The sequence below is a fragment of the Ornithorhynchus anatinus genome, chromosome 2 (assembly GCF_004115215.2).
Source record: "Ornithorhynchus anatinus isolate Pmale09 chromosome 2, mOrnAna1.pri.v4, whole genome shotgun sequence".
NCBI lineage: Eukaryota > Metazoa > Chordata > Mammalia > Monotremata > Ornithorhynchidae > Ornithorhynchus > Ornithorhynchus anatinus.
In genome coordinates, this window is record NC_041729.1 from 138,956,353 (window position 1) to 139,074,564 (window position 118,212).

The following is a 118,212-nucleotide window of genomic DNA, read 5'->3' on the forward strand; positions in this document are numbered from 1 at the left end:
GCCCAGGCTGCTGGCAAGAAGTGCCTGGAGTTACTATTCTTGTATTACCCAACACTTTTACTTCCCCTCTACCAGGGGCCCCATTCTGATGTTTAGAACAATAATTGCTCACATGCCTCTCTATCTTTCTGATTGTCTTTTGTATCTGGAAGACATTAAATCAAATTTCCATGCCCCCAAGATGACACACTGCTGGGGAAATCCAGGTTTTCCCAGATATTGGGGTGAGTGGCAAGCCAAACCTGTAAAGAAACAAGGTAAGAGGCAATTAAAGATACCATGCCCTCTTGCCAGTGAATTTGTGGGTGAGATATGACTACTGCTTGAAAGATACAGAGCAGAGTTTATTCTGGCTGGAGATGGTTATGTGATTCCCTTCCTGGATTATCTGGAAAAAAAAGAAAAAAAACAACTTTTAGTGCAACCTTCAAATGGACTAAAAATTAATAATTTTATCTTTATTTTGGTGCTGTAAAATCATAGCTCTTTTCCATTTATAATCAGAAGTCATGGGAGCAATGGTGGAATCTTTGTAAAGCCACATTACCATTGACCAGCCAGCTCTGCAGGTCTGGTTTAGTTCAGTCCACTGTGACCCTCCCTCCAAATTTCCTCCCTCCTCTGAGGGGGAAGAATCGGTTTCCTTCTCACTCCCCAATGTCATTTTCACATAGTTCCACTGCCTCCATCCCTCTCCTTCCCAATATTTGAAGCCCATATCATCTGCCCTTACGACCCTCTCCATATACTAGACACAATCATCTACCACCCACCAGTCCCCACCTCCAGATTTTTTAACCATTTTGATCCCTTTCTCTCATTCCTTCTCTCTATCTCCATCCCTCCGTTGATCCTTAGAGACTTCACTATCCATAGAGATGTTCCTGAGGATCCTTCCGGTACCAACTTTCTATTACTTCTCAACTCCATTGACCTCCTGCTCCATCCCACCTCTCCCATTCACCAATTTAAACACACCCTGGTCCTTATAATCTCTAGTCACTGTACAATCTCTTCCCTCACCAACTCTGAAATACCTCTATCTGACCACAACCTCCTCTCCTACCTTCTCTCCCACACACTTCCACCCCACAAAATCTGTCCTGTTCCCACACAGAGACCTCTGATCTTTTGACCCTGTCCAATTTTCTCAATTCAGCACGACCCATTTAGCCTCCATACCCAAACTACCTTTCCTTGATGACCAAATTGACCCCGTCAACATCGCCCTCGCTACTGAACTCAACTCACTAACTCCCCTATTCCCTCATTGATCATGTACCAGTAACCCACAGCCCTGAATCACAGGCTGCTTCCTTCACTCCTTTGAATGAGACGCAGAGTGCTGCTGGTGGAAATCCAGCTATCAGGCTGACCTCATATTGAACTCAGTATGAACTCTGCCCTCTTCTCTGCCCAGCAACATTATTTCTCCATTCTTGTTGAGTCCTGTGCCCATTGCTCTTGCCAGTTGTTTCAGATGGTAAACTCCATATTCAAACACTCAGCCTCTCTGCCACCCTCTAACTCTTGCCCCTAATGAGCTGGCCACACACTTCATTGAGAAAATTGGAATCACTAGCATGAGCTCCCTATAAATCTCCCCTGCTCTTCTCCAGTCCCTCCCTCCTGCCCCTTCTTCAACTCTCCCATCTTTTCCAGCAATTTCTCAAGAGTAGATCTGTCTTCTCTCAAAATCCACCTTCTCCACCTATGCCTCTGACCCCATCCCATCTCACCTTAGCAAAGCACTTCCTTCCCTCCCTCCCAGACTGCCATCTTCAACAGTTAGCTCTTCAGAAACAGTGGGTGAGATATAGAATCATCACTCTTATTCACATAACCCCAACCTGCACACTTCACTCTACTAATACCAACTTAATCAATGAACCTCGATATAATCTATCTCTGTGTTGGCCTCTCACCATGTCCTGCCTCTGGCCTGGAATACTCTCTTTCTTCATATCTGATAGACGATTACTCTCCCCACCTTCCAAGCCTTATTGAAGGCACATCTCCTCCAAGGGGCCTTCCCCGACTTGGCCCTCCTTTCCTCTTTTCCCAGTCCCTTCTGCATCACCCTTACACTTGGATTTGCACCCTTTATTCACCCCTCCCTCAGACCCACAGCACTTATGTACATATCCAAAATGTATCTATTTACAGTAATGATGAACATATCCAAAATGTATCTATTTACAGTAATGTCTGTCTCTAGACTGTGGGTAGGGAATGGGTCTACCAACTCTGTTACACTGAACTCTTCCAAGGACGTAGTACAGTTCCCTGCACACAGTAAGTGCTCAATAAATATTATAGATCGAGTGATTGAGCTGACTCCGCAAGCCCTTTCAGGAGGAGTCTGATTCTGCTTCTCATGACCGGTCCTCCCCGGACCAAGCCTACCTGAACTGACAAACTCACCAGTGACCTGCAGATGGGCTGGGGCTTCTTCTCTCTGACAGGGGGCTCCAGCAGGAATCCAGCTCATCCTTTGGGCTCTTTCAGGGCTGAAGCCGTATTGTTCTGTGCCTTTATTGTGAGGAAGGGGAGGAAGAAGTCACTGTGCAGCTGCAGGGGGAGGGCAAGCTGCGCCTTGGGGCTGCTGGGAGCCCCTGAGGAGCTGGCCAATGGTAATGTGCCTGGGACCCAAGGCCTTCCTGTCCAGCATAACCACTCACCCAAGGGAGAAGGTCCTGGGTTTCATAATAATGTTGGTATTTGTTAAGCTCTTACTATGTGCAGAGCACTGTTCTAAGCACTGGGGTAGATACAGGGTAATCGGGTTGTCCCACGTGGGGCTCACAGTTAATCCCCATTTTAAAGATGAGGGAACAGAGGCACAGAGAAGTTAAGTGACTTGCCCAAAGTCACACAGCTGCAAGTGGCAGAGCCGGGTTTCAAACACATGACCTCTGACTCCCAAACCCAGGCTCTTTCCGCTGAGCCAGGCTGCTTCTCAACCATCATTCTTGAAATCTGGCCCTCAAGCACTGACGTGTGTGCACCTTTTCCCTGGTGCATGGAATGTAGTAGAAACTAATTCCATGTTCACCCTGTCCATAGCGTCCAGGGTGGGATGGTTGGAATAGGGAACGGAGGAGGACATGGTTGGTGTTTAGAGTCTGGGAAGAGAACAGGTGGGGGAGATTCCTGAGTCTCACGCCCCCATCTTTTCCCTAAATCTCCAGTAGCCCAGAATGTGAATGGCCTGTAGAGTGGGATGTTGGCAACCAGGAGGGGCCCAAAGGTGGGTGTGCTTGTCTGTTGTTGCCCTTTGGCCCTGGGACAAAAGCACTTTCACCTCCCAGTGCAAGACCGGGCAGAGCTTGTCAGCTGATGGCCCAGAGCGAGTCGATTTTTGTTTCCCATTCACACCCTATATCCTCAATATTTATGATTAAAACAAGGTTTATCATAGACATCTTTTCCTGGTAAAATGAAAGGATTGTAATGTGTTTTTTTCTCCCACTTTATCACAATGTAGGGACAGTTCTATTTGTAGATGCCAAAGTTGGTCTTAAAAGAGAAATCAGGCATGAGAGTGGAAAGTCAAAATAAAGAACAGATTTGAAAAAATGGACTAATGATAATAATTATATTTGTTAAGCACTTACTATATGCCAAGAACTGTTCTAAGCACTGAGATAATCAAGGTAATCAGGTTGGACACAGTTCCTGTCCCACTTGGGGCTCACAGTCTTAATCCTAATTTTACAGATGAGGTAATTTAGGCATGAAGAAGTGAAGTGATTTGTCCAAGATCACAGAACAAACATGTGGTGGAGCCAGGATTAGAAACCACATCTTCTGACTACCAGGCCCATGGCTCTTTCCACTAGCCAACACTGCTTCAATTCATAGTGATTAAGTGGGATGATAGACTGAAAGCTTTCTGTGGGCAGGGTTTGAGTCTGTTTATTGTTATATTGTACTTCCCAAGCGCTTAGTGCTGTGCTCTGCACACAGTAAGCACTCAACAAATATGATTGAATGAATGAATAAATTAATTTTGCAGCTATCCTCTTCAGAGCCTGCTACAGTACTCAGCACATAGTGGGAATTAAATTTAAATTGAAGATTAATGGACTCATGTCAGAGAGATAGTGAAAAACAATCAAAAGGAGGGAGGCCTCCCATTAATTATTTCCTATTACGATTGGAAATGGGAGAAGAGTATTATTTAAGTATTCTTGAATACTCTTCTCCACTCTTTCTCCACCCACCTCACCTCCAAGTCTTTCTAGGTGATATGAGGTAGTTTTTAAAGACTCCCACTGCTGGGGAATTTTTCTTTTAGTTCAGTAAGCACCCCCTCAGTCTACCATATTTGATATTTATGACATCTATGCTACTATCTGTCTGGGATAGATGGATAGATTGAGCACTTAACTGTGTTCTGAGCACTGTACTGAGCACTTGGAAGAGTACTTGAGAGAAGCAGTATGGCATGGTGGATTGAACATGGGCCTGGGAGTCAGAAGGTTATGGGTTCTAATCCCTGCTCCACCATTTGTCTGCTGTGTGACCCTGTAAGTCACTTCAATTCTCTGTGCCTCAGTTACCTCATCTGTAACGTGGGGATTGAGACTATGAAGCCCATGTGGAACTGGGACTGTGTCCAACCCAATTTGCTTGTATCCACCCCAATGCTTAGTACAGTGCCTGGCACATAGTAAACACTTAATAAATTCCATTGTAATTATTACCATATAAGAGAGTTGGTAGGCATGTTCCCTGCCCACAGCAAGCTCAAAGTCTAGAGGGAGAGAGAGAAACATTAAAATAAATAAATGATCTATAATATATAATTGATAGATATGTACATAGGTCTTGTGGGGTTGAGGGGGGATAAGTACCAAATGTCCAAAGGTCATAAGATACAAGTGCATAAGTGATGGAGAAGGGAGAGGGAGCCAGGGAAAAGAGGGCTTAATCAGGAAAGTCCACTTGGAAGAGATAATAATAATTATTATTATGGGATTTGTTAAGCGCTTACTATGTGCCAGGCACTGAACTAATCACTGGAGTGGATACAAGGAAATCAAGTTGGACACAGGTCTCTGTCCCACTTGGGATTCACAGTCTTTACAGACAAGGTAACTGAGACACAGAGAAGTGAAGTGGCTTGCCCAAGACCAAACAGCAGACAGCAGAACTGGGATTACAGCCCCTGACCTTTTGACTCCCAGGCCAGTACTCTATCCACTATGCCATGCTGTAACCTCAATAAGGCTTTGAAGATGAGAAGAATGATGGTTGAGTATAAGGAAGGGGAGGGAGTTCCAAACTAACAGGAGAACATGGGAAAGGGGTAGATGTTGAGCTAGATGAGACTGAGGAAACTGGCACTAGAGGAGTGAAGTGTGTGGGAAGATCTGTAGTAGGAAATCAGTGAGGTAAGATAGGAGGGGCTGAGCTGAATGAGTGCTTTAAGGCTTATGGTGAGGAGTTTCTGTTGGATGTGGAAGTGGATGGGCAGCCCCTGGAGGTTCTTGAGGATGAATTTTTCCGTAAAATGATTCATGCAGCAGAGTGAAGTATGGACTGGAAATGGGAGAGACAGGAGGCAAGAAGGTCAATGAGGAGACAGATGCAGTAGTCAAGGCAAGATAGAATAAATGCTTGGATTAACATGGTAGCAGTTTAAGTGGGGAGGAAAGGGTGGATTTTGGTGATGTCATCAAGGTAGATTCAATAGGATTTGGTGGCAGATTGAATATGTGAGTTGAATGAGAGAGATGAGTCAAGTACGACACCAAGATTACGGGCTTGTGGAGGGAATCTAGGGAGGATAGTGGTATGACTTATAGTGATGGGAAAGACAAGAGGAGGGCAGTGTTTGGGTGGGAAGATAAGTCGTTCTGTTTTGGACACCTTTAGTTTGAGGTGCTGGTGAGACAACCAGGTGGTGATGTCCCGAAGGCAGAAGGAAATATGAGACTGCAGAATAGGAGAAAGATGTGGGTTAGAGATGTAGATTTGGGAATCGATCAATCAACCATATTTATTGAACACTTACTGTGTGCAGAGCACCTTAATAAGTGCTTGGGAAAGTACAATATAACAATGTAACAGACACATTCCCTGCCCACAACAAGCTTACAGTCTAGAGGGAATCATCCACATAGAGATGGTAACTGAAACCACGGTTGTGAAAGAGTTCTGCAAGGGAGTGGGTGGAGATGGAGAATAGACGAGGACCCAGAATTGAGCCTTGAGGGACTCTCACTATCAGAAGGTAGAAAGCAGAGGAGGATCCTGCAAAAGAGACTGAGAAGAAGCAGTTAGAGAGAAAGGAGGAGAACCAGGAAAGGACAGTGTCAGTGAAGCCAAGGTTGGCTATAGTTTTAAGGAGAAGAGGGTGTTCCACAGCGTCAAAGGCAGCTCAAAGGTTAGGAGGAAGCAGAAAGGAAAACTAAAGCACAGCTTCTGTGGCTCCTTGGGAGTCTTGTCTGTTCCTTGCCTCTGTTGTCTGGGAGGAGGACTGAGAGGTGGCTCCAGGAGATAGATGATAGACATAATTAAAGGAGGGCAGCTTCCTATAAATTAATTCCCATATAATTGAAAATGGGAGAAGAGGATATTTGTTAAATATTCCTCCCCACCCTTTCTCCACCCATCATTCCTTCCCATCGCACTTTCAATTCACCATGGGACCACCTTATTTTGCAAGCAGAGAAGCAGCGTGGCCAAGTGGATCAAGCACAGGCTTGGGAGTCAGAAAGACCTGAGTTCTAATACCACCTCGGCCACTTGTATGCTGTATGACTTTAGGAAAATCATTTAATTTCGGTGGATTAAGACTGAGCCCCATGTGGGACAGGGATTATCCAACCCAATTTGCTCATATCTAAATCTAGTAGCACTTGTAGTACAGTGCCTGGTGCGTCGCCAAAATCACCCCACATGGCCAAAATCCTCCCCTTCCTCTCCATCCAAACTGCTACCACAGTAAGCACTTATCCTATTCCATCTAGATTATGGCATCAGCCTACTTGCTGACCTCCCTGTCTCCTGACTCTCCCCACTCCGGTCCTACTCCATTCTGCTGCAGGAATCCTTTTCCTTCAAAAATGTTCAGACCATGTTTCCCCACTCCTCAAGAAACTCCATTGGTTGCCCATCCACCTCCACATCAAACAAAAACTCCTCACCATTGGCTTTAAAGCACTTAATCACCTTGCCCCCTCCTACCTCACCTCGTTAGTCTCCTACTACAACCCAGCCTTCATACTTTGTTTCTCTAATGCTAATCTTTTCACTGTACCTGAATCTCATCTCAGCTGAACAAACTCTCGCGGATATCCTACCTCTGGCCTGGAACGCCCTCCCTCCTCATATCAGACAGATCATCGCTCACCCTCACTTCAAAGCTTTATTGAAGGCACATCTCCTCTAAGAAGCCTTCCCCAACTAAGCCCTCCTCTCCTTTTCTCCCACTCCCTTCTTCCTTGATCCTTCATTCATCCTCCCTCCCATCCCCACAGTATATTTGTATATATCCATATACATATGCAATTTATTTATTTATTTACCTATTTATTTATCTCTCCCTCTCTAGACAGTGAGCTTGTTGTGGGCAGAAATGTGTCTGTTGTTATATTGTTCTTTCCAAAGCACTTAGTACATTGCTTTGCACACAGTAAGTGCTCAATAAATACAATTGATTGATTGGCACATAGTATGCACTTAACAAATACCATAACTATTATTATTATTCCTTAACTTCTTTGTGACTCAGTTATCTCTCTGTAAAATGGAGATTAAGACTGTGAGCCCCATGTGAGACAGGAACTGTGCCCATTCTGACAGCCTTACCCATACCCCAGAACTTAGTACAATACATGGCACATAATAAGCGCATAACAAATACTGTAATAAAGCCCTGTGTAGAGGTCTCCGAGTTGGCCATGAGCCATGGGACTGCCCCGGTCCCTTCCCCCAGCATTGACCCCCCCACATTGTCGGCAGGAAGCTCAGGGCATTCAGAGTCCTCACCGGGACAGTTCCATGATACAGGCTCAGGGGACTTACTCTCTGCCATACAGTCTCCTCTACTGAGGACCTGGGACATGTATGGATTGCATCATATGACTGGTTCCAGGGGCAGACACTAGACCAACTTCAGATTGCATCATATTCCTGGCAGATGTCAATCATAGGGGACTTGATGCCCATGATCAGGGAGGCCATTGCTGCATGGCCTTGACAAAGTTCAAAGTTCAGAGAGCTTGTTTCTTCTTCACTCTGTTCCCCTCCCCACTCGTAGATCCCCTGACCCAGAAGGGACCTGGCTGGGGTCTAGCGGTCCCAGCTCTGCCACTGGTCTGCTTTGTGACCTCGGGCAAGTCCACTCCATTCCTGTTCAGGACAAGACAGGAACAAACTGTGGCAGGAGGGATTTCAATGGGGGAGGGATGTTGGGCTGGGACAGTGTGGAATATCCTACAGGAAGCTCCTATATGGCTAGGCTAGGCGTGCTACACGTGGCTGAAGGGAGAAGATGAACAAGGCGAAGTCGGGAAGTGCCAGACTGGATCAGAGATCAATGATGATGTTGGGATTCCCCTGGGCCACACAGCTGTTGTTCATCAAGCCGGTCTTCACTGCCCCTGTCCACCCCTCCTGCGGTCATTGTACTCTCTCTGAGTGCTTAGTGGGATGAGAGACCTGGCCAGGGCCCAGGAAGCAGTGGTCTCAGAGGTGCTGCCCACATTATAAAGATCCTTCATACCAGCCCTGGGGCAGAGAGCTCCCTTCCCTGTGCCTGGCTGGCACACACCACATACCATGTGAACCTGCTTCCAGTAGAAGGTTTTCTAGTAGGTGCCTAGCGATGGGGATGGGGCTTGGGCTTACCTATGGGGAACCGGTCTTCAACGCAGATACTGGGCGGGCCTAGGGAACCCGAGAGTGCTCGGACTCTGAGGTGAGGTCTATTCGTGCTCAGAATATTGTAGGCAGTGACTTGCAGACTTGCCACTTGTATCACTGGAAAAAAGCCCGGAGAGCTTCCTCTGGACTCTTTTCCAGTGATATGGGAGGAACACTAATTCTGTCGATCAATCAATCCATCAGTATTATTCACTGAGTGCTTGCTGTGTACTGAGTGCTTTGGAGAGTTCAGTGCAATAGATTGGATAGACACAATCACTACTGCCACGAAAATTACATATATAAGAACATATGCATATGAGCTGTGGGCCTCTGGGTGAGGTGAGTAATGAAGTCAGTAGGGGCCACAGACATGTGCAGAGATCATCCAGGAGGTAGGATGTGTACAGTGAGAGACCAGTGAGGGAAAGCTTCTGAGAGGAGATGCAATTTAGTAGGATTTTAAAGATGAGATGGGGAGAGTGGTGGTCTAACAGATATGAGAAGGGAAGGATGTGAACTACAGGACAGTGTTGAGACAGAGGAGATCCAGGTACAGTGCACAGTTTGGTTTTGGTAAAGTGAAGTGTGCATGCTGTGTTGTAGTGGGAGAAAGGAAAGCTTCTCTATAAGTCCTGGTGGGAAAGATGAGAGAGTTCCTTTTAGACTGAAAGCTAGTTATTGGCAGGGAAAGTGTCTACTAATTCTGCTGTTTTATACTCCTCCAACTACTTGATCTAGTGTTCTGCACACCACATGGCCTGAGAATTAATACTACTGATTGCCTGAGAGTCAAGGAGAGATGAGGTGGTGGGTGGGTCTGGAGAACACCAGGTGAGATTTGAGAGAGGTCACACCTGTTGTGTTCGATTTTATCAACAAAACAGATGGTAAGGCCATTAGAGGCAAGACATGGGGTATATGGGGTTATCAGGGAATTTAAGGGGCAACTTTAAAGTCTGAAAAACCTGGCATTGGTAATGCTGCTAGAGAAGCAGCGTGGCTTAGTGGAAAGAGCCCATGCTTGGGAGTCAGAGGTCGTGGGTTTGAATCCCAGCCCTGCCACTTGTCAGCTGTGTGACTTTGGGCAAGTCACTTCACTTCTCTGTGCTTCAGTTCCCTCATCTGTAAAATGGGGATGAAGACTGTGAGCCCTATGTGGGACAACCTGATTACCTTGTATCTGCCCCAGTGTTTATAACAGTGCTTGGCACATAGTAAGTGCTTAACAAATACCATCATCATTATTATCATTAATGGCCATGAGAGTCAATAAGGGTAGAGTAGTATTGTTACTGGGTAGAGGCAGTAAAGTCTGTAGAATCTGAATAGGTTTCCCAAATCTTTCTCCACCCCAGGAATTTCATCCTGGGGCTCTCCTCAAAAATCTCAGATTTATTCAGCTAAGATTCTCTGATGCAGACAGTATTATATAAAAACTACCCTTGCCAACACCCATGTGACACTGGGCATCAATTCTGTATATTGTGAGTGTTTCATGGGGAACTTCCCTGTAGCTTAGGCAGTCACTGTTACCAATATATCCATGGTAGCTATGACCCCAACTGAATTTTCCAAGGGATGATCAATGCAACAGGAGAGACTCAGGGCTGGATTTGAGGACCAAGAGCAGGCATGAGAGAATGGATTAAATAGAATGATTTACAGAATCAGCAAAGGTAAAGCACAACCTGATCAGAATGGCAGAAGAGTATGTGAGAGGCAGAATGTCAGAACCCAGTGTCAAATGTATTTGTGCTTTCCAATGATGGTCCAGAATCTTTCCCAATGTACCATAAATCTGGCATTCTTGACTTTATTCCATCAGCCGTCTTTCTAGTGACAGGGAAATCTAAGAATTTAGCCCTGAGTTTGACAAGGAAAAGTGTATTTCATGTGTTCTTTATCAACTCTGATTGCATATGACTTGTTAAGCAGCAAGTGCTAGGTGGGTTTGGACTGACTATTTCACAACTCTCGCTGGAAAGGCTGAAAGTTTTAGTTTGAAATGATGCAGATTTTTTTTTTCCCACCAGAGTTGGCAATTCACTGGGTGTGATTACCTGATAGCCTGACCCTTCCTGGTCAACTCTGTCTGGACAACTCTACCTGGTCAGCTCTGTCCTATCATCTCTGGCTGATAATCTTTGTCTGGTGATCTATATCAGGTCAGCTCTGCAGGGTTACCCCTAGTTTTCTTGTTCTGATCATTGCTGTCTGGTCTGGTCTGTCTGGTCAGCTTTATCCTGTCAGATCTGTTTGGTCAGCTCTTTCTAGTGATCTTTGTCTGGTTATCTCTATCTAGTCTGCTTGGTCTGGTTTGTTGTGTTTGGTCGTCTCTGTCTGGTTTGTTTTGTCTGGTCATCTCTGGTAATCTCTTTATGGTCATCTTTGTCTGGTAGTCTCTGTTTGGTCTGCTTTGTCTGGTCACTTCTGTGCTGTGAGCTCTACCTGGTCAGCTCTGTCTGGTATGTCCAGTCATCTCTATCCGGTCAGCTCTGTACCATCTGCTCTGTCTGGAGTGTTCTGTCTGATCAGCTCTGTCCTGTCAGCTGTCTGGTCATCTCTATCTGGTCTGTTCTGTCCAGTCTGCCCTGACTGGTCATCTCTGTCTGGTTTGGTTTGCTCTGTATGGTTAGCTCTATCCTGCCAGCTCTGGTTGGCTCTGTCCTGTCAGCCATCTGTTCATCTCTATCTGGTCCGCTCTGTCCAGTCTGCCCTGTCTGGTCATCTCTGTCTGTTCTGGTCTGCTCTTCTCAGAATGATCAGCTCTATCCTGTCAGCTCTGTTTGGTCAGCTCTGACTGGTCATCTTTGTCTGGTAATCTGTCTGGTCTGCTCTGTCTGGTGTTTTCTGTCTGATCAGCTGTCTGGTCAGCTCTGTCTGGTCATCTCTGCCTGACCTGCTCTGTCTGCTTAGTGCTGTCAGATCAACCTTGCCTGGTCAGCTTTGTCCCAGGGCTCACCATTCTTCAGGCTATCTGGATGCCCTGAAAGGTGGTGGGGAGGGGGGTTGGAGGGAGGTGGGAGTAGGGGGCTGAGGAGAGAGTGTTGTGGGTGGAAAAGAGACTCTGGAATGACACACTATACCCAGCCAGTCCAGAAGTATGCCTCCCGTCATGAACTCAAGACGCTTGGTGGATCTGTGCAATGACTTCTCTCCCTCATCCTCATGGTTACTGACAGACCGCCCAACATCCCTAACATTTCCCCTATATTCTTCAAACCTTTCCTCTAATAACCTAGGGCCACTCATAATAATTATAAAAATTATCACATTTGTTAAGCTCTTATTATGTGCTATGCACTGTTCTAAGCACTGGCGTAGATACAAGGTAATCGGGTTGTCCCACATGGCGCTCTCAGTTTAAATTCCCATTATACAGATGAGGTAACTGAGGCACAGAGAAGTTAAGCAGCTTTCCCAAGGTCACACAGCAGACAAGTGGCAGAGCTGGGATTAGAACCCTTGTCCTCTGACTCCCTAGCCTGTGCTCTTTCCACCAAGCCAAGCTGCATCTCCACCATGGCTTTATCCAACTTTTCTGAAAGTGGATGGAATTTTCCAGCTGCTAAACAAACCATCATTATGAATTCCACCTTCAGGGTGAAGTGCATGCCTTTATTGTTGGATGGAGCTCCTCACTAGGTCTGGGGGGGTATCTGCTACCCACTGCCCAGAAGCAGCAATACAGTGGCGATAGCAATAAAATAATGGTCAGGCTTCTGCTGTGTATGCAGTTAGGATGTATTGGTAAGCCGATGGGGAAGGTGATGGGGCAAAGCAGAGAATGGTGTTCACAGGCTCTCTGCCAATTCTCCAAGAATGACCTCTTTGGGACAAGGACTTTGGGTGATTGATACTGTCCTGGACTGCGGGAAATGTGCCCTGGCCCTGGTAGCTCACCTCTCCCTAAAAATGAGTCTAATTTTAATCTGGATTGATTTTGAATTGTTTACTAACAAGCTTTGGATGCTGCTCCCACATCAGCTCCACCGCCTCAATCCAGAGACTGTATGAGAGCAGGTCTTCCCACCCTTCTCTGGCAAATGTCTCATCAGCTTAGGATGAACACTTAGATCGAAGAGTACCTAGTGAATTTGATAGCTTCTCCCCATTTCATAGCCCATCATTTTAACCTGTAAGAATGCTAAACTGGTTTGGAGAAATGATCCCCTAACATAGTCATTTTCTATATTGAGACAGTGTTTTGTGAATGTAGCTTGGGGAGGTTTTAATTGAGTTGCACAGTGTTGGGAAATTCTTGGGTAGATGGATAGGAAATAGAAAAGCCAATTTTCTTTGGAAATCCAACTGGTTGCATTCTGTCTATTATTCCAGCCCTTAGCTTAAGTCCCTGTGGGCAGGGAAGATGTCTACCAACTCTGTTATACTGTATTCTCCCATGCTCTCAGTACAGTACTCTGCAAATGGTAAGTGATCAATGAATATGATTGATTGACTGATTGATTGGTGTAGGGCTAAGCAGTGATTAAAATGGTCCAGATCCATCTCCTGATAGCTAATGGCTTTACCTTATCTTCTGTTATCAAACACAGGCCAAGATCGGGTAATATGTTCTGAAGCTGAAGTGAAGGACACATCGCTATGGCTGACAACACCACAGGACCGCCTCTATCCTCCTTCTTCCTTGTTGGCATTCCCGGGTTGGAAGAGTTTCACCACTGGCTCAGCATCCCTGTCTTCCTCTTGTACAGCCTGTCACTGATGGGAAACTGCCTCATTATCCTCATCATCAGGCTGGAGTCAAGCCTCCACCAGCCCATGTACTTCTTCCTCTGTATGCTGGCTCTCAACGACTTGGCTCTCTCCTCTTCCCCAGCTCCCAAGATGCTCAGCATCTTCTGGCTGGATGACCATGACACTGGCTTTGACACCTGTCTGGTCCAAATGTACTTCATTCACACCTTCTCCATCACTGAGTCAGGCCTCCTAGTGGTCATGGCCTTTGACCGTTATGTGGCCATCTGCCAACCACTGCACTACACCACCATCTTGACTAACAAGATGGTGGGACTGATGGGGTTGGTGGCATCTCTCCGGGCAGCCATCATGGTGTTCCCATGTATTGTCCTTATCAAGCGTCTGACCTTCTGCACCAAGAACATCATTCACCACACATACTGTGAGCACATGGCTATGGTGAAACTGGCCTGCTCCAATGTAATAATCAACCGGATCTATGGCATCTGTGTGGCTCTTTCTGTAGCGGTGCTAGACACGGGTCTCATCACCATGTCCTATGTCAGGATCCTCCAGGCTGTGTTCCGACTCTCCTCCAACAAAGCACAGTCCAAAGCGTTGGGAACTTGTGCCGCCCATCTCTGTGCCATCCTAACATTTTATGTGCCTTCTCTTTTCAGCCTCCTGACCCACCGCATTGGCACAAAGGTGTCCCCATCCATCCACATCATTTTTGCCAGCATCTACCTCCTGGTTCCCCCTGCGGTGAACCCTCTGGTCTATGGGGCCAAGACAAAACTGATCCGGGACTGGGTGATTTTCACCCTTTTTTCTAACAAGGAGACAGTCTCCAAACAGTAGATCTCGGTCTTTATTTTTCCAGGGTACCCAGCATTGCTTGACTCCAAACACTATAGGCTCCAAGGCTCTCTATCACCTTGCCCCCTCCTACCTCTCCTCCCTTCTCTCTCTCTACTGCCCACCCTGCACGCTCCACTCCTCTGCTGTCCACCTCCTCACCATCACCCATTCTCGCCTATCCCGCCGTCGACCCCTGGGCCACATCCTCCCACTGTCCTGGAATGCCCTCCCTCCTCACCTATGCCAAACTAATTTTCTTCCCCTCTTCAAAGCCCTACTGAGAGCTCACCTCCTCCAAGAGGCCTTCCCAGACTGAGCTTCCCTTTTTCCCTCTGCTCCCTCTGCTGCCTCTCTACCCTACCCACCTCCCCTCAGCTAAGCCACCTTTTACCCCCCCTTTCCCTCTGCTCTTCCCTCGCTCCCTTCCCCTCCCCTCAGCACTGTGCTCATCCGCTCATTTGTATATATTTTTATTACCCTATTTATTTTGTTAATGAGATGTACATCAGCTTGATTCTATTTACTGCTACTGTTTTTATCTATCTCCCCCGATTAGACTGTAAGCCCATCAATGGGCAGGGACTGTCTCTGTTGCCGATTTGTACGTTCCAAGCACTTAGTGCAGTGCTCTGCACAAAGTAAGCGCTCAATAAATATTATTGAATAATAAACATGCATGCATATGTATGCATGGCTAGATTTTGGTAAGGTCTTCCTGTTTATATTGAGCCTCACCTGTGCATCGCTACTTGTGGACTGTTCCATTCATGTTTTACTGACTTCTTTGTTGGGGTTGTATGTTCAGAGCTGCTGCCTCTCTGGTTCTGCTCAGGGCTGAATCTAATGAAGAAGGGACAAATTCAGGATGAAGAGTGTGGGGCAGGAAGGGCAGAAACTCCATGAGAACCAGGGACTGTGGGACCTGGGTTTGCAAGAGAGGGTGAGGATATTTCCCTGATGAATTTGCACAAGTGAAGGGACAAGCTTCTGTCAATGTGGGAGGAAGTGATTTTGACCAGGCTGCTGTCGACCCTTTCTGCAAGGCTCTAGGATCAGTCCGTTAAAAACAAAATAGTTGACCAAATGGCAGAGGGGAGGCCATTTGCACCCTCACAGGCTTCAGACCAATCCATCATTATTTACCCCATTTTGTAGTTATGCACATCAACAATTAATCAATCAGTGGTAATGATTAAGCACTACTATGTGCAGAACACTGAACTAAGAACTTGGGTGAATACAACAGAGTTGGTAGACACATTCCCTGACCACATGGAGCTTACAGTCTAGAGGGGGAGACAGACACTAAAATTGATTAGGCATAGCTAGGTTGAAAAAGGGATGGGGCATAGAAGAAAGACCAGGTCTCCCACCTCCCATTCTGCCTCCTCTGGCTGCCTCCCCGGTCACACTGGGGCACATTGTCTCTGCCTCATTTCAGCACCCTGACATCCTCTCCAATCCTCACAGCCCACTAAATCCTCCTCCACACACTCCTACCCATTCCTCCCCATTTTCCTGCCCCTGAACTGAGAGGCTGGAACATCAGTAGGGGGAGGATGCAGTGTGAGTCCCAGATCATCCCTCAGCCTATTCTCTCCTCAGACTTTTCCTCCACTCTCCAGAGATCCCACCCCACAGCAGGCAGCTGGGCAAATTCTTGGACTTTTTTTACTATCATTCCTGACATTTCCACTGGGATGGTTTCATTTCTTTTAGGTCTTGGGCTGCTCACAATAGACAAGGAGTTAGTTACCCTTTCTGTCATGCCTATGCTACACATCTCTTACCCTCCCTGTTTTCTCTTTTCCCTCTCCCTCTCCTCATTTCCCATTTCCCTCATCTGTCTCCAACCCCCAGCCCCCAAACCTGAGCCCCCAAACCATGCCCATAGCCAAATCGTGTCTTAAGATAGTGGTAATTCTGGGTCCAGCCTGTACCCAGGAAGATAGGGTCCACCTGGGAGCATGCCTGTGGCATCCTGGGGGTGAGGGGTTAGAGCAGAGAGTTTCAGCTTTCTTGGGATGCAGGTGAGGGGCATCAGCTAAGGGAGTGAGAGGGCAGATGATGGCTTGTTTCCTGCAAGGTCCAGGATGCAGATAGTGGTGTACAGAGCCAGACATGGTGCTGGATCTGGCACATGGGTGGAAGTGAGGGTGGGGGCATATGTCATGCAGAAAGTTTGGGTTGCTGCTGCTGCTGAGCTGATATCCCTCCCCTCCCTACTCAAAGATCAGACCCCTGATTCCAGTTCTCCTTCACCCACTTCTCCCGCTTCATGAGAACCAGCATAGCATAGTGGCTAGAGCACAGGTGTGGGAGTCATAAGGTCATGGGTTCTATTTCCAGTTCTGCCACTTGTTTGCTGTGTGACCTTGGGCAAGTCATTACACTTCACTGTGCCTCAGTTGCCTCATCTGTACAATGGGGATTGAGTCTGTGAGCCCTAAGTGGGACAGAGACTGTGTCCAACCCAATTTATTAGTATCCACCCCAGTGCTTAGTAGAGTGACTGGCATGTAGTCAGTGCTTGATAATAATAATGTTGGTATTTGTTAAGCCCTTACTATGTGCAGGGCACTGTTCTAAGCTCTGGCGTAGATACAGGGTAATCAGGTTGTCCTACGTGAGGCTCACAGTCTTAATCCCCATTTTATAGATGAGGTAACTGAGGCACAGAGAGGTTAAGTGACTTGCCCACAGTCACAGAGCTGACAAGTGGCAGAGCCAAGATTAGAATCCATGACCTCTGACTCCCAAGCCCGTGCTCTTTCCACTGAGCTATGCTGCTTCTCTATGGCTCAAGAAATGTCATAATCACTATTGTTATTCTTCCCTGCCCCAGACATTCTGGAGTTAAGCAGAAGGTGGCGTTTAACTCAAATCTTCCTGTTCGTCCCCTCCTGGTTCCCGGTGGTCAGCCCCACAGTGGTGGGAACCTGTGCTCCAATCACCTGTGCTCTGGAGTCTGGCGGAGGTCCAACCCTGTTGCCTCGCCTCCACCCAGCATTCAAGCCCTGTGACTTGGACACATGGATCCAGCAAATGAAGGATGGCAGGTCCCATCCACCTCACCCTAAGGAATGGGCTCTAATGGCAGCCACCACTGATTGACTGTGGGAACAGATTGAACACCCAGCGGCCATCAAAGGCCATGGAGGATTTGTGCCATGAGAATCTGGGGGAATATGTCAGTGGTCAAAGGAATAAAAACCCAAATTTGCAGACTACATCTGCTCAGTAATTTATTTGAATTAATATCTGTCTCCCTTGCTAGACTGTAAGCTTGTTTTGAGCAGGGAATGTACCTGTTATACTGTCCTCTCCCAAGCACTTAGCACAGGGCTCTGAACACAGTAACGCTCAATAAATTCGATTGTCTGGCTGACTGACTGATTTAGTACCTGGGCCTGTGTAAATGTGCTGGCACCTCCCGGGAGAGAGTGAGAATAAAGGCTTTTGGACTGTAGTGAGCTGCCGGTTTAGGCGTTTTTTATGCTACACTCCTCATGCAAGTCAGAATAGATGTTTAAGAAAAATGATCAGGGTAGCAGAAAGATATGTGGCCTGGAGTCACAGGTGGCAGGGAGATCAGTGAGGGGGCTGATGCAGTAGTCAAACCAGAAGAAACAGCGTGGCTTAGTAGAAAGAGCATGGGCTTGAGACTTAGAGGTCGTGGGTTCTAATCCCTGCTCCACTACTTGTCAGATGTGTGACTTTGGGCAAGTCAGTTAATTTCTCTGTCCTTCAGTTACCTCATCTGTAAAACTGGGATTGTCTGTGTGTCCCACGTGGGATGTGGATTGTGTCCAACCTGATTATCTCGTATCTACCCCCACGCTTAGTATAGTGCCTGCCACATAGTAGAGTGCTTAGTACAGTGCTTGGCACTTAACATGCTATTAAAAATACCGTGAACAAAAAATTCCTGCCAGAAGAAAAGCTCTTTCTCATAGGATGTCAATCTCTCATCTGGTGATATCAGCTGGAGCTTAGCCAATCACAGAGGCTAGACAAGAAATAAAGGCCTGTAAAAAAGGTAAGAAATCCTGGAGCCAGGAGGAGAGGGAGTCCCTTCCAGGCACGGAGGAGAACAGCCCTGGGAAATGGAAGTCAGCGAGGAAGCCTGAAGATCAACAGGTGACCATCCAGGGAAGGACAACAAAGAAGCTCATTGTGAGCAGGGAACGTGTCTATCAACTCTGTTATATTGTATTCTTCCAAGTGCTTAGTACAGAGCTCTGAACAATTAAGTGCTCAATAAGTACGATTGATTGAGTGACCTGTCCATAGAAGTGTCCCTGAGGAAATTTTAGCAGGAGATGGGGAACCAACAACCTTTGGTTTAGTTATGATTATTATTATTATTACTATTACTGTACTTGTTAAGCTCTTACTATGTGCCAAGTACTGTTCTAAGTCCTGGGGTAGATACAATTCAATCAGGTTGGACACAGTCCCTGTCCCACATGAGGCTCACTCTCTTAATCCCCCTATTATAGGTGAGGTAACTGAGGCCCAGAGAAGTTATGTGACATGACCAAGATCACACAGCCGACGTGTGGTGAAGCCAGGATTAGAGGTCAGGTCCTTCTGACTCCCAGGCCCAGGCTCTATCCACTAAGCCACGTAGCAACAAGTAGTAGATGTTACTCCTGGATCTACTCTATGATGCTGTTAATACCAACTAACTATTCTGCTCTCCATTGGTGCTTCACAGTGCCTCAGATGGCACAGGTGCTACTGCTGTTGAAACCTTCAAGAGGATAGTGGTTATCTGCTCATAACTAAAGGGTGTGCCTGAGTGAGCTGTGTAGGTGGAACCTGCAAATTCAGAGGCTCACTATCCCAGGGAGAAGTTACAGTCAGCCCTTAGGGAATGTGACTGGACTATCTGAAGGCTAGATGTTTCCCGAGGCTTTAGGGAGTTCCAAGTCCAAGGTCACAGGATGGAAGCAGCAAACTCCAGGGACAATCTTGACGTGCATTAATGTGGGGCCCCAAGAGAGTCCCTACCCTGGAAGTAAATTGCCCCTAAATTGGTATTAGAAACTGGTCATTTGACCTCGAAAACTGACTGAAAATACCACAGTGCCCAGAACTTGTAACTTAAAAGAAAGTAAATATATTTTAATAAAGCTAAAGTAATTCAAGCAATAACATCTAAACTAAATTACTATCAGTAAACCTACATCAGATAACCAGGTTGAATCAGTATGAAAGAGCAGGAAACCACATCTAGCATCAAAATGGAAACCTCCATCTCATTCTAAAAGGCTACATGAGCTAGAGACTACTTCATAAACCTTCCCATTATGTGTCCATTTCTGGGCTTCTGTTGGGTCTTTGTGTTTTCATCTGCATACTCTCTTTCCACATGCCTTCCCACAGTTCTTCCACAGTGGACATCCTTGGCAGGTGACTCTAATGGATGCTTCCCTTCCTGAGATTTTTTTTACACCTTCACCTGCCCTGTACCTTCTATCTAAACTCTTGAACTGGGGTTGGTTTATCCCTAGTGAAATTATCAGGAGTCTGTCCTCTTAGTTGGTTTCTTACCTTAGGAGACAAGTGGTGATCACTTACAGTCCTTTAGACTCTCAGTTCCTTGAGTACTTGTACTTACCCAAATGATAAGTACAGTTCTGCACTCAGTAAGTGCTCAGTGAATACCAATTAAGTGCTTCCTAGAGTGGGTGATTGATTGATTGGTTAGGAAGCTGTGAGAGAGCAAATGGCCTTCCCTCTGCCATTTGGTCATCTACTTTGTTTTTAACAGGCTGGTTCCAGGGCCTAGAAGAAAGGTTCCACATCAGCCTGGTCCAAATCACTACCTCCCAGAGTGACAGAAACTCATCCTTTCACTTGTGCAAATTTATCAGGGAAATATCCTCACCCGCTCTTGCAAACCCAGCTCTTTCATTCCCTGTTTGCCAAGGAGCTTGTGGCTTTCCTGTCCCTACATTCTACATCCTGAATTTGCCCCTTTTTCATTAGATTCAGCCTGAGCAGAACCAGAGAGGCAGCAGCTGTGAACATACAACCCCCACAAAGAAGTCAGTAAAACATGAATGGAGCAGTTCACAAGTAGCAATGCACATGTGAGGATCAATATAAACATGAAGACCCTACCAATATCTAGCCATGCATACATATGCATGCGTGTTCAGTTATAGTGTTTGGAGTCAAGCAATGCCAGGTGTCCTGAAAAAACAAAGCCTGGGATCTACTGTTTGGCGACTGTCTCCTTGTTAGAAAAAAGGGTGAAAATCACCCAGTCCCGGATCAGTTTTGTCTTGGCCCCGTAGACCAGAGGGTTCACGGCTGGGGGCACCAGGAGGTAGATGCTGGCAAAGATGATGTGGATGGATGGGGACACCTTTGTGCCAATGCGGTGGGTCAAGAAGCTGAAAAGCGCAGGCACATAAGTTGTTAGGATGGCACAGACATGGGCGGCACAAGTTCCCAATGCTTTGGATTGGGCCTTGTTGGAGGAAAGTCGGAACACGGCCTGGAGGATCCTGGCATAGGACATGGTGATGAGACCCATGTCTAGCACCACTACAGAAAGAGCCACACAGATGCCATAGATCCGGTTGATGATTGCATTGGAGCAGGCCAGCTTCACCATGGCCATGTGCTCACAGTATGTGTGGTGAATGATGTTCTTGGTGCAGAAGGTCAGACGCTTGATAAGGATAATACATGGGAACACCACAATGGCTGCCCGGAGAGAGGCCACCAACCCCATCAGTACCACCACCTTGTTAGTCAAGATGGTGGTGTAGTGCAGTGGTTGGCAGATGGCCACATAACGGTCAAAAGCCATGGCCACTAGAAGGGCCGACTCTATGATGGAGAAAGTGTGAATCAAGCATAGCTGGACGAGGCAGGCGTCAAAACCAATGTCATGGTCATCTAGCCAGAAAATGCTGAGCATCTTGGGAGCTGGGGAAGAGGAGAGAGCCAAGTCATTGAGAGCCAGCATACAGAGGAAGAAGTACATGGGCTGATGGAGGCTCGGCTCCAGTCTGATGATGAGGATGATGAGGCAGTTCCCCAGCAATGACAGGCTGTACAAGAGGAGGACAGGAATGCCAAGCCAGTGGTGAAACTCTTCTAGGCCGGGAATGCCAATGAGGAAAAAGGAGGAAAGGGTCTGTCCTGTGTTATTGTTGGCCATATAATGTCTCCTTGACCTCAGCTTCAGAATGTACAACTGGATCCTGCCCTGTGTTTGGCAATAGAAGGTAAAAGCATTAGCCATTAGGAGATAGATCTGGACCATTATTAAACACTGTTTAGCCCTACATCAGTCAATCAACCAATCATATTTATTAAGTGCATAATGGGTGCAGAGTTCTGCACTAAGAGCTCAGGAAAATACAATATAACAGATTCGGTAGACATGTTCCCTGCCCACAGGACTTTAGCCAGGGGTTGGAATAATATAACAGAATGTGACCAGAGGGATTTCCTGAGAAAATCAACTTTTCATCTTTGTTCTGGTACATCCAAACTATATTCACACCAAAAGCCTCTTATTGCTACTGTCACTGTACTGCTGCCTCTGGGCAGTGGCTGTCAGATTCACCCTGGATCTGGTGGAGAGCACCATCTAACAGCAAACAAAGGCACACACTTCACTAAGAGGGTGAAATTCATGTCCTTGGGAAGTTGAGCAGGTTGAAAATTCCAGCCATTTGCAAAAAAATTGGATAAAGTCCTGAGTGAGTGATCCATGGGTAGGTTATTAGAGGGAAAGTTTGAAATACATAGGGGAAATGTTAGAGATGTTGGATGGTCTGTCAGTAACCATGAGGACTGGGAAGAGAAAAAAATGTATGTTTCTTCCTAGCAACCTGATTCTGTGGTGGGAGACAGACTCCTGGCCTGGCTGGTTCCAGTGTGTCATTCCAGAGTTTCGTTTCCACCCTCAGCCCTCTCACTTCAGTCCACTCCCTGACCACTGACCTTCAGAGAGTGCAGGTACCTTAGGGGCAGAACAGCCCATATAGAGATGAACAGATAAAGCTAAAAGGACAGAGCTGACCAGCTAGAGCTGACCAAACAGAGCTAAACAGATAGAGATGACCAGACAGAGATGATGGGACAGAACTGACCAGACAGAGGTAATCAGACAGCTGACAGGACAGAACTGACCAGACAGAGCAGACTAGAGATGATTGGGAAAAGATGCCCAGACAGAGATGACAAGACAGAACACACTGGACATAGATGACTAATAATGTTGGTATATGTTAAGTGCTTACTGTGTGCAGAGCACTGTTCTAAGTGCTGGGTAGATACAGGGTAATCAGGTTGTCTCACGTGAGGCTCACAGTTAATCCCCATTTGACAGATGAGGTAACTGAGGCACAGAGAAGTGAAGTGACTTGCCCACAGTCACACAGCTGACAAGTGGCAGAGCTGGGATTCGAACTCATGACCTCTGACTCCCAAGCCCGTGCTCTTTCCACTGAGCCACGAAAGAGATGACCAAAAAGATCTGACCAGGCAGAGCTGACCAGATAAGGCTAACCAGACAGTGACAGGCTCTCAGTCAATCATGCAGACCCATCGAGACACACCATCAGGGTTGCAAGCTCTGGGAAAAATCTGTTTGCTTGGTCTTGGTCCTCAAACCCAGTCCTAAGGTTCACCTGATGCTCAAACTTCCTCTGTCTGTTGAGCATAACCTGGAGAATGGAATTGTAACTATTTTGGTTGCTTCTCCCATGGATATATGGGTAACAGTGCCTCATCAGCTACAGGGAGGTTCCCTATGAAATGTTCACAATGTACAGAACTGATGCCCAGTGCCACCTCAGTGCTGTCCAGTGCAGCTCGTACATGATAGCTTTTGCAGATTTCATGAGTTTGACTCCAGTAAGAAGTGGCCAGTGGCTCAGAAGGGAACAAGGCTTCCTTCAGCTCTTGTTCTGATTTTCCCTTTCAGAGGCAAGACAATGCAGGGCTCCACTCCACAGCTTTAGAGTAGTCCATCTTCCCTGTGCATAGCAGAGAACTGTAGCCAAGTGAAAGTCAGAACTGCCAGAAAGCTCAGATTATTGAGGGGAGCCCCAAGATGAAGGGCCTAGATTGGAGAAAGAGTTGGGAAATCTATCGAGACTTTAAAGATGCCTCTGACCCATTTCTGCCATCCGATTCATTCATTTAATTGTATTTATTGAGCACTTACTGTGTACAGGGCACTGTACTAAGCGCTTGGAATGTACAATTTGGCAACAGATAGAGACAATCCCTGCCCAACCACGGGGTCCTCTACCTAGCAACATTAATGCTCCATTCTTATTGACTCCCATGCCCATTGTCCACGCCAACTTTTTCAGACTTTTAACTCCCTTCCTAAATTCCCTGTTCCCCATATATACTCCATCTCTTGCCCTTAATGACCTTACCATCTGTTTCACTGATAAAATTGAAAAAAAAATCAGATATGATCTCTTTCAAATCTCACATTGTATTCTTCAGACCCCCACCCCACCTCAACCCTCCTCGACTCTCAATCAGTGGTATTTACTGAGTCCTTATTATATGCAGAGCACTGTACTAAGCACTTGGGTGAGTGCAATGCAACAGCAGAATTAGCCAACATTTTCCCTGCCCCTAATAACCATTCAGCCTAGAGGGGACTCTCCCATCCTTCCCAGCAGTTTCTAAGGAGGAGATCTCTCATCTCATAAAATCTACCCCATCTACCCAAGCCTCAGATCCCAACCCCTTTTTCACCTTTTTCACTTTTTCAACCACCTTTTTCAAACACTTGTCACCTCCCTTATTCCCTCCAGGATTGCCATCTCCAACCTCTCGCTTATTCTCCAATGGGTGCCTTCCCCTTTAAAATGCTCATGCATCGTCTATCCAAAATAATCCCTCCTTTGTCCCTATGGCACCCTGCAGTTGTCACCCCATCTCCCTCTTGCCATTCCTTTCCAAACCCCACTAGCAAGTTGCTCAGACCTGCTGCCTCCACTTTTTCTCCTCCAGTGCTCTAAACGATACCCTGTAATGTGACTTCTGCATCCTCCACTCCACAGAAATAGCCCTCTCTAAAGTCACCAATGACCTCCTTCTTGTCACATCCAGTGGTCCCTACCCCATCCTAATCCTCTTAGATCTCTCAGCTGCCTGCAACACTATGCCCCCCACCTCGGGTCAACCAGAAACACTATCTAACCTTGGCCTCGCTAAGAGTGTACTATTTCTGTTTTTTCTATCTCCCTGACCCCTCTCTCATTCTCTTTTACCGGTTCATGCTCTGCCTCCCGCTCCCTAACCGTAGGGATCCATCCAGGCTCAGTTCTGGGTCCCCTTCTATTCTCCATTTTCACCCACCCCCTTGGAGAACTAATTCACTATCATCTTTATGAAGATGATTCCCCAATCAATCTTTCCAGCCCAGACCTCTCTCCTACTCTACATTCTTACATTTTCTCCCACCTTCAGTACAACTCTACTTTTATGATTATAAAAGTGGTATTTGTTGTCCCTCAGACACCTAAATCTTGACATGTCCAAAACAAAACTCTTCATCTTCCAGCCCAAACCATCCTCTTGCCAGGTTTTCCCATCAGTGTAGCCAAGACCACAATCCTCCCTCTCTCACAGAGTCATAACCTTGGCATCATCCTCAACTCATGTCTCTCATCCAACACATATATTCAGTACATGACCAAATCACTTCTACCTTCACAATATCTCTAGAATCCACCCCTTCCTCTCCATCCAACATGCTACTGTGTTGATCTAAGTACTATTTTTATCGTGCCTTGACCACTACAGCAGTCTCCTAGCTAACCCCCCTGCCTCTAGTCTCTCCCCACTCTGGTCTGTATTTCACTTTACTGTCAGCATCATTTTTATAAAAAATCATTCTGCATATATCTCCCCACTCTTCATAAACCTCCAATGATTAACTATTCAACTCAACATCAAACACAAATTCCATATCATTGGACTTAAGGTATTCAATCAGATCTCCCCTTTCTTCTTAGCTTCCCTCAGATCTCACTGCAACCCAGGAGACGCCCTTCACTTTATCAATACTAAATTGTGCACTGTACCTGGATCTCCTCTGTCTCACCACTGTCCTACTGTTCACACCTTCCATTTTGCCTGGATCCCCTTTCCTCTTCATATCCACCAGATCATCCCTTTCCCCATCTTTAAAACACTATTAAAATCACATCTCCTCTCAGAATCCTTCTCTGACTGGCCTCTCATCTCCCTATCCTATTTACCCTCCTTAACATGGATTGTCTATACACTTGAGTCTGTGCCACTTAAACACTTTTTTACTCACCCAACCCCCAGCCCTAGCTCATATGCACATATACTTATACTGTGCCATTTCCTGAGGACAGAGATTGTGTTTACTCACTCAATTGTCTTGTACTCTGCACTGTGTGCTCTGTACACAATAAATGCTCAATAAATAAAATTTATTTACTGATTGATCGATCTGACCAAAATTAGTGATCCTCCCATGTCACAGGATCCCTTTGGGGTCTTGTTTGGTGGCATACATGGCACTATGCAAGGCATTACCTACAATAGTCTGGGCATGAATAACCCCTACCTCAAGCCCTACCTCAAGTTCCCTAAGCCCACCCAGCAGCCATGTTGAGGACTGGTTCCCCTTGGCTCAAGCCCCATCCCCATCCTCAGCCCCATGCACTTACTGGAGAACCTTCTACTGGGAACAGGTTCACTTGGTGTGTTCCAGCCAGGCACAGGGCAGGGGCTGGTGCAAAGGATCTTTATAATGTAGACAACTCCTCTGAGACCAACGCTTCCAGAGCTCTGGTCAGGTCTCTCATCCCACAGGACACTCAGAGAGAAGGGTGTAGCGTTGGGGAGGGATGGACAAGGGGCAGTGGAGATTGGGCCAATGAATAACAGCTATGCGTCCCCTGGGAAATTTCACCCCCCTCTTCACTGGTCTCTGGGCCAGGCTGATATTTCCTGGGTTTGCCTCATCCATCCCCTTCTTTCAACCACTTGCAGCACACCCAGCCTAACCAGATGGGAGTTTCCTGTAGAAGATTCCACAAGGAGACTCCACAACTTCCCTCGCCAAGGTCCCAGTCAAGCAGCCCCCTCCCACTGAAATCCCTCCTGCTACAGTTTGCTCCTGTCTTGTCCTGAGTGGTAATGGAAAATAATTGGCAGCCTGGTGGCAACTTTCTCTGGGTATTGGCCCTTTGCAGAATCATCAGATACTGACCCCCCTAAAGCTGCCTCACTAAACCACCTGGACCCTGAGCCACACAGTGGGGCTATCGACTGGCTATTGACCAGTGCTCAGGTCGATAGGAGCTGTTGTTTCCATGAAGGAGCCAGCGAGGTGATGAGCTGCTGCTCAGTTGGGCACTGCCAGATCCTTGTTCAGTGTTCCTTGAGCTTGTGCTTAAAGGCCACTACTGTCTGAATCCAGTCTCCTTTCTGGAGATCTCTGCATAGGCTGCTGGGCATTTGCAGTGATCATTGCAGGGAACCCTATAGGTGTCTATGAAGTGGGCAGGGGGACTGAGGTTGGGAGGAGGGTGGGGGGAGGGAAGGTAATGGAATGGAGAAGGAACAGACTCTGAACTTTGAACTCTGTCAAGACCATGTGACAATGAGCTCCCTGAGACTGGGCATCATGTTTCTGTGTTGACACTGAATCCAAATAGGTGTCCGAAAGATGTGATACTGCAGGGTACATATGTGATATCTCAGGTGATGGATGTAATTACACAGGTGTTTTAGGTGATATTGCAGGTTATTATTGTGACATCACAGGGGACATGTGTGATACTGAAGGTGATGAATGTAATAACACAGGGGCTGTATTTAATATTGAAGGTGATCAGTGTGATATCGCAGGGGATGTGGCGATATAGCAGATAACGTATGGGATAGCACACATGTGGTATGTGATATCAGGTGGTCATTGTGGTATTTCAGGTGATCATTGCGATATCACAGGTGATATACATGATATTTTCACATAGGGTCACACCTGGAGAGTTTCCAGTACTCTACTAGCCTTGACTACTGGAGGGAGAGTCAAGTAGAGGCATACCCATTCCATTCCTAGCTTGGGCTGTGGCTAGTGAATGGAAGACAATCTGCTACAAGACAAAACTCACCTGTTCCGGGCAGCAGCAGCATGGGAGAGAGTTGAGGGCAGAGACTCAAGTTTACTGCATCGAGGGAGGCAATGGTAAACCACTTCCATATTTTTAGCAAGAAAACTCTATGGTCATACTATCAGAACAATTGCAGATGGGAGTGGGTGCTCTCTCATTCACCCCACACATCCAATCCTTCAACACAACCTGCCAGTCTCACCTTCACAACATCGCCAAGATCCACCCTTTCCTCTCCATTCAAACCGCTACCTTGTTAGTACAGTCACTCAACATATCCCGACTGGATTAGTACATCAGCATCCTTTCTGATCTTCCAACCTCCTGTCTCTCCCTACCTCAGTCTATTCTTCATTCTGCTACCTGGATTATCTTTCTACAGAAGCACTCTGGGCATGTCACTCTCCTCCTCAAACATCTCCAGTGGTTTCCTATCAACTTCTGTATGAAGCAAAAACTCCTTACTACTGGCTTCAAAGCTCTCCATCACCTTGCTCTCTCTTACCTCACCTCCCTTCTCTCCTTCTCCAGCCCAGCCCATACACTCTACTCTTCTGCCACTAACCTCCTCAATGTGCCTCTTTCTCGCCTGTCCTGCCATCGACCCATGGCCCACATCCTTCCTCTGGCCTGGAATGCCCTCCCTCCTCACATTCACCAAGCTATCTCATTTCCCCCCTTCAAAGCCCTACTGAAAACTCACCTCCTCCAGGAGGTCTTCCCAGACTGAGCCCTTCTTTTACTCTGCTCCTCCTCCCCTCCCCAATGCCCCTACTTCCTCCCTCCGCTCTACCCTTCCCCCACCCCACGGCACTTGTGTATATATGTACATACTTATTATTCTATTCATTTTATTAATGATGTGCATGTATCTATAATTCTATTTATTTATTTTGATGCTATTGATGTCTGTCTATTTGTTTTGTTGTTTGTCTCCCCCCTTCTAAACTGTGAGCCCATTGTTGAGTAGGGATTGTCTCTACCTGTTGCCAAATTGTACTTTCCAAGCACTTAGTACAGTGCTCTGCACACAGTAAACACTCAGTAAATATGATTGAATGAATGGTGTTACTATCGATTGGAGATGTCTTGACAGCATAAGACAAGACAAAGACACATGATATTGCAGATGATCTGCAGAAAACTAAGAAGTGATGTTCACATGTCAGGAGACAGGAAATACGCAACCCTTTTCTGAAGAAAAATTGCAAGCAGACAGAAATTTATAATGTCATTTCATGAGAACACATGGTTTCTAGAGAAAGGCTTTTGGAGGGAATGGACTAATGATCTGGAGTGCTCAGAACTGGGGGGTTAGTGATTAGATAAAGAGCATATCATGTCTTTAAAAGTAGGGACCAGGAATTTCAGCTAAAACTTGCTCTGGGGATTAACAATGTATAGGGGAAGAATTGGAATGAAGAGCTGTTTTGAGACAGACCCTAGGATATGTGACAGTCTCCTTGGCAGGAGAGAAGCAGGTAATGGGAAGCTGGGATTTAAAATGATGTTGATGATGATAATGATGATGGTGATCAGGTAGTAATGATGATCATGAAGATCCTGTTGGTGATGATTACCTAGAAAATTTTCTTAATGGTTGGGGGTTCGTTCAGAAATGGAGTGACTGAAAATGTCTGAGCCGTCTCCCTGGAACAAGGAAGACCACAATCTGTCCGGTTTGGGGAGGATGGCCGGTATAGTCCTTATTTTCTCAGATTCCCTCTCTCTGCAAGGGAAACACCTCAGAGATTCTGCCTCTTCACCTTCCAATCAATCATATTTATTGAGCACTTATTCTGTGCAGAACACTCTACAAAGAGCTTGGGAGAGTACACCATATCAGAATTGGTAGACCTTTTCCCTGCCCAGAAGGAGCTTAGAGTCCTAGCAGTCTAGAGGTCTACAGGACTGAATGTGTGTGTGTGTGTGTGTGTGTGTGTGTGTGTGTGTGTGTGTGTTTGGTCTTCCATCCCTGGATTCTCTTCCTTTTTTCATTTTCTTCTCTCCCTCACACATTCACGGAAACATCCCTAGTCATAGTCTCCCATCTGCCATCTCTAGCACTTACGTAGTTTTCAATTGTACATTTAGGTATTAACTTTGGTTATTATATGTGAATACTTTCATGTATCTCTCCCAAATTAGAGTGTGAGCTCCCCAATAGGCAGGCAACATGTCATTTGCTGATTTCTACTTGCTTTGAACTCGGGAGGTTCTCAACAAATGCCATTACTACTACTGCATCTGACCCATTGCTCATGCCCTTTCCCTGACAGGAATGCCTTCCTCTTCAAAGCTGCCCAACCGTAACTTTCCCCAACTTCAAAGCCTTCCTGAAACCCCATCGCCTCCAAGAGGGCTTCCCCAATTAAACATTGTTTACCCCTGCTCTGTCTCTTCTGCATCATCTATGCATCTGGATCTGTGACCTTTTGGCATTTGTTATTCACCCCACTCTCAACCCCACAGCACTTAGGTACATATCTTTACACTATAGATTATACATTACTTATTTATTTATATTAATGCCTGTCGTTATGATCGCTATGAGCAGGGAATACGTCTACTAATTCCTTTGTATTGTACTTTTCCAATCACTTAGTACAATGCTCTGCATATAATGTGTTCAATAAATACCACTGATTGATTATTGAATCCTCATTTAACAGTTAAGCCAAATGAGGCTCAGAGAAGTTAAGTGACTTATCCAAGATCACACAGATTCTACTGAGGGATCGGCTGATTGAGAACAGGGAGAAGAAGAGAGAATATGGCCCTTTCTGGGTCTCTGATTTAATGCTCCATGCAAATGTGTCAGCTTCTGGGGAATTAATTGAAAAAAATCAAAGTTGTGAAAAAGGCAATGGATTACTGAAGATGCTGCAGGAAGACCCTTTAGAAAAAACATTTTAATCTCGAAAAAACAGCAAGAATACATTAGATAGTCTATTTGGGGTCAGGGTCCAGGTCAGGGGCACCTATGTGGTGAAAGGAAACACTGGATGGAGACCAGAAGCAACCATTTGATCTCCACAGTCAGAGAAGAGCAAACATGGAACTACTTATTCAGATCAAACAGACTAAATATCCTTCTAGATTGTAAACTCACAGTGGGCAGGGAGCGTGTCTGCCATATCTGTTAAAATGTACTCTCCCAAGCACTTAGTACAGGTCTCTGCACATAGTAAGTGCTCAAGAAATCGTGGCTCAGTGGAAAGAGCACGGGCTTTGGAGTCAGAGGTCATGAGTTCGAATCCCGGCTCTGCCACCTGTCAGTTGGGTGACTGTGGGCAAGTCACAACTTCTCTGTGCCTCAGTTACCTCATCTGTAAAATGGGGTTAAGACTGTGAGCCCCACGTGGGACAACCTGATTCCCCTGTGTCTACCCCAGCGCTTAGAACAGTGCTCTGCACATAGTAAGCACTTAACAAATACCAACATTATTATTATTACTGATTTATTGATTGATCCTACCCTGGCCTGGATTTCCCAGAGAACTGCCTTACCTCTCTCTCTGCGTCACCTGTGGCCCAGACAACATGGACTTCCCCTTGGGGTGTCAGTCAGTCAATCATATTGATTGAGCACTTACTATGTGCAGAGCACTGTACAATAACAGACACATTCCCAACCCACAACGAGCTTAGAGTCTAGAGAGGGAGAGACAGATATGAATATATATTAAATTACAGATAAGTACGTAAGTGCTGTGGGGCTGGGATGGGGACGATGAATAGCAGGAACAAGTCAGAGCGATGTGGAAGGTGGGGAAAAAGAGGAAAGGAGGGCTTAGTCAGGGAAGGTCTCTGGAAGGAGATGTGCATTGAATAAGGCTTTGAAGGGATAAGAATAATTGATTGTGGGGTAGTAGGAGGGAGGGTATTCCAAGCAGGACATGGGCGAGGAGTCAGCCGCAAGATAGAAGAGATCGAGGTACTGAGATGAGATCTAGGTACCTGCAAGCTCCAGGACAGGGTTAGTCATCCCGCTTCACTCCAGGGTCCCAACCTGGGAGAAACACCCTGACCACCTTGTTGCATACCTCCTTAATTTTCACACCATAGATCATGGAGTTGAGCATGGGTGGGAAGAGGAGGTAGAGGTTGGCCAGGAGGATGTGGATGTGGGGTGCCACTCGGACCCCAAATCAGTGACTGTAGAAGGAGAAGAGGGCCGGCATGTAGGAAATGAGGATGATGCAAATGTGTGAGCCACAGGTGCTGAAGGTCTTAGCCCGGGCCTTCTGTGAGGAGAGACGCAAGACGGCTCGCACAATGAGGAAATAGGACAGGCCGATGAACAGCAGGTCCACCCCAATCACCAGCAGGGCCGCGGCCAGGCCGTATACCCAGTTGGCGGTGGTGTCGCCACAGGCCAGCTTGACCACGGCCATATGCTCACAGTAGGTGTGGAAGATGATTGGTCCCGCAGAAAGAGAGCCTCTTGATCAAAAATGGGCAGGGGAACATGAGTAGGGAGCCCCGAGCGATGGCCGCCAGGCCGATCTTGACCATGATGGCATTGGTGAAGATGGCAGCGTACCTCAATGGGTGGCAGATGGCCACATAGCGGTCAAAGGCCATGGCCAGAAGCACGGTGGACTCCATCATGCAGAAGGAGTGGATGAAGAACATCTGGACCAAGCAGGCATTGGTGTCGATTCAGCCAGCGTTGAACCAGAAGATGGAGAGCATTTTGGGTAGGATGGAGGCACAGGCCACCAGATCGATGAGGGATAGCATGCAGAAGAAGAGGTACATGGGCTTGCGTAGGGCAGGCTCTGAGAGGATGGCCAACAGGGTGGTACAGTTGCCCAGGACTGTCACCAGGCAGATGGAACACACAGGTAAGGAGAACCAGAAGGGGACTGACTCGAGGCCAGGGATGCCCAGGAGGAAGAAGACAGAAGGGTCCAGGTTTGTGTGGTTGGCAGACACCATGGCTGGCAAGGCTTTCTCTGGGTCCCACCACTGCTCACATTAGCTGGACACCCAAAGCACAGAAGTCAGAAGGAAATAGAACAAAATGGAGAGAAGAGACCCAAAGATATGTTTTTATCCATCTCTCTGCCTTCAGGAAGAATGGGGCAGAGGAGAACAGATCTTCTTGTCATACCACGGCTTTAAGGAAGGTGAGTCTTCTCCCCGCCACCTCTCGTTTGCCACAGTAGCCTGTACCATTCTTTCACATGTCTCATTATAGGAAAATCTTTCTCTTGTTCTAACCTCAATACTTCCTGTTGATACTTCAGATACCACAGGAAGTATTGGAAGCCAACCTGAAAGAGTGTTTCCTCCAGGAATGAGAATCCCTCTCTCCTTCATCACCACAATCACCCACCAGTTAAGCTGATTGGTTCCCTCTGTTGAGAGACTGTGTACAGAGCTTGTAGGAACTGTTCCCATGTGTCCCCAGGAGAAACGATACTAAGACAGTGTGAGCTCTTGGGGAGAGACACCAGGAGGTGTGAGAGCCCAGACCTGGTGTTCTCAGGGAACCACATCTCCAGCAACAGATAAAACAGAGGAAATGGGTTTTAAAATTTGAAATGGGTTAAAAAGTAGTTTTTAAAGGGAGGTTTTGGAACTCCCTTCTCTCGGGTAGAAGTCATGAGATCCAGAGGAAGCAGTGTGGTGTAATGGATACAGCACGGGCCTGGGAGTCAAAAGGTCATGGGTTTTAATCCTGGCTCCGCCTCAAGTTTGCTGTGTGACCTTGGGCAAATCACTTTGCTTCTCTGTGCCTCAGTTATCTCATCTCTAAAATAGGGATTAAGACAGTGAGCCCCATGTGGAACAGAGACCATGTCCAACCTGATTACCTTGTATCTACCCCAGCCCTTAGAACAGTGCTTGACAATAACCATAATTAATATTATTAGAAAAAGCCTTGATACTGTAAACTCCTTGTGGGCAGAGAACATGTCTTCCAATTCTGTTGTTCCCTCCAGAGCACTTAGTACAGTGCTTCGGACACAATGAACACTCAACAAATACCACTGATTGATTGATTGGGTGGGAGGAATCTTAGGAACAAGGAGATAGGGACAGCTAGCTCAGAGATCAGGGTCTGGAATAGATGGACCTCATCTCTTGGTGAGGTTAAAGTTGTTTTTCGGAGAGGAGGAACACAGCCCCTGCTATCCTTTTCCAGCTACCAACCCTCTCCAATTCTCCCCCACCCCATTAGTTCACTCCCCCTTCTCTACTGGGTGTGCCAGTTCCTTGTAATAATAATACTAATAATAATTACAGTATTTTTTAAACGCTTGCTAATTGCCAAGCACTGTTCTAAGCACTGATATAGATAGAAGTTAGTCAAGTCAGACACAATCCCTGTCCCTGAGGTACAGAGAAATGAAATGACTTGCCCAAAGTCATACAGCAGACATGCTGCAGAGCTACGATTAGAACCAGGTCTTTCTGACTCCTAGATCCGTACTCTAACCTCTAAGCCATGCTGCTTCTCATGCGGGTGGAGTCTGGCCAAGAGGAGTGTTCAGATGTGGCACAGAGTCAGAGGAGAGACCAGGACAAGAGAGCGGGCCCCCAGCTGGTCAGGCTACTCTCCCCACTGGCTGTCTAAACCCACTATACCTGGCTGGCGCTCCAAGTCCTAAGGGCCCAGATCAACACCTCCCCTTTCTGCCTCTTGGCCATGGAAACCCTATTTCTGAGCATTGTCCCAGACAGCACATTCATTTATCAGACTTCTCTGTTATTATTATTAATCATCATCATCATTATATTCGTTAAGCACTTACTAAATATCATGCAGTGTCCTAAGCTCTGTAGTAGTTTCAAGTTGATCAGATTGGACACAGACTCTGTCTCACTTGGGGCTCCTGTCTCTCCCCACTTCAGTCTATACTTCACTCTGCTGCCCAGATTATCTTTTTATAGAAATGTTCTGGGCATGTCACCCACCTCCTCAAAAATCTCCAGTGGTTGCCTATCAACCTCCATATCAAGCAAAAACTCCTCACTATTGGTTTCAAAGCTCTCCAACACCTTGCCCGCTCCTACCTCACCTCCCTTCTCTCCTTCTACATCCCAGCCCACACACTCCACTTCTCTGGTGCTAACCTTCTCAATGGGTCTCGTTCTTGCCTGTTCCATTGTCAAATCCTGGCCCACATCCTACCTCTGGCCTGGAATGCCCTCTCTACTCAAATCTGCCAATCACATTTCCCCCTTTTCAAAGCCCTACTGAAGGCTCTCCTCCTCCAGAAGGCCTCCCCAGAATAAGCCCCCCTTTTCCTCTGTTCCCCCTCCTCTCCCCATCACCCTGACTTGCTCTACCCGTCTCCCCTCTCCACAGCACTTGTGTATATATGCACATACTTATAATTCTATTTATACTAATGATGTGCATATAGCTATAATTCTATTTGTTTATATTGATGCTACTGATTATAATAATGTTGGTATTTGTTAAACGCTTACTATGTGCAGAGTACTGTTCTAAGTGCTGGGGTAGATACAGGGTAATCATGTTGTCCCACGTGAGGCTCATAGTTAATCCCCATTTTACAGATGAGGTAACTGAGGCACAGAGAAGTTAGGTGACTTGCCCACAGTCACACAGCTGACAAGTGGCAGAGCCAGGATTCGAACCCATGACCTCTGACTCCCAAGCCCAGGCTCTTTCCACTATACCACGCTGCTTCTCTGATTCCTGTGCTTGTGCCTGTGATGCCTGATGCCTGTGAACTTGTTTTGATGTCTCTCTCCCCATTTCTAGACTGAGCCCACCGTGGACAGGAATTGTCTATATTTGTTGTTGAATTGTACTTTCCAAGAGCTTAGTACAGTGCTCTGCACACAGTTAGTGCTCAATAAATATGATTGAAAGAATGAATAAGTAGGAGGAAATAGGATTTAATTCCCATCTTACAGATGAGGAAACTGAGGCACAGGTGAGTTAAGTGACTTAAACAAGTCACACAGCTAAGCAATTGGCAGAGCTGGGATTAGAACCCATGTCCTCTGACTCCCAGGCCCTTGCTCTTTCCACTGGGCCATGCTGCTTCTGTTCTATGATGACCCTGGGCAGTCAACCAGTGGCTCTGTCCCTGCAGGAGCAAACCCCCCTGCAGGTGTCTAAAGCAGCTGTGGTCAGTGATGGCCAAAGTGAGGATGGGCCAGCCTTAATGGGGGCCAACTAGTCATTAACCTGGATGGGGTCACTGAGAAAGGCCTGCTGGATTGGGAAGCCCCCAAACTGTCCTTTTCTCATTCCCTCCCTCCTTTCCAACCCTGCTTGCTTTCTAAGGGCTTTCAGGGGGCAAACCGGGGGAGGTCCCAGAGAGGCTGTGCTGGTGACTTCAAATCCCAAAGATGACACTTTCTGATGCACCCGTGGGGGTGGGTGAGGCTCTAGGCACCTCATCAAAGCCTCATCTCTTCAATCAATCAATGGCATTTGTTGAATATGTCTTCTCAAGATGTACCTGGTCTCTATTCCAGTCTCTTTCTCTAGTGTGGATTTTTTTCTCCTGGAGAGAAAATTTGGGGAGAGACCTTTTATTTATTCCCTCAATCAATTATATTTATTGAGCATTTACTAGGTGCAGAACATTATACTAAGCTCTTGGGACAGTAAAATATAATCATATAACAGAGTTGGTAGATACATTCCCTGCCCACAAGTTTACAGTTCAGAGGAGATTCCTCTTCTCTCCCTGAAGCTTGGCCTAGTGGCAAGAGCATGAGCTTGGGAGGCTAGGTCATGGATTCTAATCCCAACTCTGCCACTTGACTTCTGGTGTGGATCTTAGGCAAATCACAACTTCTATGTGCCTCAGTTGCCTTATCTGTAAAATGGCGATTGAGACTGTGAGCTCCATGTAGGACCAGGAATTTGACCAACCTGATATGTTGTATCTAGCCCAACACTTAGAACACTGCTTGGCACATAGTAAGTGCTTAAAAATACCATTATTCCTCTAGCTGGTAAATTCCCTCCAAAGGTCTAATCTTCAATCCCCCTGTCTCCTGACTGGGCCTAGCCAGGGCCTGGGAGTCAGAAAGTCATGGGTTCTAATCCCAGCTCTTCCACTTGTCTGCTAGGTGACCTTGAGCAAGTCACCTCACTTCTCTGGGCCTCAGTTCCCTCATCTGTGAAATGAGCCCCACCTGGGACAGGGACTGTGTCCAACCCGATTTTCTTGTCTCCCCTCCAGCATTTAGTACAGTGCCTGGCACATAGTAAGCACTTCACAAATATCATCATCACCCTTATCCCATCCAAGGAAGCTGAAGATCTGTCTTGTCCTTCTAGATGTATAGAGAAAGGAGTTACAAGGTCTTTCTCCATCCCTCCTCCTTCTTGTTTGAAAATCTTCCCCACCTTTCCTGTCAATAAATCTTTCCAGCCCCTCTAACCTCCAACCCTCCTACTGCAGTTCTCTTCTAGAATGGAACAAGCTTTCCCCAGTTCTCTTAAATCCCAGCAGAGACTCACAAAGCCCATCCATGGCAGCAGTGGTGGTAACTGTGGGATGGAAGGAGCAGGAGAGGAGAGGCAATTTGGGGAGCACAGGATTGCATGGTGGAATGCAGAGTTTAGGTTCTATGTGGGACTCAGTGTAACTAGAGCCTCTATCACCATGCCCTTTCTAGGTCTACCTTCCTGGTTCTGTACAGAACCTCCTGATTGTCCTGGGTTGCCCCCTGGGCCTCCCTCTGTACTCCCCTGCCCTCTCCAAAACCCCAGAGATCTTCTTCCATCACTTAGCCATCCTCCTGCACCTTCCCAGAGAGCCTGAGAGACCCAGCTGGTTTCTTGGGGTGTCACAAGCCCCCTCGCTTGTACCAACAAGGACCTTCGTGGATCGGGGGAGCCTCAGTGTCAGGTAGTAGAGTTCAAACCATACCTCTAATCACCAAGGATACTGTAAAAAAAGTTTTTTACTTAGTTTTATCAGCATGCAAAGGAGTGACACATACACACACTCCCTCACTCCACTCCCCAAAGGGTCTAATACCAGTCTGTGTTCAAAGGAGCCCATTCTGACAGTGCTTCTTCTTTCTACTTCCAAGTGCTGCTGCCTTCTGCTGATCCAATGCTTGTATCTCTCTGTGACTCAGTGTCCCTCAGCCTACATGCTTCTGGTGCTCCCATGCTGCCTCCAAGTGCCTCCTCTTTTGCCATACCTCTGTGCTGCTTCTTTGCATGAACCTCCATGAGATTCAAAACGACTGCCTTTTATCTGCCTTAGGCATATCAGCTGGGGCTCCTCTTGACAGTCATTGATTGGTCCAGGACAGAGAGACAAAGCCTCCCTCCATTCTCTTCTCCCTCCCCCCCCCCCCCCCACCACTGGCCAGCAATCACCTGTCTCAGGCAGAGCCCATCAGTGGCTTCGCAAAGTCCCTTACTTGTTGTTGTTCACGGGATCATAAAAAGTCATTAATAAGGCAGCTTGTTGTGGGCTCACCACATGGGGGTCCTGGAGTCTGGCCTTTCACAGACCTCCTAGAGGAAATATATTTTCTGATTAGGATGTGGAGCAGCATCAGATCCCAGGGACTCCCCAAGCAGCACCCAAACGGTCAGTGCCACCCACCCTCCTTCTGACCACACAAGGCCCTGGTTGGCTCTGTGAGGCCCAGGAAAATGTACAAAGCCCTCGTTGTCTCCCCGCTAGACTATTAGATCAGGCTTCTCACTTATCTCCCTGCTTCCAACTTCTCCCCTCTGCAGTCTGTACTTAACCCTGCTGCTTGGATCATCTTCCTAAAAAGTTGCTAGGCTCAAAAACTTGCATTGGTTACCCATTCCTGCCCATTGTATCAAGTAAAATATCCAGACTGTTGGCATCCTTATTTTTTCCTTACTTAACTCCTCTGTTTGAAAGATCAGGCACCTAGCTCCTCCCAAGAAAACATTCTCACTATCCTTCATTCTCACTTCACCCATTTTCACCGGCCCCTGGCTCATGCCCTCCCTCCATTGACCCCCTTCAAATCTGCCAGATTTACCACCATAACTCTGCCCATCTTCAAAGCTCCCCTGAAAACTCATCTCCTCCAAGAGGCTTTCCCCAGGTCATATAACAATAATAATTGGCCTATTAAATAATAATAATTAATTATCATTAATAATGATAACTGTAGTATTTGTTCACTGCTATGTGCTAGGCAATGTTAAGCAATGGGACAGATAAAATAAAATCATACCAGTCACACTCCCTCCCCTACATTAGACTCTCCATTATACAGGAAAGGAAACTGAGACACACAGAATAAATGCTATGAATTGACTGAAAAATTATTCTTTAACACCCACTGCCTGTAATTACATTTCTCAGAGATCTGAATTCCTTCATTCCCCAAATCCTCAGTTATCCAGGTCTGATACATGAAGCAGACCTTTGAAATTTTGGAGGAATGTGCCTGTCAACTCTACTGTAGTGTAATATTATACTCTCCCAAGTGCTTAAGACAGTACTTAGCACAAAGTGTGAGCACTCAGTAAATGCCACTGATTGGAGCATCAGCTGTGAGTAGTTGCAAAATTCCACAGACGGATTGATTGATTGATTTGGATTGCTATTCATCTAGGTATCAAACAGAAACTCCTTACCATCGGCTTTAAATCACGCAGTCAGCTCTCTCCCATAGACACCTCTCATCTATACTGCCAATGACCCCTTGACCACATTCTGCCTTGGGCCTGGAATGTTGTTCCAGATGTTTAACTCCCTCCTCGAAGCCCGTCTCCCCCATCCCTCTCCCAATTGAACTCTAACTTCTGGAGGAGACAGATATTAAAGTAAATTACAGGTAAGAGAAACAACCAAATATTAGGATATATATAAGTGCTGTGGGAGTAGGAGTGGGAGTGTTTAAAGGGTAGGACTAAGTGCATGGGTGAGGTAGTAGGGAGAGAAAATAGGGTGGGGAAAGAGATCTTAGGAAAGGCTTCTTGGAGGAGATGTCAATCATTCCATTAATGGTTTTTATTGAGTACTTACTGTGTGCAGAGCACTGTGCTAGGTGATTGGAAGAGTTCGTGACAAGTTGGTAGACATGATACTCGTCCACATATAGCTTGCAATCTAAAGAGTGAATGACATTGTTGCCTAATGGAAAGAGTATGACAGGCCTGGGAGGCAAAGGATGTGGGAGAAGCAGCGTGGCTCAGTGGAAAGAGCACGGGCTTGGGAGTCAGAGGTCATGGGTTCTAATCCCAACTCTGCCCCTTGTCAGCTGTGTGACTTTGGGCAGTGGGGGAATCAGGATGGAGTAGTGGATAGAGCACAGGCCCGGGAGTCAGAAGGTCATGGGTTCTAATCTCAGCTGTCATTCATCTGCTGTGTGACCTTGGGCAAGTCAGGTTACTTCTTCTTGATTCTATTTATTGCCATTGTTCTTGTCTGCCTGTCTCCCCCAATAGACTGTAAGCCCGTCAGAGGGCAGGGACTGTCTCTATCACCGATTTGTACATTCCAAGCACTTAGGACAGTGCTCTGCACATAGTAAGCGTTCAATAAATACTATTGAATGAATGAATGAAAGTCAGTTAACTTCTCTGTGCTGCAGTTACCTCATCTGGAAAATGGGAATTAAGACTGGAAGCCCCACGTGGGACAACCTGATTAACTTTTATGTCCCAGCGCTTAGAACAATGCTCGGCACATAGTAAGTGCTTAACAAATATCATCATTATTATTAATCTCAGTTCTGCCACTTACCAACGTGTGACCTAGAGCAAGTCAATTAACTTCTTGGTGCCTCAATACCCTCATCTGTAAAATGGAGAACCAATACCTGTTGTCCCTCTGTTCTATTCATTCAATAGTATTTATTGAGCGCTTACTATGTGCAGAGCACTGTACTAAGCGCTTGGAATGAACAAGTCGGCAACAGATAGAGACAGTCCCTGCCGTTTGACCGGCTTACAGTCTAATCAGGGGAGACAGACAGAGAATAATGGCAATAAATAGAGTCAAGGGGAAGAACATCTCGTAAAAACAATGGCAACTAAATAGAATCGAGGCAATGTACATTTCATTAACAAAATAAATAGGGTAATGAAAATATATACAGTTGAGCAGACGAGTACAGTGCTGAGGGGATGGGAAGGGAGAGGGGGAGGAGCAGAGGGAAATGGGGGGAAAAGAGGGTTAAGCTGCGGAGAGGTGAAGGGGGGGGGTGGTAGAGGGAGTAGAGGGAGAAGAGAAGAGGAGCTCAGTCTGGGAAGGCCTCTTGGAGGAGGTGAGTTTTAAGTAGGGTTTTGAAGAGGGGAAGAGAATCAGTTTGGCGGAGGTGAGGAGGGAGGCCATTCCGGGACTGCGGGAAGACGTGGCCCAGGGGTCGACGGTGGGATAGGCGAGACCGAGGGACGGTGAGGAGGTGGGTGGCAGAGGAGTGGAGCGTGTGGGGTGGGCAGTAGAAAGAGAGAAGGGAGGAGAGGTAGGAAGGGGCAAGGTGATGGAGAGCCTTGAAGCCTAGAGTGAGGAGTTTTTGTTTGGAGCGGAGGTTGATAGGCAACCACTGGAGTTGTTTAAGAAGGGGAGTGACAGGCCCAGATCGTTTCTGCAGGAAGATGAGCCGGGCAGCGGAGTGAAGAATAGACTGGAGCGGGGCGAGAGAGGAGGAAGGGAGATCAGAGAGAAGGCTGACACAGTAGTCTAGCCGGGATATATCGAGAGCCTGTAGCAGTAAGGTAGCCGTTTGGGTGGAGAGGAAAGGGCGGATCTTGACGATATTGTAAAGGTGAAACCGGCAGGTCTTGGTAACGGATAGGATGTGTGGGGTGAACGAGAGAGACGAGTCAAGGATGACACCGAGATTGCGGGCCCGAGAGACGGGAAGGATGGTCGTGCCATCCACAGTGATAGGGAAGTCTGGGAGAGGACCAGGTTTGGAAGGGAAGATGAGGAGCTCAGTCCTGCTCATGTTGAGTTTTAGGTGGCGGGCCGACATCCAGGTGGAGACATCCTGGAGGCAGGAGGAGATGCGAGCCTGAAGGGAGGGGGAGAGGACAGGGGCAGAGATGTAGATCTGCATGTCATCTACGTAGAGATGGTAGTCAAAGCCGTGAGAGCAAATGAGTTCACCAAGGGAGTGAGTGTAAATGGAGACTGGGAGGTCCATGTGAGACAGAGACTACGGCATCTATTTACCCCAAAGCATACTACAGTACTTGACACAACATAAGCACTTAATAAATCAGGTTGAATATAGTCTCTGTTCCACATGAGGCTCACACACTTAATCCCCATTTTACAGATGAGATAACTGAGTCACAGAGAAGTGAAGTGACTTGACCAAGGTCACACAGAAGACAAGTGGCAGAGCCAGGATGAGAATTCATGACCTCTAACTCCCAAGCCCGTTCTCTTAGAAGATAAAGCCCTAGGCTGGGAGTCAGAAGGTCATGGCTTCTTATCCTGGCTCTGCCACTTGTCTGCCTTGTGATCTTAGGCAAGTCACTTCACTTCTCTGTGCCTCAGTTTCCTCATCTGTAAAATGGGGATTGAGACTGTGAGCCCTAGGTAGGACAGGGACTGTGTCCAACTTAATTTGCTGGTATCCACCCACCCCAGTGCTTAGTACAGTGCCTGGCACATAGTAAGTGCTTAATAAATACTGTTATTATCGTTATTATTATTATTACTAAATTAAGAAATTTCTGCAGTCCATCTGAAAGCTAGAAGTCAGGTGGCACAGGCAGATCATGCTGGCATGATGCTGTTAAAAATGGACCAGGCAACAAGGAAGCATGATTGAAAATTAGGTTAGGGACTGCAAACTCATTGATACTTTCACTTTCACAGCCTTCACACAACATTTCAGGCTCTTCAATCAGTCAACCATATTTACAGGGTGCTTACTGTACTTTACACTTTACAAAGCACTTTGGAGATTTGAATACAATAGAGTTGGTAAACATATTCCCTACCCATGAGAAGCTTAGAGCTTAGATAGGGAGACAGACATTAAAAAAGACAAAATGTTGCCAACCTAATTGTTAGGTAGGGATTGTCTCTATCTGTTGCCGAATTGTACTTTCCAAGCGCTTAGTATATTGCTATGCAAACAATAAGAGTTCAATATATATGATTGAATGAATGAATGAAAATAAATTATGGATCTGTACCTAAGTGCTGTGGATCTGAGTTTGGGGTGACTATCTCATGTTTAAAGGGGACAGGTCCAAGGGCTTCAGACAGTGCCGAAGCCCAGATGAAAGCTAGTAGACAAGTGGCACAGGCAGACCAGGTTGGCACACTGCCATCAAAAATGGACTATAAGACTAAGGGGCATAAGTGAAATCAGGCCTAGCAGTGCAAACCCATTTATCTCCACCTTCCCAGTCATGGCAGCCCCTCGTGCTCTTCAGCATTCTGATGTTCTTACTTGTTTAGGGTTATTGATTTATTCTTTGTCCTATTAGATCTCATTTACTTTTTCTCTCACTCATAACTAAGGAATTTGTGCCTATTATGCCTTCTTGTGCTTCCTATTAGATTGTAAGTGTTTGAGGGCAGGATCACAACTTTTATTTCTTCTATGGCCCCTCAAATTTCTAGGGTAGGGCTTTGCACATAGGAGGTGCCCAATCAATGCTATTGATGGTGATGACGATGATGATGAAAATTGTAATGGTCATCAATGGTATATGTGTGCAGAACACTACTCTAAGCACATGAGAGAGCACAATACAACAATACAAGAGGGATGGGGGAAGGGGCATGGCCTAGTAGAAAGATCACAGGCCTATGAGTCAGAGGACCTGGGATCTAATCCCAGGTCTCCTGATTGCTTGCTGTGTGATCTTGGGAATTTGACTTAACTTCTCTGTGCCTGTTTTCTCAATAGTAAAATGGGGGATTTAATACGTGTTGTCCCTTCTACTTAGCCTCTGAGCCTCAAACGGGACAGGAACTGTGTCCAACCTAATTAACTTGTACCTACCCCAGCTCTTAGAACAGTGTTTGACATATAGTAAGACTTAACAGATACCATTAATAATAATAAAAAAAACCAGAGTTGGTAGAATGAAGATGATGAAGGTGTTGCTGATGATTGTCATTATCATCACTTTCAGGGTGGACTGGGAACTTATTGGATGCAGGGAACTACGCTGGAAGCTTACGAGAGTAGTCAAAATACATAAAACATACAATCCTTACCCTCAGGAGCCTTCTTTTTTTAAAAAAATGACATTTTTTAATCTCTTCCTCTATGCCAGGCACTGTACTAAGTGCTGGGGTAGATGCAAGATAATCAGGTAGGACACAGTCCACGTTCCACATTGGGCTCACAGTCCTAGTCATTTTACCGATGAGGCACAGAGAAGTGAAGTGACTTGCCCATGGTTACACTGCAAACAAGTGTCTGAGCTGGATTAGAAGTCAGGCCCTCTGACTCCTAGGGGTTGCTCTATCCACGAGACCACGTTGCTCACAGATTAGGTAGCATTGTTTTTATCATCAAGTCTGTACTTGTCAGCTGTGTGACTGTGGGCAAGTCACTTCACTTCTCTGGGCCTCAGTTACCTCATCTGTAAAATGGGGATTAACTGTGAGCCTCACGTGGGACAACCTGATTACCCTGTATCTACCCCAGCGCTTAGAACAGTGCTCGGCACATAGTAAGTGCTTAACAAATACCAACATTATTATTATTACTGGGTATCCATTACCCTTTTCTGGGATCCTGGGATTCTTCCAGTCTGATGGGAAGGGGAGAAGGAGGCCATCAAATCCAGGATACCCAAATGGGGATGGATGGTAAGCACAGATTGAAGGAAATAAAAGCATCACAGGTTTTGTTGAGAGATAAGTGAGTGGGGGAGGTCTAATCGGGGAGAGCTCCCTGGAGGAGTTGACCTTGAAGTGCAGAGAGGAGGGAGGAGCAAAGGTGGACAGTTCTAGTGTCCAGGTACTAAGACGTATTTCCAACAGTCCTCTTATAGGGAACCAGAGAGCTTTCAAAACACAGTTTCCCAGAACAGCCAGCCATGCCAAAGTTCAAGGAGTACAGTCCTATGATCTTCATTCTGAAGGGCATCCCCAGCCTGGAGGACCTGTACCTGTGGCTGTCCCTGCCCTTCTCCTTCATGTTTGCCGCCATTCTCCTGGGCAACAGCGCCATCCTGTTCCTGCTGGCAATGGAGTCTGCCCTGGACAAGCTAATGTACCACCTGCTGGCCTTGCTCTTGCTGGCTGACCTGGTCTCCACCCTGGCCATGATGCCCCAGGTTCTCGGCCTCCTCTTGTTCGGCGTCCAGGACATCAGCCTGGATGCCTGCTTGCTCCAGATGCTCTTCATCCATGGCATATCTTTGGTGCACTCCGCCGTGGTGGTGGCCATGGTCTTCGACCGTTATGTGGCCATTTGCGACCCCCTGCAGTACACAACTGTGCTCACCGGCTCCTTGGTGTGCCATCTGGGGCTAGTGGCACTGGCCAGAGGTGTGGGGCTTGTTCTTCCCATTCCCCTGCTGCTCAGACAGCTGACCTTCTGCCGGACAGTCATTGCCCACACCTACTGTGACCACATGGCCATGGTCAAGATGGCCTGTGGGCACACCGGGCCCAACCGTATCTACGGCCTCTTCATGGTCATCCTGGTGGTGGGCCTTGACTGTCTGCTCATGGGGGCCTCCTATGCCCTGATCCTGCGGGCCTTGCTGCAGTTGGCTTCCTGTGGGGCCCGCCTCCGTGCCCTCAGCACCTGCTCTGCCCAACTCTCAGTGGTTCTCATCACTTGGGGCCCCGCCCTCTTCTCTGCAATCATGTACCGCTTTGGCTGCTCCATCCCAGTCTACAGCCACGTCCTTCTGGCCAACTTCTACCTCCTTATCCCCTCTCTATTCAACCCAGTCATCTTTGGGGTGAGGACAAAGGAGATTCGGGACATTGTCACCAAGCACCTGGGCCACTGCCCTGGGACATAAACCCAGTGGAGAATGAAAAGAGGGGGACAGAGGCCAGCCCCTTCTGCCCCATTTGCTTCCTGATTGAACCAGTTCTTATTATGTGCCAACCTCTGGGCTAGACAAAGTCCTCATTTCCCTTCTGCATTTCCCCGTGTTGACTATGCATTTGGCTTTGTACCCCTTAAGCACCTGCTACTCATCCCAACCCCCCAGCACTTTTGTAAATATCTTTCTACTCTTTTATTTCCCCTCTCTGCAATTTATTTTAATTCCGGTCTCTCCCTGTGGTCTGTAAGTTTTTTGTGGGCTCAGATCATCTCTACCAACTCTATTGCATTACACTTTCCAAAGTGCTTAGTACTGTGCTCTGTGCACAGTAAGCACTCAATAAATACCATTAATTGATTGATTGATTGATAGACCAATCAATATACCAAGGAAGGGGTCAGACATAGTGCCTGTCCAATGTTGTGCTCATATGACTTCTGAGGGAGGTTGGCTGTCCCTGGGGCGAGGCTGGGATGTAAGGAGATGAAGAAAATGACCAGGAATGTGGGGAATGACTTTGTTCCACCTTGCCTCTGCCCCCTGGGGTGCAGGAGGTTTTATTTGGATTTGGTTCCATTCTCTCCATTCAGCCCTTCCAACCTGGCCCCCAGCAGTCTCCTTGAGAGCAACAGCTGGGCATGGTTTCTTTCCCCTCAGGATGGGCCTTCCTCTCCCCAAGGTCCTGATAAAGCATCCAGCTCTACCTGCCAGCCTGAAAAGCTGCAAACTCAGCCTGGGCAGCTGCAGGCAGGGGGACCTGAGTGGCCAATGCTCTCCTGAGTGGCCGGGGGTGGGCCAGCAACAGAGGCCCCGTGCCATCTGAAAGTGAAGAGCAGGCAGAGTCCCAGGTGAGTGAGGCAGGCTACTGACCCTTGACCATATCCCTGGTCAAGCTGGACTTAGTTCATGGCTTCCCGTAGTCCTGGGTTCCCAGGGTTGGGCAAGGACTCGTGGAACAAAGGGCCCTTTATAGGGGTCCCAGGGTGATTAAATGGATAGAAAGCTGTGTGGCCTAATGGAAAGATCATGGTCCCGGGTATCAGAAAGACCTGGGTTCTAACCCCAGCTCTGCCACTAGCTTGTTGTGTGACCTTGAGCAGTCATTTAACTTCTCTGTGCCTCAGTTAACTCATCTGTCAAATGGGCATTAAATCCTCCTCCTTCCCACTTAGAATGGGTGCACCCTGTGAGACAGGAACTGTGTCTAACCTGATGATTTTCTATCTACCCCAGCATGTAATATAGTGCAGGTACATAGTAAGCACTTAACAAGTACTGTATTTATTATTAATTATTAAAGATTTCCTAAGGGGAATTGAGAGTGTTGAACTCGGAAAAGGAAAGGACAAGGAAAGCTTGATGGAAATGGATAGCCTTCTTCAAGTTTAGGAAAGGTTCTCCTGGGGTGGACACTGACCCATCATTTGCTTTGTTAATAACAGATTTAACAGACTTAAGCTTCAGGGGGACAAAATGAAGATGGGTGAAAGAAGGAAGTTTCTAATGTTTAGAGGTATTAAACACTGGTGTAACTGACCAAGGGAGGGTGTGGAGTCTCCATTCCCAGAGATTATTGAAGAGAGGAACAACTAGATAGCCATTTCATCTGGGTGACGAAAGAAATTGTTCCGCTTGGAAAAAAAATGTTGGTATTTGTTAAGCGCTTACTATGTGCAGAGCACTGTTCTAAGCGCTAGGGTAGTTACAGAGTAATCAGGTTGTCCCATGTGAGGCTCACAGTTAATCCCCATTTTACAGATGAGGTATCTGAGGCACAGAGAAGTTAAGTGACTTGCCCACAGTCACACAGCTGACATGTGGCAGAGCCAGAAGTCGAACACATGACCTCTGACTCCGAAGCCCAGGCTTTTTCCACTGACCCACACTGCTTCCCCTACAAGGACAAGGAAGCAGGGGAATGGAAAAGACTACCTTCAGGGGGTGTCCTGATCATTTGAAGAAAGCCGCCTTCTGTTGGGTAAGTGATGGGAATGGAGAGGGGGTTATAGAAGAAGATTGGAAAACTGTACTCTTCCTCCAGCCAAGGCAGAAGAGAAGGGAAGAAAATTGAAAGAGAGGCTGAAGGATTTAGGTGAAATGTCAAGAAGAGATTCCTAGCAGGATTTAGGTGGAAAATATTGGCATAGGTCATGGAACATGGTTTCGCATCTCAGCCCAATGACCAGGTGGTGTTTATGTCTTCATAAAATCAACTGATCCATCAGTCATACTTACTGAATGCTTAATATATACAGAGCACTGTGCTTAGAACTTGGGAGAGTACAGTGCACCTTAGTTGGTGGAAATATTCCCTGCCCAGAGAAGTTTAAAGGCTAGAAGGGGAGACAGACATTAAAATAAATTATGTATATTTAAGTGCTGAGAATGTGTGGGTGGGGTCAATATCAAGTGCTTAAAGGGGACAGGTCTGATGTCTTCAGACTTTGCTGCAGCCCAGCTGAAAGCTAGAAGTCAGGTGGCACAGACAGACCAGGCTGATGTGCGGCCGTCAAAAATATATCTGGAGACAAGGAGGCATAATTGAAAATAGGTCTAGGGACTGCAAATTCATTGATGCCTCCACGGCCAAAGCAACACTTCAGGCTCTTCAATCAATCAATCATATTTATTGAGTGCTTATTTATGTGCAGGGCACTGTACTAAGCACTTCAGAGATTTGAATACAATTGGGTTGGTAGACATAGTCCCTGCCCACAAGAAGATTACAGTTTAGAGGGGGAGACAGACATTAAAAAAAGACATAATGCATAGAACCACTGTGAGTCTGAGTGTGGGGTGACTATCTCGTGTTTAAAGTGGACAGGTCCGAGAGCTTCAAACAATGCTGCAGGCCAGTTAAAAGCTAGGAATCAGGTGGCATGGACAGACCAGGCTGGCACACTGTTATCAAAAATGGACTGTAAGACTAGAGGGCATAAGTGGAATCAGGGCTAGGCACTGCAAACTCATTCATCTCCATCTTCCCGGCCATGGCATTCTTATGTATTTACCTGTTTAGGGTGATTGATTTATTCATTGTCTTGTTAGTTCTCATTTACATCTATTCTCACACTCATAGCTAAGGAATTTCTGTCTGTTATGCCTCCTCATGCTCCCTCTTAGATTGTAAGTGCTTGAGGGAATAATAATGGTGGTATTTGTTAAGCGCTTACTATGTGCAGAGCACTGTTCTAAGCGCTGGGGTAGATACAGGGTGATCAGGTTGTCCCACGTGGGGCCCACAGTTTTAATCCTCCTTTTACAGATGAGGAAACTGAGGAACAGAGAAGTGAAGTGACTTGCCCACAGTCACCCAGCTGACAAGTGGCAGAGCCGACATTCGAACTCATGACCTCTGACTCCCAAGCCCGGTCACTTTCCACTGAGCCACGCTGTTTCAGGTCCACACCTTTCATTTCTTCTGGGGCTCCTCCAATTCCTAGAGGAGGGCTTAATAATAATAATAATGGAATTTGTTAAATGCTTACTGTGTGCCAAGCACTGTTTTAAGAACTAGGGTAGATACAGGGTGATCAGGTTGTCTCACACAGGGCTCACAGTCCCAATCCCCATTTTACAGATAAGGTAACAGAGACACAGAGAAGTTAAGTGACTTGCTCAGACAAGTGGCGGCATCGGGATTAGAACCCACGACTTCTGGTTCCCAGGCCTGTGCTCTTGCCACTAAACCATACTGCTTCTCACCCTGGCTTTACACTCAAAAGGTGTCTGATCAATGATGATGATGTTGGTGGAAGTCGTAATGAACATCAATGGTATATATGTGCAGGGCACTATATTAAGCACCTGGGAGTTTACAATACAACAATGGAAGAGAGATTAGGGAAGGGGCATGGCCTAGTGGAAAGAACATGGGTTTGTGAGTCAGATGACCTGGGATCTAATCCCGGCTCTTCCAGTTGCTTTCTGTGTGACTTTGGGAAAGTAACAACTTCTCTATGCCTCAGTTTCCTCAATAGTAAAATGGGGATTAAATATCTGTTCTCCCTCCTACTTAGCCTCTGGGCCCCAAGAGGGACAGGAACTGTGTCCAACCTAATTAACTTGTACCTACCCTAGCTCTTAGAACAGCATTTGATACAAAGAAAGTGCTTAACAAATACCATTAATAATAAAAAAAAGAGTTGGTAGAATGAAAATGATGATATGTTGCTATTATCACTATCACCATCTCCAGGGTGGCCTGGGAGCCTCCTGGGTGAGGGAACCATACTAGAGCCTTGTGAGAGTAGTCAGAATAAGAGCAATCCCTACTCTGACAGAGTATTTTTAAAGAGTATTTGTTAAGCTCTTACTATGTGCCAGCCACTACAGTAAGTGTCGTTGTCTTCTTCCAGTGCCTTCGAGTCGTTTCCGACCCATAGTGATTCCACGGACACACCCTCTTCAGAATGACCCATCTTTTATAATAAGGTCACCTGATATGTACACCTGTAGAGTTCCTTGGTAAAGATAGGGAAGTGGTTTACCATTGTCTTCTTCTGCGCAGTAACAACTTAAGTTTCTGCCGTTGTCTTTGATCTCAACGTTTTGATCACTTGCTAATCCACCTTCGACTTTTTCCCAAGTCACTGCTGCCCAGCACAGGTGAATTGACTCTGTAACTCAGATGCTTCGGCTGAGACCTTTCCATTATGGATAGCCCTATATGGCATAGCTCTAAACTTCATAAGTGCATGCAAACTTTCCTTCCACAATAAGGTATTGATTCATAGAAGAGAAGTGCTGGAGTAGATACAGGGTAATCAGGTTGGACACAGACCATATCCCAAATGAGGCTCCCAAACTTAAGCCCCATTTTACAGATGAGGTAACTCAGGCAGAGCGAAGTGAAGTGACTTGCTCAAGGTCACACATCACCCAAGTGGCAGAACCTGGCTTAGAACTAAGGTCCTTCTGACTCCTAGGGCCATGATCTATGCACTAGATCATGCTGTTTCTCGTGGGGCTTACAGAGTGGGCAAAAATGACTGTCATCATCAAGTCTGTGCTGGGTGTCCACTCCCTGTTTCCAGGATCCTGGGGTTCTCCCAGTTTGATAAGGAGGAGGGAAGAGACAAGACAGACACACAGACTGTCATCCAGATATTCCCAAACAGAGGTGAGAGAAGCATGAGTTGGCAGGTCACTTAACTCCTTGGTGCTTCAGTTTCCTCATTTGAAAAATGGGAATTAAGTACTTGTTCTCCTTCTTGTCTAGACTGTGAACACCACTGTGGGCAGGGAATGTGTTTCTTGTTGTATTGTATCCTCCCAAGCACTTAGTACAGTGCTCTGTATAGAGTAAGTGCTCAATAAATACGATTAAATGATTGAATGAGTTGAAGGGGAAAAAAAATTGTCACAGGTTTTGTTGAGGGATGAGTGGGGGGCTAATCTGGGAGTGCTACCTGGAGGAGGTGAGCTTGAGCTGCAGAGGGGAGGGAGGATCAAGGGGGAACAGGCCTAGTATCCATGTACTCAGAAGTATTTCCATCATCAGTCCTCATACAAGAGACCAAAGAGCTTCTCAAGACAATTTTGCCCAGAGCAGCCAGCCATGCCAAGGTTCATCCAGTCCAGCCCTGTGACCTTCACCCTGAAGGGCATCCCTGGCCTGGAGGATCTATACCTGTGGCTGTCCCTGCCCTTCTCCTTCATGTTCGCCACCACTCTCCTGGGCTAACAGCACCATCCTGTTCCTGCTGGTGATGGAGTCTGCCTTAGACAAGCCCATGTACCCCCTGCTGGCCATGCTCTTGCTGGCTGACCTGGTCTCCACCCTGGCTATGATGCCCGAGATCCTTGGCCTCCTCTGGTTCGGCGTCCAGGACATCAGCCTGGATGCCTGCTTGCTCCAGATGTTCATCATCCATGGCACCTCTGTGGTGCACTCCGCCGTGCTGGTGGCCATGGCCTTCGACTATGTGGCCATTTGCGACCCCTTGCACTACACCACTGCGCTCACCAGATCCCTGGTGTGCCATCTGGGGCTGGTGGTGTTGGTCAAATCCATCCCCCTGCTGCTCAGACAGCTGACCTTCTGCCAGACAGTCATTGCCCACACCTACTGCGACCATATGGCCGAGCTCAAGATGGCCTGTGGGCACACCGGGCCGGACTGTATCTATGGCCTCTTCGTGGCCATCCTGGTGGTAGGCCTTGACTGTCTCCTCCTTGGGGCCTCCTATGCCTTGATCCTACAGGCCGTGTTACGATTGTCTTCCCGTAGGGCCCGCCTCCGTGCCCTCAGCACCTGCTCCAACCATCTCTCGGTCATTCTCATTGCCTATGGCTCCGTCCTCTTCTCTGCCCTCGTCCATCGCTTCGGCCATTCCCTCCCAATCCACATCCACATCCTTCTGGCCAACCTCTACCTCTTTATTCCCTCTCTGTTCATCCCAGTCATCTTTGGGGTGAGGACCAAGGAGATTCGGGTCATGGTCACCAAGCACCTGAATTACTGACCTGGGCCACAAGGCCAGTAGAGAATGTAGGAACAGGGATGGGGACAGCCCCCTTTTGCTTCATTTACTTAATGATCAATTCAGTTCTTACTATGTGCCAACCACTGTGTTAAACTAAGCCCTTATTTTCCCTAAATGACCTCCCCGCTGTGTTGACTGTGCACTTGGCTGTGTATCCCTTAAGCACTTTTGATATGCGTGGCGCAGTGGAAAGAGCATGGGCTTTGGAGTCAGGGCTCATGAGTTCGAATCCCAGCTCTGCCACTTGTCAGCTGTGTGACTGTGGGCAAGTCACTTAACTTCTCTGTGCCTCAGTTCCCTCATCTGTAAAATGGGGATTAAGACTGTGAGTCCCACGTGGGACAACCTGATTCCCCTGTGTCTACCCCAGCGCTTAGAACAGTGCTCTGCACATAGTAAGCGCTTAACAAATACCAACATTATTATTATTATTATATGCACCCCAGCCCTACAGTACTTATTATTTACACTAGTGTCTTTTCCCTCCCCAGACTGTAAGCTCTTTATAGGCAGAGAATGTGTTTATTGATTGTTGTATTGTACTCTTCCAAACTATTAGTACAGTGCTCTTCACACAGTAAGTGCTCAATAAATATGATTGAATAAATGAATAAATATTTATACTCCATTTCCTCTCTTTTAAATTTATTGTAATCTCTGTCTCTCCCTATAGATTGTAAATTCTTTGTGGGCATGTGTCACAGAAGCAGCATGGCTTAGTGGAAAGAGCCCGGGTTTGGGAGTCAGAGGTCCTGTGTTCTAATTCTGCTTCTGCCACTTGTCAGCTGTGTGCCTTTGGGCAAGTCACTTCTCTGGGCCTCAGTTCTGTAAAATGGAGATTGAGACTTTGAGCCCCATGTGGGACAACCCTGACTACCTTGTATCTACCCCAGTGTTTAGAACAGTGTTTTGAACATAGCAATTAACAAATGCCATTATTATTATTACCAATTCCATCATATTGCATTTTCCCAAGTCTTTAATGGAATGCTTTGCACACAGCAAGTGCTCAATAAATACCACTGATTGACTGACTGATTGACTCTTAAGTAGATACAAGGGAATGAGGTCCAACATGGTCCATGTTCAGTGTTGTAGTCACAATCTGAGCGGTAGAGAGAACAGGTCTATTATGTAGGGGAAACGGATACACAGAGAGGTTAAGCGACTAGCCTGAGGTCGATCAGTAGGCCAAAGGCAGAGTTGGAAATTAGAATCTGAGTCTCTGGACTCCCCAATTCTGTGATCATTCTTCTGGGCCATGCTATCTCTCCTCCACCTCACCTCCAACCACTCAGAATATTTGTTTCCATGTAGGCTCACTTGGAGCATTTAAAACCGCCTCACCTCCCATTATCCCCACCTTCATGGTCATAGCATCCAATCAGCCACTTTATCTCTCCTCTGAATCCCTGCTTATTTACATTTTTCTTCATTTATCAAACTGGCTTCTATGATCTTTAATCCATCAATCAGTAACATTTACTGAACACTTAATCTTTGCAGAGCACTGTACTAAGCTCTTGGGAGAATTCGACTTTGAAGCGGCTTATCTTCCCAACTAAGGTCAACCACATCTATTCTATTTAATGTTCCCTAAGGGCTTAGGACAAAATCCTGCACTCCACACGGTGCAGTCAGAGCTATTGATGCTGAAGATGCTGAGAAGAAGCTGTTGTGTGATTAGATCCCCACAGCCAACCTTTTCTCTCTGAACAGTCAGTTATGTAACTTCTCTCTGGGATAGCTCTGGGTCAGAGGGAGGCTTTAGCTGGACACAGGAAACAACCACAGAACTTTCAGAGTTCTCTTCTCTCCTCTTTCCTTTTATCCCCCATTTCCTCCCCCTGCTTTCCCCCGGGGGAAACAGGAGAAAAGTTGAAATAGAGGAAAGAAGGAGCCAATATTTTAATCTGTTCCTTAACTCTTTTGTGGACAACTGAACTCAATTGGGGGACAATTGGGGAACTTTCTCTCTAGAAAATCTGGTGGTCCTTATTATTGAACCCCAAGCTCCCAGTACAGAAACCCAGACAAAGTCAGTTGAAGTACAGGTATGTTGCCATCTCTCCAGCTCCCATTCTTAGACTTTGAGGGTCAGGGACCTTGTCTACTGTTCATCTAGAGACTTTTTCCTAACATTTAGTACAGTGCTTTGTACATTATAATCTCTGAATACTTTTTCTACCACTAGTACCTCTACCACTACTATTAAACCAATAGTTAGTAAGGAAGGCTCCAAGTCAGAAGAGGCCAAGGACCTGGGGAACAGTGTGGGAGGGGGAGATGATGATGTCTGTGAGGGCCAGCATGGCCAGGTGCGGGAACATGGTCTTCTGCAGGCAGAACTCCATGGAGATGGTGGACATCAAACTGTTGTTGCCAAGCGAGGTGAGTATGCTTGGTGAGTATGCAAGGTGAGTATGAGAAGCAGCGTGGCTCCGTAGAAAGAGCATGGGCTTGGGAGTCAGAGGTCATGGATTCGAATCCCAGCTCCGCCACTTGTCAACTATGTGACTGTGGGCAAGTCACTTAACTTCTCTGTGCCTCAGTTACCTCATCTGTAAAATGGGGATTAACTGTGAGCCCCACGTGGGACAACCTGATTACCCTGTATCTACCCCAGAATTTAGAACAGTGATCTGCACATAGTAAGCGCTTAACAAATACCAACATTATTATTATTATTATTATGCACAGGGAGGATGAGGGGAAGGAGAGCCAGGTATGGCTGGCCTCCAGTCCTGGGATGCCATGCAGGAAGAAGGAACAGGGAAGAGGCAGGGAATCATTACAAGTCAGCATGCCTTGGGCGACCAAATTCAGGAATCTGGGGCAGGGGGGCAGGGTGAGAGGAGAGAGAGAGAGAGAGAGAGAGACCACAGAGCAAGGGGCTCGGTGTCAGTCCCCAAGTTTTCAAAGAGCATCCCCCAGGGAGCTGAGGTCCAGCAGAGGTCCTCAGAGCTCCCAGGAGGGGAGACAGCACAGACAGGCACAGACACGTGTGGACAGATACAATAATGACAAGAATGAGCTGGGTCAAATGAAGGGCAATGTAACAGTAGAGCTGACTATAAGTAACCTGTATGAAAGGCAAAGGGAAATCTTTAGGAAACAAAGATAGGTCAGCCTTTAGAAAAACTTTTCACTGAACCTTTTCAATAGCTGTTGTTGCTCCTACTTAGACTGTGAACTCCATGTGGGATCTGATTATCTTGTATTTACTGCAGCACTTAATACTGTGCTTGGTATATAGTAAGTTCTTAACATATTCCACAATTATTATTTCATAGGGGATCTATTCCATTGGCAATACAAGCATTAGGCCTTGTATTGCTTGCTGTGTCACCTTGGGCAAATCACTTAACTTCTCTGGGCCTCAGTTTTCTCAACTGAAAATGGGATTAAATCCTACCTCTTTAGACTGTGAGCCCCATGTAGGACAGGGACTGTGTCCTACCTCATTAATTTGTATCTACCCCAATACTTTAAACTGATCGACACATAGTAAGAACTTAATAAATGTAATGATAATAATAATAATCCTTGCCATTGAAAGTCTGAGAGTCTGATGGGAAGACACAAAAGGTGCACACACATACACGCACACTATACTGGGCGATAGGAGAAGGGACAGATGAAGAAGACACCGTCTCTAATCGTAAGAAGCTGACAGTCTCACGGAGGAGAAGGGTCAGAACCAGTAACCCGGACATATTAAACAGGGAAGGAATGTGAGCTCACGGAAAGAGCAAGACCCTGGGCATTAGCGGACCTTTAGATAAGGCCTCAGTTACCTTATCTGTAAAATGTGGATTAACATCATGAGGTCCTTGTGAGATAGGGACTGTGTTCAACCTGATTAGCTTGTATATACTCCAGAACTTAGTACAGGGCCTGGCACATACTAAGCATTTGAAAAGCAGCATGGCTTAGTGGAAAGAGCTCTTTCCATGACTTGGGAGTCAGAGGTCTTGAGTTCTAATCCCAGTTCCACCACTTGTCAGCTCTGTGACTTTGGGCAAATCATTTAACTTCTCTGTGCCTCAGTTCCCTCATCTGTAAAATGGGGATGAAGACTGAGAGCACCATGTACGACAACCTGATTTTCTTGTATCTCCCCAGCACATAGAACAGTGCTTGGCACATAGTAAGCGCTTAACAAATACCATTATTACAATTATTATTATTATTACCCTGTCCCCCCATAGCCTGTGTTTTCACTACATGTTTTGGCAAGGTTGCTGTAAGGGAATTAGGGAACATTCATCTAGCAACAAGAGCCCGTCTGGTTGTCACATCATGGTATTGGAGGAAACGGCTTTTACATATGCATGGGGGCCCATGGGATAGCAGTCCAGCTGACAACTATGGCACTTTTTCCTCCACATGAGGTTTTGGAACAACCCAGTCCCTGTGTTGTAGAGCTGAGTGAACAGTGGATCTGTGATGGTTCAGACCCCTGAAGTTTGACTTTTCAACTTTGAAAACTCACTCACATGGGGCTTTAGAAAGTCACTTATGAAGAAGGTGTGTGGTTTCAAGTGAAATAAGTAGTGGGAAGGGCTTATTTTGTGTGAGTTTACAGAGAAGCTTTTTCCTTCCTCCCTGCCCTCTCCTGTCCTAACTCCAAATGGGAATATCATTGAAAGAGCCAGCCCTTAAAGGGCCAGGTAACAGCTGATGGGAAAACCCATACTGGACAGCTGGATGTCCAGGAAACATTTGATTTGGACAGTGTATTCCAATATTGCTGATCTCCCAGGGCTCCTCAGTCAGGCGCTTCCTGCCATTCCCATGGTAACCAGTGCTGAAAACTGAAAAAAGACACTACACCTCAGGGAGGGAAGTACTTCAGTTGGCTACCATAGAAACCAGACCCAAGCAAGAAGTGACAGAAAGGATACTTTCATGGCTTGGTAGAAAGAGCACAGGCCTGGGAGTCAGAGGATGTGAGTTCCAATCCTGGCTCCAATGCTTGTCTGTTGTGTGACCTTGGGCAAGTCACTTAATGTCTCTGTGCCTCAGTTACCTCTTCTGTAAAAATGTGGATTAAAAGTGTGAGCCCCACGTGGGAATCTACCCAAGTGCTTAGAACAGTGCTTGGCACATAGTAAGTGCTTAACAAATACTATAATTATTATTATTAATCATTATTATTAATACTGGCTTTGGAGACACCCAGTCAGCTCCACCCAAATGGCCAAAATCATTATAACAATATAAATTTATTCAGCAGGCACCAAGATGATGGACAGAACTTGTAGAATATGCTGCTAACACTCTCAGAGAGGTGTAGAGTAGAGAACACAAAGACCCAGCTCTCAACAAGTCAGGCACCTTTAATCCCTCTCCTTCCCAGGAGTCTCAGCCCATGGCCACGGGTGCAGGTACCAAACATGGGCCACTTATATGGTTGGGGTTTTAAAACATAGATCCATTTGCTTAAGCCCACCTCAAGCTGACCCAATCACCTCTCCTTGGTCCTCCTGAAGATGATTACCCCCGCAGTACAAGCCATCATTAGTGCTTGGCTTCTCATTACTGGTTATGAAGGAAGTTGGCCTCCGATGGCCTCCGATGGTACCTGTTCATCACTCTTGGTCCCTCCTCCAACAGGCCAGTTCATCTTCACCTCATGGCACGGTCTGCCATTATGGGGCCACGTGCCCTGGGGTGGTAGGGGAGCACTCCTAATATAGTGTTGGTAAAGACAGGGTGGTATCATTGATGTCAAACTGTGATGGGGTGGGTTTTGAGGTGTCGTGAGGTGCACTCCAGGGTAGGGGTTGGAGGGTGCAACATGGCACCTCGGGGTGTTGGGGTGTTTTGGGGAAGGGGGTGCAAGAGCCAGTCCCAGATCCTGGGACTAGTAGGTAGCCTGGATGGAATACAAATTCATCAGTGCAATCCCCTGGGAAGGATGGAGTGAGGGATTCATTCATTCATTCAATCGTACTTATTGAGCACTTACTCTGTGCAGAGCACTGTACTAAGTGCTTGGAATGTACAATTCAGGGCCTGGGCAGTATGCCAGGGTCAAGAACAAATCCCATGCAGGATCAAATTCTCCTTGACTATATCTTGGGACTCTCTTGCCCAAGACCAGTGTGCATTCCCAGTTTATTACTTGCCTGACTGGTAGGAGACCAGAATCTCCAGGGCCACAGCATACTACCCAGAGAACAGAAGGGCAACAACCTGAATGGCAGGTGGGAGTCAGGGCAGGAATGCTGGGAGGCCAGACTGTCTCCACTTGCATTTCAGGACAGCAAAGGTAAGACTGAACGATCATCCTCCCTTCTCTCTCCTAAGCATTGGGTTTTAGTTCTTCCAACATATGTGTAATCCTGGCAAGGGACCACAACCGTCATGAGTCTTAGCCTCAGATTCAATGCAGATCATGGGTTCAAGTTTTCACTCTGCCCCTAATATCCTGAAAATCTCTCATCCTCATTTTCTTCATTGATAACGTGGACAGAAATGCTTCCTTCTACCAAACAGAGGTGACTGGGACTTGGAACCTGACGATCCAAGTAGTATTGAGTGAGTGGCTCCCTCTGGGAAAACTTAGGTGCACAATGGCCTGAAGGAGATGGGGAGTGGAGAGTATCCGGGCTGTATTCCTCTCCCAGAGGTAGTCTCCATACCAACCATCTTTGGGGAATATTGGGAACTGGGTATTTTCAAAAGGCTGTTGAATCAGAGAGGAGCTGGAAGAGCAACTTAGCAGCAGATTGGCCTTGTAGTCAACTAATGTGAGGAAGGAGCACAGGCCTGGGAGTGGAATATAGACTGTGTCCAATTTGATTAGCTTATATCTATCCCATTGCTTAGTGCAGTGCCTGACACTTAGTAAGAGCTTAACAAATGCCAAAAAAAGTCAGATGATCAATCATATATACTGAGCACTTGTCTGCAGAACATTGTACTAAGCACTTGGGAGCGTACCACATAACATACTCAATAGATGCATTCCTAGCCCACAGTGGGCTTACAGTCTAGAGGGGGAGATGGACCTTATTATGAATAAATAAATTTTGGATATGTACATAAGTGTTGTAGAGCTGAGGGAGGGGTGAATAAAGGTTGCAAATCACCCAAATCAAATAGAGGTTGCTCTGGGGAAATCCCCAGAAACTCCATTTGAGGGGCTGATGCTAGTAATGGTAGGGACTGTTGCGGCCAAATAAAAGCAATGTAATAGCAGGGTGGAATGCCAATTGGCCTCCACCACTTCTGCCCGTCTTCCCTCCCCGCAAGACACCCTGGGACTTCGAGAGAGAACCTGAGAATCCCCAGATGGGAGGGACTTTTTCGTTCTCATATGCTCCAGCCTTCTGCCTCTGCCAGATCACTGGGACCTGAGGTAGGCATACAGTGCTGCATGAATTTGGGTGCAGCAGTGTTTGGGTCATTCACTGCTTGGCCCATAATAAGTGAAAGATTCCCCTCTGGGGTGGATCCTATTGTGCATAATGGGATGAGGGAGAGGGAAAGAAAAGGGTCTCCAGAAAGGAGTCATTGGCTCCAGTCTTCTGCCTCTGGCATGGACATCCACACCATCATCCACACCATCAATGGCATTTATTGAGCACCAACTGAGTGTGAAGCACTACAATAAGCACTTGGGAGAGCCCCACAGAAGCAAGACACATGACCACTGCCTTTAGGTCCCATGAAGCTTACAGTCTAATCAAGAGGACAGATTGATGGACATTATTTTAAAATAGTGGCTGAAGGAAGAGAAGCAAAGACATAACAAATTTTCACAAATGTTTCATGAAAGTCATTGAATGGGGCGTTGGAGGTCTGATCTATCTTAGGCTTTTCGGGAAAAGGAAACATCTTAGACTTAAGTGGTAAATCCTAATTCTCACCTCTCCACCACTCACTAGGAGGAAGTTCTGCATGAGGTCTCACTGAAGTCCCTCTTGCTGCAGCTAAAGGGCATTTACTCTCATCCTGGTAACATGGTGATCACTGTCCACAATTTAACCCCCTGAATCCTTTCCCAGGTCTCCATCACTCCATCCCCCTACCAAAGCCTGGACTATCCCCACATCACTGCCCCCTCTCCTGCCCAGACACAACCTTGAGCACTTTGGGAAAACAACTCTGGCTGTGCCCTTCCACTCCCTTCCACACTGTGGGCATGGACATATAACCTCTTGCTGGGTTGCTGCATTTCCTAATGCAGGGTCTGCCTCTGTATCTGAGCCAGTCTCCTGGGGACCAGATCATTGCAAAGACTCAATTTGCAGACAACAACCCCTGCTTCAGGCTGGTCTGTCTGCTGTCATGGTCCCCTGCTGTTTCCTATTGTTTAAGGCTCTGCTTCACTGGGTCATTTATTCTGCTTTTATGGTTTGCATGTGCCCCCTTACCTCTTGAATAAAGGACACATTCCCTTTCCTTCCTTCTGTACATCTCTTTAGCACCCACCCAGCCACTCCTACCATTTAGGGATACACTAATTAGGCCCAGTCAGGTTCAGCTTCCTCAGTTCCAGCTGAGTGGCAGAAAGGGGATGACCACAGACTAAGTGGAAAGCTTTGAAAAAAATAATAATGGTATTTATTTAGCTTTTTACTAAATATTATGTGCCAAGCACTTTGGTTAGCTGAGACCCTGTCCTGTCCGGTACTCACCTTCCTGACTGAATCAGGGACAACAGAAACTTCCTCCCATCCTAATGGAAATACTGGGTTGGGGGTGATCACAAGGGGATCACTAGGGTCTGAGGTAGGCATACAGTGCTGCGTGAATTTGGGCGCAGTAATGTTTGGGTCATTCAATGCTTGACCCATAATAAGTGAAAGATTCCCCTCTGGGGTGGAGCCTATTGTGTGCAATGGGATGAGGGAGAAGGCCGGAAAGGGGTCTCCAGGCTATATTCCTCTCCCTAGAGTAGCCTTCACACCTAAGCAGCATGGCTTAGTGAAAAGAACATGGGCTTGGAAGTAAGAGGTCATGGGTTCTAATCCCAGCTCCTCTACTTGTCAGCTTTGTGGCTTTGGACAAGTCACCTAACTTCTCCGTGCCTCAGTTACCTCATCTGTAAAATGGGAATCAAGACTGTGAGTGAGTTCCACATGGGGCAACATGATAACCTTGTATCTACCCCAGAGCTTAGAAAAGTGCTTGGCACATAGTAAGCGCTTAGCAAATACCATCATGATTATTATTATCAATCTACCTTTGGGGAACATTTGTGTCCCTGGGCATGCTAGAAAGGTGGCTGTCAGAGAGGATTCAGCACTTCAATCTACGCAAATGAAATCAGACAATGAGTCACAAATCAATCAGAGGGAAGCCCTAAAAATGATTCAGTCAACTTTTAGCTGTCTTTTGTCTTTCCCAGTATCGGCTTGGGAATACATGAGGCATCCATAAAGGGACAAGGATCAGCAACACTTACACAGGGCAGAGTGGTCAGTTGGGAGTGGAATGACCTTGAGGGACATGTCCATTATTGCCTCTCAGCCACCTCCGGGGTCTCATGTCTCTCTGTTGATGGGGTCTCCCTGGTGCCCTTTGCTGGAGCTGGTGGTAGCAGTGAGGGGGTGTGCAGGGCCCTATTTGTAACCCAGGAATAGAGTCAGAATCCTCTGGCGGATATGCTTGGTATTAATGCCATACACCAGCGGGTTGAGCACAGGGGGTACCAGGAGGTAGAGATTGGCCACGAAAATGTGAACCTGAGGAGGCATCCAGTGACCAAAGCGGTGTGTGAAGAAGGAGAAGAAAGCCGGAATGTAGAAAACCAGGATGACACATACGTGAGCCCCACAGGTGCTGAAGGCCTTGAGCTGTGCATCCTGGGAAGGCAGGTGGAGCACAGTATGGAGGATGAAGCCATAAGAAAAGCCAATGAGCACCACATCCATCCCTGTGACCGAGAGTGCAACCGTCAGACCATAGATGATGTTGATCTTGATGTTGGCACATGCCAGCTTGGCAATGCCCATGTGCTCACAGTAGGTGTGGGGGATCACATGATGCCCACAGAATGGCAATCTCTGGATCAGGATGACGAATGGGAAGACAAAGAAGAGGCCTCGGACTACGCAGGCCATTACAATTTTCCCAATGACACCAGGGCTGAGGATGGACGAGTAATGTAGTGGGCGGCAGATGGCCACGAAACGGTCAAAAGCCATGGCCAGCAGGACAGCTGACTCGGTGGCAAAGACCATGTGGATGAAGAACATTTGAGTGAGGCAGCCATTGTAGGAGATGTGCTGGGCCCCAAACCAGAAGATAGCCAGCATCTTAGGTAATGTGGTGGAGCAAAGCACCAGGTCTGTGAGCGAGAGGATGCAGAGGAAGAAGTACATGGGCTCATGAAGGGTCTTGTCACAGGCGACAACCAACAGGATGGTGGCATTGCCCAGCAGAGCCATGGTGTACATGGAGCAGAAGGGGATGGAGATCCAGATGTGCTGATGCTCCATCCCAGGGATACCTAACAGGAGGAACGTGGAGGGATGGAAGTTGGTAGTGTTGGAAATCAACATGGTGACCTGGGAAGAAGGAGAAGTGGGGAAAGATAAACTCTAAAATTATCCCAAGAAGAGTAATCACTCAAAGTCAACTCAAGACCCAAATCCTTCTTAGAAGAGTGCTCAGTACTTAGAACAGTAAGAGCTTAACAAACACCAAATAATAAATATTACTATTCAGGAAGCCTGCCAAAACCCCTTACCATTTTTCTAGCTTTGGTCAGTCTTATCCTCGTGCCTTCTATACTTATTCATTCATTCCTTCATTCAGTCACATTGACTGAGTGCTTACTGTGAGCAGAGTGCTGTACTAAGCACTTGAGAGAGTACAAAGAACAATAGACCCATTCTCTGCTCACACCAAGCTTACAGCCTAGAGGAGACAGACAATATAAATAAATTAAGATATGTATATAAGTGCTGTGGGCCTGGACGTGGGCGTAAATAAAGGGAGCAAGTCAGGGCGACTTAGAAGGAAGAGGGAGAAGAGAAAAGGAGGACTTAGTAAAGGAAGGCCTCTTGAAGGGGGAGAGAGTAATTGACCCAGAGGGAGTCAAGGAGAGAAATGGAAAAGAAGAACTGGAGAAGCAGTTGTAGACAACTCACTCAAGGAGTTAGGAGAGGAATGGTAGGAAGGAGATGAGGTGATGATTGGAGGCAGTAGTCAGGTCAAGGGGGGTTTTTTTTAGGATATGGGAGACATGAGAATGTTTGAAAGCAGATTTAAAGGATTTCCATTCTCCCCACTCTATGAAGAATTTGGAGCACCTTTGTATAATTGCAACATGGCCTAGAGGAAAGAACACAAGCCTTGGTTCTAATCCCAATTCCAACACTTGTCTGCTGTGGGACCTTGGGCAATCACTTAACTTCTCTGTACCTTGATTTCTTTATCTGTAAAAATGGATGCCTCAGGTATAGCACTTGAATATCTTGTATCTATACCACTGCTTCTTACAGGGGTGTAAACACTTAACAAATATCATTATTATTGTTATTACTACTAGTTTTTGCTTATTCTTTGTGTGCTTCTCCACTGCTTTTCTTCCAGTACACAACCTTCAACTCAAAGCAACACTAGGATATTATTGCTTTGAATTGGACAATTCAAATCCAATTTAGATTAGTCCAATTTTCTAGTCATTATGCCCCATTTAGCCTCCATATCCATACTACCTTCCCGTACCGACCAAATTGACACTCTCAACACCACCCTTTCTACTGGACTCAGCTCTTTCGCTTCCTTATCCTTTTGTCAAACTCATTCCGCTGACCCACAGCCCTGGATGCCACCCAAAACTTGTCCTCATCCTGACTTTCCCATCAGTGTAGATGGCACCTCCATCCTTCTTGTTTCCCAAGTCCATAGGCTTGGCATTACCAGTGAATCCTCTCTCTCATTCAATCTACATATTCAATCCATCATTAAATCCTGTGGGCTCTAACTACACGACATCGCTAAAATCCACACTTGCCCCTAATGACCTGGCTACTTACTTTATTGAAAAAATTCACTCTCAGGCATGATGCCCCTAACATCCCCCCATCCTCTCCCCAGTCTCTCCACACTCCTGCCCATTCTTCAACTCTCCCATCTTTCCCAGCAATATCTCTAGAGGAGATCTCCTGCCTTCTCTCAAATCCACCTCCTCCACCTGCATATCCGACCCCATTCCTTTGCACCTTATCAAACACTAGTCCCCTCCCTTCTTCTGTCTCTAAACTGCCATCTTCAACTATTCACTCTCCACTGGCTTCTCCCCCACTGGTTTCAAACAGTCTCATGTCTCCCTTTTCCTAAAAAAAAAACTCTCATTTGACTCCATGGCTCTCTCCTTCCATTCTTCTCCAAATTCCTTGAGTGAGTTGTCTACACCTGCTGTCTCAAGTTCCTCTCCTCCAATTTTCTCCTTGACCCCCTCCAATCTGGCTCCTGTCCCCTTCACTCCAGAGAAATCACCCTCTCAAAGGTCTCAAAGTATCTCCTTCTTGCCAAATCCAACAGCCTCTACCCCATTCTAATCCTCCCTGACCTCTCAGCTGCCTTCGACAATGTCAACCATCCTCTTCTCCTGGAAACATCCCCAAAGTCACCCCTCTCCCTTCTCCATTCCCCCTGCTCCCAACCCTCTCCCCTACTTTCCCATCCTTCCTTGCAGTATCCTCAGAGAAGATCTCCTCCCTTCTCGCAAGTGCCACCCCCTCCACCTGTGCCTCGGATCCCATTCCCACTCGCCTTATAAAAACTATTGCCCCTTGCCTCCTCCACTCCTTAACTTCTATCTTTAACCACTCACTCTCCAGTGGCTTCTTCCCCTCTGCCTTCAAACATGTCTATGTCTCCCCCATCCTAAAAAAACCCCTCTCTTGACCCCACTTCCCCTTCCAGTTATCATCTTATCTCCCTCCTACCCTTCCTTTCCAAACTCCTAGAATGAGTCATCTACACTCGCTGCCTTGAATTCCTCAACTCCAACTCTCTCCTGGACCCCCTCCGATCTGGCTTCTGTCCCCTCCACTACACCAAAACTGCCCTCTCAAAGGTCACCCATGACCTCCTTCTTGCCAAATCCAATGGCTCCTACTCTATCCTATTCTTCCTCAACCTCTCATCTGCCTTAGACACTGTCGACCATCCCCTTCTCCTCCACACTTTATCTCACCTTGGCTTCACGGACTCTGTTCTCTCATGGTTCTCCTCTTATCTTTCTGGACGTTCATTCTCGGACTCCTTCGTGGGCTCCTCCTCCCCCTCCCATCCACTAACTGTAGGGATTCCTCCAGGGTCTGTTCTTGGCCTTCTTCTGTTCTCCATCTATACTCACTCCCTTGGTGAACTCATTCGCTCTCACGGCTTCAACTATCATCTCTATGTAGATGACACCCAAATTTGCATCTCCTCCCGTTCTCTCCCCCTCCCTCCAGGCTCTTGTCTCCTCCTGCCTCCAGGACGTCTCCACCTGGATGTCTGCCCGCCATCTAAAACTCAATATATCTAAAACTGAGCACTTTATCTTCCCTCCCAAGCCCTGTCCTCTTCCTGACTTCCCTGTCACTGTGGATGGCACTACCATCCTACCCATCTCACAGGCCCACAACCTTGGTGTCATCCTCGACTCTGCCCTCTCATTCACCCCACACATTCAATCTGTCACCAACACCTACCGGTCTCACCTTCACAATATCACCAAGATCCACCCTTTCCTCTCCATCCAAACTGCTACTGTCCTGGTACAAGCTCTCATAATATCCCAACTGGATTATTGTTCATTCATTCAATAGTATTTATTGAGCGCTTACTATGTGCAGAGCACTGTACTAAGCACTTGGAATGTACAAATCGGTAACAGATAGAGACTTAGCCTCCTCTCTGATCTCCCTTCCTCCTGTCTCTTCCTGCTCCAGTTTATTCTTCATTCCTCTGCTCGGCTCATCTTCCTTCAGAAACACTCTGAGCATGTCCCTGCTCTCCTCAAAAACCTTCAGTGGTTGCCTATCAACCTTCACATGAAATAAAAACTCCTCACTCTTGGCTTCAAAACTCTCTATCACCTTGCCCCTTTCTACCTCACCTCCCTTCTCTCTTTCTACTGCCCACCCCGTCCACTCTGCTCCTCTGCCTCTCACCTCCTCACGGTCCCCCGTTTGCATCTGTCCTGCCGTCGACCCCTGGCCCACTGTCCTGGAATGCCCTCTCTCCTCATATCTGCTTTGAAGCACTCAATCACCTTACCCAATCCTACCTTACGTCACTACTCTCCTACTACAAACTAACTCTCTTCCCCTCTTCAAAGCCCTACTGAGAGCTCATCTCCTCAAGAGGCCTTCCCAAACTAAGCCTCCCCTTTCCCTCTGCTCCTCCTCCCCTCTCTTAACCCCCTCCTGCCCTCTGCTCTTCCCCCTTCCCCTCCCCTCAGCACTGTGCATATTTGTATATATTATTTATTACCCTATTTATTTTGTTAAATGAGGTGTATATCTCCATGATTCTATTTATCTTGATGATGTTATTTTGTTTTATTCTGTTTTGCTTAACTGTCTGTCTCCCCCGTTTAGACTGTGAGCCCGTTACTGGGCAGGGATTTTCTCTGTTGCCAAATTGTACATTCCAAGCACTTAGTACAGTGCTCTGCACAAAGTAAGAGCTCAATAAATACTATTGAATGAATTATCCAACTTGGCTTCAGTGACTCTGTCCTCTCCTGGTTCTCCTATCTCACTGGCCACTCATTCTCAATCTCTTTCATAGGCTCCTCCTCTTCTTCCCACCCTCTAACTGTTGGATGTCCCTCAGGATTCAGTTCTGGGTGCCCTTCTATTCCCCATCTACACCCTCGCCCTTGAAGAACTCATTCACTCACAGGGCTTAACCTATCACCTCTATGCAGATGAATTTCAAATCTATATCTGCAGCCCTGATCTCTTTCCCTCTCTGCAGTCTCACATTTCCCCCTGCCTTCAGGATATCTCTACTTGGTAGTCCTCTGAAAAGCTCAAACTTAACATGTCTAAAGCAGAACTCATTATCTCCCTCCCCTCAATTCTGTCCTCCATCTGAGTTTCCCATCACTGTAAATGACACCACTATCCTTCCTGACTCACAAGCCTTGCCATTTTCTTTGGCTCCTCTCTCTCATTCGATACACATTCTCAGTTCATCACTAAATCTTGTCAGTTCCACATTCACGACTTCACTAAAATCCATCCTTTCCTCTCCATCCAAATGAATGTCATGTTAATCCAAGCATTTATCTTATCCCATCTTGATTACTGTATCAGTTTCCTTACTGACCTCTCAGCCTCCTGTCCCTCTCCACTCCACTCCATACTTCGTTCTGCCACCTGAATCATTTTTTCTGCATAAACATTCAGGCCATGCTTCCCCACCTCTGAAGAACCCCAGTGGTTGCCCATTCACCTTCGCATGAAAGAGAAACTCCTACCATCAGCTTTGAAGCACTTAATCACCTTGCCAACTCCTACCTCACCTCACTACTCTCCTACTATAAAACCCACACACCTCACTCCTCTAATGCTAGCATTCTCGCTGTACCTCTATCTCATCTATCTTGCCACCTACCTCTTACCCTTGTCCTGCTTCTGGCCTGGCACACCCTCCATCTTTATATATGATAGATGATTACTCTCCCCCTCTTCAAAACCTTATTAAAGACACATCTCCTCCAAGAGGCTTGCCGGTCCTAAGCCCTTGTTTGCTCTTCTCCCACTCCCTTCTGTGTCACCCTAGCACTTGGGTTAGCTTCCTTTATTCATATCCCCTCCCAGCTCCATGGCACTTATGTACATATCTGTAATTTATTTATTTATGTTAATGTCTGTCTCCCCCTCTAGACTGTACTCTTCTTATAGGCAGGGAATGTGTTACATTGCTTTATTGTACTTTCCCAAGTGCTTAGTACAGTTCTCTGCACACAGTAAGTACTCAATAAATATGACTAACTTACTGACCGTCATGGGGCCTGATTTTCTAAAACAAGTGGGGTTGGCTTTAAACTGCTGTGTGTGACAACAGACAGCTGTGATATTGAGGGTTCCTAAAGACATTTGTGTCATTTGCTGACACCAAAAAGGAATATTAGTGAAGAAATATTTACCATATTGACCTTGTTGTGCTGTAAATCCTAACGGACTGTGGTTAAAGGAAGAATTCTACATTTTGGAAATTTTCAAACTGCAAACCTGAAGTTTAGAAGTAGTAAAGCCCTGAAATTTTATGATATTGTATGCAGTTTTGAATCCCTCCACTCCCTAGTAACTCATGAAGAAAGGGGATCAGGGATTATATACCAAGGAGATGAGAAGGTTTTGGGGAGATGAAGATAGCTAATGCTAAAAGAGAGTCAACCATTTTTCAAACTCATCAACCATTGTTCAAACTCACCAAATCATGGTAAGTGCAAATGATTTCATATTGTAGCATGAAGGGTTTAGATCAGACATAAGAAGACAGAGAGGGTGGTGAGATAGGGGAAGGGATCACTTAAGGGCATTGTGGGACCTTTCCTGAGGATTTTAAAGAATAGGAGAGATGTTCTTCTGCCTGAATGGAGTTCAGGATGGTTTTGTCTAGAGGCAGAGGGATAGATGACATGACCTGAGGGAGGCAGTTTTGCCTAATGGCCAGCACCTGCATTCAACTCCCAAATCCAAGGATGGCCTGATGTTGGACCTTGGGCAAATCATTTAACCACTCTGAACCTCAGCTTCCTCTTCTGTAAGGTGGAGATAATAATTGCTGTCTCTCCCTACCTAACAGGAATTTTATGAGGGCACAATGAGATAAGCAATGAATAGTGCAATGAATACATTCAAGGAATTATTAACAATAATAATAATAATGATAGTATTTGTTAAGCCCTTACTATGTGCCCAGTACTGTTCTAAGTGCTGGTTTAGATACAAGGTAATCAGGTTGTCCCACGTGGGGCTCACAGTCTTAATCCCCATTTTACAGATGAGGTAACTGAGGTACAGAGAAGTTAAGCGACTTGCCCAAAGTCACACAGCTGACAAGTGGCAGAGTTAGGATTAGAACCCATAGCCTCTGACTCCCAAGCCCATGCTCTTTCTACTAAGCCTTATCATCATTACCATTAATCAATCAATGGTATTTGAGTGCTTACAGTTTTCAGGGCACTGTACTAGTACTGAGTAGAGTATGATACAGTATACTTGGTAGACAGAAACTCTGCCAATAAGGAGCTTACAACCTAGAGGGGGAGACAGAAGTTGAAATAAATTACAGATAAAGAAAATTTCAGACTAGAAGGATATGGTACATAACTACTGTGGGAGCTGAAGGTGGGGTGAATATGAAGTCCTTATAGGTTATATTCATTCATTCATTCAGTTATATTTATTGAATGCTTACTGTGTGCAGAGCACTGTACTAAGTGCTTGGGAAGTACAATTCAGCAACAAATAGAGACAACCCCTGCCCACAATGGGCTCGCAGTCTAGAGGGAGAGAGACAGACATCAAACAGTTGCATAGGTAATGCAGAAGGGAGAGTTAGTAGGGGACATGAAAGCTTAGCTAGGGTTTAGTCACTGTTATGTCTTTTAGAGAAGCCAGCCAGCAAGAAGAGTCTATGAACGAGTGTCTTTTTATGTTCCTAAAATCATTCAATCAATCACTCTGTGATATTAGAGAAGCAGTGTGGCTCAGCGGAAAGAACCCGGGCTTGGGAGTCAGAGGTCATGAGTTCGAATCCCGGCTCTGTCGCTTGTTAGCTGTGTGACTTTGGGCAAGTCACTTAACTTCTCGGTGCCTCAGTTACCTCATCTGTAAAATGGGGATTAACTGTGAGCTTCACATGGGACAACCCGATGACCCTGTATCTCCCCCAGAGCTTAGAACAGTGCTCGGCACATAGTAAGCGCTTAACAAATACCAACATTATTATTATTATTATTATCATTTATTGAGTGATTACTGTGTGCAGAGCACTGTTCTCAGAACTCTGCAACAGAGCTGGTAGACATGTTCCCTGCCCACAACAAGTTTACAGTTTAAAGAGAAAGACATTTATATAAATACGTTAACATCTGCATGCATCTTTTCCTCTATCTAGCCTTTTCCATCCTCCTAGCTCTTCCTTCTCCTTAGCATTACTTCCCTCCCTAGCCCTTCCTAACCCACCATTAGGCAGCCACCTCCTACCTGGATCTGCTCTTCCCAGGGACACTCTGAGAGCTGCAGTTGGGCGGTGAGCATCAGGCCTGAGAGCAGAGGCCACAGGCTTTTTACCTTTCTCATCCTCTGGGGTACCGATGTTGGGAGGGGCAGGCCCAAATCTCCAGACAACATCCAGGTGGTACAAACAGAGCAGGGATTACTAAAGGACCTCCTCCTCCTTTCAATCTGCCCTGCCCCAGGTACCCCTCTGGAACCTGCAGGGGATAGATATGCGCACTTGGGGGCACCCACTGGGGGCTCTGGGACTGGGACCAGAATCTTTGGTATGAAGCTCTGGGTATTGATGCCAGAATTACTGCGTGCTTGCAAAATATAGCAGTTGCTTTGGGAAAGTCCCTCAAAGCTCCATTTAAGAGGCTGGTGCTGATGAGGCCCAGACAGATTTCCCTAGCAAGTTAGATTAATTAGAATACCAGGGTGGACTGCTAATTAGCCTCTATCACTCTTGCCTATCTTCCCCCTCTGAGTACCCTGGGGCTTGGATAGAAAAGTGGAGAATCCCCAGATGGGGGAGCCTTCTTGTCATCTGGTCCAGCCTTTCACCACCAGCCAGGGATACAAACAATACTGATATCATCAACTCTACCAATAGCATTTACTGAGTACCTGCTAAGTGCTTTATACTAAGCACTTGCGAGAGTGTTACAGAGGCAAGATACACACTCACTCCCCTTAGCCCCTCAGAACCTTACAGTATAATGGGGTGGATACACAAACAGACATTATATGCAAATAGCAGATGCAGGAGGAAGAAAAAGATATGAAACCTACCTTGTCTTGACACACAAATCCACAGGCTTGACTCCACTCTCTCAAGTGAACTCAACTTCCTCCCTCCTCTGTTCCTTCCTCCCTTCAAAGCCCTACTGGATACACCGATTCCAAGAGGCCTTCCCAGATTATGGCTTACTTTTCCTCAGATCCTACTTCCTTCTGCGTCACCGCGACTAGTTCCTTTTGCTCATTCCCCCTCTCCCCACCCCATGGCACTTTATTCATTCATTCAATCATATTTATTGAGCACTTCCTGTGAGCAGAGAACTGTACTAAGCGCTTGAAATGTACAATTCGGCAACAGATAGGGAAAATCCCTGCTCAACAACTGGCTCAAAGTCTAAAATGGGGAAACAGAAAGCAAAATTAAACAAGTACTAAGGCAGGAATGTGTCTTTTGCCTCTGTTGAACTTTCCCAATGTCACGCCGCATGGAATTGGCAAACTCAATGGCAATATCCTCCTTTTGAGTGAATTTGCAAAACACCTTTCCTGATCACAAATACCATTCACCAACCAAACTAAAGACAGATTCTTTTTATGGCATTTGTTAAGCACTTACTATGTGCCCAACACTGTACTAAGCACCAGGGTAGATTCAGGATATTCAGGTAGATTCAGGCTATTCACCTCAAAATTGATATGTTAAAACAAAACTCCTCATCTTCCCACCTCAAATCCTCCCCTGGACTTTCCCATCATTGTTGACAATGCCATCATCCTCTCTGTCTCACAATCCCATACATCATCTTTCATTCATCTCTCTCATTCAAGCTTCATATTCAATGTTACCAAATCCTTTTGATTCTACCTTCATGACACCTCTAGAATCCACTCCTTTCTCTCCATCCAAACTGTTACCACACTGTTCTAAGCATTTAACATATCCCACTTTGACTACTGTATCAGCCTCCTCGCTGACCTCCCTGCCTCCTGTCTCCCCTCTCTGGTCCACATTTAACTTTTCTTAAAAAAAGTTCTGTTCTGTCCCCACCCCTCAGAAACCTTCATTGGTTACCCATCCAACTCCACATCAAACAGAAATTCCGTACCATGGGCTCAATCAGCTCCCCACACACTGGTCTAGAGTATCCAAGGCATCTGAGTTGTTGAGGAGGAATAAGATGTAGTCGAGGCCATTGCCATTAGCAAGAAGGAGATCATTTGTGCCCTTTGAGAGTGAGGTTTCTGTGGAATGAAGGGGATGGAAATCATGCTGATTGATTGAGTGATGGATCGACTAGATCCAACAACTGATCAATTATGTTCACAGAGCACATACTCTGTACCAAACTCGTGGGAGAGTGGTTTTTGACCACTTGTCTTCCCCATTAGACTGTAAACACCAACAGGGCAGGAACTACATCTTTTTTGTTGAATGCTTCCTCAAGGCCTAGTAAAAAAGCCCTGACACCACAGGTCAGGTCCAATCAGAACTATTGATGCTAATGATGCTGACAGGTCATGTTTGGAAAACCCTTATTCTAATTCCAAGTAGCCACTTGCCTTCTGTGTGCCCCTGGGCAAGCCACTTCTCTTTATCACACTTTCTTCTCTGTAAAAAGTGGATTAAATGCCTATTCTCCCTCTCCTCTAGACAGACTCTGATCCCCATATGAGACAGAGACAGTGTTCGACCTGATTAAATTATATCTGATGGAGTGCTTAATATAGTGCTTAGCACAGAGTAAAAACAACACTAAAAAGTGCTATTATTATTATTGATAAAATATTGACAGAAGATTGGGACTAGAGACTGTGCATTAAGGGGAGAGCCTATGAACTAGAGTGGGGAGAGACAGGAGGCATGGAGGTCAGCAAGAAGGTTGATATAATAACCCAGGTGGAGTAGGGTAAGTGCTTAGATTAACATGGTAGCAGTTTGGATGGACAGAAAAGGGTAGATTTTAGTGATGTTGTGTAGGTTGAACAGAAATGATTTAATGATGGATCGAATATGTGGGTTGAATAAGAGAGAGAGGGGAGTCAAGGATAACACCAAGGTTACAGACTTGTGAGATAGGAAAGAAGATGGTGTTGCCAGATGAAAAAAATCAAGGTGAGGACAGGATTTGGATGGGAAAATAAGGAATTCTGTTTTGGACATGTCAAGTTGAGGTGATGACAGGACATCCGAGTAGCTATGTCTTGAAGGCAGGAGGAAATGCGAGACTGCATTGGAGGAGAGAGATCAGAGCTGGAGGTGTAGATTTGGGAATCATCCACATAGAGGTGGTAGTTGAAGTGATGTAAGAGAATGAGTTGGGGTGGATGAAGAATAGAAGGGGGCACAGAACTCAACCTTGAGGGACATCGACAGTTAGGGGGTGGGAGGCAGAGGAGGAGCCCAAGGAAGAGACAGAGTGATTGACTAGAGAGATAGCAGGAGAACCAGGAGAGGACAGTGTGAGTGAAGCCAGGATTGGATAACGTTGCTAGAAGGGGGTGGTGGACATTGCCCAAGGCAGCTGAGTTGTCAAGGAGGAATAGGATGGAGAAATCCAAGGAGGTCATTGGATTTGGCAAGAAGGAGAAGCCAAAGACGGTCAAGAAACTCGAGCAATTTCTTTTTTTTCCTCGCTTGCTTGCTTTTTCTCTCTCTCTCTCTTTTTACCTGCTGCCAGGACCTTCATTATTGGCTGGGATAGAGGATAGAGGATGGGGATAGAAGCCAGATTGGAAGGGGTCAAGGAAAGAACTGGAGGAGAGGAATATGAGACTGCAGGAATAGACAACTCACTCAAGGAGTTTGGAGAGGAATGATAGGAGAGAGTTGGGTGATAACCGGAGGGAGCCATGGGGTTAAGGGAGGCTTTTTAGGATAGGGGAAGCAGCGTGGCCTAGTGGATAGAACCTGGGCCTGGGTGTCAGAAGAACCTTTGTTCTAATCCCAGTTCTGCCAATAGTCTGCTGTGTGATCTTGGGCAAGTCACTTCACTTCTCTGTACCTCAGTTACTTCATCGATAAAATGGAGATTAAAACTGTTAGCCCCATCGGGGACAGGGACTTTGCCCGATCTGATTAGCTTCACTTTGCCCAACCTGATTGGATGGAGAGGGAGGTAAGGGTATGCCGGGAAAGGCGAACAGGGATGGGCCGACTGGAGGGTGGGGATTGAGGGATCATAGTGAGGATAGGGAAGTTTAATCATCTTGGGTTAGGTTATCAACAGCAATAACTGGTTAATCAGATGTTTTTCTGAGTAACTTGCTGAATTGCATGCTGATTAATGCCCTCAAGAGTTCGGGACATGTTTCCCCTCTCCTCAAGAAACTCGAGTGGTTTCCCATCCACCTCTACATCAAGCAAAAACTCCTCACCATTGGCTTTAAAGCCCTCAGTCACCTCACAACCTCCTACCTCACCTCATTACTCTGCTACTACAACCCAGCCCACACACTTCACTCCTCTAATGCTAACCTTCCACCTGTGCCTTGATCTTGTCTATCTTGCCCTCTCCTCTTACCCACAACCTCCCTCTGGTCCAGAACGCCCTCCCTCCTCAAATTAAGCAATTACTCTCCCCCACTTCAAAGCCTTATTGAAGACACATCTCCTCCAAGAGACTTCTGCTTCCCCATGACTTGCTCCCTTTATTCATCCCTCCTACCAGCCCCACAACACTTAGTACGTATCTGTCATTTAATTATGCATTATTTATTTATTTTTGTCTCTCTCTCCCTCTAAACTGTAAGCTTCTTGTGGTCAGGGAATGCATCTGTTCATTATTATATGGTACTCTCTCAAGACCTCTGCACACAGTAAGTGCTCAACAAATAGCATTGAATGAATGAATGAAGAGGTGAAAGTTTAGAAGTAAACTTGGAGGCTGGGTTGATGTGAAGGTAGGCAGCTGTTGATAAATAAAAGTCATTGTCACTTGGGTGTCAGAAGATCACACCTGTTCTATGTTCTCTATTGTGGATTCCACAGGGAAAGGAGGAAGATGAAGAAATGGCCACATCTCAGCCATAGCAGTTGAGGAATGAAATGTCAAAGTCCTGGAGGGAGGCCAGTAGCAGTAGTTCTTCAACCTGGTCCAGTTGAGGTCGCTCAGCAGAGAGATCTCAATGTTCTAGGGTACGTCTCTGATCCAGGCGATGGTCAATGGACCTCACTGCTTTGTGGTCTCTCAACAGAATTCCTTAACTCCCATTCTCTCCTGGACCCCCTCCAATCTGGCTTACATTCCCCTCCACTCTATCGAGACTGCTCTCTCTAAGGTCACCCATGACCTCCTTCTTGCCAATCCAATGGCTCCTACTCCATTCTAATCCTCCTTGACCTCTCAGCTGCCTTTGACGCTGTCGACCATCCCCTTCTCCTCCACACCTTATCTCACCTTGGCTTCACGGACTCCATCCTCTCCTGGTTCTCCTCTTATCTCTCTGGCCGGTCATTCTCGGTCTCCTTTGCAGGCTCCTCCTCCCCCTCCCATCCTTTAACTGTTGGGGTTCCTCAAGGGTTAGTTCCACACCTTATCTCACCTTGGCTTCATGGACTCCGTCCTCTCCTGGTTCTCCTCATCTCTCTTACGGTCATTCTTGGTCTCCTTCGCAGGCACCTCCTCCCCCTCCCATCCTTTAACTGTTGGGGTTCCTCAAGGGTCAGTTCTTGGCCCTCTTCTGTTCTCCATTTACACTCACTCCCTCGATGAACTCATTCACTCTCACGACTTTGACTACCATCTCTACGCAGATGACACGCAGATCTACATCTCCGCCCCTGTCCTCTCCCCGTCCCTTCAGGCTCGCATCTCCCCCTGGATGTCGGCCCGCCACCTAAAACTCAACATGAGCAAAACTGAGCTCCTCATCTTCCCTCCCAAGCCCGGTCCTCTCCCAGACTTCCTTATCACCATGGATGGTACGACCATCCTTCCCATCTCTCAGGCCCGCAACCTCGGTGTCATCTTTGACTCGGCTCTCTCGTTCACCCCACACATCCGATCCATTACCAAGACCTGCCGGTCTCACCTTTGAGAAGAAGCACCTATGAGAAGCAGCGTGGCGCAGTGGAAAGAGCACGGGCTTTGGAGTCAGGGCTCATGAGTTCGAATCCCAGCTCTGCCACTTGTCGGCTGTGTGACTCTGGGCAAGTCACTTAACTTCTCTGTGCCTCAGTTCCCTCATCTGTAAAATGGGGATTAAGACTGTGAGCCTCACGTGGGACAACCTGATTCCCCTGTGTTTACCCCAGCGCTTAGAACAGTGCTCTGCATATAGTAAGCACTTAACAAATACCAACATTACTTTATAATATCGCCAAGATCTGCCCTTTCCTCTCCACCCAAATGGCTATCTGTAAAATGGGGATTAAGACTGTGAGCCCCACGTGGGACAGTCTGCTTCCCCTGTGTCTACCCCAGCGCTTAGAACAGTGCTCGGCACACAGTAAGCGCTTAACAAATACCAACATTATTATTACCTTACTGCTACAGGCTCTCGTAATATCCCGGCTAGACTACTGTGTCAGCCTTCTCTCTGATCTCCCTTCCTCCTGTCTCTCCCCACTCCAGTCTATTCTTCACTCTGCTGCCCGGCTCATCTTCCTGCAGAAACGTTCTGGGCATGTCACTCCCCTTCTTAAACACCTCCAGTGGTTGCCTATCAACCTCCTCTCCAAACAAAAACTCCTCCCTCTAGGTTTCAAGGCTCTCCATCACCTTGCCCCTTCCTACCTCTCCTCCCTTCTCTCTTTCTACTGCCCACCCTGCATGCTCCACTCCTCTGCCGCCCACCTCCTCACCGTCCCTCGGTCTCGCCTATCCCGCCGTCGACCCCTGGGCCACATCCTCCCGCGGTCCTGGAATGCCCTCCCTCTTCACCTCTGACAATCTAATTCTCTTCCCCTCTTCAAATCCCTACTTAAAGCTCACCTCCTCCAAGAGGCCTTCCCAGACTGAGCTCCCCCCTTTTTCCCTCTGCTCCCTCTACCCCCCCCCTTCACCTCTCTGCAGCTAAACCCTCTTCTCCCTTTCCCTCTCCTTCTCCTCCTCTCCCGTCCCACCCCCTCAGCACCGTACTCGTCCACTCAACTGTATATATCTTCATCACCCTATTTATTTTGTTTAATGAGATGTACATCACCCTGATTCTATTTATTTGCCATTGTTTTTATCCGACGTTCTTCCCCTTGACTCTATTTATTGCCATTGTTCTCGTCTGCCTGTTTCCCGCGATTAGACTGTAAGCCCGTCAAAGGGCAGGGACTGTCTCTATCTGTTGCCGATTTGTACATTCCAAGCACTTAGTACAGTGCTCTGCACATAGTAAGCGCTCAATAAATACTATTGAATGAATGAATGTACAGAGAGATCTCAGTATTCTCAGGCAGGTCTCTGACCCAGTTCATGGTCAGCGGTCCGTGCTGGTTTGTAGCCTCCTGAAAGAATAATAATAATAATAATGTTGGTATTTGTTAAGCGCTTACTATGTGCAGATCACTGTTCTAAGCGCTGAGGTAGACACAGGGGAATCAGGTTGTCCCACGTGGGGCTCACAGTCTTAATCCCCATTTTACAGATGAGGTAACTGAGGCACAGATAAGTTAAGTGACTTGTCCACAGTCACACAGCTGACAAGTGGCCAAGCTGGGATTCGAACCCATGACCTCTGACTCCAAAGCCCGTGTTCTTTCCACTGAGCCACAAACCTGGGTCCTTCTGACGCCCAGGCTGAGGCTCTATCCACTAGGCCATGCTGCTCCCTGCTTCTGATGGACAGCAGGGATGGCCCTTCCGCCCCTTCCATCCCCGCTCACCCGTCGGGGAAACTGAGGCATAGGGACGGCCTGGTGAGCCCCGACTTGACCCTCGCCCTCCCCCTCTAAAAAAAAAAATCGGGTCCAAGTGATTTTAAGGAGGACTTTTTGAGTTCTGCCGGGAAAATTTCGACGGCTCCACCAGGTAGAGGTGAGAGCTGTAACGGACGAAGCCTCAAGCAAGTCCCGCCTGGATGGGAAACACCAAACATGCGTCCCGAAAACAAAAACCCCCTCACCACCTTGTCCTCATATAACTGATCCCGGCCACACCTCCCCGTAAAATGAATTTTATTTCTGGCCAAATTGGAGGCAGCTTCCAGCAACGGAACCAGGGCTCTGGAGAGGGCGAGGCCTCATGTTTCCGTATGATCAAACCCTTTCTCTAATTTGCAATCACTTTCCCCAATATCCTCCTTTCAAAGAAGCGGCAATATATTTTAGGGGAAAGAATAGGTGAGTCAAAGACTTTGAAGTTTTTATTTTTTCAGTTTGACACGTCTAGGTCGGGATATGAGATGGGAGGCAGGGGGTGGAGGGGGGTGGGACTTAGGGTCCTTTTTTTCCTCTTCCAACGATTCAGGAAGCCACCCTAGAAAAACCACCTCATTTCAGGCGAATGAAGAATAAAAAGGAAGAAGAAGAAAGAAGAAAGAAGAAAGAAGAAAGAAAAGAAGAAGAAGAAGACGAAGACGAAGACGAAGACGAAGACGAAGAAGAAGAAGAAGAAAGGGTGTCTGGCCCTCCCCCCACCTTCTTACTCTACTCCATTCATAATTTCCATGTAATGAACTTAGTAACTACAACTTCCTGGACTGGATACTCTTTTGAATGGCTTGGTGCGATGTCTAAATATAGGTTTTCTTTTTTTTCCCCTCTCTCTGTTGCAACATAGGCTCCGGTATATAAATCAGTCAAATCCCCCAGTTTGAGCATGGAACTCTGAAACTTCTTTGTCAACATAAAGTCTCCAAATACTCGCTCCCGAAGTCCAGCCAATAATGAAGGTCCTGGCAGCAGGTAAAAAGAGAGAGAGAGAGAAAAAGCAAGCAAGCGAGGAAAAAAAAAGAAATTGCTCGAGTTTCTTGACCGTCTTTGGCTTCTGCAGCTCATTAGGATGGGGGTTGGGGAAGGGGGGAGGGAACGCCCTCCTTTGAACGCTGCATCTGGATTCATTCATTCATTCAATAGTATTTCATTCATTCATTCAATAGTATTTATTGAGCGCTTACTATGTGCAGAGCACTGTACTAAGCGCTTGGGATGAACAAGTCGGCAACAGATAGAGACAGTCCCTGCCGTCTGACGGGCTTACAGTCTAATCGGGGGAGACGGACAGACAAGAACAATGACAATAAATAGAGTCAAGGGGAAGAACATCTCGTAAAAACAATGGCAACTAAATAGAATCAAGGCGATGTACAATTCATTAACAAAATAAATAGGGTAATGAAAATATATACAGTTGAGCGGACGAGTACAGTGCTGTAATATTTATTGAGCGCTTACTATGTGCAGAGCACTGGACTAAGCGCTTGGAATGAACAAGTCGGCAACAGATAGAGACAGTCCCTGCCGTTTGACGGGCTTACAGTCTAATCGGGGGAGACGGACAGACAAGAACAATTGGGAATAATTTGGGTGGGAAAGGGAAGGAGGGGGGAGGAATTTTTTTTTTTTTGCTCTGGATTATGGAGACTCCCTGGCATCGTGCTTTTTTTTTTCTTTCCCAACATCCGGAGAGTTGCAAACGGCTCCGACTCTTTCCCAAAGCGGTTTGAGCTCCCGGAGAGGTCGGGGGATAGGGGAGACCCCCCACATTCCCATTAGGGACCCCTCCGCTGACCCTCTCGGTCGGAGGGAGCTGGAAGGAGAAGGGGGTCTACCCCGGGAATGGGGGGGTCCTGACTCTCCACATCCTAGGGTGCCTGAACCCCTGATTTGCAAGAGGGAGGGTTCCCCTCTGAAACTGGGGGTGAAGGGTTTGTGGGTGGGCAACCGGCTTCGTGCAACGAGTTCTTTTGCAGCTCCGAGGGCAGGTGAGTGACCCCCTGATCCCCTCCCCATCCCTCTGCCCCGGCCCCCCCAATATCCCAGAGCTGCGCGTGCGGAACAGTCTGGGGGTGACTTGGTGGGGGTGAACCCCCCTTTGGGGGATTCCTTGCTCCAGACGGCAGGGTCGAGGCGCCCCGAAGCGGTCAGGGTTAGGCTGACCCCGGGAGAGGACCCAGGAATGCGGCCGCCCAGCCAAGTAGGGGCCTCTGGGTATTGGGGGGTGGGAGGGTAGCCAGTGGCCCCAGATCAAGAGCAGGTGGCAGAATGAGAAATTTGGGGGTTGGTCAGCAGTGCCCCTGACGTAAATCAAAGGATAAGAGTAATAATCTTAATAATGGTATTTGTTAAGCATTTAGTATTTGTTAAGCATTTACTATATGCCAATCACTGTTCTAAGCACTGGGGTAGATATAAGGTAATCAGGTTGTCCCATATGGTGCTCACAGACTTACCTTTTCAGTCTAAACCCAATTTAACAAATGAGCGAACTGAGGCACAGAGAAGTTGCCCAAAGTCACAGAGTTGATAAATGGCAGAGCCGGGATTAGAACCCAGGGACTTCTGACTCCTAAACCCAGTTTCTTTCCACTAAGCCACAGTGCTTCTCAAAGGCTAGTCAAAGGGGGATGCTTGGTGGGAATTTTCTAATGTTGTTTGCTCATATAGAGGGGCCCAGGTGGACACCTGCCTTGTTTGGAAGGAAAAATGTCACTGACTCCGTATTGTGTTGGAGCAGGTATATCAGAGACAAGTTTATTTAATTATGTTGGTATTTAAGTGCTTACTATGTGCAGAGCACTGTTCTAAGCGCTGGGGTAGACACAAGAGAATCAGGTTGTCCCACGTGGGGCTCACAGTCTTAATCCCCATTTTACGGATGAGGTACCTGAGGCACAGAGAAGTTAAGTGACTTGCCCAAAGTCACACAGCTGACAAGTGGCAGAGTGGAATTCGAACCCATGATCTCTGACTCCAAAGCCCGGGCTCTTTCCACTGAGCCACGCTGCTAGAACTAGTAGGGCTAATGGTTAATGGGCAGAGTTTCTTCTGCTAGCTAAGGCCAGCTCAACTTCAAGTAATCCAGAGTTTCTTTACATAGAATTAGTGCAACATCTAATTTATTCAGAGATTATAATACAGGATAAATAATGATGGGATTTGTTAAGCGCTTACTATATGCCAGGCACTGTACTAAGTGGTTACAAGCAAATAGAGTTGAAGACATTTCCTTTCCCATGTGGGGCTCACAGTCTCAATCCCCATTTTACAGATAAAGTAACTGAGGCACAGAGAAGTAAAGTGACTTGCCCAAGGTCACACAGCAGACAAGTAGCAGAGTCAGGATTAGAACCCATGACCTTTTGACTCCAGGCCCAGTGTCTGTCCAGTACACCATGCTGCTTCTCAGTGCTTAGAACAGTGTGCTTGGCACATAGTAAGCACTTAGCAAATACCATCATTATTATTATATACTTCAGGAAAGGCAGCAGTAACTCTGTGGGGTGAGGTTTTCCCTTCCAGCTCCTGCCTTGTTCTCAGGATGATTAAACCCCACCTGATGGCAGGGCCAGGGCTCCTGATTAGATCAAAGAGTAGTTTCATCTTGTTTACAGCTATTCTTTTCAGAAGACCAGAGAACAATGGGCAGATGTGGTATGAAGTGCTCCCCTTTGGTAACCAAGCACACCCAGAGGTGATCAAGTAGGTTTAGAGCTGAAACGGCTTGGTGAGAAGGACCTTGACCATTCATTCATTCAATCATATTTATTGAGCGCTTACTATGTGCAGAACACTGTACTAAGTGCTTGGAATGTACAATTCGGCAACAGATAGAGACAATCCCTGCCCAACAACGGGCTCACAGTCTAAATGGGGGAGACAGACAACAAAACAGAACAAAACAAAACAAAACAAGTATTCTGGCATAGATATCATCAAGATAAATAGAATCATAGATATATACACACCATTAACAAAATAAATAGAGTAATAAATAATATATACAAATATGCAAATATGCACAGTGCTGTGGGGAGAGGAAGGAGGAAGAGCAGAGGGTGGGAGAAGGGGGAATGGGAAAGGGAAGAGGAGCAGAGGGAAAGGGAGGGCTCAGTCTGGGAAGGCCTCCTGGAGGAGATGAGCTCTCAGTAGGGCTTTGAAAAGTGGAAGAGAGTTAGTTTGGAGGATGTGAGGAGAGAGACGTTCCAGCTCAGTGATAGGATATGGGCCAGGGGTCGATGGCAGAATAGGTGCAAATGAGGGACCACGAGGAGGTTAGTGGCAGTAGCGGCAGAGGAGTAGAGTGTACCGGGTGGGCTGTAGAAGGAGAGAAGGGAGGTGAGGTGTGAGGGGCAAGGTGATGGAGAGCTTTGAAGGCAAGAGTGAGGAATTTTTGTTTCCTGCAAAGGTTGATAGGCAAGCACTGGAGGTTTTTGAGGAGGGGAGTGACATGCCCAGAGCGTTTCTGTAAGAAGATGATCCGGGCAGCAGAATGAAGAACCTCCGCCAATTGTTCCGGACCTTTAATTCTCTCCTTAGGTCCCCTGTTCCTCCCCCTCCCCCATCCCTCACCCCCAATGATCTGGCCACCTACTTCATCACAAAAATTACCACAATCAGGTCTGAGCTCCCCAAAGTCACCCCTCCCCCTCCTGCCTCCCACCCCCAACCCACTCCCCGACTTTCCCATTCTTCCCTGCAGTATCCTCAGAGGAGATCTCCTCCCTCCTCATAAGTGCCACCCCCTCCACCCCCTGCTTGCCTCGGACCCCAAGCAGCCTGGCTCAGTGGAAAAAGCTTGGGCTTCGGAGTCAGAGGTCATGGGTTCAACTCCCAGCTCTGCCACTTGTCAGCTGTGTGACTGTGGGCAAGTCACTTAATTTCTCTGTACCTCAGTTACCTCATCTGTAAAATGGGGATTAACTGTGAGCCTCATGTGGGACAACCTGATTACCCTGTATCTCCCTCAGAGCTTAGAACAGTGTTCTGCACATAGTAAGCGCTTAATACCAATATTATTATTCCCACTCACCTTATAAAAACCATCGCCCCTGCCCTCCTCCCCTCCTTAACTTCTATCTTTAACCACTCACTTTCCAATGGCTTATTCCCCTCTGCCTTCAAACATGCCCGTGTCTCCCCCATCCTAAAAAAACCCTCTCTCGACCCCACTTCTCCTTCCAGTTATCGCCCTATCTCCCTACTACCCTTCCTTTCCAAGATTCTAGAACGAGTCATCTACACTCACTACTTAGAGTTCCTTAACTCCCATTCTCTCCTGGAACCCCTCCAATCTGGCTTACATCCCCTCCACTCTACTGAGACTGCTCTCTCTAAGGTCACCCATGACCTCCTTCTTGCCAAATCCAATAGCTCCTACTCTATTCTAATCCTCCTTGACCTCTCAGCTGCCTTTGACACTGTCGACCATCCCCTTCTCCTCCACACCTTATCTCACCTTGGCTTCACGGACTCCATCCTCTCCTGGTTCTCCTCTTATCTCTCTGGCCAGTCATTCTCAGTCTCCTTCGCAGGCTCCTCCTCCCCCTCCCATCCTCTAACTGTTGGGGTTCCTCAAGGGTCAGTTCTTGGCCCTCTTCTGTTCTCCAAATACACTCACTCCTTCGGTGAACTCATTAGCTCTCACGGCTTCAACTATCATCTCTATGAAGATGACACACAGATCTACATCTCTGCCCCTGTCCTCTCCCCCTCCCTTCAGGCTCATATCTACTCCTGCCTCCAGGACGTCTCTACCTGGATGTCTGCCCGCCACCTAAAACTCAACATGAGCAAAACTGAGCTCCTTATCTTCCCTCCCAAGCCATGTCCTCTCCCTGACTTCCTATCACTTCCTGTCTCTCAGGCCCGCAACCTCGGTGTCATCTTTGACTTGGCTCTCTCGTTCACCCCACACGTCCAATCCGTCACCAAAACCTGCCGGTCTCACCTTTATAATATCGCCAAGATCCGCCCTTTCCTCTCCGCCCAAACGACTATCTTACTGTTACAGGCTCTCGTAATATCCCGGCTAGATTACTGTGTCAGGCTGCTCTCTGATCTCCCTTCCTCCTGTCTCTCCCCACTCCAGTCTATTCTTCACTCCGCTGTCCATCTCATCTTCCTGAAGAAACGCTCTGGGCATGTCACTTCCCTTCTTTAAAACCTCCAGTGGTTGCTTATCAACCTCCGTACAAAACAAAAACTTCTCACTCTAGGCTTCAAGGCTTTCCATCACCTTGCCCCCTCCTACCTTTCCTCCCTTATCTCTTTCCACTGCCCACCCCGCATGCTCCGCTTCTCTGCCGCCCACCTCCTCACCGTCCCTCGGTCTTGCCTATCCCGCATCGACCCCTGGGCCACATCCTCCTGGAATGCCCTCCCTCCTCACCTCTGCCAAACTAATTCTCTTCCCCTCTTCAAAACCCTACTTAAAACCCACCTCCTCCAAGAGGCCTTCCCAGACTGAGTTCCCCTTTTCCCTCTGCTACTTCTAACCCCCTTTGACCTCTCCGCAGCTAAACCCTCTTTTCCCCCCTTTCCCTCTGCTCCTCCCTCTCTCCCTTCCCATCCCCTCAGCATTGTACTCGTCCACTCAACTGTATATATTTTCATTACCCTATTTATTTGGTTCATGAGATATACATCACCTTGATTCTATTTATTTGCTATTGTTTTAATGAAATGTTCATACCCTCGATTCTATTTATTGCTATTGTTCTTGTCTGTCCATCTCCCCCATTTAGATTGTAAGTAAGCCCATCAAAGGGCAGGGACTGTCTCTGTTACCGATTAGTGCATTCCAAGTGCTTAGTACAATGCTCTGCACATAGTAAGCGCTCAGTAAATAGTATTGAATGAATGAATGAAGAATAGACTGGAGCGGGAAGAGACAGGAGGATGGGAGTTCAGAGAGGAGGCTGACAAGCCATTGAGTTTCCACATTTGGAAGGAGCTTCCTGCTGGAGGTGGGAGAGCACTTCTGCATCTTGCTGCTTTGGAGCCTCTGGCTATTTTGCAGTAGGAAAGTTTTAGCATATTGAAACTGAGCTCCAACTTAATGGTGATAACTGTGGTATTTGTTAAACCCTTAGAGTATGCCAGGCACTATACTAAGCATTGGGGTAAATACAAGATAATTGGGTCAGATACAATCCCTGTTCCACATAGAGCTTCCAATCTTAACTCCCATTTTATAGATGATGTAACTGAGGCATAGAGAAGTGAAGTGACTTGCCCGAGGACACACAGTAATAATAATAATAATAATAATAATGTTGATATTTGTTAAGTGCTTACTATGTGCAGAGCACTACTGTTATTACTCAGTAGACAGTTATAATGATTATGGTATTTGTTAAGCACTTACTCTATGCCGAGCACTGTTCTAAATGCCGGAGTAGATACAAGGTAATCAGGTTGTCCCACGTGGGGCTCACAGTCTTAATCCCCATTTTATAGATGAGGTCACTGAGGCCCAGAGAAGTTAAGTGATTTGCCCAAGGTCACATAGCAGACAAGTGGCAGAACCGCAATTAGAACAGACATCTTCTGATTCCCAAGCCCGTGCTCTTGCCACTAATCCATGCTGCTTCTCTAAGGTCTAACACCTTAGACTGTGAGGCTCATGTGGGACAAAAATTGTGCCTAAATTTATTATCCCATAACTAACCCTGTGTTTAGTAAAGTTTTGGCACAGTGTTAGCACTTAACAGATATTATTATTATTGTTACTATTATTCTGAATAATCATAATTGTTATATTGGAGAACTGCAGGTGCCATGTCTGTGGAAGCCTAGGTGGAACAAAGATTCACCAGAGCAATCCCCTGTGGGTGATGGAGCCAGGGACAGGGTTTAGCCAGTATTTCAAAGTCAAAGGGGAATTTCACACAGGTTCAAATTCTTCTTGACTGCATCTTGGGACTCTCTTCCCCAGGACAAGTCTTTATCCCAGCTGATGGTTTGCCTGTCTGAGTGGGAGAAGACAAGCTCCAGGACCACTGCACCTCTCCAGGGACGGAAGGCCAACAACTTGAACGACAAGTAGGAGGGAAGGCAGAAAGTTTGAGAGATAAAACCTTCTCCATGTATATTTCAGGAAAAGAAACCATTCTCCCTCAGCATAAAGTAAACATTTAACAAACACCATAATTCTTATTCTTATTATTTAGCAACTGTTGACCCAGCAGGCAGATCTGCAAAAGAGAAATCTGGCAATGAGCCACAATTCAATCAAAAGGAAGATCATTAAATGTGATTCAATCATTTTTGTCTCTTTCCCAGTGTAGGCTTCTTAGGGCATCTGGGAGACAGCAATAAAGAGGCAATGCCCAATGTGGAGTGGCTGACTGGATGTCAAACAATCTTTTGGGATGTGTCCGTGTTTGCCCTGCAGCCTCCTCAAGAGTCTCATGTCTCTCGGGTGATGACGTCCCCCTGGGGCCCTTTGCTGGAACTGGTGGTAGAAGCAAGAGGGTGTGCAGGGCCCTGAGGGGGTGTGCAGGGCCCTAGCTCTTCCCCAGGATTAGAGTCAGGATCCTCCGGCGGATGTGCTTGGTGTTAATGCCATACACCAGTGGGTTGAGCACAGGGGGCAGAAGGAGGTAGAGGATGGCCACGAAAATGTGAACCTGAGGTGGCACCCAGTGACCAAAGCGGTGGGTGAAGAAGGAGAAGAAAGCCGGGATGTAGAAGACCATGATGACACACACGTGGGAACCACAGGTGCTGAAGGCCTTGAACTGTGCATCCTGTGAGGGCAAGTGGAGAACAGTATGGAGGATGAAGCCATAAGAAAAGCCAATGAGCACAATATCCACCCCCATGACCCAGAGTGCAACCGTCAGGCCATAGATGATGTTGATCTTGATGTTGGCACATGCCAACTTGGCAATGCCCATGTGCTCACAGTAGGTGTGAGGGATCACATGATGTCCACAGAATGGCAGTCTGTGGATCAGGATGATGAACGGAATGACAACTGTTAGGCTTCGGGATATGCAGGCCACTGTAATCTTTCCAATGACACCAGGGCTGAGGATGGACGAGTAGTGTAGCGGGCGGCAGATGGCCACGAAGCGGTCAAAGGCCATGGCCAGCAGAACACCTGATTCAGTGGCAAAAACAGCATGGATGAAGAACATTTGAGTGAGGCAACCATGGAAGGAGATGGGCTGGGCCCCAAACCAGAAGATGGCCAGCATCTTGGGCAATGTGGTGGGGCAAAGCACCAGGTCTGTAAGTGAGAGGATGCAGAGGAATAGGTACATGGGCTCGTGGAGGGTCTTGTCAGAGGTGACGACAAACAGGATGGTGCCATTGCCCAGCAGAGCCGTGATGTACATGGAGCAGAAGGGGATGGAGATCCAGATGTGCTGATCCTCCATCCCAGGGATGCCCAACAGGAGGAACGTGGAGGGATGGAAGCTGGTAGTGTTTGGAATTGACATGGTGACCTGCGAAGAAGAAGAAGAAGAAGAAGGGAGGGACAAACTCTAAAACTATCCCAATGGGACTAATTGCTCAAAGCCAACTCGACAGAGCTTCGCCAGGTAGCTTTTCCAGATAAGGCTTTCACCCGTTTTCTACCTCTGGTCAGTTTTGTCATTCCAGTCTCTTCAAGTACTTATATATGCCTACGTTATCATGTGGAATCATTTCTGTCTGTGATCTGAGGTTTAAATTACACTTCCTATTCTTATCATTATAGTTGTATTGTGTCTTCACTTGGGCTTAGTTGGTTCCACTGGTCTCCTATCCTGTCTCTCTCTTCTGACTGTTGGGCCCTTGAGAGCAGGAATCATTGAATCATCTGCCACTTCTCCAGGTCTTTCTTCCCAGTACCCAGTTGTGTGTGTGTGTATACGGAAGAAACTTCTCAGTTTCTTTTGCTGGCTCCTCTTCTGCCTCTTATCCTTTGATAGAGGAGATCATCCACACTCAGTTCTAGGCTACTTTCTAAATCTCATCGATACCCACTCCCTTGGAGAATTCAGTCACTTTCTTGGTTTCAGCTATCCTCTCCATGTGAATGAGATGTCACATGGAGGTTACATGAGCATGTCCAAAGCTGAACGCCTTATCTTCCTCACCACCTGCTGTTTTTCCCATCATTGTACACAGCACCACCATTCTTCCTATCCCTTAAGCCCACAACCTTAAGAGAAGCAGCGTGGCTCAATGGAAAGAGTCTGGGCTTTGGAGTCAGAGGTCTTGGGTTCGAATCCCAGCTCGGCCACTTGTCAGCTGTGTGACTTTGGGCAAGTCACTTAACTTCTCTGTGCCTCAGTTACCTCATCTGTAAAATGGGGATTAAGACTGTGAGCCCCACGTGAGACAACCTGATTCCCCTGTGTCTACCCCAGCGCTTAGAACAGTGCTCAGCACATAGTAAGCGCTTAACAAATACCAACATTATTATTATTATTAACCTTGGCTTTGTTCTCAACTCATCTCTCTCATTCTATCTGTCTCATTCAATCTGTCTCTCTCATTCAATCTGTCACCAAGTCCCGTCGGTTCTACCTTCTCTACATTGCTAAAATCCTTCTTTCCCTCTCCATACAAACCGTTACCACTCTGATCCAAGCACTTATCCTGCCTTACTTTGACTACTCCATCTTGGCTTTAAAGAATCAATTTACCCCAAGCTACCTTACCTCACAGATATATTACGACAACCCACACGTTTCACTCCTCTAGCAACAGGTCACTCACTGTACCTGATCTCATCTATCTCACCACCAACCCCTTTCCCATGTCCTCCCTCTTTCCTGGCAGTCCCTCCTTCTCCATATACACCAGACCACTACTCTCCCCACCTTCAAAGTCTTATTAAGGTTACATCTCCTCCAAGAGGCCTTCCTCAATTAAATCTTCTTTTCTCTGGCTCCCTCTCCCTTCTGCATCCCCTATGCCCTGGGGGGGGGGTCTGTGACCTTTGGATATTTGATAATTGCCCCATCCTCAACCCCATGACACTTATGTACATATCGTTAAATTATATATTTTAAATCCCTTATTTACAATAAAGTCCGTCTCGTCCTTCCTTCATTCATTCAATCATATTTATTGAGTAATTACTGTGTGCAAAACACTGTACTAAGCGGTTGAGAGTGTACAATACAACAACGAACACACATCGAGCTCACAATCTGGGGGGGGGACAGACAATATACATAAATAAATGAATTAATAAATAGATTGTAAGATCTAGATAGTAAGCTCATCGTAGGCAGGGAGCATGCCTGCTAACCCTGTTGTACTATACTCACCCAGGTGCTTAGTACAGAGCTCTGCAAATAGTAAGTGCTCAATAAATTCTATTTATTAATTATCTATTATGGTATTTGTTAAGTACTTACTATGTGCAAGGCACTGTACTAAGTGCTGGGGTAGATATAAGTTAATCAAGATGGATATAGTCCCTTCCCCACATAGAACTCACAGTAACACTGCTTCTTCATATGTGGGTGTGTGTCCTTTTTTGTAATCTTGCATTTCTCTCTATCAGCTCTTAGAGAGCAGAAACCACTGCAACTTCATCTCTGGGTCCTTCCCCCCAACATCAAGTGAAGGTTCTAATCCCAGCTCTGCTACTTGTCTGTTGTGTGACCATGGGCAATTTACTTCACTTCTCTGGCCCTCATTTTTCTCATCTGTAAAATGGGGAGTAAGACTGTAAGCCCCAAGTGGCACAAGGACTGTGTCCAACCCAATTTGCTTGTATCCACCCCAGCACTTAGTACAGTGCCTGGCACATAGTAAGCACTTAATAAATACCACAATTATTATTATTATTATTATTTGGGGAGCGGGGAGAGGCTGGGGTTCTCCTTTCCTCCTGGTCTTGTCAGACTGTCAGCCCCTTGAGGGCAGGGCCTTTTCCTTCCCTCTTTGCCACTCCATTAAGTGCAGAGCCTAGGTACGAGAGGACACTGACCAACTTGATGTCTAATAACCCAGTATGAGCTGTTGTCCTGCTGGTCCCTGATGATTTTTTCACTGAAAGACTTTCCATTTCAGCCTGCCTCCAAGGTGAAGAGCCCGGGCCTGGGAGTCAGAGTGCCAGGGTTCTAGCCTCTTGTGAATACCAGTTCCATTAGCCTTCACACTAAGGAGGTGCAGAAGGTAGGAAGGGGGATCTCTCCTTGGTCTTAGCTAAGCCAATAAGAGAGATTGGGGAGGAAGTAATAATACTGGTATTTGTTAAGCATTTACTATGTGCCAAGCACTATTTTAAGTGCTAGGAAAATACAAGATAATCAGGTTGTCCCACGTGGGGCTCACAGTCTTAATCCGATTTTTTACAGATGAGGTATCTGAGGCACAGAGAAGTTAAGGGAGTTGTTGGTATTTGTTAACTGCTTACTATGTGCAGAGCACTGTTCTAAGTGCTGGGGTAGACACAGGGGAATCAGGCTGTCCCACGTGGGGCTCACAGTCTTAATCCCCATTTTACAGATGAGGGAACTGAGGCACAGAGAAGTGAAGTGACTTGCCCACAGTCACACAGCTGACAAGTGGCAGAGCCAGGATTCAAACCCATGACCTCTGACTCCAAAGCCCGGGCTCTACACAGCTAAGTGGCAGAGCAGGGATTAGAACCCACAACCTCTGATTTCCAAGCCCGTGCTCTTTCCACTAAGACCACCTACTTTTTTATGGCATTTGTTAAGCACTTACTATGTTCCAGGCACTGTACTGTGTGGGATAGATAAATATATCAGTTTGGACACAGTCTCTGACGCACATGGGGCTCACAGTCTTAATTCCCGTTTTACAGGTGAGGTAACTGAGGCCCAGAGATGTTTAGTGGCTTGACCAAGGTCATCCAGAGAAGCAGCATGGCTCATTGGAAAGAGCCTGGGCTTGGGAGTCAGAGGTCATGGGTTCGAATCCCAGCTCTGCCACTTGTCAGCTGTGTGACTGTGGGCAAGTCACTTAACTTCTCTGTGCCTCAGTTTCCTCATCTGTAAAATGGGGATTAACTGTGAACCTCATATGGGAAAACCTGATTACCCTGTATCTACCCCAGCGCTTAGAATAGTGCTCTGCACATAGTAAGCGCTTAACAAATACCAACATTATTATTATTATCCAGAAGACAAGTGACAGAGTTGGGATTAGACCCAGGTCCTACTGGCTCCCAGGCTAGTGCTCTATCTACTAGATCATGCTGTTTCTACACTTACTCTGTGCCAAAGAAACCTCACATGACAAGATTTACCTAGAAGAACAGAAAATCCCACCCATTGGATTTCCTCTCATTTTTCCCATAGTAGACATGGAGGCATCAGTTCCCTAGACTCCATGTAAATGACACTTCCGAGGCTTGAAGAGACAGGGGATTGGACAGGATGACCTCTCCTCAGGGGTTTGTCAACTTGAAGAGACCAGGTCAAGGGGCAAGTAGGGTCTTAGAGATGGGCAAAGTGGTGATAATAATAATAACAATAATATTTGTTAAGTGCTTACTATGAGCTGAGCACTTTTCTAAGCACTGGAGTAGATACAGGGTAATCAGATTGTCCCACATGGGGCTCACATTTTTTAATCACCGTTTTTACAGATGAGGTAACTGAGGCACAGAGAAGTGAAGTGACTTGCTCCAGGTCACACAGCAGACAAGTGGCAGAGCCAGGATCAGAACTCATGACCTCTGACTCCCAAGCCTGTGCTCTTTTCACTAAGCCACGCTGCTTCATCTGGGAAGGGATTATATATCTAGCAGTTCTATTGTATTATACTTTCCCAAGCACTTATGAGGAAACTAAGGCCCAGAGAAGTGAAGTGACTTACCCAAGGTCACACAGCAGACAGGTAGAGAAGCAGCATGGCCTAGTGGCAAGAGCAAGGGCTTGGGAGTCAGAGGATGTGAGTTCTAATCCTGGCTCTGCCACTTGTCTGCTATGTGACTTTGGGCAAGTCACTTCACTTCTGTGTGCTTCAGTTACCTCATCTGCCCCATGTCAGACAACCTGATCACCTTGTGTCTACCCCAGCACTTAGAACAGTACATGGCACAAAGTAAGCACTTAAATACCATTATTATTATTATTATTATTATTAAGTAGCAGAGCCTGGATTAGAACCCCAATCCTTCCAACTCGTAGTCTATCCAATAGGCCATGGTGTGACTCGATAGTATTTATTGTACACTGACAATGCATAGAGCATTTGAGAGAGTACAATACTATATAACTGGTGGACACATTCCCTGCCCATCTCCAAAGTGTCCAGAGAGGGAGAGGTCTGGGAGCTAAGAGGAACACAGGACACCCAGAGAGGACTCAGGAGAGAGAAAACTTCCCAAGTTGGCTCAGAAAAATCAGACCTATAAGTAGGAAACTGGATTTCAGGGTTTTACTTGATGAAACCATGAATCACTTTCAAATATTAGTGTTGAACACCAAAAATTATGCTGTTTAAAGTTGTAACAGACACTGCCCAAATAGACTTTTATCCATTTAAAAATCCATCCAAATTCTGCCATGATTAAGCTAAGCAGGTGTAGGCCATTTTCAATTAATAAATCAATGGTATGTCTTGAGGACTTTACTGTGTGACAAGTGCTTGGGAGAGAACAATACAAGAGTCGGTGGACACATTCCCTGCCTACAGTGAGTTTACAGTCTAGAGAGGGAGATAGACATTAATATAAATATGTTAATTAAGGATATGTACAGAAGTGCCATGGGGTTGAGGGTGGCATCTGTGTCATTTGCTGGCACCAGAAAGGAATTAGTGAAGAAACATTTGCCAAACAGATATTGCTGTACTTAAAGGAATGTGCAGAGGCAATGCAGAAAAAAGAGGGAGTCTGGGAAAAGAGGGTTTAATTGGGGAAGGCCTCTTGTAATTTAAAGTGTAGTTTAAAGAGATGTAATTTAAAGTGGGAAGAGTAATGGACTATCCTAAATGGAAGGGGAAGAAGCTACAGGTTAGAGGGAGGATGCAGACAAGGAGGTGTCGGGGGGCGGTGATAAATGAGATCGAGTTAGAGTGATTAAATTGGTATTAAAGGGGCGAAGTGTGAGAACTAGGTTGTAGAAGAAAATCAGGAAATAGTAAATGGTAGGGAGTTTCTGTTTGATGAGGAGGTGTGTGGATGACCATTTAAAGTTTTTGAATTTTTTGTTAGAAAAACAATCCAGGCAGCAGAGTGTCTTGTTTTGTTCTGTTTTGCTTTGCCGTCTGTCTTCCCCGTTTAGACTGTGAGCCCATCATTGGGCAGGGATTGTCTCTATCTGTTGCCGAATTGTACATTCCAAGCTCTTAGTACAGTGCTCTGCACATAATAAGCACTCAATAAATACTACTGAATGAAGTATGGACAGGAGTGGAGAGAAACAGGAAGTATGGAGGTCAGCAAGGAGGTAGATGCAGTATTAAAGTTGGGATATGACAAGTGCTTAGATCAGTATAGTAGCAGTTGGAAAGAAAGTAAGGGGAAGATTTGATCAATGTTGTGAATTTAGAACCAACAGGATTTGGTGACAGATTGAATATATCTATTGAATGAGAGAGTTAACCTCAGGATAATGCCAAGGTTATGAAATGTTTGTTGTATTTTCATGGTCACCCTTTTTGTTAGAAAAATTGTCATCCAAATTGGAATGGAATATCTGAAAATTTGGTCATTTATAAATGCATCATAAATTTTGGTTTTCTAAGAGATTTCCCTTCTCTCCACTCTCAAAAGAATTGGGAGTCATGGGTTCTAATTCTAACTCAGCCACTTGTCTGCTGTGTGACTTTGGGCAAGTCACTTTGATGTGCCTCAGTTACCTCATCTGTAAAATGGGGATTAAGACAGTGAGCCCCACGTGGAACAACCTGATTACCTTGTATCTACCCCAGTGCTTAGAACAGTGCTTAGCACATAGTTAAGCGCTTAACAAATGCCATCATTATTATTATTACTACATGAAGTTTTGAATCCCCCTTTCCATAAGAACTTATGATGAAAGGGGATCTGAAATCACTTACCAAGGAGAAGAGAAAGCTTAGGGGAGGCATATAAAGAGTTAATCATATTTATTAAGCACTTACAGTGTGCAGAGCACTGTATTAAGCACTTGGAAAGTACAGTTCAGCAATATGACAGATACATTCCTTGCCCATAACAAGGCTACAGTCTAGAGCTTTCAAAATGAAGATAGTTAAGGCTAGGAGAGGAGGGTCAACCATTTTTCAGCTTCACTGAGACATAGTAAGTGCAAATGATTTCAAATAATTTCAAATTGTAGCATGAAGGATTTAGATTAGATATGAGAAGAGAGAGGGAATGGTGAGACATGGAGGGGCTGACTGAAGAGCACTGGGACACCCTTCCTGAAGATTGTAAAAATAGGAGAAATTTTCTTCTGCCTGTATTTAGTTCAGGGTGGTTTTGTCTAGAGGCAGGGATTAGATGGTGTGATCTTGGAAGGCAGTATAGTCTACTGGCCAGAACCTGGATTCTAATCCCAACTCTATTGCTGGATTTGTGTGGCACCTTAGGCAAATCATTTAACCCCTCTGACCCTCAGCTTCCTCTTCTGAACAGTGGAAATAGTAATTGCCATCTCTCCCTATCTAATAAGAATGTTATTCTCCCTACCTAACAGGAATGTTATGACGGCACAGTGAAATAAGCTATGAATAGTGCAGTGAATACATTCAAGGAATTATAATCATTGCTATCATCAATGGCATTTATTGAGTGCTTACAGTGTGCAGGACACTGTACTAAGCACTGAGGAAAGTATAACACAGTTGGTAGACATACATTCATTCATTCAATAGTATTTATTGAGTGCTTACTATGTGCAGAGCACTGTTCTAAGCGCTTGGAATGTACAAATCGGCAACAGATACAGTCCCTGCCCAATGATGGGCTTACAGCTTAATCAGGGGAGACAGACAAAAACAATAGCAATAAATAGAATCAAGGGGATGTACATCTCATTAACAAAATAAATAGGGTAATAAAAAATATATACAAATGAGCGGACGAGCACAGTGCTGAGGGGAGGGGAAGGGAGAGGGGGAGGAGCAGAGGGAAAGGGGGGGAGAAGGGGGTTAGCTGAGGGGAGGTGAAACAGGGGGTAGAGAGGCAGCAGAGGGAGCAGAAGGAAAAGGGGAAGCTCAGTCTGGGAAGGTCTCTTGGAGGAGGTGAGCTCTAAGTAGGGCTTTGAAGAGAGGAAGAGAATTAGTTTGGTGGAGGTGAGGAGGGAGGGCATTCCAGGACAGCAGGAGGATGTGGGCCAGGGGTTGACGGCAGGATAGGTGAGAACGGGGGATGGCGAGAAGGTGGGTGGCAGAGGAGCGGAGCATGCGGGGTGGACAGTAGAAAGAGAGAAGGGAGGAGAGATAGGAGGGGACAAGGTGATGGAGAGTCTTGTAGCCTAGAGTGAGAAGTTTTTGTTTCGTGTGGAGGTTGATAGGCAACCACTGAAGGTTTTTAAGAAGGGGAGTGACATGCCCAGAGCATTTCTGCAGGAAGATGAACCGGGCAGCGGAATGAAGAATAGACTGGAGCGGGGAGAGACGGGAGGAAGGGAGATCAGAGACAAGGCTGACAATAATCCAGCCAGGAGATTATGAGAACCTGTACCAGTAAAATAGCTGTTTGGGTGGAGAGGAAAGGGCGGATCTTGGCGATATTATAAAGGTGAGACCGGCAGGTTTTGGTGACGGATTGGATGTGTGGGGTGAATGAGAGAGCCAAGTCAAAGATGACACTGAGGTTGCGGGCTTGAGAGACAGGAAGGATGGTCGTACCATCCACAGTGACAGGGAAGTCAGGAAGAGGACAGGGCTTGGGAGGGAAGATAAGGAGCTCAGTCTTGGACATGTTGAGTTTTAGGTGGCAGGCAGACATCCAGGTAGAGACGTCTTGGAGGCAGGAGGAGATACAAGCCTGAAGGGAGGGGGAGAGGTCAGGGGCAGAGATGTAGATTTGTGTGTCATCAGCATAAAGATGACAGTTGAAGCCGTGAAAGTGAATGAGTTCACCAAGGGAGTGAGTGTAGATGGAGAACAGAAGAGAGCCAAGAACTGACCCTTGAGGAACCCCAACAGTTAGAGGATGGGAGGGATGGGGAGGAGAAGCCTGCGAAGGAGAGGGAGAATGAACGGCCAGAAAGATAAGAGGAGAACCAGGAGAGGGCGGAGTCCGTGAAGCCAAGGTGAGATAAGGTGTGGAGGAGAAGGGGATGGTGGACAGTGTCAAGCTGAGAGGTCAAGGAGGATTAGGATAGAGTAGGAGCCATTGGATTTGGCAAGAAGGAGGTCATGGGTGACCTTTGAGAGAGCATTCTCCGTAGAGTGGAGGGGACGGAAGCCATATTGGAGGGGGTCCAGGAGAGAATGGGGGTTAAGGAATTCTAGGCAACTAGTGTAGACGACTCGTTCTAGGAACTTGGAAAGGAAGGGTAGTAGGGAGATTGAGCGATAACTGGAAGGGGAAGTGGGGTCGAGAGAAGGTTTATTTAGGATGGGGGAGACATGGGATCCCTACTCATAAGGAGTTTACCATCTAGAGGGGGAGACAGAAACTGAAATTACAGATACAGAAAATTGTAGGCTCTAAGGATAAATACGTGAGTGCTGTGGGATCTTAGGGTGGTGTGAATATAAAGTCTTTAAAGGGTACAGATCAAATTGCACTGGTGATTCAGAAGGGACAGCAAGTATGGGATACAGAGGGCTTAGCCAGGACTTAGTAGGGCAAGTCACTTAACTTCTCAGTGCCTCAGTTACCTCATCTGTAACAGACAAGGGATTAAGACTGTGAGCCTCACGTGGGACAACCTGATTACCCTGTATCTACTCCAGCACTTAGAACAGAGCTCAGCACATAGTAAGCTCTTAACAAATACCAACATTATTGTTATTATTAGTCACTGTTTTCATGACTTTTAGAGAAACCAGACAGCAAGAAGAGTCCATGAACAAGTGTGCTTTCATATCCTTGCACTCAGTCAATCAGTGATATTTTATTGAGTGACTACAATGTGCAGAGCACTGTACTCAGTGCCTGAGAGAGTATAATACAACAGAGTTGACAGACATGTTCCCTGCCCACAACAAACTTTATAGTTTAGAGCACAAGACAGACATTTATATGAACACATATTACACATCTCCAGTTTCCCCAGATGTAAATTGGGGGTAATAATACCTGAACCCTAGCTCACAGGGGTATTGCGAGGACTAAATAACTAACCAATGTAATTGATTTTATTACCAAAGCACCACCTAGCAACACAGGTATTATTATTCTAGAAACACAGGTATTATTATTATCAAGTGCTTAGTACAGCACTCTGCACAAAGTGCTCAATAAATACAATTGAATGAATGAATCTTCAAACATCTTTTCCTCTGTCTGATCTTTTCCATCTTCCTAACCCTTCCTTCTCCCTGGTATTACCACAAGGCAGCTGTCTCCTACCTGGTTCTGTTCTTCAAAGGAATGCTCCAAGCACAGCAGTCAGCAGTGAGCCGCAGTCAGCAGTGAGCCTCAGGCCCCAGAGCAGAAGTCACAGGCTTTTTATCTTTCTCATCCTCTGTGGGACAGATGTCCAAATATTCAGCCAACACCCAGTTGTGAAAATCAGAGCTAGGACTACTAAAACCTCCACTCTTTCAACTTGCCCTGCCCCAGGAATGCCTCCAGGACCCACAGGGGTACCCATGGGCCCTTGGGCAGGGGGCATCTGGGCCGCTGGAAATGGGATCAGGATTTTTGGTATGAAGCTCTAGGTAGTGGTGCCAGAATTCCCATGTGATTGTAAAATACAGCAGCTGCTCTGAGCAAGTCCTGGAACCTCCTCCATTTAAGGGGCTGGGGCTGCTGTGTTCTAAATGGCTTGCTCTGGCTAATTAGATGAGTTAAAACAGCAGGGTAGAATGCTAATTAGCCTCCATCACTCCTGCCTGCCTTTTTCCTGGGGAACCCTGGGGACTAGATAGAGAGCAGGAGAATCCCCAGATGGGTGGGGCCTTCCTTTTTTCATCTGCTCCAGCCTTCTGTCTCCAGGCAGGGATGCAAACTAGGCAGATATCATCAACAGTATCAGTAGCATTTATTGAGTACTTACTGAGTGCAAAGCACTGTTCTAAGCCCTCAGGAGAAAGCTTTAGAGGCAAGAGAAACACTCACTCCCCTTAGCCCCTCAGAAGCTTACATTACAATGGAGTGTACAGATTGACAGAGGTATTCAAATAGTGGATGCCGAGGAAGTATAAAGACATAAAACCTACCTTGTCTTGACACCCAGATTCACACTCTTAATCCCAACTTCTCCATTGAACTCAACTCCCTCACTCCCCTGTTCCTCCATCTATCTTGAACTACTCACCTGCAGCCCTTGATCATCTCCACATCACACTTCCTCCACTCTTGTCTCCAGCCATAGAGCACCACTGGTGGAAATACAGACCTCAAAATGAACTCATAAATCAATCATATTTATTGAGCACATAGTATGTGCAGAGCACTGTACTAAATGTTTTGGAGAGCACACTATAACAATTGGTAGACATATTCCCTGCTCTCAAGGAGCTTACATGCTAGAGGATCCAACTCAACCTTGTTCTTTCCTGATTTAACTCTACCTTCTCCTATGCCCAGAAACAATACTTCTTCAATGGAAAAGCAGTGTGGCTTAGCAGAAGGACCATGGGCTTGGGAGTCATAGTTAGTGGGTTCTAATCCCAGCACTGCCACTTGTCTGCTATGTGACCTTGGGCAAGCCACTTAACTTCATTCATTCATTCATTCATTCAATTGTATTTATTGAGCACTTACTGTGTGCATAGCACTGTACTAAGTGCTTGGAAAGTACAATCGGCAACAGAGACAATCCCTACCCAACAACAGGCTCACAGTCTAGAAGAGGGGAGACAGACAACAAAATGAAACAAGTAGACAAGCATCAATATAAATAGAAATATAGATATATACACATCATAAATAAAATAAATGGAATAATAAATATGTACAAATATACACAAGTGTTGTGGCGTGAGGAAGGGGGTAGAGCAGAGGGGAGGGAGCCAGGTCAATGGGGAGGGGAAGAGAAGCAGAGGAAAAGGGGGGTTAACTTCCTTATGCCTCAGTTCCCTAGCTGTAAAATGGGGATTAAGACTGTGAGCCCCACATGGGACAACCTGATTACCTTGTGTCTACCCCAGCGCTAAAAACAGTGTTTGGCATATAGTAAGCACTTAACAAATACCATCATTATTAATACTTTTTCCATCCATATTGACTCTCATACCCATTGCCAGCACGACCTCTTTCAGACTTTAAACCCTCTCCTCAAACCCCCTGTCTCCCAGAACTTTCCAATCTCTTGCCCCTATTGTCTCTTCCACCTATTTCATTGAAGAAATTGAAAACATCAGGCACGGTCTCCCTCAAAACTTCCCTGTTCCACTCTACCCACACCCTTTAACTTGTTCTCTCTTTTTCTATCTTATCCTTCCCAACAGTATCTCAAGAGGAAATCTCCTGCCTTCTCTTAAAATCTAGGTCCTCCAACTTTGCCTCTGACTCCATTCATTCATAACTTACTCAAACCCTTGACTCTTCCTTTTTTCCCTACTTGATCACTATCTCCAACCACTCATTTTCCAATAGCTCCTTTCCCGCTGCTTGCAAACATACCCATGTATCACCTACTCTAAAAATCCCTCCCTTGACTCCATCTCACCTCCTGTTATCACACTATCTCCCCTCTACCATTCCTTTCCAAACTCCTAGAAGTTAGTTTTTAACCCTCACTGCCTCCACTTCTCCAATTCACTTCTTAACCCTCTGGAATCTGGCTTCTACCCCCTTCACTTCATGAAACTCCTCTCTCTGTGGTCATCAATGACCTTCTTCTTGCCAAATCAAATGACCTTTCCTCGATCCTAATCCTCCTTGATCTTTCAGCTATCTTTGACTCTGTGGACCACCCCCTTCATTCATTCATTCAATCATATTTGTTAAGTGCTTACAGTGTGCAGACCACTGTACTAAGTGCTTGGGAATGTACAATACAACAGTAAACAGTGACATTCCCTGCCCACAATGAGCTCACAATTTAGAGGGGTGGAGACAGACATCAGTACAAATAAATAAAATTACAGATATATGCATAGTGCTGGGCGGCTGGGAGGGAGGGAAAAGGGATGAATTATATTCACTGAGCACTTTGTGGGAGAGTAGTTTTTGACCCCTTATCTTCTCCACTAGACTATAAGACCTAAAGGGCAGGGACTAAATCTTTTCTGGAATATTCCCTAATGTCTTAGTACAGAGCCCCAAACACTGCCAGGTCGGGTCCAATCAGTGCTACTGATGTTGATGATGCTGAGAAGTGGTTATCCATGTAAAAGGGTCCTGCAACAGGGGCTAGCCAACCACATCCCTATGTGTGGTCATGGCTAAAGACCTGGACTCTCATTCCAAGCTATGCCAAATGTCTTCTGTGTGACTCTGGGCAAGGCACTTAAGTTCTCTGTGCAACACTTTACTATCTGTAAAAAGTGGATTAAATATCCATTCCCCCCTCTCCTTTAGACTGGGACCCCCATATAGGACAGATATTGTGTCGGAATGGACTAATTTATGTCTGGTGGCAGTGTGGCTTAGTGGAAAGAGCATGGGTTTGGGAGTCAAGGGCTCTAATCCCGGCTCTGCCCTAATCAACAGTGTGACTTTGGGCAAGTCACTTAACTTCTCTGTGCCTCAGTGACCTCATCTGTAAAAGAGGGATTAAGACTGTAAGCCCCACGTGGGACAACCTGATTACCTTGTATCTTCTCCAGAGCTTAGAACAGTTCTTGGCACATTGTAAATGCTTAACTAATACCATTAGTAGTAGTAGTAGTAGTTAGTAGTAGTAGTAGTTATAAGAGAGTGCTTACTGTACTCTCCCCAGCACTTAAAACAGTGCTCTGCACACAGTAAGTGCTCAATTCATATGACTGAATGAATTTAACAAACACTATCATTGTTATTAATAAAATTCTGAGAGAACAGTGGTTGGCAAGAATGGGAATGAGCTAGAGGAAGGGAAGATGTTTACTCAAATTACTCACTGACTTCATCAGTATCAGAGTGCCTACCTAGGGAATCAATCAATCAATAAATCATATACACTACTCTATCCACCACACCATGCTCCTTACTGTGATTAACGTGCAGGGCAGTATACTAAGCACTTAATCATAATAATTATTGTTATTATTATTGTACCTGTTAAGTGCTTACATTTGCCAGGCACTGTACTAAGCACTGGGGTGCATACAGCAAATCAAGTTGGACACAGTCTCTGTCCCATGTGGGGCTCACAGTCCCAATCCCCATTTTATAGATGAGGTAACTGAGGCACATAGAAGTGAAGTGATTTGCCCAAGGTCACACAGCAGACAAGTGGCAGAGCCAGGAACAGAACCCATGATCTTCTGACACTCAGGCTCGTGCTCTATCCACTACATCATGCTGCTTAGTACAATGCATCAATATAACAGACACATTCCCTGCCCACAACAAGCTTACAGTCTAGAGGGGGAGACAGATGTTAATATAAATAAATACATTTCGGATATGTACAAAAGTGGGTAAGGGGGTGGGTGTGGGTGAATAAAGGGGGGAAGCCAGGGTGATGCAGAACAGAGTGGGAAAAGAGGACATGAGGGCTATGTCAGAGGAGGGGTCTTGGAGGAAACTTGCCTTTAGTAAGTCTTTCGGACTGTAATTGTCTGTCCGGTATGAAAAGGGAGAGTGTTCCAGGCCAGAGGTAGGATTTGGGTGAGAGGTCAGTGGCAAGATAGACGAGATCAAGGTACAGTGAGTCGACTGGCATTAGAGGAGAGAAGTGTGTGGGCTGGATTGTTGTAAAAGACCACTGAGGTGAGGCAGGAGGGTGCAAGGTGATTGAGCACTTTAAAGTCTTTGGGAAGACTTTTTTGGGTTTCTTTTTGATGCAGAGATAAGTGGACAACCCCTGGAGGTTCTTGAGGAGTTGGGAAACATGAACTGAATGTTGCTGTGGAAAAATTATCCAGGCAGCAGAGTGAAATATGGACTGGAGTGGGGAAGTCAGCAAGGAGGCTGATACAGTAATCAAGATAGGATAGGGTAATCAGCGTGGCTCAGTGAAAAGAGCCCAGGTTTGGGAGTTAGAGGTCATGGGTTCGAAACCGAGCTCTGCCACTTGTCAGCTTTGTGATTGTGGGCGTCACTTCACTTCTCTGTGCCTCAGTTACCTCATCTGTAAAATGGGGTTTAAGACTGTGAGCCTCACGTGGGACAATCTGATTACCCTCTGTCTACCCCAGAGCTTAGAACAGTGCTCTGCACATAGTAAGTGCTTAACAAATACCAATATTATTATTAAGTGCTTGGATTAACATGGTAGCAGTTTGGATGGAGAGGGAAGGTCAGATTTTAGCAATGTTGTGAAGGTTGAACTGGCAGGATTTAGTGGTAAACTGAATATGTGGGCTGAATGAGAGAGAGGAATCAAAGATAAGGCCAAAATTACAGGCTTGTGAGACAGGAAGGATGGGGCTGCTGTCTACATTAATGGGAAAGTCTCAGGGAGGACAGGATTTGGGTGAGAAGATAGGAAGTTCTGTTTTGAACATGTCAGGTTTGAGGTGATGGCAGGACATCTAAATAGAGATGTCTTGAAATCAGGAGGAAATGCTAGACTGCAGAGAGGGAGAGAGATCAGGGCTAGAGATGTAGATTTGGGAACCATCCACATAGTGGTAGTAATTGAAGCCATGGGAGTAAATGAGTTATTCAAGGGAGTGGGTGTAGATGGAAATTAGAAGGGGACCCAGAACTGAAGCTTGAGGGGCACCCACAGTTAGGGATGGGAGGCAGAGGAGGAGCCTGTGAAGAGATTGAGAATGAGTGGCCAGAGACATAAGAGGAGAACCAGGAGAGGAGAGTGTCAGTGAAACTGAGATTGGATAATGTTTCCAGGAGAAAGGGGTAGTCGACAGTGTCCAAGGCAGCTGAGTGGTGGAGAAAGAGTAGGATGGAGTAGAGTCCATTGGATGTCGCAAGAAGGAGATCATTTATGACCTTTGAGAGGGCAGTTTCTGTGGAGTGAAGGGGACAGAAGCCAGATTGGAGGGTGTCAAGGATATAGCTGGAGGAGAGGAACTTGGGACAGTGGGTTTATAAAATTTGCTCAAGGAGTACGGAGAGGAATGGCTGGAGGAAAATGGGGTTATAACTGGAAGGAGTGTGGGTTCTAGTGAAGGTTTTTTTTTAGGATAGGGAAAGTAGCATGCCCTTGTGCATAGAGCACCGGCTTGGAAATCAGAAGGACCTAGGTACTAATCCTGGCTCTGTCACTTATTTGCTATGTGTGTAACCTTGGACAAGTCACTTCACTTCTCTTGTCTCAGTTACCTCATCAGTAAAATGGGGATTAAGATTAAGAGCCCCATGTGGGACAGAAACTGTCAAATCTGATTAGCTTGTTTGTATCCCAATGCTTAGGACAGTGTTTGACACAAAGTAAGTGCTTAACATATACCATCATTATCATTATTATTATTTGTTATGAGCATATTTGAAAGGAATGGGGAAGAAGCCATTGGAGAGAGAACAGTTGAAATACGGCATTCAGGGAGGTTAGAAGGGGGGGACAAGTGTTTTGATAAGGTGCGAGGGGCTGCGGTTGGATGAACAGATGGAGGAGGTGGATTTTGAGAGAAGGCCAGAGATCACCTCTTGACATACTGCTGGGAAGGATGGGAGAGTTGAAGAAGGGGCAGGAGGAGAGAGGGACTGGAGAAGAACAGGGAAGATATTAGGGAGATCATGCTTGATAGTTTCAATTTTTTCAGTGAAGTAAATAGTCAGGTCATTAGGGGCAAGGAATGGGGGAGACAGGAGGTTGGGGACTTGAAGAGGGTATTAAACATCTGGAACAACTGGCAAAGGCAATAGACATGGATGTCAATAAGAAAGGAGAAATAATTTTGCCGGGGAGAGGGATCAGCAGAATTGAAGCTTGCAAGGATGAACTTGAGGCAGATGAGGTCAGTCTGATATCTAGATTTCCACCAGCTATGCTATGCGGCTCATGCACAGGAGCAAAGGAAGTGGGCTGTGGAAGTGACCCAGGGCTGTGGGCTAGTGGTCCAAGATAGATGAAGGAATAGGGGAGTGAGTGCACTGAGTTCAGCAGAGAGTGTGGTGTTGAGGGCGTCAATTCGGTCATCAAGGAAAGTTAAATAGGGCATGATGAGTTAAGAAAATTGGATGGGGTCAAAAGATCAGAAATCTCTGTGGGGGCACAGGACAGGTTTGTGTGGAGGAGGTGTGGGGATGAGACAGCAAGTGAGGAGGTTGTGGTCGATAGAGGGATTTGAGAGTTGGTGAGGGTAGAGACTGTACAGTGCCAAAAGATGATTAAATTAAGTGTGTCCAGTTTGGTGGGTAGGAGATCTGGAGTGGAGCCAGAGGTTGGTGGAGTTGAGGAGTGATATAAAGCAGGAAGCAGAAGGGTCATCAGGAACATTCATGTGCATATTGAAGTTCCCGGGGGGAGTGCCTCTGCATCTTGCTGCTTTGGACCCTCTGGATATTTTGCAGTAGAAAAGTGTTAGCATACTTAGATTGTGAGCTCCATCTTAGTGATGATGACTGTGGCATTTGTTAAGTGCGTACTATATAATAATGTTGGTATTTGTTAAGCATTTGCAATGTGCAGAGCACTGTTCTAAGCGCTGGGGTAGATACAGGGTAATCAGGTTGTCCCACGTGAGGCTCACAGTTAATCCCCATTTTACAGATGAGGTAACTGAGGCACAGAGAAGTGAAGTGACTTGCCCACAGTCACCCAGCTGACAAGTGGCAGAGCCGGAATTCAAACCCATGACCCCTGACTCCCAAGCCCGGGCTCGTTACTTCACTTCTCTGTGCTTCAGTTACCTCATCTGTAAAATAGGGATTGGGACTATGAGCTCTAAATGGGACAGGGGTTGTGTCTGATCTGAATGTCTTGTTTGCCAGGCACTGTACTGAGCACTAGAGAAGATACAAGACAATCAGATCAGACAAAACCCCTGTCCCACTTAGGGCTCATAGTCTCAATCCACATTTTACAGATGAGGTAACTGAAGCACAGAGAAGTGAAGTAACTTGCCCAAGATAGCAGAGAAGACCAGTAGTAAAACTGGGATTAGAACCCAGGTCCTCTGCCTCCCAAGTCCATGCTACTTGTCATGCTCAAATCCACTAGGCCATACTGTTTCTCTAAGGTCTAATGCCATAGACTGTGAGCCTCATGTGGGACAAAAATTGTGTCTTACCTATTATCCTCTATCTAGCTCTGTATTTAGTAAAGTTTTTGGCACAGAGTAAGCACTTAATAATAATGATTGTTATTTGTTAAGTGCTTACTATGTGCCAGGCACTGTACTAAGTGTCAGGGTAGATACAAGGTAATTGGATTGGACCACATTCGTTGTCCTATATAGGTCTCACAGTCTTAATCCCCATTTTACAGACAAGGTAACTGAGGCACAGAGTTGTGAAATGACTTGCCTAAGGTCACACAGCAGACAGCTAGAGCCAGGGTTAGAATCCAGGTCTTGCTGCTTCCCAGCCCGGTTCTATGTGCATTTGGCCATGCTGCTTCTCAGCAGGTACATTTATTAACAGATATTTATTATTACTGTTGTTACTATTATAAATGATTATTGTTACTGGAGAACTACAGATGCTATGCCTGAAGAAGCCTGGTTGGAACACAAATTCATCAGTGAGTGAGTGAGTGATGGAGGCAGGGACAGGGTGTGGCCTATATTTCAGGGCCAAGGGGGAATCCCACGCAGGTTCAAATTCTTCTTGACTGGATCTTGGGACTCTTGTCGTGAAACAAGTCCTCCTCCTAGCTGATGGCTTGCCTTCCTGAGGGGGAGAGGAGAAGAGAGGAGTACTGCACCTCTCCAGGAATGGAAGGCCAACAACTTGAATGAGAAGTGGGAGGGAGGGCAGGAAGTTTGAGATAACAGAACTTCTCCATCTATGCTTCAGGAACCATTTTCCCTTAGCCCAAAGTAAGCAACTAACAAATACCACATTTCTTTGTATTATTATTTAGCAACTGTTGACCCAGCAAGCAAATCTGCAGATGAGAAATCAGACAACAGACCACAAATCAATCAGAAGGAAGGTCATTAAATGTGATTCAATCAACCTCTAGCTGTTTTGGCTCCTTCCCAGGGTTGGATTCATGGGGCATTTGGGAGATAGCCATAAAGAGACTATAAACAACAACTCTTGCCCAGTATGGAGTGTAAATTGGGTGTTAAACCACCTCTTGGGATGTTTCAGTGTTTGCCCTGGAGCCACCTCAGGAGTGTCAGGTCTCTCCGTTGAAGAAGTTTCTCTGGAGCCTTTGCCGGAGGGAGTGGTAGCAGTGAGAAAATGTGCAGGGCCTTATTTGTTCCCCAGGATTAGAGTCAGGATCCTCTGGCGGATGTGCTTTGTGTTAATGCCATACACCAGCGGGTTGAGCACGGGGGGCACCAGGAGGTAAAGGTTGGCCACGAAAATGTGAACCTGAGGTGGCACCCAGTGACCAAAGCGGTGGGTGAAGAAGGAGAAGAAAGCCGGAATGTAAAAGATCATGATGACACACACGTGGGCCCCACAGGTGCTGAAGGCCTTAAGCTGTGCATCCTGGGAAGGTAGATGAAGCACAGTATGCAGGATAAAGGCATAGGAAAAGCCAATGAGCACCACATCCATCCCCGTGACCGAGAGTGCAACCATTAGACCATAGATGATGTTGATTTTGATGTTGGCACATGCCAGTTTAGCAATGCCCATGTGCTCACAGTAGGTGTGGGGGATCACATGATGTCCACAGAATGGCAATCTGTGGATCAGAATGATGAACGGGATGTCAACGATTAGGCTTCGGGATATGCAGGCCACTGTGATCTTTCCAATGACACCTGGACTGAGGATGGACGAGTAGTGTAGTGGGCGGCAGATGGCCACGAAGCGGTCAAAGGCCATGGCCAGCAGGACCCCTGACTCAGTAACAAAGACCGTGTGGACGAAGAACATTTGGGTGAGACAGCCAGAGAAGGTGATGGGCTGTGCCCCAAACCAGAAGATGACCAGCATCTTGGGTGATGTGATGGAGCAAAGCACCAGATCTGTGAGCGAGAGGATGCAGAGGAAGAGGTACATGGGCTCGTGGAGGGTCTTGTCGGAGGCGATGACCAACAGGATGGTGGCATTGCCCAGCAGAGCCATGATGAACATGAGGCAGAAGGGGATGGAGATCCAGATGTGCTGATCCTCCATCCCAGGGATGCCCAGCAGGAGGAATGTGGAAGGATGGAAGCTGGTAGTGTTTGGAATTGACATGGTGGCCCACCACCTAAAACTCAACATGAGCAAGACTGAGCTTCTCATCTTCCCTCCCAAGCCCAGTCCTCTCCCAGACTTCCCTATCACCGTGGATGGCACGATCATCCTTCCTGTCTCTCGGGCCCACAATCTCGGTGTCATCCTTGACTCGTCTCTCTTGTTCACCCCACACATCCTATCTGTTACCAAGAGCTGCTGGTTTCACCTTTATAATATCGCCAAGATCCGCCCTTTCCTCTCCACCCAAACGGCTACCTTACTGCTATGGGCTCTTGTTATATCCCGGCTAGACTACTGTGTCAGCCTTCTCCCTGATCTCCCTTCCTCCTCTCTCGCCCCGCTCCAGTCTATTCTTCACTCTGCTGCCCGGCTCATCTTCCTGCAGAAATGATCTGGGCATGTCACTCTCCTTCTTAAACACCTCCAGTGGTTGCCTATCAAACTTCGCTCCAAACAAAAACTCCTCACTCTAGGCTTCAAGGTTCTCCATCACCTTGCCCCTTCCTACCTCTCCTCCCTTCTCTCTTTCTACTGCCCACCCCGCACGCTCCGCTCCTCTGCCACCCACCTCCTGACCGTCCCTCGGTCTCGCCTATCCCGCCGTCAACCCTTGGGCCACGTCCTCCCGCGGTCCCGGAACGCCCTCCCTCCTCACCTCCACCAAACTGATTCTCTTCCCCTCTTCAAAACCCTACTTAAAACTCACCTCCTCCAAGAGGCCTTCCCAGACTGAGCTCCCCTTCTCCCTCTACTCCCTCTACCACCCCCCCTTCACCTCTCCGCAGCTTAACCCTCTTTTCCCCCCATTTCCCTCTGCTCCTCCCCCTCTCCCTTCCCATCCCCTCAGCACTGTACTCGTCTGCTCAACTGTATATATTTTCATTACCCTATTTATTTTGTTAATGAAATGTACATCGCCTTGATTCTATTTAGTTGCCATTGTTTTTACGAGATGTTCTTCCCCTTGACTCTATTTATTGCCATTGTTCTCATCTGTCCGTCTCCCCCAATTAGATTGTAAGCCCGTCAAATGGCAGGGACTGTCTCTATCTGTTGCCCACTTGTTCATTCCAAGCACTTAGTACAGTGCTCTGCACATAGTAAGCACTCAATAAATACTATTGAATGAATGACTGAACATGGTGACCTGCGAAAAAAAACAAGTGCGGAGGGACAAACCTTGCAATTATCCTAAAAAGAATAATTGCTCAAAGCCAACTAAAGACAGAAATTCATCAGGCAGCTTTTCCAGAAAAGCTTCTCACATATTCTACCTCTGGTCAATTTCGTCATTCCAGTCCCTTCAAGTTCTTATATGCCTATGTTATCATAGGGATACATTTCTGTCTGTGATCTTAGGTTTTAGGTTTCTCTTCCTCTGACAGTTCCTAGGTCTTTTTCTAATCTCCATCTACAACCACTACCTTGGAGAATTCATTCACCCTGAGGATTTCAACTATCACCTCTATGTGAATGATTCCCAAATCTACATCTCCGGCCTGACCTCACTCCTTTCCTGCAGTCTCACATTTCCTCCTGCCTTCAGGACATCTCTACCTGGATATTTCTTGGACAACTCAAACTAAGCATGTTCAAAGACGAACTCTGTATCTTCCCACCCAACCCTGTCCTACTGCTTTCTTTCCCATTACTGTAGATAGCACCTTCCTATCATCCTGATCATCCTTCCTGTTTCTTAAGCCTGTTAACTTGGCATTTTCATCTCATCCCTCTCATTCTACCCACATATTCAATCACCGAGTCCTGTCAGTTCTAACTTCAAGACTTTGATAAAATCCTTTCTTCCCTCTCCATCCAAACTGCTACCATACTGATCTAAGCACTCATCCTACCCTGGCTTGACTACTCCATCTACCTCCTTGCTGAGCTCCCTGACTCCTGTCTCTCCCTACTCCAGGCCATACTTCCCTCTACTGCATGGATTATTATTCCAAAAAAGTTCAATCTCACTCTTCCAAAACCTCCAATGGCTGCCCATCCACTTCCACATCAAAGATAAATTCCTTACCATTGCTTTAAAGAATCAGTTTGCCCCCAATCTAACTCACCTCACTGATCTCCTACTACAGCCTAGCCTTCAAACTTTGCTCCTCTAGCCCCAGCTTACTTATCATGCCCCAATCTCATCTAGCTCACCTTCAATCCCTTTCCCATGTCCTCTCCTTATCTTGGAAGTCCTTCTTGCTCCATATATGCCAGAAAACTACTCTTCCAACCATCAAGGCCTTATATTAAGATTCCATCTCCTCCAGGAGACCTTCCCCAATTAAGCCTTCTTTTCCGTGGCTCCATCCCCTTCTCAGTCATTTATGCACTCGGATCTGTGACTTTTCGACAACTGATAATTTCCCCATTCTCAACTCTATGCCACCAAGGCAGAAAGCCAGGATCTCCTTGGTGACATTTCCTGAGGGAAGTATAGCCTTTGCTAAGCCAATCAGAGAAAGGGATTTGGAAGTAGAAGAACCAGGTAATTGGAGAAGACCCTTTTTTTTTAAATGGTATTTGTTAAATGCTTAGTATGTGCATTAATCAAGATAATCAGGTTGGACACAGTCTCTGTCCAACATGAGACTCAAAGTCTTAATCCCCATTTTACAGGTGAGGTAACTAAGGCACAGAGAAGTTTAGTAATTTGCCCAAGGTCACCCAGAAGACAAGCGGGAACTAGAACCCAGGTCCTTCTGGCTCCCAGGCCCATGTGCTATCCACTAGATCATGCTGTTTCTCCACTTGCTCTATGCCAAAGAAACCTCACATGACAAGGTTTACCTAGAAGAACAGAAAATCCCACCTGTTGCCCTTTCAGACAATTTCCTCTCATTTTTACCATACTAGATACAGAAGCATCAGTTCCCTATCCTCCATATCAATGACACTTCAGAGCCTTGAAGAGACGGGGTGTGGAGGTTTGGAAAGGATGACCTCTCCTCAGGGGACAGTCAGCCTGAGGTGTCCAGGTCAGTAGACAAGTATCATCTATGAGATGGGCCAAGTGGGATTCTGGGCAGGGATTATATCAAGCAGCTCTATTGTATTATACTCTCATGAGTTTAGTATTTGTTAAGCACTTACTTTGTGCTGGGCCCTGTACTAAATGCTGGGTGGATTCAAGTAAACTGGGTTGAACATAATTCCTGATCCACAGTCTCAAGCCCCATTTTAAAGATGAGGGAATTGAGGCCCTGAGAAATGAAGTCATTTGCCCTAGGTCACACAGCAGACAAGTGGTGGATTTGAAATCATGACCTCCTGACTCCCAGGCCCATGTTCTATCCACTATGCCATGCTGCTTCTGGCCCCTAACCCTTGGGGGCTCACAATCTAAGAGTTTGAATGGGATGAAGGGATCGGAAACAAACAAATCAGGAAAGATGAAACATGAAAGTCCAACACAACACAAAAACAAATCCACAAAGTAGACTTAAATTGTCAGCAGAGATGGAGGAGTCCAAGAGCATGCAGGAACAGCTTTTATCTCCATCCTGGCATGCATGGAGAACACTGAGAATGGAGGCTCTCGGGGTCAGAAGGGAAGGTAACATTACAATGGTGCTTTTTTTCTGCAGAGATGGAGGAGTTCGAGGGCATGAGGGAGCTTTTTTATATTCCCAGCCCAGTGAACATAAAGCATGCCAGGAGCAAGGACCCTTGGTAGCAGTAGAGATAATGAATACATTGATCAAGTGTTTGATTGACAAATGTTACTCCCTTGGTGAACTCATTTGCTCCCATGGCTTCAGCTATCATCTCTATGTAGATGACACCGAAATCTACATCTCCTCCCCTGTTCTCTCCCCTCCCTCCAGGCTTGTATCTCCTCCTGCCTCCAGGACATCTCCACCTGGATGTCTGCCTGCCACCTAAAACTCAACATGTCTAAAACTGAGCTCCTTATCTTCCCTCCCAAACGCTGTCCTATCCCTGACTTCCCCATCACTGTGGATGGTACGACCATCCTTCCCGGCTCCCAAGCCCGCAAAGTTGGTGTCATCCTTGACTCAGCTATCTCATTCACTCCACATATCCAATCTGGCACCAGTGCCTGCCGGTCTCACCTTCACAATATCGCCAAGATCCGCCCTTTCCTCTCCATCCAAACTGCTACTGTGCTGGTACAAGCTCTCATAATATGCCGACTGGATTATTGTGTTAGCCTCCTCTCTGATCTCCCTTCCTCCTGTCTCTCCCCACTCCAGTCTATTCGTCATTCTGCTGCCCAAATCGTCTTCCTACAGAAATGCTCTGGGCATGTCACTCCCCACCTCAAAAACCTCCAGTCGTTGCCTATCAGCCTTCGCATGAAACAAAAACTCCTCACCCTTGGCTTCAAAGCTCTCCATCACCTTGTCCCCTCCTACCTCACCTCCCTTCTCTCTTTCTACTGCCCAGCCCATACACTCCACTCCTCTGCCGCTCACCTCCTCACTCACAGTCCCCCATTCACGCCTGTCCTGCTGTCGACCCCTGGCCCACGTCCTACCGCTGCCTGGAATGCCCTCTCTCCTCACATCCACCAAACTAACTCTCGTCCCCTCTTCAAAGCCCTACTGAAAGAACACCTCCTCCTTGAGGCCTTCCCAGACTAAGCCCCCCTTTCCCTCTGCTCCTCCTTCCCTCCCTTCCCCCCGCCCTGCCCTCTGCTCTTTCCCCTTCCCCTCCCCTCAGCACTGTGCATATTTGCATGTATTATTTATTACCCTATTTATTTTATTTTATTTATTTATTATTTTATTTTATTTATTTGAGAAGCAGCGTGGCTCAGTGGAAAGAGCCTGGGCTTCGGAGTCAGAGGTCATGAGTTCGACTACTGGCTCTGCCACTAGTCAGCTGTGTGACTGTGGGCAAGTCAGTTAACTTCTCTGTGCCACAATTCCCTCATCTGTAAAATGGGGATTAAAAGTGTGTGAGCCCCACGTGGGACAACCTGATTACCCTGTATCTCCCCCAGCGCTTAGAACAGTGCTCGGCACCTACTAAGCGCTTAACAAATACCAACATTATTATTATTATTATTATTATTATTAATGAGGTGTATATCTCCTTGATTCTATTTATCTTGAGGTGGTTTTGCTTTGTTTTGTTCTGTTTTGCTTTGCTGTCTGCCTCCCCCATTTAGACTGTGAGCCTGTTATTGGACAGGGATTTTCTTTATCTGTTGCCGAATTGTACATTCCAAGCACTTAGTACAGTGTTCTGCACATAGTAAGCGCTCAATAAATACTATTGAATGAATGAATGCTGAATTCAGATCATACCCTAGAGGAAGAGATCCGGCAGAGAACCCCCTTGCCTCCCTCTCCCTGAACCCTTTGAAAATAGGAAGATGGATGGGAAGTGGGGAGGGAAAGAAAGAAAGAAAAGTCAGTGTGCAGAATCCCCTGGCCCTGCAACCATTTTGTTCTTTATTCTGCTGCCTGTCCCTGGACCAAGTCCAGGACTATGCTGGAGAGCAGTGGATTCAATCAAACTTTTTTATGGTATTTGTAAGATCTTACTATATGCCAGACACTGTTCTAAGCACTGCGGTAGGTACAAACAAACGAGGTTGGACACAGTCCATGTACCAGGTGGGGCTCACAGTTTTAATCTCCATTTTATAGATGAACTGAGGTGCAGAGAAGTGAAGTGATTCTCCAAGGTCTCATAGCAGACAAGTGGTAAAGCATGGATAAGAACCCAGGCCCATGCTCTATCCATAGGCCATAGTGCTTCTCAATGGTATTTTTTAAGCCCTTACTATGTGCAGAGCACTTTACCAAGCACTTGGGAGAGAACAATACAACAGAATTAACACACACATTCCGTGCCCATCTCCAGAGCATCCAGAGAGGGAAAGGTCTGGCAGCAAAGAAGACCATAGGAGACCCAGAGAGGACTTGGGGGCAAGAAAACGGGCCAAGAGTTGGCTCAGAAAATCAGACCTTTGAGCAGGAGACTGGATTTCAGGGTTTTACCAGATGAAACCCCAAATCATTTTCAAATATTACTATTGAACACAGAAAATTATGCCTTTTTAAATTTATAATATGCACTGCCTAGATAGACTTTTATCCATTTAAAAATCCATCCTAATTCTGCCATGATTAAGCATATGTGGACCATATTTACTAAATCAATGGCATTTATTGAGGACTTACTGTGTGCAGAGTGACTGGGAGAGAATAGACACAATCACTGCTCACAACGAGCTTACAGTCTAGAGAGGAAGACAGACACAAATAAATAACTTAATTAAGGTTATGGGCAAATGTTCTGTGGGGCTGAGGGTGGGATGAGAAGCAGCGTGGCTCAGTGGAAGGAGCACGGGCTTGGGACTCCGAGGTCATGGGTTTGAATCCCAGCTCTGCCGCTTGTCAGCTGTGAGGCTGTGGGCAAGTCCCTTCACTTCTTTGTGCCTCAGTTCCCTCATCTGTAAAATGGAGATGAAGACTGTGAGCCTCACGTGGGACAACCTGATTACCCTGTATCTACTCCAGCGCTTAGACCAGTGCTCTGCACATAGTAAGCGCTTAACAAATGAATATAGGCTTCCTATGAATATAGGATGAATAGGCTTCAAGGCTCTCCATCACCTTGCCCCTTCCTACCTCTCCTCCCTTCTCTCTTTCCACTGCCCACCCCGCACGCTCCGCTCCTCTCCCGCCCACCTCCTCACCGCCCCCCGTTCTCACCTATCCCACTGTCGACCCCTGGGCCATGTCCTCCCGCAGTCCTGGAGTGCCCTCCCTCCTCACCTCCTCCAAACTAATTCTCTTCCCCTCTTCAAAACCCTACTTAAAGCTCACCTCCTCCAAGAGGCCTTCCCAGACTGAGCTCCCCTTTTCCCTCTGCTCCCTCTACCCCGCCTTCACCTCTCCACAGCTAAACCCTCTTCTCCCCTCTTTCCCTCTGCTCCTCCCCCCTCCCATCCCATCCCCTAAGCACTGTACTCGTCCGCTCAACTGTATATATCTTCATTACACTATTTATTTTGTTAATGAGATGTACATCACCTTGATTCTATTTATTTGCTATTGTTTTAATGAGATGTTTTTCCCCTTGATTCTATTTATTGCTGCTGTTCTTGTCTGTCCAGCTCCCCCGATTAGACTGTAAGCCCGTCAAAGGGCAGGGACTGTCTCTATCTGTTACCAATTTGTACATTCCAAGCACTTAGTACAGTGCTCTGCACATAGTAAGCGCTCAATAAATACTAATGAATGAATTAATGAATATCAGTGCTGAAAGAGTGCAGAGGCAATGCAAAACGGAGAGGGACTCTGGGAAAAAAGAACTTAATGGGGGAAGCCTGCTTGGAAGAAATAATAATAATAATGGTATTTGTTAAGCACTTACTACGTATGAAACATTGTTCTAAGCACTGAGGGGATACAAGGTGATCAGGTTGTCCCACGTGGGGCTTATAATCTTAATCCCCATTTTACAGATGAGGTAATTGAGGCACAGAGAAGTTAAGTGACTTGCCCAAAGTCACATAGCTGACAAGTGGTAGAGCCGGGATTAGAATCTAAGACCTCTGACTCCCAAGCCCGTGATCTTTCCATTAAGTCAAGCTGCACCATGCAACTCTAATAAGGCCATAAAAGTGGGGAGAGTTATGGTCTGCCATATATGGAGAGGGAAGAATCTACAGGTTAGAGGGAAGATATGGAGAAGGGGTGAGGGGGTGAGAGATGAGATTGAGGAAAAGTGATTAAGTTAGTATTAGAGGGGTGAAGTGGGTTATAGTAGAAAATCAAGAAAAAAACAATAAGGAGTGTCTGTTGTTGCAGAAGGGGATGGGCATCCTTTGAAGGTTTTTGAGGAGTAGGGAGACATGGACTGAACCTTTTTTAGAAAAACAATCCAAGCAAAAGAATGAAATATTGGAGTGGGAAGAGATAGGATGCAGGGAGGTCAGCAAGGAGGCAGATGCAGCAATAAAGGTGGGATATGATTAGTCCTTGAATCAGATAGTAACAGTTTGGAAGGAAAGGAAGAGGCAGATTTTATCAATGTTGTGAATTTAAAACCAACAGGATTTGGTGACAGATTGAATATAATAATAATGATTGCATTTGTTAAGCACTTAGTATGTGAAAAGCAGTGTTCTAAGCACTGGGGTAGATACAAGGTAATCAGGTTGTCCCACGTGGGGCTCACAGTTTTAATCCCCATTTTACAGATGAGGTAACTGAGGCACAGAGAAGTGAAGTGACTTGCCCAAGGTCACACAGCAGACAAGTGGCAGAGCGGAGATTAGAACCCACGTCCTCTGACTCCCAAGCTTGCGCTCTTTCTACTAAGCCACGCTGCTTCCCATCAATTGAATGAAAGTGTTGACTTGAGGATAATGCCAAGGTTATGGAATGTTTGTTGAATTTTCATTTTCACTCCTATTAGAAAAATAGGCATGCAAATTGGAATGGGATATAGGAAAAGCTTGGTCAATTTCAAATGCATCATAAGTTTTGTTTTTCTAAGGGATTTCCCTTCTTCCACTCTATAAAGATTTGGAGCACCTTAGTGTAATTACAGCATGGCCTAATGGAAAGAACACAAGCCTGTGTTCTAATCTTAATTCCACTACTTGTTTGCTGTGGAAACGTGCAAATCACTTAACTTCTCTGTGCCTAAATTTCCTCTTTTGTGAAAATAAGATTCAATTCCTGTTCACCTTCCTGTCTGGACTGGACACCTCATATATAAGAACTGTATCTGACATGAATATCTTGTCTCTACCCCAGCGCTTCTTACACGGGTTGTAAACATTTAACAAATACCACTGTCATTATTATTATTATTGCTATCAACATTATTATCAGTTTTTTGCTTACCTTTTGCATGTATCCCCATTCTTTTTCCTCTGATATATAACCCTCCCCTCCATACAACACCAGGATATTGTTGCTTTAGACTAATCCTGGGGGCTGATACTCTAAAATAAATAAGGTTGTCTTCACACTGCTATGTGTGACAACAGCTCTGTGATGTTGAGAGCTCCTGAAGAAGTCTGTGTTATTTGCTGGTACCAGAAAGGAATATTAGCAATGAAATATTTACCAAACAGGTAATGTCCTTTTATCAATCCTAAGGAAATGTGGTCCAAGGTAGAATTTGACATTTTGGAAATTTTCAAACTGCAAACTGGAATTTTAAAAGTAGCAAAACCCCCACATTAAATGCAATTTTGAATCTCCAACTCCCTAAGAATCCATGAAGAAAGAGGATCTGTGACCACTTACCGAGAAGAAGATAAAGTTTAGGGGAGACATATAAAAAGCTTTCAAGATGAAGATAATGATCACTAGGAGAAGAGAGTCAAGGATTTTTCAACCTGGCTGAGACATAGTAAATGTAAATTACTTAAAGTTGTAACATGCAGGATTTAGATGAGACATAAGAAGATGGAGAGGATGGTGAGACATGGGGGAGGGATAAGTGAAGGGCAATGGGACACCCTTCCTGAGGACTGTAAAGAATAGGAGAGACTTTCTTTTGCCTGGACTCAGTTCAGGGTGGTTTTGTCTAGAGGCAGGGGAATAGATGGCATGACCTTTTGAAAGCAGTATTGTCTGGTGGCCAGAACCTGAGTTTTTCTCCCAACTCTGCCACTGGCCTGTTGTGGAACCCTGGCAAATCATTTAAGCACTCTGAACCTCAGCTTCCTAATAATAATAATAATAATAATAATGGTACCTGTTAAGCACTTACTACATACCAAGCACTGCTTTAAGATCTGGAGTAGACACAAGTTAATCAGGTTGGACACTGTCCTTGCCCCACATGGGGCTCAAACTCTCAATCCCCATTTTTTACAGATGAGATAACTGAGGCACAGAGAAGTTAAGTGACTTGTCCAAGGTCACAAAGCAGACAAGTGGTGGAACCAGAATTAGAACCCATGACCTGCAACCTCTGTGTCATCTTTGACTCGGCTCTCATTCAATAGTATTTATTGAGCACTCTTGTTCACCCCACACATTCAATCTGTTACCAAAACCTGCCAGTTTCATCTTTATAATATTGCCAAGATCTACCCTTTCCTCTCCACCCAAACAGCTACCTTACTGTTACGGGCTCTCGTAATATCCCGGCTAGATTACTGTCAGCCTGCTCTCTGATCTCCCTTCCTCCTCTCTCTCCCTGCTCCAGTCTATTCTTCACTCCGCTGCCCAGCTCATCTTCCTGCAGAAATGCTCTGGGCATGTCACTCCCCTTCTTAAAAACCTCCAGTGGTTGCCTATCAACCTCCACACAAAACAAAAACTTCTCACTAGGCTACAAGACTCTCCATCACCTAGCCCCCTCCTACCTCTCCTCCCTTCTCTCTTTCTACTGCCCACCCCGCATGCTCCGCTCCTCTGCCGCCCACCTCCTCACCGTCCCCCATTCTCGCCTATCCCACCATCGACCCCTGGGCCATGTCCTCCCATGGTCCTGGAATGCCCTCCCTCCTCACCTCCTCCAAACTAATTCTCTTCCCCTCTTCAAAACCCTACTTAAAGCTCACCTCCTCCAAGAGGCCTTCCCAGACTGAGCTCCCCTTTTCCCTCTACTCCCTCTACTCCAGCTAAACCCTCTTTTCCCCCCATTTCCCTCTGCTCTCCCTCGACTTCCCATCCTCTCAGCACTGTAATCATCTGCTCAACTGTATATATTTTCATTACCCTATTTATTTTGTTAATGAGATGTACATCACCTTGTATCTATGTATTTGCTATTGCTTTAATGAGATGTTCATCCCCTTGATTCTATTTATTGCTATTGTTCTTGTCTGTCCGTCTCCCCCGATTAGACTGTAAGCCCATCAAATGGCAGGGACTGTCTCTATCTGTTACCGATTTGTACATTCCAAGTGCTTAGTACAGTGCTCTGCACATAGTAAGTGCTCAATAAATACTATTGAATGAATGAATTTGAGTGATTTTTTGAGTGATTACAGTGTGCAGG

General features: G+C 46.4%; 7 protein-coding genes, 1 non-coding gene and 1 pseudogene across 8 annotated transcripts; 4 read left to right on the plus strand and 5 right to left on the minus strand.

Annotated features, from left to right (window-relative positions):
• Positions 1-13,485: 13,485 nt before the first annotated feature.
• On the plus strand, positions 13,486-14,442 carry LOC100090511 (olfactory receptor 52K1-like). Its single transcript, XM_001513453.1, has one exon. The coding sequence runs from the start codon at positions 13,486-13,488 to the stop codon at positions 14,440-14,442; it is 957 nt and encodes a 318-aa protein (XP_001513503.1).
• A 6,226-nt stretch (positions 14,443-20,668) lies between these two features.
• On the minus strand, positions 20,669-21,625 carry LOC100090518 (olfactory receptor 52K1-like). The gene has a single exon (XM_029046940.1). The coding sequence runs from the start codon at positions 21,623-21,625 to the stop codon at positions 20,669-20,671; it is 957 nt and encodes a 318-aa protein (XP_028902773.1).
• Positions 21,626-27,451: 5,826 nt separating this feature from the next.
• Positions 27,452-27,589, plus strand: LOC114809704. The gene has a single exon (XR_003757481.1). It is a non-coding gene; the product is annotated as a small nucleolar RNA SNORA7 (small nucleolar RNA).
• A 3,990-nt stretch (positions 27,590-31,579) lies between these two features.
• On the minus strand, positions 31,580-32,543 carry LOC100082663 (annotated as a pseudogene).
• Positions 32,544-44,607: 12,064 nt separating this feature from the next.
• Positions 44,608-45,519, plus strand: LOC100090050 (putative olfactory receptor 52P1). The gene has a single exon (XM_001519249.3). The coding sequence runs from the start codon at positions 44,608-44,610 to the stop codon at positions 45,517-45,519; it is 912 nt and encodes a 303-aa protein (XP_001519299.3).
• A 5,590-nt stretch (positions 45,520-51,109) lies between these two features.
• On the plus strand, positions 51,110-52,016 carry LOC100090044 (putative olfactory receptor 52P1). Its single transcript, XM_007664561.2, is given in 2 exon segments — positions 51,110-51,232; positions 51,234-52,016. Coding segments are annotated over 2 exon segments (906 nt in total).
• Positions 52,017-61,615: 9,599 nt separating this feature from the next.
• LOC100090036 (olfactory receptor 52D1-like) lies at positions 61,616-62,557 on the minus strand. The gene has a single exon (XM_001519236.4). It carries the CDS (start codon positions 62,555-62,557, stop codon positions 61,616-61,618), a length of 942 nt encoding a protein of 313 aa, XP_001519286.4.
• A 23,446-nt stretch (positions 62,558-86,003) lies between these two features.
• LOC114806530 (olfactory receptor 52D1-like) lies at positions 86,004-97,649 on the minus strand. Its single transcript, XM_029051417.2, has 2 exons — positions 97,297-97,649; positions 86,004-87,310 (listed from the first exon to the last, which is right to left on the minus strand). Exon 2 carries the CDS (start codon positions 87,302-87,304, stop codon positions 86,363-86,365), a length of 942 nt encoding a protein of 313 aa, XP_028907250.1. The 5' UTR covers positions 87,305-87,310; positions 97,297-97,649; the 3' UTR covers positions 86,004-86,362.
• An 8,662-nt stretch (positions 97,650-106,311) lies between these two features.
• On the minus strand, positions 106,312-107,253 carry LOC100092812 (olfactory receptor 52D1-like). Its single transcript, XM_001521284.4, has one exon. The coding sequence runs from the start codon at positions 107,251-107,253 to the stop codon at positions 106,312-106,314; it is 942 nt and encodes a 313-aa protein (XP_001521334.4).
• Between the last annotated feature and the right edge of the window lie 10,959 nt (positions 107,254-118,212).

What these genes read in the sequence shown, in the direction of transcription:
- LOC100090511 (XM_001513453.1), top strand. Translation starts at nt 13,486, where the DNA reads ATGGCTGACAACACCACAGGACCGCCTCTATCCTCCTTCTTCCTTGTT.
- LOC100090518 (XM_029046940.1), bottom strand. Translation starts at nt 21,625, where the DNA reads ATGGCCAACAATAACACAGGACAGACCCTTTCCTCCTTTTTCCTCATT.
- LOC100090050 (XM_001519249.3), top strand. Translation starts at nt 44,608, where the DNA reads ATGATCTTCATTCTGAAGGGCATCCCCAGCCTGGAGGACCTGTACCTG.
- LOC100090036 (XM_001519236.4), bottom strand. Translation starts at nt 62,557, where the DNA reads ATGTTGATTTCCAACACTACCAACTTCCATCCCTCCACGTTCCTCCTG.
- LOC114806530 (XM_029051417.2), bottom strand. Translation starts at nt 87,304, where the DNA reads ATGTCAATTCCAAACACTACCAGCTTCCATCCCTCCACGTTCCTCCTG.
- LOC100092812 (XM_001521284.4), bottom strand. Translation starts at nt 107,253, where the DNA reads ATGTCAATTCCAAACACTACCAGCTTCCATCCTTCCACATTCCTCCTG.